Source organism: Sciurus carolinensis, chromosome 3 (genome assembly GCF_902686445.1).
Source record: "Sciurus carolinensis chromosome 3, mSciCar1.2, whole genome shotgun sequence".
NCBI lineage: Eukaryota > Metazoa > Chordata > Mammalia > Rodentia > Sciuridae > Sciurus > Sciurus carolinensis.
Window position 1 is genome coordinate 11,369,305 of NC_062215.1, and position 142,155 is coordinate 11,511,459.

The 142,155-nt window shown below is 48.5% G+C and overlaps 3 protein-coding genes across 5 annotated transcripts in view; 2 read left to right on the forward strand and 1 right to left on the reverse strand.

Annotated features, from left to right (window-relative positions):
• Positions 1 to 2,622: 2,622 nt before the first annotated feature.
• Wipi1 (WD repeat domain, phosphoinositide interacting 1) lies at positions 2,623 to 31,183 on the forward strand. Of its 2 annotated transcripts, none has more exons than XM_047546416.1 (13): positions 2,623 to 2,786; positions 7,108 to 7,190; positions 8,513 to 8,682; positions 12,371 to 12,467; positions 19,229 to 19,326; positions 19,976 to 20,068; positions 20,950 to 21,020; positions 21,626 to 21,733; positions 25,534 to 25,698; positions 26,362 to 26,469; positions 27,110 to 27,228; positions 27,624 to 27,724; positions 30,643 to 31,183. In XM_047546416.1, the coding sequence occupies exons 1-13, from the start codon at positions 2,707 to 2,709 to the stop codon at positions 30,688 to 30,690; spliced, it is 1,341 nt and encodes a 446-aa protein (XP_047402372.1). In that variant the 5' UTR covers positions 2,623 to 2,706; the 3' UTR covers positions 30,691 to 31,183. The 2 variants fall into 2 exon arrangements, with proteins under 2 accessions (XP_047402372.1, XP_047402373.1); XM_047546417.1 differs by lacking the exon at positions 30,643 to 31,183 and adding an exon at positions 28,031 to 28,744.
• Arsg (arylsulfatase G) lies at positions 31,160 to 121,267 on the reverse strand. Its single transcript, XM_047546419.1, has 13 exons — positions 120,425 to 121,267; positions 115,192 to 115,468; positions 109,670 to 110,391; positions 82,816 to 83,003; positions 79,388 to 79,435; positions 77,185 to 77,296; positions 74,302 to 74,439; positions 67,951 to 68,147; positions 67,312 to 67,392; positions 56,792 to 56,900; positions 50,634 to 50,754; positions 46,154 to 46,244; positions 31,160 to 32,264 (listed from the first exon to the last, which is right to left on the reverse strand). Exons 3-13 carry the CDS (start codon positions 109,885 to 109,887, stop codon positions 31,990 to 31,992), a joined length of 1,578 nt encoding a protein of 525 aa, XP_047402375.1. The 5' UTR covers positions 109,888 to 110,391; positions 115,192 to 115,468; positions 120,425 to 121,267; the 3' UTR covers positions 31,160 to 31,989.
• A 2,711-nt stretch (positions 121,268 to 123,978) lies between these two features.
• The window catches only part of Slc16a6 (solute carrier family 16 member 6), an 18,730-nt gene continuing 553 nt past the window's right edge, over positions 123,979 to 142,155 (forward strand). Inside the window, exons 1-7 of one of the 2 annotated variants that reach the window (XM_047546415.1) lie at positions 126,432 to 128,952; positions 129,055 to 129,369; positions 131,838 to 132,076; positions 134,686 to 134,829; positions 135,856 to 135,984; positions 138,615 to 139,430; positions 140,462 to 142,155. The exon at positions 140,462 to 142,155 is cut by the window's right edge and continues 553 nt beyond it. In XM_047546415.1, coding sequence (XP_047402371.1) covers positions 131,845 to 132,076; positions 134,686 to 134,829; positions 135,856 to 135,984; positions 138,615 to 139,430; positions 140,462 to 140,712 — 1,572 coding nt within the window. In that variant the 5' untranslated portion in view covers positions 126,432 to 128,952; positions 129,055 to 129,369; positions 131,838 to 131,844 and the 3' untranslated portion in view covers positions 140,713 to 142,155. Of the gene's footprint in view, positions 124,117 to 126,431; positions 128,953 to 129,054; positions 129,370 to 131,837; positions 132,077 to 134,685; positions 134,830 to 135,855; positions 135,985 to 138,614; positions 139,431 to 140,461 lie in introns of those variants that run through there. The other variant, XM_047546414.1, reaches the window with a different exon arrangement.

Below are 142,155 nucleotides of genomic sequence, written 5' to 3' on the forward strand. Positions count from 1 at the left end.
CAAAAGAGACTATACCTTTAATCCAAAAACTGCTGAAGTTGCTCCTCCCTTTCCTCCCCAAGCCCGTTCTCTGTCCCAGGCCTGTCATTCCTCAGGGCTGTCACTCCAAAATTTGGGGGAACTCTTCAAATCTTCATTCACAAAGTTACTGGAAATTCACCCATTTACAAAAATTGCCCTGTGTACTCTTCATTATCCCACTAATACATGTACTTTTAGAGTAGATTGGTCAAAGGGGACATAAAGCATGTAATAATGAGTACTTTCTTAGAAACCTATGATATATGGTACTTCCCAACATGATCAACTGATCAGAAAATGGAGAAGACATCAACCTAAGCATCCTGAGAGTCAACAGATCACCATAAACCATCCTGTGATCAGGCTAGTGTCACCCCCACACACCTTGCTGTGCCCGCCCCTCTCCAAGTTTCTTTTGGAAGAAGATCCTGAGAACTCCAAAGCACCTTGCATTCTCAAGGTGGCCCTCTGTGAACTATTTCTTGATTTCCTAAGTAAACCACTGTGCCTCAATATCTGATGCACACCACAATTTTTCTCTGTCACATATGTCAAGGACCCTGCCATCCTAAGTTGAGATCCCTGTCTCTAAGACTTCCTCAGACCCCCTGTGGTGACAAAATGACATTTTCATCATACTGGGTTAAAAAATGTATTATTAAAATTAATTTGCCTACTTGTTGTTACCTTTTTAAATGCATCTTCTAGAAAATATAGAGTGGCATATGGAGCTCAGAGGGGTGGATTATATTATCTTTCTATTGGACAATAGTGCCTCAAAACATCTCTTAAATTTTCCCTAGCCTTTCTGGCCTTGCTATCATCAAGGTAACCTCGTCTCTTCATGTGCTTTCATTCCTTGAATGTTGCATCAGTCCCCTAAAAACTTCTAGACCTTCTCCCCCTTCTAATTTGTTCTGCACACCCTGGCCGAGTTTTATCTGCCTAAGACACTGCTTTTATCATGAAGCACTCCTGCTCAAAAACTAACAGCAGCTTCCATCTCTACCCCCATAAATTCCAAACTCTTCATAACAAACTGATAATAGCTTCCATTTTAAAACCTTATTTTTGTGCTTTATGTTATACCCTCAACAACCTAGCACCTGGCATGCCAGACTCAGTTTTCTAAATAGAACAGAAAGGACACAGTATTTGGCTGAGCTGGGAGAAGGGCACAGAATCACCTTTGATCTTAAAGACTACAAAGATGATGCAGCTATACCATCCAAACAGCAGTTCTGTTCACTTAGGATGTTCTATACAATACTTCACAGCTGGAAAAAGAGCCGTTGCCATCTGTGCATCTACAGAGGACTTTTTTTTATATATATATACATCAATTGAGAAAAGAAACTATTACATTTGCATCTCAGAAAACCCAAACCAGAAATTCAACCAGAAAAACTTAGGTGATATAGTGCTCTTTGTTCATCCATAGGTCTAAAGTTCAAGACTATATATAATCTTGCCATAAATTGGGTAAATGTGAACTACACCAATCTAAAACGTTGAGCTATAACAATAATTAAAATCATTTCATCTTAAAATTTGAAGACATGATTAAAAATTGGCCACGAATTATAAATCCAAGGCTGGCAGAAGTTGATTCACAAGATGTTTTAAGAGTAATTCCATAGAGCTGCAACACGTATTTAGCCTGGAGGGGAAAAAAAAAAATCCTTTCTCAGAATTCAGCTCGAATTACACGCGTTTCTAATTGTGCTATGTCTTCGAGACTTTATCCCTTTCCTAAACTACTGCATCGGGATACTTTCATTTTTGCAGCTACAAATCAGCTCTTGTTTTAAATACAGTTTAGCAAAGTCATTCCGCGCGCAGATCTTGAAAGAAAAATACACATTCTACACCCTATTGTTACTTTTTGACTAATCGTTTGACCACTCAGGGCTTCAATTGCTTCCTGTATAAATTGGGCACAATTATATTTTCCACACAGGGTTCCATAGGAACTCAACAAGATAATAAACACAATTAATGTAGTGCTTGGCATTGGTAAGAATTCTCAACCGCACGATAAGATGATTTCCTAAGTGCCTAGCCTAGCAGCCCTGTTGGGAGAACTTCTCTCAAAGTAGTTTAAGGACTCTACAAAAAGGGTGGGGCTTTGGCGTCGAACGCCGTCTACTAAATTCCATAAGTTTAATAGGCAAAGAGTTACACATGACAGGGGTTTGGGTGGGGTGGGAAGCAGCGCGTCCGCCGGTCTCCGGGCGGCGGTCTGACGCAGATGCCGGACCGCAGCCAGCAGGTCCAGCCACAGCCGCGCTAGGTCTTGGCTACTCGCTCCCTGCTGGGCGGCTCTGGCAATGAAAACACGGCCACGTGGCCTGCAGCCTTTGCTTCACGCACATTCGACCAATGGAGAGCCGAGAGGCTGATTCGGGGACGGGTCTTCAGTGGAGAGGTCCCGCCCACACTCGCCACGGATTGGTAGAGGGGGCGGAGCTCGACCGCCGCGGTCTGGGCTTGTGGCCAATGGTGGCCGACCGAGTTGCCCCGCCCTGTCAGCTGCTGGGTTCCGGAGACCAGTGGGCGGGGCGACACGAGGGCGGGGCTATGGGCGGGGCGGGGCCGGAGCCCCGACCCGGGGAGCCGGCGCGGGCGGGCTGCTGAGGTGGCTGTCGCCGGCTCGGAGCTACGGCTTCCCGGGTCGAGCCCCCGATGGAGGCCGAGGCCGCGGACGTGCCCCCGGGCGGGGTCGAGGCGGCGCTCAGCTGCTTCTCTTTCAACCAAGACTGCACGTAAGCTGCGGCGCCAGCCCCTGCCAGGGAAGTGGGAAACAGAATATCGCGACCAAAGGGTGTTGTCCCAACGCAACTTGTGGCGAGAGAGGCGCGGGCTTGCCAGCCGAGAGGGCCTCGGCAGGACAGCCAGCGGTTGCATCGCAGGGTCCTGTGAGCCCCTCTCTGGGCGGTGGCGTTTGATCCCACTGCGACCCCCCACTGCCAGTCGAGAACCAGGAGGGGCTGGACGGGGTGAAGGGAGGAAGTTAGCAAAGGGCGGTGGACTGAGGGAGGCCACGGAGTATGGGGGTGGGGAGGACGGGGCGGTGGGAAAGCTAGTGACCAAGGTGTGGGGGCTGGGGGCCCTGAGAAGGAGGGGCAATATCCAAAACAAAGGAGATGGAAGGGGAGGGGAAAGTTGCAAGTTAACCCAGGACGGTGTGGTTAGGGCCCAGGAAGATGGGAGTACGGGAAAAACTTTCCCATTTGTCCTTGAGCATCTCAACGTGGCATCTGGGCAGGGCCTCGGACGAAGAGGCAGCCTATCCCTGTGGCGAGGCTAGCCCCAGCTCAGGGCATCTTGCCTGGCCACTTTGGATGTAAGAAACCTTTTCATTTCTCTGATTGTTTTTTCCCCTTGCCCACCCAGTCACACAGAATCCCCTCTGGGAGTCCAGGGGCCCTTTCTTGGGCCCAGACTGCTTTCTCTCCCGGAAGCAGGAGCTCCAGCCTGTTGCTTTGGAGTGGATTTTTAATGTTTCACTTTGATGTTCACATTTGGACTTTGGTCACAGAACTGGGGATTACTGAACTGTGTTTCAGGCATCTGCAGGGTTGTCTTAGAAGCAAACGCCTGTTTCTTTCCTTCTTTTCGTGGAAGCAGACCTGGGGACCATGTGGAATAATCTCTTTGGAATGTGCACCCGGAGCATCAGGCAGATGGGGCAGGGATGACCACTTTCCAGTTTCCCATTTCCTGCTGTACCAGTTTCTGTTGTGTTCCTTGTCTGGAGTCAGGGGACTGACTGAGCTATGCTAATATTGAACATTCAGTGGTGTAATTAAGGCCATCGAGTACCATAAGCAGCCCTGGTTGTCTTTCCCTTTGTGCTTCTGTTTAAAAACACCCTGTACTGAACAATATGCCTTTGTTTGAAAAAACTGTATGTGTAATCAAGTTGCTTGACAGCTTGATTAGATGAGTGCCTTTCAAGCTGTTTTTTTTTTTTTTTTTTTTTTTTTTTGTACCACAACCCACAATAAAAATCACATATTACAACATCTCCCAATACCCATGTACTACAGTATCCACAAATATCATGTGCCATACCCTCTGGTATTTGCTGTCATTTTTAAAAAGCTGCTTGCAATCTACTGAACTGTTTTTAAGATCTGCACATAGGTCGAAACCCACATGATAGTACGGATAAAAATCTGAAGTTTTGCAAGAGATGTTTTGAAAGAGAATATGTCTGTTGAAATGCCTGGGTGGTGTTTTTCTTCTCAATTAAACATAGGTTAAGAAAAGCAATTAGTTTACTTCTAAGTAGTAAATATTCCAGATTCTGCATTGTGATAGTATTAGATTTGAAAAAAAGATATAATTCTTTGCTGCAGTTATTAAATAATTTGAGTAAGCCCCAGCTTTCTACAGCAATTGGATCCAAATGTTATTTTCAAAACTGTAGGGTGCTTTGAAAGTTCATTGTCTTAGTCCCTACTGTCAGTCCTCTTTTCTTGGATGAAGGCTCTGCTGGGCAGCTCTGTTTCACTATAAATAAAACTTCTTGTCACACAGTTACTTTGAGCCACGGAAGGTATGACATTGGATTTTAAAATAAGTCAAGCTCCTTTCTGAATACATTCAGATATATCAGTGTGTCTTTTTCTATAAATATAGGCTGAGTGTAGAGTTCAGTATGTCTGGAAAAGCTAGGTAAAGAGAAGCAATCCTTCCCAGTGTCCTGTGTTCCAACTTCATGCTTGGCCCTATGTTTCATACCTCGGATACATTTTTAAATTTGATGAATGATATGTACTTGCCCCAAACTCCATTCCCATGAACAATGATAAGAATTTTGTTTCTCTGTTAACGTGGTGCTTAGTGAAAATATTTTGAATTAGTGCATATATAAGTCATTGTCATTTATTTATATTAATTCAGAAGTTATCTGTCAAATAACAATTTTTCAGTATTGAAAAAAAGAATTTTATTTCTATAGGAAGCTCTTATTTATAAGGTCTAAGTTTGAATTCCTTGATTCAGAGTCTCTGTGGCCATTGAGCAAGCATTTAAAACATAAGAGTGATCACTTTGACATTTTCTTATGTATAAAATTATTCTGAACCAGGCACAGTATCACATCCTTGTAGTCCCAGCTACTCCAGAGGTTGAAGCAGGAGGATCACTTGAGCCGACAAGTTTGTGACCAGCACAGCAAGACCATGTCTCAAAAATCAAAACAAGCAAAAATTCTTCAGTCCCAGGAGAAAGGCTTATGTTTTGAAACTTACTTTAAAAATTGCTAAATCTTTTGGTTAATTTTATAAGACTCTAGTTACAGTAATTTTTTCCTTATAAACTTTACAAACCTTAGCTTGCAAATTGTCTATATGTAGGTGCAAAAACTTAAGTGAAGAGAATTTAACAACCGTAGTCACTAGAGAGTATATTTTCAAGTTCTAAGACACTCCTCAGTTGCTTTTTTTGGTACTGGAGATTGAATACAGGGGCACTTTACCACTGAGCTCCATCTCCCTCCTTTTTAATTTTTTATTTTGAGATAGGGTATCCTTAAGTTGCAGAGGCTGGCCTCAAACCTGCAATCCTCCTGCCTCAGCCTCCTGAGCCCTGGGATTACAGGGGAGTGTCACTGGACCTGGCTTCTCACTTTTTTCCAGTTCTGTGGGTCTGAGGTTCTGGATACCAGCCCCCAGTTCTAACTGTACTACTGCCCTCATGCGAATGTTCAGACACCATTTTAGCTACTCAACAGGTGGGTGGCAGGAGGGCTGAAGGACAGAACCAGCTACCTTACTGATTAAAAGTTGACTGTAGTCACCTGCCCCTGTGTCTCAGGAAAGAACAGATGTTTGGATGGAAAAAAAAATTTCCCCCCCAGGGAAAAATCATGTGACCTCTTTTTTAGAATGGGGAAACCAGAGCCTTGGCACCCAGTTTGTACATATCTTGTTTTAATGTATGTGTCCCTGGGAAGAAGGAGTCTCACCTTTGCATATATTTGTTTTAATGAAGAAGTTGGACTAAGCCATTTTAAGGCCCATTTAAATTCTGACAACCCATCTACCCAGGGCAGAAGCACTCCGGGTCAGGCTGCTTATTCTGAGTTTGTTCTGTGCAAGGTTCCGGTCATCGATGAGATGCTGAGAGCAAAGTAGGAGGGAGCTGGGCAGGGACTCCCAGGAGCTGGGCAAAGCTGACCTGTTTGTTCTTGTCATGAGAACAAGGAAATCTAGATTCATACTTGCTTTTATCCACTGGTTGAAAATTGGAAAATTAAGAAAACTAGATTGTTTTTTAGCCCACATTGAACCAGATAAGTGTTTAGTTTTCATTTTATTTGTTGGTTGTAATAATAGCTTTATGAAACATAGCACAAAGGAGAGTTCTCAAACCTGGCTGCATGTGAGTACTTGAAGTTAAAAAAAAAAAAAAAATCTAGTTAAACTCCCCAATTGAGTTTACAAGTTTCTAAAGTACTTTATGTACTTTATCAGGGACATTTTTTTTTGGAAACTGATGAAAGGAAGCATCTATCCAATTTTACCTACCAATGACCTATTCTAGGCACATGTATTTCTTTTTAAAATGCAAAACCAAAAATGTCATTAGAGGAAGAAAAAACTAATTTACTTCCTGATAAAGTGCTTCTCAAACAACAAGAAGACCCCTTAAATGAGTTTCAGGGAGAGCTGTTGTGAATAGTCTTATTAAACATTCCATTTTTCCTGAATCTGCCAGCTGGGCAAACATCATGGCTGGTGAGTTTGATATTTTGTTTGATGATTGAGCTCAGGCAGTTTCCGTCACTTAACTGTTTCCTTTTATATACACACACACACACACAAAACCAGAGCCATATATATATATATATATATATATATATATATATATATATATATATATATGGCTTTTGATCTTTTTCCTTTTACTGTACCTGCCTGCCACCGCATGCTTTGCCATTTCGGAAGTTCCTGGGAGATGGATATTTGCCTGCATCTTCTGAGCCTAGAGAGAAAGGGGTATCTCTTTTCAGATGGATCTGGGGTTGGAATACAGTACCTGTTGTCATTCCCACACTATCATTATCTTTCCCAGATCCCTAGCAATTGGAACCAAAGCTGGCTACAAGCTGTTTTCTTTGAGTTCTGTGGAGCAATTGGACCAAGTCCATGGAAGCAGTAAGTGTGTGAGAGAGAGGTGGGGGAGAGGGGGATTAAAGTCTCTCTAGACTTTAATCTTCAGTCTTCTGATTTTCACTCCCTTAATCATCAAACCTAAGGGGTCAGTATTTTTCAGATCTAAATATAAATCAGTGTCCACTTGCTTAAAAAAAAAAAAAAAAGCACAAGGAAACTCTTATTAAAATTTGGCCCTAGCTGAAGTAACATTTGCTTTCTTGATTAAGAAATCCTTCATTTGAAATCAAATTGCTGATACTTTTCCATATGCTTATATGCACAGTCATCGATTTTTACAATTGTCAAACCAAAAGGTCACTTGTGACTTCTTTCTTGACATCTTTTGGCACTGCAGAATGTTGATACTATTCGATCAGGGTGGTAATTCATTTGCTTTTAATAAAGCAATGCTCTCCTATTTACACATCCCATATTAGATGCTGAATTATTTCTAGTGAATATTAAAAATAATTCCGCTTAGAAATGTGACTCTGGTCTTCTCTGGGTAATACTGAATGCCATCATAATAGTGAAGAATACAGAACTGTTGGGTTTCCTAGAAAGAAAATAGTTTAGTAAATAGTATTTTGGGCTCCTAATTTATTTGTAAGAAGTTATTTTTATCATACCATTTTTGTGAGTATTTTGCTCAGTATCCGCCTCATATTGTTCTAGCCCATGGGACTTGCCCAAGCACAAGTGAGGCACACGTAAGACAAGATGGTCTCAGAAAGACATCGAGGCCTTACCTGTGGGTGCTCAAAGGTTACATACCTTCCCCCTGAGTACAGTAGTACTTTCCATAATACTCATGTTCAGATGGTCTTCAACAGGATGGGAATTCCAGAGAGGGATAGACAGCACAGAAAAATGGGGAGGGGTACAGAATTAACTGTGTTACTGTCCCAGCCCCAAGAGCGGTGCCCCTCTAGCAGGACAAGAAGAATTCTGAATATAGGATCTCCCACCTGGATAATTACTCCCTCAAAATCTTCACAGGGCAAGGACAGATTGAGATGGTCCAAACCTCCAGAATGTATTTTACAGAGCAAACAGTGACACCCTTGGGACTAGAGAGGTGATACCTCTGTGCACACAGTGTCTGAGGTAGCTCTTGAGATCCTGAGTTTGTGTCTCAATCTCTATGTCTTTGCTATAGATATTTGCAAAGGACATCTGCCCTGGGGATGGTTAAACTCCCTGGTGGAGGTGGGTCATTGCAAACGTGTGCTGACGGAGGGCACATCAGTGGACCCATGTACACTGTGCCCAGAGTAGCAAGCCATCGGTGACAATGTGCTGCCGCTTTCCTTCCCTCCCAGATGAAATCCCTGATGTCTACATTGTGGAGCGCCTCTTCTCCAGCAGCCTGGTGGTGGTGGTCAGTCACACAAAACCACGGCAGATGAACGTGTACCACTTCAAGAAGGGCACAGAGATCTGTAATTACAGCTACTCCAGCAACATCTTGTCCATAAGACTGAACCGGCAGGTAAGTAGGCCAAGTTCCTCAGGCTTCTGCTCACTGAACAAAGGAAAAGACATCTTCAAAGAGGACTGTCTTTAAAACATGCATGGCCAAAGAGCATTGGATGCAGGGGCACTTGACCACTGAGCCACACCTCCAGCCCTGTTTTGTATTTTATTTAGCGACAGACTCTCACTGAGATGCTTAATACCTTGCCCTTGCTGAGGCTGGCTTTGAACTCGAGATCCTCCTGTCTCAGCCTCCCAAACCGCTGGGATTACAGGCTAAAGAGCATTTTAACACGCAGCCTGGGGTCATAGGGGGCAGTGTAGACAGCGTCTACTCCACGTGCTGGTTTTAGTGACATGTCCTCCCTGGTCTTTACTGGCTCCTGAGTGTGGGACACAGGCTGGCTAGGTGCACCTTCCTCTGGGTGCAGGCTACACCAGTAAGGATGGGTCAGATCTCCGGCTTGGGTCTGTCCAATGAGCTACCACAGGGACACCTTACGCCAGAGGAGCAACTCTTCTGGTCTTGGCCCTAGATGGTGGCGTTCACTGCCGATGGTGGCCATGCCTCTGAGGAGGAGACACCGGGTGGAGCATGGTCCTCCTGGGTTAGTTCTGAAGCCAGTGTAATCACCCTCCCACCGCCATCTACCTGGGCTTTCCTGCTGGGCCAGCTTTCAGTCTCCTGGCTTCCATTTTTCCTTCTCCAGCAAACCCTTCAAGATGTTTTCTTATAGTGTTTTCTTTGTCGAAGGATGGGTTGTTCTCATCTCAAATATGTACTCTATCCCCTTTAAAGTATAAATTCTTGTTAATTAGGATATTAACAGATTTCCCTTGGAATTACTGACTTTCCTATGAGAGCAGGGGCCTCTGGTATTTTAATTCACTGCTATAAGACATGGAAGAACAGGGTTCATAAGTGTCTGTTTCCTGAAGGACTATTCAATAAATAAATAAAGAGACCCTCTGGGTGGGCCTGCAGAGCTATCTGTTCAGTACCCAAGAAAACGGAGACGGCGGTATTCACTGAGGACCGTATTTTTTCGTTCTTTGCATCTAAACTCTTAAGTGCTAATTTCCTTTTACAATGAGACAAATTAGATGCTTTCCTAAGTTTCTGAGAAGGAAGGGGTTGTGGCTTTGAGCTGATCAGCTACTGTGATTGACTATCTTCCCACCTAAGTCCATAGGAAGCAGGCGGGTAGAAGGTGGCCTGAGAAATAAAGATGGAGACTTTTCAGGGAAGAGTAGTAGACGTGAGGAAGGAAAGAAGTCCAGGTCTCAACAAGGGAGGGAAGAGCAGTTTGTGAGTTTTCCACTTGAAGGCTTGTAAGCAGAATTCTTGGCTCAAGTGCTTTCTCTGAGATCTGTTGGTAGCATGTTAAGTTTTATTGCAGAATTTTTGTTTTTATTTTTGCACAGAGTAGTGGCCAGTATTTAAAGATTAAATGGTTTTTTTTTTTTTTTTGGCACCTAACTCTTTTTGAGACTGCTTAGTCAAATGTTCTGTAAAGACCAGGACCCTCAAATGGTATCTCCTGTATTTACTTGTATGATTTCTCTCTTCCTCCTTGGTATTTTCATTAGTGAACGGGACAAGGAAGGATTGTTCAAGTGTCTGTTAACCTTTAGGTACCAGCTCTGCTCAGTCAAGCACTTGTCAACTTCAGGTTCTCATTTCCCACCTCGAGGGGACAGGAACACACCCAGCACGAAGCTCAAAGAGAGCCAGACCCACCGGTCTCCCTTCCTTCAGCATTTCTTCTCCTAAGAAAATGATTTGGAGCAGACCTGGAAAGTGTTTGGGGTTTGCTTTTCTTAAAACTTCCAGGTTTGGAACTTAACTTTGGATTAGGCAATTCAGTGCTGCAGCCTCTCCTGGCCAGGTGGGGGTCCTGGGGCCCCCGCAGAGACACCACCCAGGGGGATGCAAAGGGGGAAGGCGGTGCGTTGTGTCCCATCCTGTCGTGGTCGGCCCACCCTGGCATCTTCAGGCACAGTCCCACAACACCAGGGGGAAATTAGAGATGTGCACACAAGTTACAAGGAAATAAAATCTCCATTTTCCTCTGAATATAAAGAAAAACATACTTAGGAATTGTGATATATTTCATTTTTATTTAATATTATTTCCCCCTTGTATTTAATTGGGAAGCATATTTTACAGAATAAAGACAGTAAACCAGATGTGTACTTAGATTCACAAACTTTTACAATTCTGTGACCATCTGCTCCCTGCTATTCAACTACAGTTGAGCAGACCCAAGCCTTTGAGGCTAAGTCAATGGTGCTTAAAGGTAAATTCTGTAAAATTTTCTTAATTTATAAAAAGGAGTGATTACTTATAAAACGTAGGAAAGTAGTTGAAAGTCAGAGTAATGGGCTGAGCTGAAACAAGGCCGTGGTTCTGCTGAGACCGGCTGAGTTCTGGTTGAGATGGTTAGGAATACAGTTACCAGGTCAGGCTCAACCTGGAAGGTGCTCTCACGCAGCCAAGATGTAGACGAAGACCAAGCGTCTCCTCCTCCCTCCCCCGCTCTGTCTGCTTCTCTCCCTTTTTATTCTTGTCTGCAGCCAGCGTGGGGGTGACCTGAAATTCAGCTGAGTGGGACACAGAGCAGCTGGTGCTGTTGGAGCCCGTGGGAAAGGATGCAGATCAGGTCGGGCATGCTCGGAGAGGGGCTGCCTGCTAGAGGCACATGTAGGAAGGACCCTGCTGCCCTGGGGACCCCGGGCAGGGTGGGCGGAGCTGGAGGACTTAGAAACCTCAGGACAGAAATAACCAGAGAGTAGTATCACCCACTCCAGGCACCTGCTGGCAGAAGGCAGAGGAGGTCAGTCAGAGAGTAAATATTCATGGAGAAACACTAATATTTGTCATCAGTTTGAGACCCTGTTAAAGGTATTTTTACCTCTCAGACCTTAATTAAAATAGAGGAAATTGTTTAAACTTTATTTTTCGGCTTGGTGAAAGTCAGTGGTCCCCATTTTTCGGAGCTGTGCAGAGCCTTCCTGGGAAAACAATCAGGCAGGCTTCTTTGGAGGAGAGCCTGCCTCCTTTTTGTAGTATTTTTAGGTAACTGACGTTCTTGGAATCAAAGGCACTTTGATGGTTGAACATCCCTGATCTGAAAATCCAAACTCTAAAATGCCTCTAAATCTGAAGTCTCTCGCACTAGGGGTCAAACTTCACTGGCACATTCAAATTTTTGAAGTAGAGATACTCCACATGTATTTGGAGAGGGGTAAAATTTTGGTTATACAGAAAGTGCAAAGAAACCCTCATTTGTGTAAGGGGGAGAACTTTGTTACCATTATTGGAAGTCATCCTGTCAAGTGGGGATAAGAATGGAGGTGGTTACTCAAAATTGAAAAAGGATTCTACTCAAATGTTCAGATATCCCTGTTCTAAAGATAAAGGGAAATACCAAAAGGAAGAAAGGAAGGAAGGAGAAAACTCAATTTCTAAATAAAATTTCTTAGGATCTTGTATTTTAAGTTTCTGTTCAAGTGAATAATGTGTGTGTGCATGTGTGTGTAAATACATAAACATAATCTTCAAAAGGCATCATCAAAATTCTTTCTCCTTTACGCACCAACTTGAGTTAGGACTCATAAGTAGGAGGAATGATTTGATTTGGATTTGGTGGGCCCTTTTCAAGGAATGGGTGTGGGAGACTGATGAGTCTGTGTGATTACAGAGGCTGCTGGTTTGCCTGGAGGAGTCCATTTATATCCACAACATTAAAGATATGAAGCTGTTGAAGACCCTCCTGGATATTCCTGCCAACCCAACAGGTGAGATCTAACAGTGGGACCAAAGCCCCCAGCTCATGGGCAGGCTCTTCTTTCCCAAGCTCTATTTCTACCTAGACTGGACACCTGCGCACGGTGTATACTTCTGAAGTCTTAATGGTGTTTACCTTGAAGTTTCACCCTAATGGCTGCAGATTAAAATTGCGTAAGGCTGTGGATCTGCAGGAGGAGTGTGTGGCCTTCATTGCAGCCCAAAGGAAGCACCTTTCATCTGCTACCCAGTTAGCAAATAGGCCGAGGCATGTAAGGTGACACGTAGGAGATTCTGCATGCCTGGTGTTGAAAGGTGTTTACCCCCACGGTTTGCGGTCATTCATTGCAGAGTAGGTATAATAATTAGAGGCAGGTTTTGACACGGTGTCTATGTGTGACTAGGAGAAAGACAATCTGAACTGGAAAGAATGTATTTTATTAAAATATAAAGAAAGGACTCTACTTGGGTGGTAGGCTAGGATATTGGACTTGACTAAATTCTCAGGCTTAAACACTGTTTAATACATTTAAGATCAGTAGTAATTAGGATTTGTTGGATTGAAAGAGCAGATGACAATATTCACAAATCTGTTGAGCTAGAAGTGAACAGAGAGAACCCATTCTTTGTGGGGTGGGGGTGGGGGAGAATCATCACCTGAGGGCAATCTGTGTATCTTATGCTTCAGGTTAATACTTATAAATTGTATTCCAATTTAGTACCATTAAGGGACTGCTTGCCTTTACTGCAGCTTCCTAATTCTTTGACTCTTGAGCAATTTTAAGACCGGTGTGGCTCCAGGACCTAGACTTTTTGAGCCTCGGGTTTCTTGTCTGTAACATGAGCTAACAAGAGCCATCCACAGCACCATGGGAGCCTTAAACAAGGCAGTAATTGCAAAAGCTTCCAGCACAGGGCCTGCCGTGCAGTGAATATTTACAGTGTTTCATTTCTCCTCTTCATTTCAGTTATGCATGGCCCTTTGCTGTTGACCTAGGGGCTTGCGGGTGGGGGCACTCAGGGCCTCACAGAGGCTAAGCATGTGCTTTACTGCTGAGCAGCACCCCCGGCCCCTTTATAACATTGAGGCTGTTTTAAAGTTCTGTGAGATAATGACTTTGAGCATAGTTCACAGAAGGGGAGGAGAGGTTGTGGTGGTTTGTTTTAGGAATGAAGGACTGAAACAGCTGGAAAAGTGTTTGTTGCAGATGTTCTGCACCAGTAGGTACCAACAGGGGCCAATGTGGCACCTGCTCACTAGGAACCCAAAACCTAGCGGGCACTAGTTCTGACAACCTGTTCCAGAGCAGCATGAGACAGGGCCCTCGTGGCCTTCGGTGTTTAACTGTGGGGTGTGACAGCAGAAAGGAAGATGTGCTCTACGTGGCAGGAAAGGCTCCCCGGTCGGAGTGCAGCTCCCAGAAGAGGTGGCCGGAGCTGGCCTTGATGGATGTGCTCTCAGTTTCTTTGATGAGCCCTAAGTTGGGCACAGGCAATCCACTTCCTCCCTCCCACCTGTCCCCCACCTGACTGTTCAGGCTGGAAGCAGGGCTCCTTCAGCACAGAGGCATGTCCCCCTGGGGGAAGTGCCTCTCCATTTGCTCCTATTTTTAATCAAATGTACAGCATGTGTCACTTAGATGGGGATGTGTTCTGAGGAAAGTGCCACTGGGGGAGTCCGACGTTGCACAAGCACTGGAGAGCGCACCTGCATGCGCCTGCGCAGTGCTGCCCACAGCGCACCGGCCGTGTGGTGCACCGAGGCTTATGTGGACGTCAAGGGCAGCAAAGCCTTTACACGGGCACCACTGTAGATGTTTCTCGTAAGCTTAGAAAACTGGTTGGTTGCCTTACGTTTTTGCAGTGAGGCAAAAACGGGGGCGGGGGGTGAGGTTTAAAAGTGTGTGGTTATTTGTGTTTCTTGTTAGAATTTGCTTATAAGGGGAAAATTTTTTACCTTAGGAAAAATTAAAAGCCATCAGAGGCATTTTCTTGATTTTGAATAAACATTATTAAAGGAACCAGGCATAGAGCAAGCATTTCCTCCTGAAAGACCAGGCTCAGGTTGACCAAAATGTGTCCTTTTATACCTCTGTTTTTCCCTGGAGCAATGGCCCAAGACCTTTTCCAATCCCAAATTGGTAATTATCACCTCGGCTCCTACAGAGCTCCCTTCCTACTTCAGTAAAATGAGATGATCATTTTTAGCCCACAGAGTGAGGTGGGGAAGATTAACTGAGGTCATGTGTGACAGAGCCAAGGCAAGTGGCCTGTCCACACAGGCGGTCATCTAGGCTGTCTCACTGTCCCCCCTCGTCCCATAGGGCAGCCCCATGAAGGCCACATCTTCAGTGACCTGACCAGTTCCTCACTTGGGAACCTTTAAAGGTTTGAGAGCCATCAAAATCATGAGTCTAAAATCCTCAGAGGCCAAGAGTCCCCTTTGTGTTCTCATTCCCCAGTTTATTTTTTGAATAAGAAGATGAGATGGAAAATCTGGCTCTCCATTTGCAAATCCTTACTGGGTACACAAGGAACCCAGAATCACTTGAGTAATTAGCTTTAGCACACAAATTCTGCCTGTATTTCACTCTAGTGAACTACAGTTAAGTTAGATATGCAGAGTTCGCCGCTTGCTTCATGCTCAGTATCTAGCAAGCCTGTAAATTTCCTTCCTCTCTCTGTGCTTGTGTCATGTCCATTCCTGTTGTGTCAAAGATTGCAGGCTGTTTCCTTTAAAGAGTTTGTCCAGACAGGGCTTGAAGTTAATTTCCTGCTAGCACAGCAGTCTGTACCCTAAGCAGTCAGAGGTGGAAATCTCCAGGAAAATCCTGCCAACTGTAGAACTCAGGATGAGAAAGTCACAAAACTGATCACCTTTGCCAGGACGTCAGAGGGAGGCTTCGCCGTCACACAGCAACACGATCATAGATCAGAGCCGGGGTTCATTCCCTAGCAAGTCCACTTTCTGCCAATGATAACGCAGTAGTGTTAAGAGCTCCCTTTTGAGCATAGAATGTATGCAGTGCACAGATTTCTCTCCTTTCTATTTTTGGAAATTGGAAAGCGTTTGTGTGTGTGCGTTCCTATGTGGTGCTAGGGATTCAACCCAGGGTCTCATGCATGCTAAGCACGCACTGTACCACTGAGCTACATCCCCAGCCCCGAAAAGTATCTTCTGAGACATTAATCAACACAGAGGGAATTGCATTTTATAAATGAGTTCCCTCTGAGTCGCCAAAGTTTGACATGTAATACCATAAATACCAGGGCGAGAATGAGTGAGGATCACAGGGCTGCCTTCTAATTCCAGTCTGCGATGCCATTGATTCTGAAATTGACAGCAGGCCCTTCTTTTCCAGCTGTGGAAAAATTACAGCCAAACAATTTCAGCAAAATGACAGCTGACAATGATTTACAAAAATATGTGTCAAGTCTAAAGCAAGTCAAAAGCCACAGCAAAACCTCACCCACACATAGAAAAACAACTAGAAGAAAATGTGTCCGCATGCCGAGAGGAGCCTGAGTTTCAGAATCGTGGATGATTTTTTTTTTTCCCCTCTTACTGGGCATTGCAAATTTGCCACACCATCACTTTTCTATTATAAAATAATATGGAAGAAATAGCCCCTTTTCTTTCTAAAAAAAGGCTTTGTGTGACACTTGTGACAAAAACAGAAGACTGAAGCGTGGTAATGGCTGGGCCTGAAGCAAGTCTGCCCACTTGCCTTGGGTGCTTCTCAAGATAGAAAAGGCACCCGTGTCACTGACTGGAACTTTCTGAAACTTGTACCACAGGAAATGGAAGAGGCTCCTGTTAAGCATTTCTGGGGACCTTCATTAAGCCTGCAAAGCTCTGTGGCAGGATCCTTCTAATTTCAAATAGGTTGGCAGAGATGCAAGCCCAGAGGCACAGCTGTCAAGCAGGTGGTTCGTGTCAGAATGTACTTTCCCTAGCTGTTATCCTTTGTCCCTTTCTTGTTAGCATTTAACAAGAAAGGGACAAAGGATGTCCCTCATCTAGCATCACCTCATTCTATACTTGTTCATCTCATTCTACAGCAAGTTCAAAGTCACCTAAAAATGCTTAAGCCTTTCTTCCTTTCTGGGATATTTATATCCTAACCTAAAGCTCTGAAGGACAGCCGGAAGTGTTTGTCCAAATCTTCTGTTCTGTCCTAGCTCTCACTGCCACAAGGTCCTGCTCCCTGTTTTGAGGGAGGAAGTAAATAAAAGAAGGTTTAGCACCATGGAGTGTTAAAGCTGGGAAGACCTTGATCAGTGGAGCCCCCTCATCTCAGAAAGGAAACAGACCTGCATGACCCACAAATGCCTCCCCCGAGTCACATACTCAGCAGAAAGGTGTCAGGATTCACGTCTTCAGCCTGTCTCTGCCGGATCAATATTTTGATAACACTGCCTTTTCTTAAACAATGACAACAACAAGAACAAAAAACTGGGGCGGGGGTGCAGCTCAGTGGTAGAGCACTTGCCTAACGTGCAAGGCCTGGGTTCCAAACCCAGTACTGGGGGGAACAAAAGAGGTTAAAAAAAAAAAAAAAAAACTGAGATATGATCACGTTATGGAATTTGTCCATTTCGAGTACACAATTCAATAGCTTTTAGCATATTCATAGAATTGTGTGACCACTATCACAATTAATTGTAGAACATTTTCATTACCCCCCAAAAGAAACCCTGTACCTCTGAGCTCTCACCCTGCATTCCCCCAGCCGTAGGCAACCCCCATTTACTTTCCATCCCTACAGATTTACCTGTCCTGGACATGTCATGTCTGCAGCCTCAGACAGTATGTGGTCTTTTGTGAATGGCTCCTATCTCTTTAGCATGGTTCCTCCTGGATATATATATATATATATGGAATTTCCTGGTCACATGATAACCCCATGCTCAACTTTTGAGGAACTGCCAGGCTGCTTTCCAAAGCACTGCCCCAGGTTACAAGCAGTGTACAAGCTTGCAGTTTCTCCCTCTCCTTGCCAGCATTTATTATCTGTCTCTCTGATTCTAGCCATCCTGGTGGATGGGAAGTGGTAGTAACTCTTTGCAACTTTAACTCTGCTCTTTTTTCAAACGCGTGCTCAAAAGCCCTCAGTTGTCCCCACTGCAACTGTGGGACCTTAAGTCTTGGGTGTGGTGCTCGGTCCTTCCAGGGTTGCCGCATTCTATCCCAGCCTCTCTTCTGTTGCTCCTCCAGGAATCCAGAGGCACCTTGGCCCTGGGAGGCAGGGAGGGAAGGCAGGCAGGAGACGGTGCTGATTCCATAGGGCCAGGCTTCTTTCCACCTGCCCAGCTGTTCTTGAAATTACCTTGGCATTGCAATGAACGCAGAGGGGATGGGGAATTGGGGTGCCCAGAGCAAAATTGGAAAGGCGTGCGTGGCCTCCTGTAAGACCAGGGCCGGGAGTGACCTTGCGCAGGCAAGGGGTTGCAGCGGTGCCAGACACGCAGTTAAGAGTGCCAGGGCCCAGCCACTCTCCGCCTGCATTCTGCGGGACAAGTGATAAGACTGTGGCCCCGGCTGCATACACAGCAAAGCCAGAGCGGGAAACGTGACCTCGATTCCAATTCTTAACGTTTGATTTTTTTTTTTTTTCTCTGCCTTCCTCCCCTGGTAAGGAGTTTTCCAGCCTGATCTAACGTTTTTCTTATACTTCTATAAGAAGCCCACTTAACATTCTAACTTGTTCCAGCTCCCTGTTTTTAAAATTTATTTTAAAAGATGTCTCCCTTGCATAACCTAATTGATGTTCCTATTCTGGCGATGCTTTGGTTCTCTGGAACCCTTCAATTCACTCTTATCATGTACAACTCTGTTAATTGAATTTTGTGTGTGTGTGTGTGATGGGGATGGAAATGTAGCTCAGTGGTAGAGCATTTGCCTAGCATGAGAGAGACCTTGGGTTTAATTGATCCCCAGACTCATAAAATAAGTAAATAAATAAATGTTGTAAAAAGTCTTTATTTAATAAAGACATTGTGTCCATCTACAACTAAAAAATATTTTTTAAAAAGTCTTCATTTAAATGCTCTTGGGACTCACCCCACCCCTTGAATCCTTTTGTAAATAAAAATGATTTATGTAGCTTCACAGTTCAATTGGCTATTGACACTTCCAGAAGATTGCCGGAGTGTCCTGAATCCAGAATGGCCTGTTTTTAGTTTGCTTCCAAAGTGAGGCACCATCTTTACACAGACTCAGAGCTCTGGTGAACTGCCACCCCTGCAGGCACCGTGTCCCTTATCAAGGTGGGACATTCAGTTCAGAAACAGGCAGTTTCTACGTAGGCCCTTTGCCTCTCCTGTCCTCGAACTTGAAATTCCTGGCCCACTGTATTTAATCACTTGCAGAGAGGCTCACACATGCTGACCTTTCATAATAGAAAGTTCTATTTTGGTTATGACTAAATTCTTGTGCAGCCCCAGAGGGTAATGGAATTGGTAGAGAAGTTGATGTTTTTCAGAGCCCTGGGGTAAGAAAATGTGAAGAAGAGCATTTTTAATATCCTGCATTCTGATTAGTTAGCTGTGGAGGGGACATGGACAGCATTAAATTAGAAGCTTCTCCTCTGTGAATTCTTTCTTGGAATCCTTTGATCAGAATAATCCATGGAAAGTGAATATCTCCACGCCACTCCTCCCTCACCAGTAGGTGGCACCCTAGTTGTGCCATTTTCTGGGGCCCTTTTTGAGCACACCGTGTTCTTCCCCGTGGACACTGGCCTTTTATCTCCCGTTTGCTCTTTGCCAGGTCTGTGTGCCCTCTCTATCAACCATTCCAATTCTTACCTGGCCTATCCTGGAAGCCTGACTACAGGCGAGATTGTGCTTTATGACGGAAACTCCCTGGTAAGTTGACAGTGGTCCCAGGCGCCCTGCCCACCTGCCTTGGCTGTGTGATGATGTGGAATGAGACGAGGAGGCCCTGTCGCGTGGGCTGAGGAGTGGCGATGGAAGCAACCCTGGGGGTGGAGGAGAAGGCAATGATATTGGCCCAGGGCCTTGCCATCAGTCAGCAGCACCTGGAGGCCAGGGCAGAACATCTGCAATAGAATGGAATCGCTTGCCAGCTGGTGGCCAACTGTCTGATTGGATGGGTCACACTGCATCGAGTCACCAAGTTGTGGCCTGAGACAGCCTACTGCTGTTCTGTGTTTCCTGCCGTCTGGTCTCTGAGGCTTCATAGAGCAGGGCAGGATTGCTGGGGGAAGTCCCTGAAGAGGCGTACAGGGACAGCCCATGACAGCATCCTAGCACCAGGCACAGCTGTGATCTATCCTCCAAGAGCAAGAGAAGGGGTAGACATGGGGTAGCCTTTGAAACCAGGTCTCCACACACTGGGAAAGCACATACAGCTCATATGTAAAACTTTGGGTGGAAAGAGAGGAGACAGAGGAAGCCTGCAAGTGAGGGAGAAGGAAGAAAAGAAGGAGAGGGAGATGGAATTCATCTTCCTTCCTCCCCAGCATCAATGTGGGTTTCTCCTTTACGCCAACAGAAAACAGTCTGTACCATCGCTGCCCATGAGGGGACACTGGCCGCCATCACCTTCAACTCCTCAGGCTCCAAACTAGCAAGCGCTTCTGAGAAAGTAAGTATACACCCAGCATCTCCTCCCATCAGGGGTTCACTGGGCAGCTCCCGAGATGCCCAAAGATCTGGTGCAACAAGAACTGGTGAAGTGAAGGCCAGCTGGTCTCGGGGCCTGCTCAGACTTTGTTTCAAAGTGAGAATTTGTAGTCCCTGCATGTTGTGGTTTTTTAATGCAATTGCTGATTCAGTCAGTCAAAGGCTCACATTAGGGCTGGGGTTGTGGCTCAGTGGTAGAGCACTTGCCTAGCTTGTCTGAGGCACTGGGTTTGATTCTCAGCACCACATATAAATAAATGAACAAAATAAAGGCCCATCAATATCTAAAAATATATTTATTAAAACAAGGCCGACATTATACAAGATGCAAGACACTTGGCACAGTCTTGCGGCCTCACTGAGAAATGTGCATGCGTGTCATCCATAGGTACAGATAGATGCTGCATTTCATAAACAGTATAAATGTAGCTTTTCTAGTTAGCTGGAGAGATTGATCTCTTCTGCCTGGAATAATCAGGGGAGGTGATCCAGTTGAATTTCAAATGCCATGCAAAGCATGTGTATTTTGATAAGCAGAGACAGAGTATTCCGGGAAGCCAGAGCAGTTCGGGAAACACATGCACACACACGCGCGTGCATACACACATACGCGCAGCCTTGGTCTGGGGTGGGGAGGGGAAGGGAAACCGAGGGTATTTAAAACATGTTCCAAAAATTGCTTCTTTGGCACATGCACAAATTTAAATGCCTCTATGCTCAACATTTTGTGCTTCCTCCTCAGAGACACATGTTCAAAACCAATAAAAGAAATTACTCTGTAAAGGGGCGTCTCTGCGTGAAGCCATGGACAGTTAGGACATGTCCACCTGCTTTCTTTTCCAGGGCACAGTCATCCGGGTGTTCTCTGTACCTGACGGACAAAAGCTCTATGAGTTCCGGAGAGGGATGAAAAGGTGTGTGTTCAGTGTCAAACCATTTTAAAGTCCCCACAGAAGTCCTGCGGTGACCGGCGGCAGCCGTCTAGGGAAAAGCCAAAGGTGGCCCTGCGGCCTCCTCCCACCTAGAGGAGGTATTACTGTACTTTCTCAGGTAATTAACTCTGGGGCGCCACGTGGCGCTTAGTAAAACCAAAAGCAGAGCAGCTCTTTGAACACAGGAGTTCAGCCCTGTGACCCCTTTCCTGCTGGGTAGTCAGCCAGGAGAAACGAGAGCCAGGGTGTCACAATCCAAAAATAAGTCCCCATGCCCTTCATGAAGATAAGGGGTGATGTAAAGTGCGGGTGTGTGAGATCTTGCTTGCAGCCGATGGGTGACTGAGCATGGCTGGGAGGCAGGCAAGGTGTCAGGAGGAAGGGCCACACCCCCTTCCTCACACCTGTGATCCTTTGCGACCTTGCTGGCGCTGATTTCTACATATGAACAGCACTGCCCTGAAGAGGTTAAAAAACACTACTAGCTCTTAGGTGTGATGCATTCACTTCTCTCATAAGGCTGATCTGGGAACTGTGAGGTGAGGGCCCTCACGGTTCTGGCTCACTGCCTGTGTTGCTGTTCCTAGGTACGTGACAATCAGCTCCCTGGTTTTCAGCATGGACTCGCAGTTCCTGTGCGCCTCCAGTAACACGGAGACTGTGCACATCTTCAAGCTGGAGCACCTCACCACCAGGCAAGTGCAGGAGAAAGGAGGCAGGCCCTGTGACCTCTGCCAGCGTGGGAGATTTCTCCTGAATGCTATTCCCCAAATCGGCAGAGTATATATTACCAAAATTTTTGTGGCATCATGCACAAAAGCTCAAAATCTGGGACCATGCTGCTGAGATCACACCCCAGCTCAGCTCCTTATGAGCTGTGATACCCTGGGAAGGTCATTAGTCTTTCTGTATTTCAGTTTCCTCATCTGTAGAACAAACAGTGATAGTACACACATCTTAGACTTGCAACAAAGACAGCCCGAGTGTGTCATTATAAAGCATTTAGCAGAAAGTAAGCCTGGCAGATAGTAAGCACCAATGAGTGCTAACCAGGGATGCTGTGGATATAGTAACATTATCTATTGCCACCACATGAGTTTGGCAAACACTCCCAGTGTCCCTGAGTGACAGGAGTGGAGTGAGGTTTGGTCATAAAGTATGAATCACAGTGTAGCCAAGGGTGTGTGTATTAGCTTCCTACTGTTGCTGTAACGAATTAGCCCAAACATAATGGCTTCAAATGACACATATCTATTATCTCTTAGTTCTGGAGATCAAAAACCCAGAACAGCATGGCTGGATCCTCTGCTCAGGGTTTCTCAAGGACAAAATGGAGGTGTCCTCATGCCAGCTGTGTTCTCATCAGGAGCTTGGAGGCTTCTCCCGAGCTCAATCCCATCACTGGCAAGAATGCAGGTCCTTGAGGAGGTGGCATGGGGCCTCCACTTCCTTGCTGGCTGTCAGCAGGCCACCTGCTCCTTAGGTACCTTCAAACCAGCAACATCCTGTCAGTTCCTCCTCATACCCTGGACTGTCCCACTTGCCCTCTGCCTTCCTTTTCTGCCACCAGTCAGGAAAAGTGCTCTGCTGTTAAGGACACACATGTGATTACAGCAAGCCCACCTGGGCAGTCACCTGGGCCACATAACAGCACAGCTCGGAGCTGATCTCATCACATCACAGGTTCCGGGGACCAGGACGTGGAGTCATGGGGCGCTTCCTGGAAACCTGCCCACTATGGTGTGCGTGTCCATTTACAGCTGCTGGGCACCTGCTGGGTGTGTGCCCGGTTCCCTTCTGGAGCTGCCTCTCCTGGGGCGAGGTGGAGAATCCCTCTCTCCCAGGCACCACCCATGCAGTCACTTGGCCCGACCTCTCCCAGCGTGCTGCAGGCACCGATCCTGGCAGCACAGCACGTGGCTCATGCCCTTCCTCAGGCTCAGGCTCCTCCTGTGTCTCGACGCCTCTTTTTGGTATCACTTTAGGGAACTGAAACGTGGAGTGTTAGTGATTTGTTTTTTCTTTTGCTCACATTCTGAAAGCAGGGGCAGGGTTAGCAATGATAATGACAGTGTACATCCATCGGGCTGTGCAGTTCACAGAGCACCCCCCTTCCTCTCTCAGTCCACAGTATTTCTGGAAGGCAGCAGGATAGGAGGATGGGAACTGAGGTTTCAGAGTCCCGCTCGAAGCCGGCTGTCTGCAGGTCCAGATCCACAGCAAGAACTACCCTTCACCCCCCACCCGGCTTCTGTGGAGTGGGAACTGCCGAGACACAGCCAGTGGGCATCCCCAGTACATGTTCTGGGTGGGATTCACACTGTGCCTAGAGGGGCCTCTTCTGTGGTTGGAAGCTCTCCTCTAATTGATAGACCTTCCATGAGAGAAGACTTTTTCTCCCTAATTAGAATAAGGTGGTGCCCGGCCTCCTTCACATATGTGCTCGTGTACCATGGTGTGAGGTGATGCTGGCCACTGTCACGTATGTGTGGGTGTGTGGCAGCATGATATGGTCCTGGTTCTCTATCCCTCTGAAACTCCGTGCCTGGGTGCCAGCAAGCACGTCGCCAAGTGCAGCGGTCTCCCATCGAGCTTCTGCCTCTCCTCCGGGGAGAGCGATGCTTGTAAAGCCTCTTCCCTGGCAACCCCACCCCCTCAGTGCTGGCAACAGCGAGGCTGCCGCTCCCCATCCTCTCCTGAGCCCTCTAACCTGTCCCTCTGGGGACATAGCCAAAGCTTGGTTTGCCCTGGGCTTCTTACTCTGCACACTCCCCCAAGGTTGTATCTGTTTTCTAGACTTTTCTGTCACTTTCCAGACAACCTCTTAGCCCTGGTCTCTCCTGGAGCTTCCGCTCACCACTACTGTAGTCAGCTGGTCCCTGGAGGTGGCCCATGGTGAAGATGCCTCTCACCCCGAGGCTCCCCAGGTGACCAAGTGCTCCCACCCACTGCTCCAGCCTAGTCCCCTGGGCCTGGGGCTGGGGCTTAGGACAGGAAACTCACTGCCCTCTCCCAAACTCCTCTGCTTCTGTCAGTGACTGCAGGTGACCAGGGGCCTTCCAGTCCTTCTGGGTGCTTCCTCAGCCTGTCTGTGAAGTGTTCTGTGTCCTGAATGATGTGCCTCTTCAGTCCTGCCTCGCTGGCTCCTGTCCTTACCTGTGTTTCTAACTTCATTAAGCTCATATTTGGTCTTGTTCTTTCCAGTCACTTTTGACCACTCCATCCTGCATACTCCTGCTGCATTAATTTTCTGAAAATGTCCCTCCTCCTCAGAAACCTTCACTCCTTTTATTCTGAAGTTCCCAGCTTCCTCCCTGCCCACAGAGCCCAGCGACCACCACCCAGAACCTCCCCCCCAAGCCCTTGAGTCTGAGAGACACCGTCTTACAACACTGCACTTGTCACATGGCAAGCTGCCTGTGGCTCCTGTAGTCCTCCCAGCAAGCCTACCAGGAGGGGCTCTGAAACACGGGAACAGGGTTCAGGACCCTCGTCCACCTCTGCTCCTCTGTGGCCCTGGAGGAGCTCTTGCCTGTACCACTGATGTGGCCCCACACAATTGTTCGTTCAGATGACTTTCTTTCCACGCATCTGTGTTGAGTCCCTGCTGCGCACACGGGGTCTGGTTGTTATTCCTCCTCGTACATCCCACCCTGGAACACAGGGCTCTCGGCCATGGGTGCAGGTGTGTCTAGAGGATCGCTTTCAGTTGAGAACATCAAGGCCCAGAGGGTTTGTCCAAAGGCCACCTAGCCAGTTGGTAGCCTGAGAAATGAGCCCACTGGGCTTCCGCAAAAGTTTCCACCCAGGATCTTGTCCCGCAGGTGAGTGGCGTCATAGCAAGGGATTGCGTACAGCAGGCCTGGTCCTTGACTTGCCATCCACTGTGAGGAGCATAGCAATGGGGGTGTCTCACCAATGGAGTAGTCACCCTCTTTGTCTGGTAGAGGCCTTGGAATGAAGTTCGAAGACTACAGGGGACCTACCCAGCCCCTTTGAGTTCTCTGGGCATTAAGAATGCTGGGTCCCGGGGGCTCCCGGGCTTTAACCAGACGTGCCCAAAGCCTCTCACCTGGAAGCTCGCTTCCCACTCAGTCTGGCTCGGGAGGTTTCACGCCGAGATCTGTCTGTTCTTCCCCGAGCCCTGCACGGGCTCCAGTTCATTTTATGGGGTCCACATATCGATTCCGTCTCGTTCTCTACCCTTGCCCTCTTCTGGAAATCTAGGAATCCTCTGATACAATCTTTTAATGTAAGAAAGCAGTAGCATTGGGAACCTTTTAACAGCTTTATAATGGCTCTTCTGAAGGACAAACAGGTCCCTGATGCTGTTTTGTAATTGCCAGAATAATGTGTCCTGTGGGCAGAACACTGTGCTAAAGGACAGCTTCTGCCTGCCGCGGTAAGGGCAGCTAAGAACGCGGGGCGTGCAGATCACTGGACACACGCCAGCGCCGGCAGCCCAGTCCCATCCTTGCCTCTGATTGTTCCCCAGTCGCCCAGAAGAACCTTCCACCTGGAGTGGCTACATGGGAAAGATGTTCATGGCTGCTACCAACTACCTCCCTGCCCAGGTGTCGGACATGATGAATCAGGACAGGGCTTTTGCCACCGGACGCTTGAACTTCTCGGGGCAGAGGAATATCTGCACCCTCTCCACGTACGTACCGTGCCAGCCGCCCTGCACCAGCGCAGCCGTGTGAACGCTCTTGCCCAATGCACAGAACCCCCGGAGGTAGAAGAGACAGGTGGCCCGGAGGAAGGGTGGGCTCAGCCGAGCCGCTGCCGTTCCTCTCTGGATTTAACATGGCCAGCAGGAAGCTGGCCTTCTGGTCATAATGACACTGTCTTAAAAACAATCCCTATTTTTGTGTAATTAGGGAAAAAGCCTCAAGTCCCAGGGTCCAGATTCCAACACCCAGGGGCTGACAGGTGTCTTATTTAAGAAGTTTAAGGGAGTTTATTAAAAGTCATAAGCCTAACCAGCTAAGAGGGTGAGCGGACAGCACACTTGCCCTGCCCATCCTGTAAAGGCTGAGACGTCTGGGTAGGCCAGCGTGTTGGCTGTCGGTCGCTTTTCACAGGGTGACAGTGCCAACACGCCTCGTTCTGCCTCAGCCACACAATTATGTTCAAAGACCAGAAAAAATCCTGCAAGTAGGTGATGAGCAGAAAGCCAGGGAATGGCCCAAAGCCCGGACCCTGGCCCAGCAGGGACAGGACTCTTGATGGCAGGGGAAAAGCGTGGAGGCTAGTGGCCAGCTGAGGCCAGGGTTGGGCACCAGGCTCCCGCTCTCTCGGTTCATGTGTCCCTCGCCCTTAGGATCCAGAAACTGCCAAGGCTGCTAGTCGCGTCTTCCAGCGGACACCTTTACATCTACAATTTGGATCCTCAGGATGGAGGAGAGTGTGTCTTGATCAAGACCCACAGGTAAAGACTCCGGCTTTAGAAGCAGGTGTCCCAGAGCTGCTGCGGGAGAGCCGTCACTGCGCCGGCAACGAGGGCCAGCTCCAGCGCCCTTGCTCCCCTTCCTGCCTCACCAGCTGTCTCGGGGGCAAGGCCCCAGCAGGCACCTGCTCTGGTCAGGCTCGGTCAGGTGTCTTGCGCGTGCCCTCCTGCCCCGCACAGTGCCAGGACAGGTAGCACTCAAGCTGGGATGTCTCCGTGCGCCGCTTGTCCTCCTAGCTGCCCCCATGGGTATCCAGCGGTGCTCACAGCATTGACCTGGAAAGTTCTCTGAACTTCTGTGGCAAGTGCAGGCTGACCTCTTGTCTTGCTGCCACTCCTTCATCTCTGCCCCGCCTATGTCAGCACGTCTCGGTGTCCCTGCCTGGAAGGGCAGAGGGCCAATCTCTGCCTATTAAATATAAGGGAAGGGGGTCACTTTGCACATGACTGACCCCTGGCAAGTTTGGACCACTCGAGTTCATACTGACCTAGCAGCGTGCTGGCAGGTCTATAATTTACACCCAGTAGCCAAGCGCAGACCTCCCGTGCCTTTCCTTTTGAAGGTGTCCTAGATACGTGGTGATTTCTTTTATTCCCCCTCCCCCTTAATTGCTGCCCGCAGCTTGCTTGGCCCAGGATCAACAGAAGAGAACAAAGAAAACGACCTCAGACCTCCCTTACCTCAGACGTACGCAGCGACGGTAGCCAGACCCAGCTCGTCTTCCACCTCCACTGTGCCAGGTGAGCGGACGCGGGGCCACCTTGTCCCTCGGCCCTCTGGGATGGAGGCTGCCCCTCCGCAGGGTATTCCTGGTGGCTGCGGCCTGGTACCAGCCTTCAACCTCGGGACTCTAGCCTTCACAGCTCCACCTGGGGGTTCATTTTCTTAACAAGCAGCATCAGTCCCTGTCTCTTGGAGGAGGGGAGTTTCAGGCTTTGGAGGGGGAAGGGTAGGTGGGAGCCGCCCGCCTCTCGGAGGCTCAGACACTAACAGGTGGGGACTGACGTCCATCTTGAGCCGCACCTGCAGTCGGAGGCAAAGACGTCTCCAGGGTTTCCTGATGGTCCTTCCTTCTGAGGTCCTGCCCCCGGGTCACGCAGCAAGAACTGACCATGTGGCTTGTTTCGTTTCTCAGGATATTCTGAGGACGGCGGGGCAGTCCGCGGAGAGGTTATTCCGGAACACGAGTTTGCCACGGGACCAGTGTGTCTTGATGATGAGCATGAATTTCCCCCTGTGAGCACTAGGAACCCTTGAGAGAGCCGCTCTGTCTGTCACAGGAAGCCCTGCCTCTGAGAGGGGCAGAGTGCCTTTCCCTGCTTTCCAGTCCCTAACAACTAATCCTCCTCTCTGAAATTCAGAGGGCCCCAGAATGTCACCCTGTGTGCCTCAGACCCTGCGGACCAGCCGTTGGGTGTCGAGCTCAAGCCCGACAGCCTTAGGATAACCAAGTACTAACCTGGGGTGTTTGGGCTGCTCATTACATTCAGAGGCCTCCGCTCCTTTCCTTTTCTTCTATACGCTGACTTTTCTGCTCACTAGGTAGGAACCTCTGCCTGTGGAAAACTCGAATTTTCCTAAGGCTGCCAGGGATGCGTCTGCAGAATGCTGCCTTTCCACTGCTGGAGGTAGTGAGTTAACGGGGCCTGGGTGTGTTTGGGACTCTGAGCTGGCCACAGGGAGCTGACCTGCTCCCAGCCTCCAGGCTGAAGCTGGGATGTGGGAGCTCACCTGAGCACCCTTAGCAGGGCTTCCCAGCACCTTGCTCCAGCTGTTCTGCAAGCGAGGTTCCCCCAGGGCTGGCTGAGCCCTGGGCTTGGTTTCTTCCAACATCTGCATCTGGAGAAAAGATTCTCTCCCTAGGGGGTTCCCAGGGCCTCCTTGGCCGCTGCTGCTTCAAGCTTCTAGTTGGAGCAACACAGACCCCTCTTACAAGCTTCTGTTAGAAAACATCCAAGAGGGGCAACCCAAAATCCTTTCGATTGGCAGCAGTAAGGGGCCAAGACTTGGACAGCCAACTCTTTAACCAGAGAGGAATGGCCATGTGGGCTGTGGCGCAGCACCCACAGGACCTGGGTGCAGAGCGCCCTCTCCTGATCCTTGTTTTGTCGGGTGAGATCCATTTGTTAGAGTGGCATGCAGGTCGGGCTTCTTTCTTCCCCAGATCCGTGGGACAACCCCGTAAGCCTATGTGGCCGCCCCCGCAAAAAAAAAAACCTTGTATGGGCTATTTGTGCACAACGGGGGGACATCTGTGGCTCTGTGGACTGCAGTATACATTTCTGGCTTTTAATAGGCAGGTTGCCAAATACGTTGCCAGCCAGCGATATTTTTATTTTAGTGGTGGACAGGAGTGTGCTTAAAAACACTAATTATAAATTTTAAAACATCTGTTGGTTTCCTGCCCGAGAGTTGCTGCCTGAGCCCATTGTTTTGCCTCTGAGTTCCCATGACGCCAAGGAGCTCTAAAGGGAGTTTCTCTGTCTCCTTAAGAATTGGTTATTTACCTGAAGTTGTGCCTTCTGGGAACCAGAGCACTCTAGGTCAGACGCAGTGGGGACAAATGTGACCACCCTACTCCGTCAAGGTTTAGAGCATCCAGACACTCACTGGGTTCCATTTCAGTAATTTTGGTAAAAATATGTGAATTCTATAAAAAAAAAAAAAAGTACTAGATTATTAGATTCTTAATTGTAATCAGAGCAAACCTTGCAGTCTCTTATATTTAGAGATTTAGGGTATTAGGCGACTGGCATTTAGGAGGTAGTCTGTTACAACCTGTATGAAATAATAGGTACCCTGTGTGCATCTGGGGTTAAAGAATTAGAGATGCTTACTTTAAAAACTAGTACTCGGGCTGGGGATATAGCTCAGTTGGCAGAGTGCTTGCCTGGCATGCACAAGGCCCTGGGTTCCATCCCCAGCACCACAAAAAAAAAAAAAAAAAAAAAAAAAAAAAAAACAACAACTAGTACTTAAACTTGTCACCAGGCCTGTTCACATATACACTGCCAGGAAGCTGGGAGCAAGCCAGTTGTCCTGCTTCCTTCTTACGAACTAAATGAGTGAGAGTTGGTTTAAACTGCATCAAGAATCTTTATTAATGCAAGGGAGAGGCTTCCTGCCTGCAGGAGTGCTGGACGCTGAATGAGGTCCCAGGGGATATGCGTGCAGGGCAGGCGTGAGGCGCGGTGGTGGCCACCAGAGCCAGCCTGTCCTTTAGCCTGCAGGTGGATGGCGGGGAGGGGCCGGTGCGTCCCCCGAGGTACAGGATCAGTAGCTGGCAGGCGTCACTGTCTTGCTGCAGGCGGACCAGGGGCATAGACGCTACTGGGATGCTGCCCAGCCTGGTGCATCTCAGTCATGCCCATAGCAGCAGAAACGTTCAACCAGAGATTCTAGAAATCCTCCCTCTGCCTTTATCCTTGCCTGGCCTGTTGCAAATATTTGTCCGGAATCCACCTCCTCATTCATTTTCCTAATAAGCTTCTGAGACTGGAAAAGGATCCTGGAGTCTCAGCTTGATGAGAATCACGTCTCTTCCAGGGAGGAACACAGGCTGCCCGGGGGAATCTGCATCAGGGCTCCCTGGGCCTCGGCCTTAAGAACATGGGTCGTCACTAGTGATCTTTGTAAAATATACTGACGATGCCCTGCATTTCCTTACTCCTCTTTGCTTACTTTGCTCTGAGAACAATGGAAGAAAAGTGAATTGATCATTTCTGGCAGCTTAGGGAGAGGCTGTCTTCCAGAGGGTGAGCAACCTCTCTTTCAGTAACAGGCCAGTGTTCAACTCTGTGCATTTTGGGAGACAGCCTTAACCTCGTGAGCAAGACTAAGGCAATTGGGACCAAGGCTATTTACTGACTTTTCTATAGTGACTTAGCACTCTGTGTTTACAAGATGAGCCTTTTGCTAAAGTAGACACATGCTCGCACGCACACATTTTATACGCAGTCAGCATTTCAGAATCTGTGCCACACTCATAAGATATGGTGTACGAGTGAGGGTCAAACTGTGGTCAGGTGGAAAAGCTCCGCAGTGCCCAGCCTCCCTTGTGAGCCCCCCTGGCACAGCCTGCCATGTGGGTGACCCAGCCTGCCCGCCAGCCTCTTCCTGGGAAGAATAAGGACATTCTGTTTTGATTTCGGTAGATAATCTTGTGCCGTGGAAGTCAGAAGGGCAAAACGAAGCAGTCATGACAAGACGTGCACCTCAGAGATCAGGACATCCCCTGTCAGGTGGTTTTGGAGAGAACCAGGAAGGTGGAAGAATGGAGTGCGATTGTGTGAGCAGAAAGGGGACAGGAGCCTGGGTGCCGCACTGCCTAAGCCACAGGACACGGCTGACGCCTCACCAAGCCCCTCAGCCTGGCTGCCTGTGGGCGTGGGGGACACTGCATCCATACCACTCTGTTTAAAATACCTTCAAACCACAGTGTAAATGTTAGCTAACCATATTGGTATATAACAGGAATTTTATATTAAAAAGGGCATCCTTTTTAAATGTATGCTGTGTAAAAAAATGTACTTACAGGAAAATCTCTTTGAATTGTACTTCTTGTTTCTTGTATATTACATACATGTAGAGAGATACTATTTTAGCCAGGCAAAGTATTTTTGCAGTGATTGGAATAAATCATTTATTACCTTCGAGTCCCATTTAGGACACTAATAATAAAATCATGGCAATGCATTTTTGAGTTTTCTTAAACTTTATTCTTGGGGGCTTCAGGGTTCAGGAAGAACTCCTAAAATCTTTAGAGTACACTCATTTGACCTTTAAAGGGGGAAAAGGAGGAAGGGTCATGGGCTTAGCCATCGACTCTTGTGCTCCGAGACCTGGAAGGAGCCTGACTTCATCTAGTCCAGATCCTGCTTCTTGAAGCATCCCATGGAGCTCGCAGGCACCCCCAGACCTACTGAGCCAGAATCTGCATTTGCACAAGATCCCAGGTGATTTGTATGTTTATTATACATGGAATAACTGGGGTGCAGCTCAGTGGTAGCCTGGCACGCATGAGGTCCTGGGTTCAATCCCCAGCACCACAAAAGAAAAATACATAAAGATGGAGAAGGTCTACACATACTGGTTGGAATCAGTCTATCTAAAATGAAGAGGAAACTAAAACACACCAGGTCTCTGCTCTGTGTCGGGTAACACACGAGGCATTTTCAGGAACTGCCTTACTTAACCTTCAAAATCAACTTGCAAGTGAGGTTAAATAAGTGCCCAAGTTCAGAACCTGTGCCCGACTCTGAAGCCAGGGAGCATTCCACTGCGCCATGCTCACTGCCCCCAAGCCAGCTCAGCTCAGCTGTGTCTCTCAAGATGGCATGGAGAAGGGACAGTATGCAAAGCGGGGGTGCCCAGTGGTGGCCCCCAGCCAAAACTCGGAGACTTGTTTTTACAGCATATGTTGGTAAAGAAGGCAAAGCAAGTTTGAAAGTGAACCTGCCCGTCTGATTTCTGGTCATCCCTCCAGTGGAAAAACTGGCCTGTTACTCGGTTTGGCAGCGGCAGGCGACTTGGTAGGGATTACAACAGGGAATTACTGAAGGATCCTGTGTGTAGTCGGCTCTGGAGACGTTGTCATTGGCAATGTCTTGAAAGACGTCTGCAAGGACCTTCCTGACCTTGGGCAGCACGGCCTGGTACTCGGCACCCCCTCTTGGTAGAGGAACGCCTTCCGCAACGTCGTCTTGGAGATCAAAAATGAGAGGGAGCCGGTGTTGCTGCTCAGGCCCGGTGCTTCCGTCACAAGCTCTGGCTCCACCTACAGAAAGGATGACCACACGGACCACATCAGACTGGACCACGACTCGGAGTCAAGAGACCCGGGACTGATTACAAATGGAACATACCAGCACTTGACACTCAAATGATGGTCTGCCTGTCAAAGAGATGGCCATGAGAATCTATTCTCCCCTCCAGTGAAGATCCTGTCAGGCACAGTGATCTGGAGATCTCCTTGGAGCCAGTAGAACATTCCTGCAAAGATCTTTCATCTCTGCCCTTGCAGGGTAAACCTGATTCCTTTGAAAACTGATTTCTTGAATACCGATTGGTGAATTAGATGGAAGGCAAGGTGAGTAAATTCGCTTTGGGTTGAAATGCAATTCTTACACGGATTAGAATCTGGCTGCTCAGTCAGTCCCAAGAGAGGGGTGACAAGAACATTTGGAAGGACAGCAGTATCCTTGGCTCTTAATGATTTCAATGACACCCCTCCCCCTCTGTCTCTGTAAAAGGGAGTTAAGGTATTTGGCAGAAATAAACATAATTGAATAAATAAAAGTAAGTAGGAAAGAGATTCAAAAATATAGTCTGGCAGGGCGCGGTGGCACATGCCTATGATCCCAGCAGCTTGGAAGTGCTGAGGCAAGAGGATCGTAAGCTCAAAGCCAGCCTCAGCAACTTAACAAGACTGTCTCAAATTAAAAAATAAATAAATAAAAAGGGCTGGGGATGTGAGTCAGTGGTAAAAGTGCCCCTGGGTTAAATCCCCAGTACAACCCTGACCAAAAAAAAAAAAAAAAAAAAAAATATATATATATATATATATATATATACCATATATATATATGCAGTCTGCCTCTGAGCATCTTAGTATCTTAGTATCCAAACATTATCACTCTTTGGAAATTAAAATTTCCCAAAGACATTATCAACTTCTTAGGAAAAGCTGAACTTTTTCTGACCTTTGGGTCTGAGAAATCTTCCAGGGGCTCCTCCTCTAAAAGGTCCTGCATCATGGACTAAGCAATCACATTTTTTTTTTTTCTTTTTCTTTTGGTACCAGGAATTGAACCCAGGGGCGCTTAACCACTGAGCAACATCCCCAACCTTTTTTGATTTTATTTAGAGACAGGGCCTTGCTAAGTTGCTGAGGCTGGCTTTGAACTCACAGTCCTCCTGCCTCAGCTACCTGAGCCTGTGGGATTACAGGCGTGCACCACTGAGCCCAGCTGCCCAATTACATTCTTAATCAAAAAAAAAAAAAAAAATACAACTGTGTGATTAGGATGGTCCTGATGTGGCTTGATGCTCAAGGACAATTCAGCAGAAGTAAATCTAAGGGGCCAAGGCCATGCTACCTAAGGATGCAGTTTTCTGATCCAGTCTGGCCAGAAGTAAAATTTGAAATATTGAGAAGAATCAATAGAGTGCACAACCTCAAAGGAGCTCTCCATTAGTGGTTTGCCTCCCGTAATCAAGACACAGGTTGTTTACAGAGATCAGGGGTTACCACCCCTGCCAGAGTTTGGAGAAGCATTTGACGGTATTCTTCATTACCCGTAAGGGGCACGTGAAGTGACATGAGCTTTGGCAATTGAGCAAGCAAAAGTTGAGACCGACTCCTCTTGTAAAACTCAACTAATTCCTTTTGAGGGAATAACAGTTTGTCTAGAACTACCCTCTTCTAGATAAAATAGTAAATTCTAGGCAATGCACTTAAAAAAATTTTAAGACAATAGAAAATAACCAAGACAGGCAGAAACTGGAAGAGAGTCAACATTTGAAAGAAAGAAGCCACCCTGGCTTGGATCTGTTTCAGTTTTCTCCTGGGGACATTTCCCAGTCAGTAGCCTGAAGCTGCTAGAAACGGAGACCAAAGCTGAGGCCTCTCTGGTTGGAGGTGTCAGACTTAGGACCACCACAGAAGATGAATACGGATTGGAGGGAACCCTGGGGAGGAGGCAGCCATAAAGGTGAAGCTGCCAAATCTACACAGATCTCCTTCGAATCCTTGGCTGACCCCTGACCTGCACATGCCCAGGACAGAGATTCCAGCAACAGCCAGAAGACCAAAATAGCTCGAGAGCAGTCTGATGCCACCGGCTTCGGGGAAGGGTGCAGAGCAAGGTTCCACTAACTCAGAAAAGCCTCAGGAGCGCCTCCTTTGTCCCACCAAAGTCCCAAGCAGTTGAGGCGAGGGGCAGAGGTGAAGGACACAATCTGGAGGACCAGAGTTAACACCCTAACACCAAGCCTCCAGAAACTCAAGGGGACCAGCTGCTGACCGACCACCTGTGGGGACAAGTCAGCCCTTACAGCAGGAAGCAGAATCTCCACGGCGCGCCTTTGACAGCGGCCAGCTTACAATTGTGAAAAACCGTGACATAAGTCGCCGCCAGCTTCCACCCTGGCACCTGAGCAATTTGGAAACCGCCACTCCAGCCTAACAAGTAAAAAGCTGACCAAACCGAAAAATCCAACAACTCTGCTAGATCTGCCTGAGAAGAGGGGTCACTGGGCAAAACCACTGCCCACAAAGTGGAAAGACAGACGGACGGACAGAATCACCACTTACCAGAGCAGAGCTCTCCAGGGGCACCAGAGTGGGAAAACCCAAACTGGAACGGACATATCCCCTGGAGGCTCTGGGTAGACAAGTCTAGGAGCCAGGCCACCGAGGACTCCCATGCCGCTTTTCTTCTTGGCAGGGCTGGGATGGCACCCAGGGCCGATCCCAGTGGGCCACACCCCCGCCTGGACCCCTGCACGTGTGTGAGCTATACCTCCAGGAACTCAGCCAGGTTCTCACAGGAACTATTACAGAAAAATCCCCTCAGGCTTCCAGAAGAAGGAGGAGAAACGCAACCATTGTTAAGAGCATTCTGTTCATCCTCACGTAGCCTGCACTCAGGAGAAACTATTTCACCAGTACCTAAATTATTGGATTTTTTTTTTAAAGAGCCTAAAAATCCTAAGTAAAGGGAAATACCCAACCCCATCCTGTTCCACCTGAGAGTCAGGGGAAGGCTAAGAGGTACTTGTGAGGATCATGGTCAGAGGCACAGGCTTTCCAAAAGACTGGGCCCTAATCACAGAACAAGGAACACTTCCTCTCTCCCCACTTCTCAACCACCACGGTACTAAAGGCATATCCACCGAGGTTTCTTTTATCTGGTATGTCAGTCCAGTAAGAGAAAAAAAAATCACTGCCCAGCACAGTGGCACATGCCTATAATCCCAGCTACTTGGAAGGTCAAGGCAGGAAGAAGGCAAGTTGGAGGTCAGCTCGGGCAACTTAGTGAGACCCTGTCTCAAAATAAACAAAAAAAAAACAAAACAAAAAAAAATTTTTTTTTTTTTTGACATGAGGGGTTGAACCTCCAACCCCTGATCCACATCCCAGCCCTTTTTATTTTTAGACAGGGGTCTCACTAAGTTGCTTAGGGTCATGCTGAGTTGCTGAGGCTGACTTCAAACTTGCAATCCTCCTGCCTCAGCCTCCAAGGTTGCTGGGACTGTGGGCATGCACCACCATGCTCAGTTCAATTTTTTATAAAAAAAAGGGCAGGGGCTATAACTCAGTGGTAGAGTGTTTACCTGGCACATGTGAGGCAGTGGGTCCAATCCCCAGTACCAGAATCATAAAGCAAGCATCAAAACCTGAGTCAGATAAGGCAGGATGGTTGGAATTATCAGACTGAGAATTTAAAACAACTGACTAATATGCAAAAGGCTCTAACAGACAAAGTAGACAGCCTATAGAAACAGGTAATGTAAGCAGGGAGATGGAAATTCTAAGAAAGATTAAAAATAAAAGTTAGTGATCAAAATGTTCTAGTAGAAATGAATACTTTTGATGGGCTCAGGAGTAGACTGGATATAATGCAGGAAAGACTCTCTCAGCTTGGGGATGTTTCAACAGAAACTTCCAAAACTGAAAAGCAAAGTGAATGAAAAACTACAAGCAGAACAAGATTCCCAAGCACTGTGGAAAAACTACAGAGTGTAACATACACACGATGGAAATACTGGAAGAGAAAAGAAGACAAAGGAACAGAAGAAACATTTGAAGCAATCATGATAGAATTTCCTCAAGCTAATGTCAGACACTAACCGTAAATCCAGGAAAGTCAGAAGATATCAGGCAGTTTTAAAGGGGCTGGGAGGAAACTATACCTATACCTAGGGTATAATATTCAAATTGCAGGACTGAGGTGTAACTCAGCAGTAGAGAACTTGCTTAGCACTTGCAGGCCCTGCATTGATCCAGCATCAAAGGGGGAAATTTTTTTTTTTTTTATCTTGAAAGAGGCTATGGTGGGGATCAAAGAAAAGAATTACACTAAAGAAAAAATTATAAAAATTTCAACTTCTCAGAAACCATGCAAGAAAGAAGAGAGTGAAAGGAAATAAAGTTTTAACAGAAGAAAACTACCTAGAATTCTGTACCCTATAAAATTCCTTCAAAAGTAAAAGAAAAATTAGAGACTTTGTCAGGCAAACAAAATTTGAGGAAATGTTTTGTGAGTAGACTGGTCTTTCAAGAAGTGTCACAAGAAGTTCTATGGAATGACAGGAAATTGTGTAACTCAGAAACTAACATCCACATAAACTGAGAGCACCGGAGTAGCAGTAAGTGAAGGTAAAATTTAAAACTCCTATTTTTCTCCTGGATATTTCCCCAAAATTGGAATATCAACTATGTACTTGATTATGTTTGCTTAGGTACATACACGTGCTTATGTATGCTTATGCTTACATAAAATGACAGACAGCACTGCCAAGAGGGAACAGGACGAAGGAACTGTGACTGTTTTATTATATGGGACTTGCAATGCCTTTGAAGTAGTGTAATGTTATTTGAAAGTGGATTCGAATTAGTTACAACTATATATTACAAACTTTAGGGTAACCACTAAGACAGACTTTTTAAAAAGTATGACTGACATAAGAAAGCAGATGGAATCATTACAAATACTGTTAAAACCCCAAAAGGTAGAAAAGAAGTGGAATATAAGAATAAGGAAAAAGAATAGGGCAACAAATAACATTAACAAATATGGTAGGTGTTAATACAACTGGATCAAAAATCGCTTTACACATCGATGGTCTCCATGCACCAACTAAAAGAGGTTGTCAGAGAGGATCCAAATATAAACCCAAATGCATGTTGTCTATAGGAAACCTGCTTTGGATAGAAAGACACATAGGTAACAGTTAATGGTGGTGGGAAGATATATCATGCTAACATTAATCAAAAGAAAGCGGGAAGAGCTCTGTTGACTTCAGGAAAAGAGGAGTTCAGAGTGAGGAGGGTTGTCAGGGATGAAGAGGAGCATCAAATAATGATAAAGGTGTCAGTTCTCCAAGAAGAAAGAACAACCCTTAAAGTGCAGAGCATTCAAAATACATGAGGCAGAAACTGATAAAACCACAAAGGAAAAATAGATGGGCCCACTGTTAGAGCTGGAGACTTTAATATCCCTTCATCAGACATGGACGGATCTAGGGCTGGGGTTGTGGCTCAGTGGAAGAGCACTTGTTAGCATGTATGAGGCACTGGGTTCAATCCTCAGCACCACATATAAATAAATAAAAAAGTAAAATAAATGTCCATCAACAACTAAATAAAAAATTTTAAAAAGAAATGGATGAATCTAGCAGGCAGAAAATCAGTCAATAAAGACAGTTGAATTCAACTATACCATCAACCCCATTGGATATAATGAAAAACCATAAATTAGTTCAACAACAAGAAAACACACATTATTCCCGAGTGCACGTGAAACACTCAGCAAGTGCAATACTGTGTCTCTTAAATGTCCTGCAAAGCTAATATGTTAGAGACTTAGTCCCCAGTCTGTAGTGCCACCAGTGCTGGGGTTCACTGGGAGATCTGAGGTATGGTGGCCATGCTCTTGAGGGGCATTATGGGATGCCTCTCTCTTATCCTTTCCCTTTCTTTTTGCCTCCTGGCCACCACAAAGTGAGTAGTCGTACACTCCCACAATGGTGTTCTGCCTTACCACAGGTCCAAAGTAACAGGGCCAATCAATCACGGAGTGAAACCTGAAACTGAATCAAGATAAATCTTTTCTCTTTTTAAGTTTATTATCTCAGGCATTTTGTTACAGTAATGGAAAGCTGACTAACATACCAATATAAGCTGTATTCTGGGCTAGAATACACACCTCAACAATTTAAAAGAATAGAAAGCATACATTGTCTATCTTCAGATCACAAGGAAATTGAATTGGAAGTTAATAACAGGAAGGTATGAAATCCCAAAATATTTGAAGATTAAATAACAAATTTCTAAATAATACTTGAGTCAAAGGACAAGTCTCATGAGAAATTTTAAAATATCTGTCACTAAGTGAAAAATGAAAAAAAACATGAAAATTTGTAGGATGTGATGAAAGAAGTGCTAACAGAGAAATTCATAATTTTTAAAAGGATATATGAGAAAAGAAAAAAGACCTAAAAATCATTAACATAAGCTTCTACATTAGGAAACTAGAACATGGAGGAAATTAATTCCAAAGTAAGCAGAAGAAAAGAAAAAATAAAAATTTAAACAGAAATCAATGAAACCAAAAACAAGAAATGAACAGAAAAAAATCAAGAAAAGTCAGAGAGCTGATTTTATTAAGAGATTAATAAAATCTCTTTTATTAACATTTTTTTAACAACCTTCAAGCCAGGCTAAGAAAAAAAGACACAAACTATTTATATCAGAAATGAAGAAGATGACATCAGTATAGATCCCACAGACATTGAAGGGACAATAAAGAAATGTCGTGGAAAACTCTGTGCCTGTAAGTGTGATAAGCTTGACAGAATAGACCAAGTCCATTGTCTGCTGGTTCCACTGTCTCTGGGTCCACCGTGAGGCTGAACATGGTGGAGGGGAAGAGCAGAGCAAAGCTTCTCATCTCATGGTGGCAGGAAAGCAAAGAGAGAGAGAGGGAGGAAAGGGCGGGGGACAAGACATACCCTTCCCGGGCATGCCCCAATCACCCACTTCCTCCAACTGGGGCCCCCCTCACAATAGCACCACCTACTGGGGACGCAGTCATCAACACCAGAGCCTTTGGGGAACATTCCAGATCCAAAACATATGGATGAATTCTACCAAATATCTAAGGAAGAAATGATACCAATTCTCTACAATCTCTTCCAGAAGATAGAAGCAGAGGATGGATGTTGACCTATTCTAGTCTATAAGGCCAACATTAACCTAACACCAAATCTACACAAAGACATAACAAAAGAAAACTACAGACCAATGTCTCTTACGTACGTAGATGAAAATATCCTCAGCAAAATATTAGCAATTGAATCGATCAATGTATTCTTTTAAAGTACACACCACGACCAAGTGGGATTTATCCCAAGTACACACAGCTGGTTCAATATTAAAAATCAGTTCATTGAATCCATGAGCTCAAAGGTTAATGAAGAAAAATGACATTATCAAACCAATAGATGATAAAAAAAAAAAAAAAAAAACCCAGTCGGGCTTAGAGGGTGGCACTAAGCAACTCACAGATTCTGTCTCTAAATAAAATACAAAATAGGGCTGGGGATGTCACTAAGTGGTTGAGTGCCCCTGAGTTCAATTACTGGTACCAAAAAAAAAAAAAAAAAGAAAAAGAAAAAGAAAAAAGAAAAAAACACTTGACAAGATCTAATACTCATTTAAAAAAAAAAAAAACTCTCAGCAAAAAACTTGTTAAAAATCATATACAAAAACCCTACAGCTAACATACTTTATAGTCAAAACCTAGAAGCTTTATTGCTAAGATCAGGAATAAGCAAAGACGTTGTTTCTTATTGCTCCTTGATCAACATTATACTAAAAGTCTTGTTTGATGCAATAAGAGGAAAAGGGAAATAAAAGGCATGCTGACTGGGAAGGAAGAAATAAAACGTCTTTATCCGCAGATGACATAATTGTCTACATATATAATCAGAAAGAAGCAACCCTCCAAAATCCTAGAGCTAAGAAGAGATTACATCAGGGTTATAGGATACAAGGTTAATATCCCAAGAGTTGATCTCTTTCCTACATATAGTCAATGAAGAGGTAGAATTTGACATTAAAAACAAAACCATTTACATTAGCACCTCCCCAAAAATAAAATACCTAGGTATAAATCTAACAAAATATCTATAAGATCTACTTGAGGCAAACTATAAAGCTCTAATAAGAGAAATCAAGCTAAGTAAATAAAGAATCCACATTAATGGACAAGAAGACTCAGTCTGGTCAAGATGTCACCTCTTCCCCGACTTGCTGTACGTATTCAGTGCTATCCCAACAAAAATCTTGGCAGTTTGTTTTGTGGATATTGACAGATTGATTCTAGAGGTCACATGGAAAGGCAAAAAATTCAGAATAACCAATACAACATTGAAGGAGAAGAAAAATGTCAGAGGGCTACCTGACTTGAAAATGTACCAGAAAGCTACAATAATCATGACATGTGGTATTGGTGAAAGAAAAGAAAAATAGGTCAATGGACCAGAATAGAACCCTTAAATAGATCCACATAAGGCAGTTAACTGATCTTTGACAAGGAACTAACACAGTCCAATGGATTTTTTTCTTGGTAATAGGGATTAAATCAAGGGGGCTTGAGCACTGAACAATATTCCCAGTCCTTTTTATTTTTAATTATGAGACAGTCTTGCTAAGTTGTTTAGGGCCTTGCAAGCTTTTATTCTCCTGCCTCAGCCTCCTGAGCCACTGGGATTACAGGCAAGCACCACCATGCCTGGCTAAGTTATTCTTTTCTTTCAACAAATGGTTTTAGACCAAGAGGACATCCATGTACAAAAAAAGAAAAAAAGAAAAAAAAAAAAGAAAAAGAAGAAGAAAAAAATCCATACACAGACTCTGCATCTCATACATACAGAACACTACCCAACAACAACATACACATTCTTCCCCAGTGCACCTAGCGCATTTTCCAGAATAGACACTATGTTAGACTAAAAATTAAGTCTCAATAGGCCTAAAGCCATGGATATCATACAAAGTATCATCACTAACCACAGTGAGATAAAATTACAAGTCAATAACAGAAGGAAAACTCAAAAAAATCATAGGATTGTGTAAATTCAACCACACATTCTTTTTTTCTTTTTCTTTTTGGTGTTGGAGATTGAACCTAGGGATGCTTTATCACTGCGCTACAACCCAGGTCCTTTTTTATTTTTTATTTTGAGAAAGGGTCTCGCTAAGTTGCTGAGGCTGGCCTCAAGCTTGCAGTCCTCCTGTCTCAGCCTTCTAAGTTGCTGGGATTACAGTGTGCAGCACCATGCTCAGCTTAAACAATACATTCTTAACAAATAAAATAAATCACAAGGGAAATACTTAGAAAATACTTAGCGTTGAATAAATAAAAATAAAACCCACCAAAACTTATGAAACACAGCAAAAGCAGTGCTAAGAGGAAAATTTGTAGCTAGAAATACTTGTATTTAAAAAGAAAGAAAGTAAAGATAAAAAACCTGGGTGCAGCATCCTGAGCCTAAAGTCCCAAATACTCAGGAGGTTGAGACAGGGGAATGGATTAAGCCTAGAAGTTCAAGGTCAGCCTGGACAACATAGTGAAACCCCATCTCAAAAATAAAATAGAAATAAAATAAAAATCAAGACAGATCACAAATCAATAGCCTAACTTTACAACTTACAAAGAATTAGAAAAAGTAGACAAACCAGAGATAAAGAAGGAAAGAAATAATAAAGAGTAGGGTAGAAATAAACAAGATAAAGGCTATAAAAACAATAGCTGGGTATAGTGGTACATGCCTGTAATCCTAGAGACTCAGGAGGCTGAGGCAGAAGGTTTACAAGTTCGAGGTCAGCCTCAGCAACTTAGCAAAGCATGGAACTTTAACTATTAGGAGATGACTAAATCAGTAATCAAAAAGCTACAGATAGGCTTGGGTATAACTCAGTTACAGTGTTTACTTAGCATTCATGAAGACTTGGGTTTAATCTCTATCAAAAAAAAAAAAAAATCTATTGACAAAGAAAATCCCCAGACCTGATGACTTCACTAGTGAACTGTGCCAAACACTTAAAAAAAAAAAAAACTAACAGTGGTCTTTTTCAAGCTTTTCCAAAACTGTTGAAGAGGAAAGAACACTTCCTAACTCATTCTGTGAGGGAAGTATTTATCTTGATACAAAAACCAGACACTTCAAGAAAACTACAGACCAGTATCTCTTATGAACATTGACACGAATACTCCACAAAATTATAGCAAATCAAATTCAGCAGCACGTTAAAAGGCAAATTGCTGTGTATTCCTGGAATGCAAGGATGGTTCAAAAAATGAAAATCAGTCAATATAATATGTCACATTAATAGAACGAAGGGGGAAAACCCATGATCATCTTGATTAATGTACAAAAAGCATCTGACAAAATTTAACACACTTTCATAATAGAAAAAACATGTTTTAAATATGGGACCACATTTTAAATATGGAAAAACCAAGATGCCCAATTTTGCCACGTCTATTTCACATGGTACTGGGAAGTTCCAGCCAGAGCAATTAGACAAGAAAATAAAATATTTTTAAAAATCCAAATTGGAAAGGAAGAAGTAAAACCATCTCTTTCATATAATATAATATGTTCATGTATTTAGAAAACCCTACAAATCACACACACACACACACACACACACACAGAAGTAATAAATGAATTCAGCAAAGTAACCGCAAAAACGTGAACAGACAAAATCAGTTATATTTCTAGACATTAATAACAATCTGAAAAGGATACTACGAAAACAGTTCCATTTCAAAAAGAAAAAAATAGGAAATAACCAAAAAGGCAAAAGACTTATACAATGAAAATTATAAAACATTGCTAAACGAAATTAAATAACACATAAATAAAAACATCCCATGTTTATGAATAAGACTTAAAATAATTAAAATATCAAAACGTATGTCATTGTGACATACGTGTTTGATCCTTACCAAGATCCCAATGATTTTTATTTTTAGAAATATAAAATCCCATTCTAAAATCCACATGGAATCTCAAGGGACCCAGAATAGCCAAAACAATGTCGAAAAGGAAGGATAAAACTGAAGGCCTTATACTTCCTGATTTCAATACTTAACTACAAAATTGCAGTAATCAAAACAGTAGGGTAGTGGCATTTAAAGACAGACCTTTAAACTAATGGAAGAGAGCCTAGAAAAACCCCTCACATATATGACCAAATAATGCTCACCAGGGTGACAAGACCATTCAGTGGGGGAAAGAATAGTCTTTTTGACAACCGGTACTAGAAAAACCGGCTATCCATGTGGAGTACAAGAGAAATTGGACCTTATCCTAATACCCACAAACAAAATTTAACTCAAAATGGATCAAAAACATAAATGTTAAGACCTAAAACAACAAAAGCTCTTAGAAGAAAATACAGGGCAAAATCTCGGAGTTGACAAAGTTCCCCGGGTGACTTCCATCAAACATGACACAAAGAATACCAATCTTACACAGACCCTCCCAGAAAACAGAAGAGAAGGGAGAACTTTCAAACTCCTTTTATGAGATCAGAAAAACCCTGATCCTTAACCTTGGCACAGACATTACAAGAAGGGAAAATTGTAAACAAATTCTTAGCAGATCTAATCCAGCAAAATAGAAAAAGAAATAATAAACGACATCATGACTAAGCAGGGTTTGTCTGGTGATCCGAAGTTGGCTGGACATTTGAAGATCCATCTGTGTGATTCATGGCACTGGGGTACCTACGCGGGCATATACGTTTGAACACTCACCGAATTGCACATTTTAGATCTGTGCCGCTCACCGTAGGTAGAATTTGCATTGATTACTTTAATGGCATGGGGGTGAGATACCTTAATTGTAGGTCACACACCAAAACAGAGGCCACTCCTAGTTTATGACCACAACATCATATCCTCATCATACAAGAACACATTGTTCTCTAATCTGGCGAATCGGATGTCAATTTAGCTTATCCAAAAGCAGTTTTAAGTAATTAGGATGCAAATTTTCAAAGTTGGGGGCGGGGGACAAAGGGAGAACCAGAACAAATCCATGTCTCGGCCTGTTGACAGTATTCATCTAATGCATGGAGTCTAAAGGTCCCCACCCAGACTCTCCCTGGGTGTCTGGTGGCTCCTCAGAGGAAAAGAGTTCCCCTGGGTATTGTAATTCCTGTCTGATGGTGATCGCTTTAAACGGCCTATTACTTCATAGTAACATTTATGATTCCAATATTGTGGTGCCAAGGGCTTTTCTGGCAGGGTCATTACTTCTGAAATTAACTCAGCCTGGAGTCCCATACCTCTTCGATCATGTAATGTAAGGACTCTCATCTAGGAACTTTTCATCTGAAACCATAGCAAATATCTGACTGTTAGGTTTTAGGTTTTGGAGAATCAAAGATTCTCGTGACATTCTTAATATCCCTCGAGTAATAAATTAAAAAAAAAAAACAAAAAACCTTGTTTTGTTTTTCATGCCACATTTTCTTTGGGATCACTTATTTATACTCAGAGAAAATATTTTTTTTAATTTTATTACATAATTCTTTGAAAAATCTCCAACACTAAATAACCACATCAAACTGGAATCTGAATCATGTCCCAGATTTTTTTTTTTTTTAATCTTTTGTTCATTCATTCATTTTAAAAAATGTTAGGATTCTCACACTTACATGTTAGAAATCTTGGGGCTCTTTAATCTTTATTCTCTTAATGTACAAGATACTGGGCTAAGCACTTCTGGTCAATAAAGAGGAAAGAGCCTAAAGAATTCTGAGTTCAGGCTGCTTCTAGTGGTGCTGGGCAGGAACCCAGGGTCAGCGAGGCACATACTCCCCCACTGAGCTACACCACCAGCCCTGAGTTCTGTGTTTAGAGAGCTTAAAGCCAGTAAAGGAAATAAAACGAAAGCATGAATGAACTTATATGTGACAGAATGTCATAGATACTGACTTCTCCAAATCCTGCCCACTGGGAAAGAGAAAAGGAAGTTTTACAACCAAGGAAGCATTTGGTTTGGGGCCTTAACTGATGAGAGGGATTTCAATGTGGAGGCCAAGGACAAAGGATCTTGCTCTCAGAGAGCTGGGCCTGGAAACCCAGGGCCCAGGATGGACAGTCTCCATTCAGCAGGCAGAAAAAAAGTCACTGGGAGATTTTGAGAAACATTCAAATATGACATTTCTAAACTATACATTTAAGGGCCATAGAGGAAACCAAGAAGCAACAGAGTGAACCAAGAAGCAAAGACACTTCTGTCTGCTAAATCGACCTCTAAAGTCTATTTTCTGAAACAGTTTATTGTCAAGTAAATTACACTTTAAAATATCTCTAGGTTTCCATTTCATGTCCAGCCAAACTGGCATTTAAAGCACAACAATGGAAGCCAGGCACGGTGGCCACGCCTGTAATCCCAGCTAAGGGGAGGCCGAGATAGGAGGGTCGCAAGTTCAAGGCCAGCCTCCACAACTTAGTGAGACCCTTTCTCAAAATAAAAAGTAAAAAGGGCTGGGGATGTGGCTCAGTGGTACAGCACCCATGGGTTCAACCCACCCCCCATGCCAAAAAATAAAAAAAAGAAAGCATACCAATGGAACATTCTCTCGTGTAAAAAGAAACTGAACAGGAGAGTTGAGAGTTGTGTGAATTTGCTGCAAGTTCAGGCAACCAGTAAGAAAGACCTAGTTTCTGTCCTGGTGTCCAGAGGGCCTGTGCTGGGCCCTTCTTGCCAGGCCTGGGTTGGAGCTGGTACCATCAGAGGTGTTTTGACTTCCTCAAAGGAGAACAGCTCACACTCACTCCCGGAAGCCTCAGTAAGAACCAAGGGCCCCCAACCAGGTGCTCAGGCGGGAGGCGGGGCTGCGCGGCCCCCACTCACCAGTGACGTAGAAGGCCTTGTACCGCCCCAGGCGGACAGTCTGCAGGGCTCCAGGCTCTCCGGCCGCACCGCTGTTGGGGTGGAACAGCACCTGGAAGAGACAGCAGGGCTTCCTCACGAAAAAACCACGGAGACGCCCCCTGAAAAGCACGGCTGTCCTCGCCCTGGTGCACAGCCCCCCCCCCACCACACACACACACACACACACACACACACACACACACACACACACTGACAGACACGGGCCTGTCGCCAGCCAGGAGGCTCCGCGAAATTGTTATGTTGCTAGTTGTCAAAGAGAATGGGAGGCCTCTGGACCATCTAGTGAAGCTCGCTCTGTAATTTGCAGGGTCTGATGCAAAGTGAGAATCAGGGGTGTTTTGTTCACGAATAGAGAATTTCAAGACAGCCAGGGCCGAGCTTTAAACCAAGCTCAGGGTGCTCCTAAGGGTGGGTGGGGATTCATGTGGCTGCCCCAGTCCCCAGGCCTAGGACCTGCCTGAGCCCCCATCCCTCAGGTGCAGAAAAGAGCCTGTCCCCTCACCTGATTCACTCACAACCCCAGGGCCTCCGGTGCAGCTGACTTCAGGATCTTTTTCAAATCCAGCTTTTTCAGCTTAAAGTCCTTTTTCCAACAGACCCTTGACCAAGGATGTTATAAGAGAAAAAGAAACTCAATTTCCCCAGCACTGGGCGCAGCCCAGTCTCTGAACCTGTGTATAGATATACATTTTTTTCAGTCCTGGGATCAAACCCAGGGCCTCACACATGCAAAGCTAGTGCCGGACCACTGGGCTAGAGCCCAGGCCACAGCCTAACCTCTGAGCCTATGACTCAATCCTACTGTACTTAGACAGAGGAAATTTTTCCTCATGGAGTCATAAATGAAAGAATTGCCCTAAAGAACGGAAACACCTAATTCAGAGACCTCGAGGGAAGGATTTGGTAGGAAATAAAAGGCCAGAATTCTTCGTAGGTTGGTGGGTTGGGGCTGGAAGATGAGACTGCCCGGCATGAATCATGACTGTATATGTTGCTGGAAAGACGCTTACATGATTCAAAGTTTCCATGGGGCTTGAAAAAAAAAATGAGAAACATCTGTGGGAGCAGTAAACATCTGTCCCACAAGTTCCAAAGCCCTGAGAGGATGCTGCCCGGGGTGGGGCCCCCACCTGCTGCTCCCAGGCCTTGTCCTGTTCAACCCCCTGCAAACAGCCCTGACTGCATGGGACGCAGCAGGCTCCTTCCAAACAGGAAAAGAAGCCTCTTCCATCCCTCATCGAAAGCCACCCCACTCACTGCGGGACACCGCCGTGTGTCCCTGAGATGTGCAAAGGGTGATAACTGAACCACCCACAGCCCACCACTCTATGATGCGCTCAGACCTCCAGAAAATGGGAGTCGAGGTTGGCTGCTTCAAACTGTCAATATCACTTGGATCTCAACAGAAACCTGTGAGGGTGAGCTTGCCATCTTCTGAATATGTATGGGGCACGAGTAACTTCCAGAATCCACGAGGAAGCAAAACTGTGGGATGGGTCAGTTTTGGAACCGTGGATGGATTCGGAGGAAGGCACATGCACATGTTTTTCCGTTAAGCAGACCCATTGTGGCTTTCTTGTGCACCTCAGCCTAGGAAGGAGGTTGGCAAGTTTAAGCAGGAATCACAGTTCAGATACTTTCTCTCCAGAGGCCTGGTTCAGATTTCAAAGATGATTTTATCTTCACAAGCCTGTCATTGCCTTCGTGGTTGCCTGGCTTGCTTTGTTGGGTCATGTTTGTTTGTTGAGTCAGGGTCTCACTGTGTTGCCAGGCTAGCCTTCAACTCTTGGCCTCAAGTGATCCTTCCTCTGGGGCCTCCCAAGTGGCTGGCACCGGGCTTGTTGTTTTCCCAAGCACGCAGGTCCTCCCCTACAATAGGTCCCAGAGGCCAGCCCTATACGGCATCACTAGAGGGTGGGCTCCTTCACCCACCAGCCAGGGGCACAGAGCTCACAGTCTCCCAACAGGTGGAAGAGGCCATCAGTCATTAGCCTGTCACTCTAGATGACGTCTTTCACCACTAGGGGCCTCCCTAAGAGAAGTGATTGGCGTTGGGGAGACTACCAGCTTCCCTCTCCGAAGTGAGAGGCTGAAGATGCGGTCAGCTGCTGTGAGTCTTAACCATGGCAGACGTGACGTCACAGGAGGGGGATAAAGTGGGTCATGAGGCCAGTGGTAGTCCCCTGTTTGCATTACACCTCGCAACCCGTGACCTGCAGAGCTGGCCGGAGGGTAGTGGCTCCAGGTGGCTCATTTCTTCAACCCTTGGTTACTTGATTTATGGTACAGGGAAGAACCCATTTGCTGATAAGCATCAGTACATTGTTTTGAGCTGACCGTCTAGGGGGTACTTTGAGCTTCGAGGCACCGGAATGGTCTTCTAAACCGACCCATACAGGAATTCTCGTAAGCTCAGAACATACGTATCTGTGGGTGGACACAAACTGTGTTAAGAAATACATATGAACTATATACAGGTATGAATGTATGCATGGGTGTACATAAATATATATATATATACTCTATTAAAATTATATATATATACGCACATACACACACACATATATATACATATATATATATATATATTTTTTTTTTTTTTTAACTTGTTGGTATCCCCTAAAGCCATTCCAAGTTCAAGACAATTTAGTTTCTTTAATCCTATTATTGCAGTCCAACAGGTAAGCTGATCAGAAAAGACCAAAGCTAAATTCCGGACCAGCGACTACACACGTTATCCTCGAACTGCACATGGTCTTATCTCAAGCGTCTCCACCAGCATCACCCGTCTGCTGCCTGTGAAGTTGGGTGTGGTTCGCAGGTGCCCGCGCGCATGCGCTCTCGCCCTCTACGATCCCAGCAGTGGCTTCCCGCAGACCCTACGCTGGCTGGCTGCTTCTCTCTAGTCCTCTGCGTGTGGATGGGAGCAAAGCGGCCCCGCTCCAGCTGCGCTGGCACACAACACCGGTCCCCACGGTGACGTCGGGACGTGTATCTGCTTCTCCCACCTGGTTCCTGGGCCTAACCGGTGGACACTAGCGGCTCTGGGGCCCCTCAAGAGTCTGCGCACGGCTGTGAGCAGAGGAAGAGAGGAGGCTCCCCCGTCTGGGAACGGATACGAGCGCGCGAAGAGGCTGGCATCCACAAGCGGACCAACAACGTCAAGGAGACCACAGTCCTTGAAGCACTTCCTGGTGACCCCAGTTATTCTGTTGGTATCCATGGCAATAAACACTGGGCAGCACCGCTCCACTGACGTCTTGGATAACCCCCCAGGGTCACACATTGCTAACTTCCAGCCCGAAGGCGGAAACCATCTTCCTGCTTGGCCGCTGCCTGGAAGGCTAGACCTGGAGGGGTCTGCGGCTCCGCAGCATTCCCGCGACAGGCCGGCCACCTTCACAGCCTAATCCTTCAACCCGTGAGAACTACACTAAGGGGCAAAGCAGCACCGCGGCCTGTTGAGCTGTTGAGGGTCGCTGTTCTGGTTGGCAAGGGAAGGGCTGCTTCAATACGCACCAGCCACGGTGCACTTGAGCACATCTGAGTCACTTCCATGTGACCCTCGAAGACATAAATAGACCCTTTGAAGTGTGAGTCCCCAACAGAGAGCCAGGTGCTTGCTGGGCCTGATGCAAGGGGCTCCAAGCTCCTCTAGACGCCTTCCCTCCTCCCACTTCCTCTTCCTTTGGTGAAAGGCAAACACAGGGAAATGACAGGGAAAGGCCATCAGGACTGACATTTCCTGGCTGCTGTTGCCACAAAGTGCTTCCAAGAGCACTAAAGAGGGGACACTGAGGAAGTGATGCTGGGAAGCGGAAGCCTAAAGTCTTTTCTGGGGGGCTGCTTGGTTAAGCTCAGGCTGCAGAATGTGCTAATCCTGCCCAGAGCCAGGGGAATGTCAGGGCACGGAGACCTTGCTGTCCCCGCTGACCAAGATGTCTTTATTCATTTGTTCACTCCGTTTGCATTGGCTGACCGCTGGCAGGGTCTCAGTGCTGGGAGGTGTGCTGAGAATTCAGAGGTGAACCCGACAGCCCTTGGAAAGCTTCCAGCAGTTGGGAGCCCCACAATAAACAAGTCACAGCCAATGAACAGATATCTCGTCTGAAAACATGCCGGGCGCCTAAGCCATCAGAGAACTGAATGCATGCAGAAAAAAAAAAATCATCCTAATATTATAGAGAATAAGTACCCACATGTACATCCCTAAGCCAAATTGTTAAATATACATATTATATCTCCAGATTAACAAACAGGATTTATTATGGGCTGGGGGTGGGAATTCATCTCAAAGGATTCACCCCTTGGGTTTGCTGGAACCAGCCGCTTGTATGTGTCTTCTGAGGGTAGTCGTGTTTGCTCAGAGGCAAAGAGGCGCGGTGACAGGCTGCAGCCTAGCCTCCTGCAGGTGGGGGGACAGGCCTCCTCCACTTACCTCGTGCCCCATCTGTGACCTGCCCAAGAGCACCTCAGAGGCATCCAGTCCATCAAAGTGCCGGCCTTGGGGCAAGCTGGCCTGAGCCAGGGCCACCACAGTGGGAAAAATGTCCAGCACGCTGCAAAAAGAACAAGATGCGATTGGTCCCACCTCTCTCAATTCTTTCGCTTGCCCTGCTGGGCTCAAAACCCACCTGAACTAGCCCAAAGAGAACACTGACGGTCTTCGTTCGTTGTAGCTCACCCTCCCTACAGGCCTCAACTTCCGCTACAACAGGAGGCAGGAGGGTGTGTGGCTCAGCACCCAGGCTCCACAGCCAGGTGTTGCCTGGGCTTGGATCCCAGCTCTGCCACCTGTCTATCTTCTGAGGCACTGGCCTCAGTTTCCCACTCTGTAAAATGGGTGTTTTAGTAAAAGTACCTGCCTCACAGAGCAACTATGTGGTTGAAACACAAGGGTAGGGTACAAAAAAGATGGCCTAGCACTCCGAAAGTGCTTATTGGATGTTTGTGTTATGCTCACTCACGGAGGCATCTGATGTGGGAAAGGGATAGGAACACATCTAGGAACTAAGTTCAACCTGTCTCCATGAGGCCTCAGTCACTCACTTAGAGGAACGGTTTGTGGCAGGTGTCTGCAAGAGAATGTCCGCTGCATTTTCTCCTGGCTTAGGTCTCTTGTCTCATAAATATTTATTCTTTAGTCACAGCCTGTGAAGCATGCCCCTCCCTTTATTGTGGCTCTTTCTGCCCATTATAAGGTAGTCAGTGTTTATGAGAGAAAACATTTGAGCATCCAAAAACATAAAAGAACAACTCACAAGTTGTCCATCACCCAAAGGCTCACATTTTGGTAGGGTTCGTTAATGTGACTTTTTAAAAGTCACGTGATGCCATTTTACCCTACCCCACTGCACATCTCCCTCCAATCCCCCACGCTTGGGTCGGAAAGGGCTCTTCATCAAGAACAGAGTGACTGCCCTTTCAACAGACCTGATTATCTGAGAGCCAGACCAACTGAGAGTCAATGGGACTTGCCGGAACCAGGAGCAATGGGCCCGGTCAGGTCTTCCTCGTGCCGGAATTCCCGGATGTGCACAGCAGAGCAAGTCAGGCTCATACTTGGGAGGGCCACAAGAGCCACCACTCCCCACTTTCCCCACCCTGAGGTCTAGGGAGGGGCTATGCACCCTATAAGGGGACTGCAGAAGGGACCTGCCATGCGTGGGGGTCCTCCTGTCCTCCCACCTCCTCCCTGGTCACCAGACAGCATCTGTTGACCACAGTACAGAGCGTTTCTGTGCCTGCAGCTTGCCCAGTCTGTGGAGCTGGTGGCTTATCTTTGGAGATAGACTCCAGGAGCTGGCATCCCACACTTCTGCCCGGTCAAGACATGCAGAGTCAGCGCTCACAGAGGACAGAACAGTCCAGGAACCTGTCCAGAGTCCAAGGTTCCTGCCACAGACTGGGAAGCCCAGAAAACAGCACTGCCTTCTGAAAAGGCTGAGGCAGCTTGGGGCTGTGTGTTGGCGTTTTCTCCCAATTGCACCCCTAAGAGAGATCAGCATCACAGAAGGGTCAAGTCAGCGAGCCAGAGAAACAGGATCTGCATTAGATTTTAGAATGAATTGGACACTTTCTTTTTCCATCTTGAGAGGAATCGGCGTCACAGATGAGTCAAATCAGTAAGCAAGCAAAACAGAATCTACATTAGATCTTTGGAATATATTGTATACTTTCTTTTTCCATCTTATTTTTTTTCCCTTCTACCATGAGGTTTAGCATCTTAATTATATAGAACTAAATCTAAGGCTCACGAAATCCTAGCATCTCAGAGTTTGGCAGAAACCTCAGAGGTACCTACTCCATCCACCCAGAGCACAAAGAAAACCTCTTACCAACAAGAAAAACTTCAACAGGTCTGTTGAGTTATGCTGCTCAGTGGTCCAGCCCTGTGTTGGCAAGCTCAGGTTATCAAGTCCTTCCTCAAGGAATGGAGGAAACCAGGTCTCTGAGGTTAGCCCGCCAGGGGGAAATGCTCCCTGCTAGATGAAGGTCTGCACTTGGAGAGTGCATCTGTCCTACACAGGCTGCCAAAGGTACCCTAGCTGCTCCAAACCTCAAGTCCCACCTACAAAGCTGGTCCTCAGAGCCAGGGATGATGGTGCTCACCTGCAATCCCAGACGCTGGAGGCTGAGGCAGGAGGATTGCAAGTTTGAGGCCAGCCTCAGCAACTTAGTGAGACCCTGTCTCAAAATAAAAAGCTAAAAGGACTGGGGGGTATGGCTCAGTGGTAAAACACCCCTGGGTTCTCTATCCCCAGTACAAAAAGAAGGAAGGGAGAGAGGGAGGAAGAAGTTCTGGGATCTTTGAAACCCTGGAGAAAGAGCAAACAAACCAAAAGCAAAAACCTGAACTTTGAAGTCGTTCATTTCGACACCCGGCTTCTGGCAGAGTGGTGCTTTTGACTTTCACAGGACCTGGGTACTCTTGGCTTTGTGGACCTTTTCCTCCATAAAAATGAATTATGTTTCATAATTGTATTGGTGTAAAGGTAAGCATCTCAAATGTCTGCATTAAGCCATTTTATTCCACCTAAAAGTTCAGGTTTTCTCCTTGGAATTTTAGAAGAAATTAAAAATTGCCTGGGTCCCTAGAAGTCCTGTGGTCTTTGGCTCCTGACGGGCAGTCGACTTAGCTTAGATAAGAGGAAGCCCCAGTTGTGGGCCCTTTGGGTGATGAGAAGGGTCGTCAGGAGCCTCCTGAGAAGAGAGGGCTAGGAGGGCTCGGGGGACGTGGGAGGCTGTGCTGGAGGCGGGTGGCGGGCTCCCCTGCGCTAGGGAGACCTTCTCCCCTTCCTTCACAAAGCTCTGGCCGGCCGGGCTCTGAAGGTTGTCCACAGGAAGTGTGTGTTTGCTGGTTCCTTCTTTTCTTTCTTTCTTTCTTTTGTGAGAGGGGGTCTCCCTAGTGGCTCCGACTGTTCTAGACACCTGAGCTCCTCGCGCCTCAGCCTCCTCGGGGCCAGGACTGCAGGCGCCTACCACCACACCGGCCTGCGTTTGTGTTCTTCTGCCGGGAGGTGCCTGAGGAACCTGGGAATAGAGGCTGGCGGGGGTGACGAGGGTTCCTAAGGGCCCCAAGCTGGGCGGGCGGTGAGGGGGGCTGGAGAGCCACAGGGCGGCCACGACAGGCAGTTCTGGGGCCAGGGAGAGGCTGGAGAGGGATGGCTTCCTAGAAGCCAAGGACAGCTTATCTAGGAAGAGGCAGATATGACCTGCACACAGGGAGTGGGGAGAGCAAGCGGCCGCCAGAGAAGGACCGGAGGCCCTGGGGCCAGGACAGAGGGGACGGCTCAGCCACCTGCTCTCTCCCTCAGAGGTAAAGGGGCCAGCAAGAAACTTCCTCCAGTGGACTAACAGGCGCTGACCTAGGGCAGAGGAGCAGTCCACTTTAGCACTGAGCTGTGTCTCCCTGCATCCTCAGTCCCTCTCATTATCCCTAAGAAAAGCTAGGACTCCAGCCCTTCCTGGTTGTGGCCATGCTACAGAGGTTGGAGGGGACAGCCCCTGTCCATATGTGTCTGGGCAAGCTTCCCCCAGCACCTCCTCCACCCTGGAGCCCTCTTAGAGAACGGGGATCCCAGAACATCAGGGGACGCTCAGCAGCACACGGTGCGCCATCCCTGGAGAGCACGGGGCCCTAAGAGGCCCGTGGCCGAGCCCCACCCAGGGGTTGGCACCTGGGCCACACTAATGCAAACCAGGTGGCCTCTTCGCTTCTACTTCTGGGACCTGGTTCTGAGCCCAGAGAGAGGACAGAGCCAGCCAGGTCCCCCTTCCCCACGATGATTATCTTTCAGAGATGAGCTGAAGCAAGCCTCAGGGGTGGCCCAGGGGGGTCACCTGCTCACCTGGCTAAACAGGAGTTTTCCCCCTGAGATTGTTTCAAATCCTTTATGCCACCCTGGGCACCTCCTATTTGTCCCCAAATATGAGCATTTATGTCAACTTGCCTACTCTGGGATGCCCGTAATGCCTCAGGGACGCTGGAATCTAGACCTAAGGAACTCCGGCCTCGGGGCTCCGCGGTTATGGGAGTGACCTCTGATCCGAAGAAAGGTCTATACCGTTGGGGATTCAAGAACCAGAACAGGAGATAAGCACCTGGTTCCCGAGAACACGAGCGTGAGTGAGCACCGGTCCCACTCGCCTTCGCGCTGACCTGAGGGCACCGTGGGGAAGGGCACCAGAAGCTCCGCCCACGTTTGCTTGGCACGGATCCCCCAGAGGAAAGAGCAAGAAGGAGAATCCACGGAGGCAGAACCGTAGATTCTGCTGCCATCTAATTTGACACCAAGAACATCCTAAGAAAGGTGGACAGAGCATGTCAGTCTTGTCCTGGTGAAATTCCAGGGGCCCCGAAACAAAAGCTACCCTATACAAAGAACACGCTGGGTCACTCAACCGTCCCCTCGTCGGCCGTCACCTCTGAGGCCCTCCGAGAACAAGACGGGGCAGCACGGGTGTCAACCCTCCTCTGCAGAGAGAAGCGGCTGCAGGGTTTTCAGGATGCAGCTGGAGGGACTGCCGAGCCCGGGAACACCTGCCCCTCTCCATAAGCACTCAGGCTACACCCGCCTTGGTCCCGGCCGGCCTGACATCACAAATCCCAGGCTGCGCCAATGTTGTCACACCTGCTGGCACCTGCTGACACCACACTGCATCCTCCTGGTTGCATAGGGCTGAACCGAAGTTCCCGGGGCCCCACAGGCTGCTGTTCCCCTCCCCCACTCAGAGCTGTTCACTCCTCCTTCCCCCTGATCTCAAGTCTCTCCCCCTCCTCCCCACTGGGTCTGTGGATACTGCAGGGCGTGGGTGACTCTTGTTTTCCTCTACTCAGCTGCGTTCTTCATGCCAGAACCCATCAGGCTAAAGATAAAGAACCTCTGCAAGCCAGGCGTGGTGGCGCATGCCTGTAATCCCAGCGCCTCAGGAGGCTGAGGCTGGAGGATCCCAAGTTTGAGGCCAGCCTTAGCAACTTGGCCAGGCCCTAAACAACCTAGCAAGGCCTTGTGTCAACATAAAAAATAAAAAGGGCTGGTGATGTGACTCAGTGGTAGAGTACCCCTGGGTTCAATCCCCAGTACCGAGAAAAGAAAAGAAGAAAGGAAGGAAGGGAGGGAGGGAGGGGAGTGGAGAGAGAGAGAGAGAGAGAGAGAGAGAGAGAGAGAGAGAGAGAGAAAGAAAGAAAGAAAGAAAGAAAGAAAGAGAAAGAAAGAAAGAAAGAAAGAAAGAAAGAAAGAAAGAAAGAAAGAAAGGACTCCTGCAACTGGGAAACTGATCTTTAACCAGACCAAACCTCTGAAACCATGGATAAGCACTGGCTTCCACAGAGGTCACACGGCTGTTGGTGAAGACAAGGCAGAACCACAGAAAAGAAGTGCCCTTCTGAAATTGAGGTCCCCGACGTAAGTCAGGGTTTTGTGGCAGCGAGGGCACTGCTTTCAGACTGACCCACCACAGCCAAGTTCTCTGCCAAGAAACTGGCCCCTGGATCTGCCTTAGTGCCAAGGGGAGCTATCCCTCCCACAGTGGTGTTTCTGAGCCTCGCCTCACGAGGGCAGCTGCGTTGCCAGGAGGAACCGCCTGGCCTAAGGACCATTCCTCTACTGGGTCCCTCCTCTGTCCCCTCCAGGGAAACTGGACATTTGGACTCCTTTCTTGGGACCCTCTGAGTGCCGGTGACATGCTGTCTTCTCACAACCACCCCTGGGACACCTCCCTAAGCCCCACAGTGGACTCATCAGGACCCCAGTGAAAATCCCCTGCTGGAGTCAGGCCCAGGCGGGAGACGAGGCGCTGCCTTCCTTTGCTCCTCTCCAGCAGACACAGCGAGGACCCAGCGCTGGCCGATGTGACAACCTGATCCCCTCTGCACTCAGGCCTCCTCCCAGGGATGACTGAGCCCCACGCACCTGCCTTGAACTAGCATAAGGAATCGCCTTTGGGCAAATCCACCCTGCTGGCTTCCCAACTTTGGAAGTATCTGGAAGACTTCCAAGGTAGGCAGCAACGCGTGTCCCAAACCCCTGACCACCCAGGCACCCACCATGCCAGCTGAAACTCCCACGTTGCAAGGTCATCGGGGTCTCATACCTTAACAAGGCAGTACTGGTGACGTTGGCTGGGACTCTGCCAGGCCAGTAAGCCAGCGCGGGGACCCGGTGCCCACCTTCCCAGGTGGTCTGCTTGGCTGGGCTTCCCCCTGTGAGGAGGCAGCTGGTTCATGATCAGTGATAACTTGAGGTTTCTTTTCAGCTAAGAGCTATTTTCCAGGAGAACAGCCCTCTCTAAGAGTTTCCAATAATCCCAACAAAGAAATGGCTTCTTTAAAAGAGTAACCAGCTGGGTGCGGTGGTGCACGCCTGTAATCCCAGTGGCTTGGGAGGCTGAGGCAGGAGGCTCGTGAGTTCAAAGCCAGCCTCAGCAACTTAGAAAGGCATTAAGCAACTTGGCAAGACCCTGTCGCTAAATAAAATATTTTAAAAGGGTTGGCAATGTGGTTCAGTGGTTAAGCACCCCTGGATTCAATTCCCAGAACCAAAAAAAAAAAATAATAATAATAATAATAATAACCAGCTACTTTTCCCCAATTAGCTACTATCTTTCGATACATGCTTTCATTTTATTGGACTTACATATAAACAAAAAATCTCAGTCACTCTATTGAATCATGTCCTTTACTTCCCTTCAGAATACCTTTTCATTCTAAATTATCCCTTTGGCTTAGTAACTTGTTCCTCCCATCGAAAGACTCCATCGGTCTGTACACCCAGGATATAGTAGGTGCCTAATGAATAAATGAATTCTTCTTCCTACTGATCGTATCTCAACTGTTTAGGATGAGGAACCTACAATTATTTGAAAGAGCGCAGGAGGGAGAGACTTCCACAGCTAGTTACTCTTCTCAGTGCCAAACTGACCCGGCCCGGATTGTACCCTTGTATTCTGTTTTGCTTTGGTCTTGGTTTTTCCTCGAATTAGGAACTTGTTCTGAGGTCGAGGAGACAGTGACACTCACAGCCCCAACCTCTTGTCTCTTGGGGGGAGGTCCGGGTAATCTTATGTGTGCAATCTATGAATTTCCACATTAGGAACGGGAGGGGTTGTTTCTGTCACTACTAAGTCAAAAGTGACCACCAGTATAATGATAACCAGCGGGGCTGGAAGAGATGAGGTCATGTTTCATGGAAACATCCTGAATACATGTTGCACTGAATTAACCATGGCCATCCGGCCCCTCCCACACACCCCACCCTCATCCCGGTTGAGCCAGAGGCCAAGAATTCCACAAAGTTCGCGTGTAAAAAGTAGTGCCAAGGCAAGGGCTGTATGTGGCTCGCACACACTGCGGTCGTGCGACCTCCCAGTGTTTGGCTGGTGTGATTAATACAAGCAATTAGGGGCGGGGGCGGGGGAATCAAAACGAGGGCTTTGTCCTTCTGCACTCACACTGCCCCTAACCGGACCTTTGATGTCCTTGGCCCAGCACGCCACACCGGAAATGCTCAGCATTCTCGGGACCTTCTCGGAACCGGCTCTGGAAATCGCCCCCTCCCACCACCCCAGTACTGAAGTCAGAAGCAAAATGCAAAACGACCCCAATCCTATGCACGGACTCTGTTTAAGAAACCAGCTGAAGTCTCTGCAGGCTGAGCGAGGAGCTCTTTGATGGAGCCCAGCCTTTCTCAAGTACATTCTTGCCATCCAGAGCTTTCGTAGAGTCTACTCCACGGATTCACCCACGCGGGGCAGAGGATCAAGAACCGCGGGAGCATCAAACTCATCTCCACGTGGCCTTGGAAGGTCGAGGGCTGAAAGGCCAGGAGGTAGCGTCTGCAGGTGCTGAGGCTCCTCAGATAATTCCACACCCACGTGGGTCATGTGCGCAGAAGCCTGAGGCATGCGTGTGTGAAGAGATGGAGCCTGTGGATTTGCACGTCCATGGTGCACAATGTTCAAATGAACCTGCTTCGCCTTTGAGGCTGGATGCTAAGAAAAGGTTGTGGTTTGGCTTCCAGAAGGCAAGAGCCGTGGGTCTGTTCTGTGACAGACCCAGGCTTCGGTCCTTGACCCCAGATGTTTCTGGCCCTTAATTAATAAGTGTGCTAACTGTTCTTCACCATTAGAGATTCCGCTTGGTGGCCACGACCTTCTGTGTTGCCTTTTTGCAGGTGACTGACCTTGCCAAAAGAATCGCATGGTCTTCTTTCAGCAAAGGGACAGCCTGAGGAAGGAGGAGGAATCCAGCCAGCGTAAGACATGTAGGTGTCAGCAAAGTGGACGGTCCACAGGCAGACGTTCAGGGAGAAGGAGGAAAGGATCGCTCATCTGAGACCCTTGGGGTGTCACTCAGGCACAATCCCTCTCTACGCGTTGAGGATGCTCAGCGAGTCCGGCCGCACCTTGGTTCTGCCTTCCACAGCCAGACTCGACTCCCAGCCACGCGTGGTCATGGCCCCCAGACCCTGCTCTCAGGGGAATTTTATAGCTCAAGAGTTCCAAGTGTGGGCAAGCAGTTACTTGCTGAATCAAAATATTTATCATCCAGAACGTGGAGACTGACCTGCTCCAAATCCCGGGTTCTCAGTGGCACTGCTAGGGTTAGACAGAAAAAAAGATCCAACTAGAATTCTCTGTGGGTCCCCGGGGCTCTGGAGTCTAACGACTGGCTTGTCTAGAATCTTCTTTGTTATGGTTTATCTTTGCCAGAAAGGACCAAAGTCCAAAAAAGCGGCCCCTGTTCCCCCAATACTCTTCAGCGATACGTGCTCCTACTCACAGAAACTCATTGAGATAAACACAATAATTAACAATAATCTCTCTTATTAACTGGGCCCTTACCAAATACCAAGTTGAGCGCTCCTAAGCATAATGTGAGGTTCTTCCCTGAACTATTCCATTGAATCCATAGGACAAACCTTCGAGCCAGGTGCTCTCATCCCCATTTTTTTTTTTTTTTTTTTCCAGATGAGGAAACCAAAGTGCAGAGAGAGGAAATAATTCACGCAAGGTCACACAGCTAGCAAATGGTAGAATCAGAATTCGAAGCCAGGCCTAACTATCCAGTCGGCACCCTCACCCACTCAACCTTCTAGGGCAGCGATTCCCATCCATAAATGCAGTCAGAATCACTGGAGGGGCTTTTACAAAATTCTCCAGGCTAAAGCCCCTTTCCTACAGATGTGATTTAACTGGCATGGACACCAATCTCTTTAGAGGATCTTCCAGTGACTGAATGTGGGGCAGTGTGCATCCCTGGTCAGATCAGGGAGTAGACGCATTTCAAAACCAAATGGAGCTTATGTCCTGCTCAATCACAGGTTTTCGACTGCCCTCGCCTTTATACCTTTATGCCACCGCGTCATAAATGTGACCTGATAAGTTACAGCAAGAACAATACGTGAGTCCATGAACTAAACTTCTGTGCATTTGGTTTAGATAAGCTGGAATACTTCAATCCAAGTCTCACATTAAAAATGTGAGTGAGTTGTTTGGGGGCGTTCTGTTGAGAAATGCTCAGCTTATGGCCGTGAGAATACGTCTCAATGCATCTGTGGTGAGTTATGACTCTAATTAAAGCAGAACCTCTTACTTAAAGAAATAAATATTTAGCCTCAGTAACCAAAATACAAACAGAACTATGATTCATGGCTTTGCTTACTGGTTCTCCCCTGGCTACAGGAGTGAAGTGACATTCCGTGATGCATCATGACAGGGGCAGAGACCGGGTGAGGAGACTCACCACTGCCTACGCCTGTGAATAGCAGCCCTTCCCGGAAGGGACCCAACGGCCATGCTTCACTGAGTCACAGGGCAGCGTTGCCCGGAAGGTGTGCAAACTTCTCTATTCAGCAGGATGACCCTGCGGGGACTCGTGTAAGATTCGGATTCTATACCCAGAAATTCGAATTCAGGGAGTCTAGGGTGGGACTCTGGTTCTAGAAGATTCTAATGCCAATGGTCAGGAGACCAGAGTTGGAGGAGCACAGCTGGGTCATCCAGGAGGACACCTCGGGAGCCAGGCAGAGCGGAGTCCCAACTCCAGGGCCACTCCTGCTCATCACGTGGCCTCGGGCAGCATCTGGAACCTCCCACGATTATTAAGCCTCTGGGCCACCAGCGGGGGAAGGGATTGTACCTCCAGAGCATGGGGACAGTTACATAAGACCGTGGATATAAAGCTCAGAGCAAGGTTCTCTGATACAGAGCCTGTCCCCAAAGCGTCCAACAAACGCAAATCCCTCTCTCTCAAAAATAATTTTAAAAATTACCTAAAGGTAGAAAATAGCCCAGGTGGGCTGATGGAGCGCTTTCCCAGCGTGCGCAAGGAGTTGCGACCCCCAGGCCAGGTGGCAGGCTTGCAGCTACACACTGAAGACAGCCCTCTTCAGGGTGATGTGAGCAGTACTTTTCTTTTTAACTAATTTCGAATGTCACTAGACAGGGCCCTCTCTCCAATTTACTGGATCCCTAAGACTGCCCCCAACGTGTTCCTGTGTGTTCCCTGCCTGTCCCACGGAGGCACGCACACCAGAGGCCCCTCTGGAAGGCGGTCCTGAGGAGTGCACGTTCTACAACCTTCCAGAGAAGGCGTCTTCGTTTCTAAACACAGCGAGGTGCCTTTGCCAGGGATGCCAGCGGCATGCTAGTTTTCTAGAAACACAGGGCAGCCAGGACTCGGTGTGGACGCAGGTCCATCGCTGGCCTGGGGTGGCCTAGAGCGTGGTAGTGGTAGGGACATTCCACCAAGCCTGGTGGACACAGCCCAGAAAGAGACAGACTTGGACTTCTGCTGGGTCCCAGTCGGAGCCGACGGCATGTGCCTCTGTCCCCCCAGCATCCCTGACCTTTCCTCGCCCTACCCCCTGCCTCATGCCAGACCCAAGGTGCAGAGCCGTGTCCGGTGGGAAGCGTTATGTAAGGCCCCCGATAGCATCGGATTACAAACAGCCAAGGTCTCCCAGAAGTGCCCGCGCCAAAGGCAACACACTGTTTCCTCATCACCAAGGGGAAGGAAGGAACAGTTCTGCTCTTCCAATAAAACAAGGGAAGATTTTCCAGACAGGAGCAGTCCGGCAGGGGGGAAACAAGGTGTCGGCTCTGTCCCGGGAAGGAAACAGCTTCAGAGTGGAGGAGGAGAGTGGCCGCCAGGACCAGGCCTCCTGTGGACGGGCCAGCGGGCCTAGTGACTCTGGTGTGGCTCTGCTTCCCGGCTGCATCCTCCTGGTGGGGCGAGGGCCAAGCACCCTCAGTCCAGCGCCGGTGAAGAGACGACTCCAGGAGACGCTGCCTCATCGCATCAGCTGAGCCCGCGGCTTGGCCAGGACAGGGAAGGGAAACAGCATGTGGCCTGACATAGCAGGCCTTCAGGAGAAAGAAGCAGGGCTCCGGGTACTGTTTGTCCTACTCCGTTGCGAAAACATTGACCCTCCTCTCCCTTTCATCTGCTCTCGAGGCTGGCCCCCTTGCTGCGGATGTGCAGGCATCCCACTGCCGAGGAACCTGGGTGAGGAAGAGCAGGTGGTCCCGAGGAACCCCAGCCCCGCTGACCCACGGGCCTAGCTCCCGCCCGGCTGCCTGCAGGTTTCATGCAGGGTTTTGCCCAGCTTCCCAGAACCCCCCGCAGTGTTCCAGGCAGAGAGGAGGAAGGAGGCTGTGAACAGTTGACAGGAAGCTGGCTGGAATGAGCAATGGGAAGTGTTTACCCCTAAGAAACTGCCTTTCAGAGCCTCTGCTCTCAGACTGCCCCGAGAAGAGAAGAGAATGGCATAGAGCCCCTGCGCAAAGTCAACCGCTGTGCCCACAGATACCTTTATCAAGCCACAGGCTGGTCCAAAACACAGTGCAACCACGACATGACCAAAATCCAGCTCAGAGCCAAGTTTCCCAAGACAGAGGCCCACAACACGTCCACTGCCAGCTGTGTGCTATTTCAGGGGCCTGGTACTTCCATAGGAAAATGTTTTTCAGGGCATTTTCCAAACCTCCTTCCACTCCTCTCTTGGTGGGGTACACCCAGATCTTCTCAGCTAGGAAGGAGCAGCAGTCTGATGGGGATTATTAGTGGAGGCCAAGCAGGAGGCTGGGAGTCCCTGGCAGTAGCCAGTTGATTGTCCCCACACTGAATGGAGCGGGGTCCACAGGCCCACAAGGCAGAAGAGGAGACCGAGATTCCTACGCTGACTAAGCAGCAGTGGAGACTCAGACCAGTCCGACCTCCAAAGATGTTAGCTCTCTCCATCTTTCCACTGGGCCTCCCACAGATCTAGAAACATTCAGACTGTCCAGGGGCTAAAGGCGTGTTCCTTAACAACCGAGAGGTTCAAAGAAGCAAGACAAGATTTTCCAGACAGCTGAGCCATTCTCAGGATATAAAAAGATCTGAGTTAGAGCAATTACATGGGCTGAGGAATGAGCCAGCGGTGGGCAGAGCCAGCGGTGGGCAGACAGCGCGGTCCCCTCCGTTCCTGCCTGGCCTGGGGTCAGCCCCTCGGCCTCAGTTTTCTCACCTGGCCCAGATGGTGAGTGGAATAAAGATCGCTGCGGTCTCTTCCAACTCTGCCATTCTTCGAAAGTCAGGATATTCCTGGAGATTCTGCCTCTGGCTTCTCTCCTTTATAATTTCTGGTTCAAGGGAAACGAATCCAGCGCTTGCCCTCCTTATTCTCAAGTCCAACGATGTGAACTCAGTGGTGTGCCGGGGAGGGGTCGGTGGAATGGGGGGCAATGGTCTGAAGGATACGGGCTTTTCTGGGGGGTGGGCAGACAATGTCTTGGACCCTCACAGACGGGTGAGGAACCAACACCGTGAATGTGGTTAATGCCACTGAACTGGACAAATTTAAAATGGTTAACTTTGTGGGAGATGAATTTCACCTCAATTTCTAAAATTAATGTCGCTTTCACGCTTGAATTCCACAAGTTCACATTTCTTTAAAAATCGAGACCTAAATCATTCACCTGAAAGAAAAGAGCTTTGCATACTGACCCTGCCTCTCTCTATTCTACCTGGATGCCCTCCTACTGTGACCTTCCCACTCCTGCCCAGAACCTCCCTTCTATTACCTCCCTGTCTCCTACTCGGGCTTCACAACTGAAACCACCAAGTGGAGGTCTATTTGCAGTATTCAATATGGCAGCCCCTGGCCCTGTGTGGCTAACTGAGCCCCTGAAGCGTGGCTAGTGTGAGCAAGGAACTCCATTTTCATTAATTTTAATTGAAACAGGCACATGTGGGTCCTGTCTCCTGTACTGAGCAGCGTTACTCTAGACAGATGGCTCTTAAATTTTAACCTGCGTCATCACCTGAAGGACGTGATAAAGCCCAGCTTGCTGGGACCCATCCCCCATGAAGTTCTTGGGTAGCACTCATGATGCTGGTCCAGGGACCACACTTTGAGAACCACTGGCCAGAGTCGAATGTTCTAGACTTGGAGGACTCTAGACTCATAGGGTGTAGACATGGATGTCCTAAGTTGGTGGTTTTCAAAGTGTGGTGTCTAGACCAGCCACAATGGCACCATCTGGTGCAAAGAAAACAAATCTCCACTGCCAGCCTGGATGGACCACTGGGGTCAGCAATGGCAGGGTCCCTAAAGGCCTGTCATTTCTTGAGGTCAGGGGCCTTGTTGTTCTTTGTATCCCCAGCACTGAGCCCTGCTCCTGGCACATAGGAGGTGCTCAGCCAATAGAAAGACTAGGAAAGAGTAGGTACTCAACACACTCCAAAAAGAAGGGAAGGAGACACAGAAGTCGCCCGCTGGGAAACATATTTCTTATTGGGTAATATTTTCCCCTCAGAGAATGGGGCAGTATCCTGCAACCACAGTCACTGTCCCAAAATACCTTATTAGCCTGGCCTGGGGGCACACACCTGGAATCCTGGCTGAGGCCGGAGGATCACAAGTTCAAGGCCAGCCTCAGCAACTTAGCAAGGCCTTAAGTAATTTAGTGAGACCCTGTCTCCAAATAAAAAATAAATAAGTAAAAAGGACCAGGGATATATCTCAGTGGTAAATCACCCCTGGGTTAATCCCCAAAATAAACAAACAAAAAAAATGTATGAGTGTACCTTTCCCCCCACAACCTCACAACATATTCTTGATAATTGCCATTGTAACTGCAGTGAGCTGGAAACTTAGAGTAGTTCTGATTTGCATTTCTCTAATTGCTAGAGATGATGAACATTTTTTCATATGTTTGCTGATCGATTGTATATCCTCTTCTGTGAAGTGTCTGTTCAGTTCCTTAACCCATTTATTGATTGGGTTATTTGTTTTTTTGGTGTTGAGTTTTTTGAGTTCTTTATACATCCTGGAGACTAATGCTTTATCTGAGGGGCATGGGGTAAAGATCTTCTCCCCATCTGTAGGCTCTCTCTTCTGTTTCTTTTGCTAAAAAGAAGCTCTTTAGTTTGAGTTCATCTCACTATTCTCGATTTGACTTCTTATGCTTTGGGGGTCTTGTTAAAAGCCTGTCTTCTACGGGGGAAAGAGACAAATAAGGTGGGTCTTCAGATATGAGATCAGCAGGTCATCTTAGGGAACTGAAAGCTTCCCATGGAGAAGTCACTTATTTACAGATCTTTATCCCCAGGTCCCTGGTCCTCATACCTCCTAGACCATAACCTGGAGGGTTCTGATTGCTGGTTGCCCAGGTTTTCTAGTTGAGCACTAAAGATGACAGCCTGGTCCATGGGTGTCCCAGGTCCTGAGGGGAGGGATTAGAATCAGCTCATGCAGAGTACAGTGGCACAAGGCTATAATCCCAGCCACTGGGGAGGCTGAGGCAGGAGACTTGCACATTTGAGGCCAGTCTCAGCAGCTTAGAGAGGCCCTAAGCAACTTTGTGAGACCTCTTCTCAAAATAAAAAATATAAAGGGCTGGGGATATGGCTCAGTGGTAACATTGAACATTGAGTTCAATGCTCAGTACCCCTCCCCCCACACAAAAAAATGAGCTCATGCAACCAACCACTCCCAGATATACTGTCGCTCTCTGGGCTCTTTGCTTGCAGGCATTGGATACATTCCCACCCACTTCTGTACCCTGCAGCTTCTCCTCCTGACCCGGTTATCTCCAGGCATCGGAACGCAATCATAGCCTTTTTGAACATCAGGGAACCCAAAAGAGCAATATAAACACCCAAAGCCCCAGAGCTGAAGTGGGCCAATCAGTGAGGTGAGGGACAGGTCCCGTCTCCTGACCCCTGACCCCAATCTCCAGACCCAAGACGTGACCCCAGCCTGACAGTCCCTCGCCTGCGAAGCTCTCAAGGGACCTGATCCAAAGGACGCCAGGTTGAAGTGGACAAGTACAAGTGAGGGATCAGCATTTCTTTCCCACCACCAGACACCAGGGACAAGAAAGCTCAGAAACTTGGAGTAGCCCATGGACGAACAGGAACAGAGTGTGAGTCCTCCGGCCCGGGGACAGCTAGGGCTGCCGCTCAGCTCGGAGTGGCAGGCGTAGAGAAAACCCAGCCCAGATTTAAAACTCTGTCATGGACAGTCCTCAGGAGGGGTGATCCTGTCTCAGAACACCCTCGGATACAAGGACCTTCTAAAATTTTAATTTTATTTATTGTAGAGCTGGGGATCAAACCCAGGGCTCCGCATATGCTAGGTGAGCTCTACCACTGAGCCACATCCCCATCCCTTTTAATATATATAAATTTTTTTATTATTTAGAGACAGGGTCTCGCTAAGTAGCTGAGGCTGGCTTTGAACTTGCAATCCTCCTGCCTCAGCCTCCCGAGCTGCTAGAATCACAGGCAGGCACCACTGCACCGGGCCTTTAGTTTTCCTTTAAATGAATGTATCATAACTTCTCTGGGCACTCTCCTCTTGCTGATACTGGGATTATGCCCTACTTTTATAAAAAAAAAAATACTACAATGACCACTCATCATCATCACGTACATCATCACGTACTTGGTTGTTTCCTTACGATGAATGCTCACAGGAGGGATCAATGTATCAAAGCCTTTGGTCCATAGGCCATATTGTCCCAGCATGGCTGCTCTCTCAGAGACTGAGGTCCTTGCGGGGAACTTTCCCAGAGCAGATGGGAGCTGAGCTGGAGGCCGGAGGATGTTTAAACAGAACCCGAAGCAGTGGTGGGAGGTGAGATGGTACAGCCCAGAGAGCACCAACTTGAACTGCAGGGGCAAGCCTGGCTCTGTCTCATAAACTGTGTGACTTTGGACAAGTTACTTAACCTCTCTGAGCATCTTTCTTCATCTGTAAATGAAGCTGTTATTACTTACCTTTCCCTTGCATAAGGGTACGCTAAATATTTCTCGAATGAATGAAATAAATTAATGGATGGATGGAAACAGAAGACAAGGAGAGGAGAAGAGGAGGAAAGCAAAGCAAGGTTTGCAGGCTGCCTTATCAGACCACAGGCTGGTCCTCTTAGGGGGCTCCTGGGAGAAGGATCAATAGGGGTGCTCCAGGCTGAACAGATGTTTGCCCTCTGTCCCAACTCGTTTCTCCGGGAGCCAGTGGCTGGTGAGCCCCTGGGCCACAGTGACGGCCCCCAGGCTGGGATGCACACTGGCCCTCCCAGAGGCAGAATCCCATGCCCCAGCCAACCCCAGGCGAGTCCTCTACCTTGACGGGCTTGCCACAGTCCAGTGAAGGGACCCACGCTGCCCGCCAGTTCACACTTCTGAGCCCACGGGCCATTGTCTCCTGGAAACCAGAGAAGCAACACTCAATGGCCAAGGGGCTGGGGGCCACGGACACCCAGGCTCCCCCGGTGGCCTATATCCCTGTGCACGCAGGAGACTGCACAGAGGACTTGTCGAATTAACCCTGAGCCCCACCCTTGAAGAAGCGCCCTGGACCAGAGCCGCCTCTGCTAAGCTGTCTGGGGTGGGGCTCCCTGCCCAGCTGTCCCCGAGCCCCCTGCCCTACACGGCTTGCCTTGCTTGTGGTTTTAGCGAGCCCCTTGGCACTGGCGTCAGCACCACCGGCCACCACTCACTGAGCAGCTATTATGCACCCGCTGCCTCATGCCCAGCATCTCGTAAGCCTCCAACGTGCTGTGCAGGAGATTCTACCACTAACCCAAGGGTTCGAAGCACTGCTCCGTCTGTCCGGACCTGTCCAGGGAGCCGTGGAGGCCGGGCAGACACACGCTCAGCATGGAGGCCAACCACCCTCATCAGGGTCCCAAGTTCAAAGCGAGCCCCTGCCCGGTTAAAGAGGATCATTGACGGGCTCTGCTCCTGGCTCTCACCACTTTACCTGTAAACCAGAGGAACGTGTTTTCTTTCGCCGTGTGGTCGACTTCGTCCTTGATCCGACCCACCAGACTGTCCATCTCCCGGAGACCTGCGCAGTACGGGCTTCGGCCCCACGGGTTGGCCCACGGCCTGGGCCCAGCCAAGGGCACATGCATGTGCGCCAGGCCCACGTAGAGCAGGAAGGGCCTCCCGCTGGCACTGAAACGCACGGGAGACACGACAGGTAACCCCGCCCCTGGGATCCTCCCTGACCCGGGGGTCCCCGAGGGTCTGCCAGGGACTCAAGGACACACTTATCAATCACCTTCCAAGGAAATGTGGAGATCATCTGGCGAGCTGCTTATAAACGAGAATGCCGCAAGAATAGTCCTTCAGCCTCTACTGAGAACGTCTGAGAGGGACGCGCCATGTCCCGGCCCCTCCTCCTCTAACCCCACGCTCCCTCCATCAGATGAACCAGCCGCTCAGCGGATGACAGGCCTGCCCGGGTTAGACCACTAGAAAGTCACAGGGTCTCCGATCTGGCTGAGGGCAAAGCCCATGCTCTTAACTGCTGCCCTGTAGGGTCCCAGCATCCAGACCATCACGGCCACCCTAAGAAAGGAATGAACAGCTCACGTGGACCACAGGGCATCCCACGGATGTACATGACCAGCAGGAGACGTTTAAATCAAGGCTCTTTAGAAGCCTCAGTGCCTGGCTGCCTCTATGCAAATCCTGATCACCCTGGAAGATGCAAAATTAAAGGCTGGAAGGGAGGCAGGGAAGTCTCTATGCAAAGGCCCTGTGGCCTCTGGTATGGCTCAGAAAGCTGTCTTTCCCTATCCCATTCCCAGGCAAAAGCAGCTATAGAACTACCACCTGTCCTCTCCTGTAGCAGGGACCCTGGTGGAGGCCATTCCCACAGGCCACACCCACAGGAGGGGGTCTGTTAAAGCACACAGAGAAAGGGGGGTGAGTGAGCTCAGTCAAGTACACACAGGGCAGGGACAGAAGCAGGGCCCCTTTATACTCCAGTTCACCCAGACACGTGGCCTCCAAATGGTCCCCCTGTCCTCCTGAGCTCACTCTGGTCCACACCAGCCAGAGCCTCAGTCACGCCCTGGGAGCTTCTTGCACGCTGGCCCCCGAGGTCCACTGATAGGAACGGCCCTTGTCCTGAGCTCTCTCTGACAGGCATAGACGCCAGTCCCACGGCGGGGCCTCCGCCTTCCCGCATAGCCGAGGGCTTCCAAGCTGCCTGCTAAAGAAGCAGCCACAGGCCCCCCGGGCTGTTTGCATTCAGTTAACGAAAATTAAGTAAAATTAAAAATGCAGTGCTACAACCCAGATGACCCTTGAGGACATGCTGCTAAATCCAGTCACCCAAGGACAAATACATATGGCGGCAATTTTTATTTTACACATATGTAACACATCCAGATCTACGAAACTTCACCTAATGGCCTGTTTCGGCTCTTCTCCACCTTCAGAGATATCTCGTGAGTAGCTAGAAATCAGCTACGGTGAGATTATTTACCCCAAAGAAAACGGGAACCACTACAGGCCAGGATTGTGTTCCAAGAGCTTTTTGTGAAACATTTCCCAGCTCACTGCCACAAATGGGCCAGGAGTGGTTGCAATGGCCCACGCTCTGGCCCACCCCCCATCATCATCCTCCAGACTCCCACCTTCATCAAAGTCACATTAGTTGTTTATAACTGCTCAACTCACAATAGCTAGGTTGTGGAACCAACCTAGATGCCTTTCAGTAGATGAATGAATGGATAAAGAAACTATGGTATACATACACAATGGAATACTAGTCAGCCATAAAGAAGAATAAAATTATGGTATTTGCAGATAAATGGCTGGAATTGGAGAAGATCATGCTAAATGAGGTATGTCAGTCCCCAAAAACCAAAGGTTGAATGTTTTCTCTGATAAGTGGATGATGATACATGACGGGGTTGGGAGTGGCGGCGGGGGGGGGGGGCAGTAAGAGAAGAATGGAGGAACTTTGGATGGTATAGAGAAAAATGGGGCAGGAAGAGGCGGGGGTATGAAAGATGGTGGAATGAGACAGACATCATGACCCTAGGTACATGTGTGATTACACGAATGGTGTGAATCTACGTCGTGCACAACCATAGAAACGAAAAGTTGTACCCCAATTGTGTACAGCAAATCAAAATGCAGTCTGTAAAAATAAATAAATAAAATTTAAAAAAGAAAAAGTCACATTAGCACCTGGGGCCAGAAGTTCAAAGAGGCCGATGATAATGAGGGATGGTGGAGCGGACAGAAGAAAGACGCAGGCTTGGGAGATCTGTATCTGCATCTCAGGATTCTTTTATTTCATGATTATGCAACCCTGATTATAAGCAATTAACTTATTCTCCATCATCTGTAAAATAGGGAAACTCTACCTCCCTGGCAAAGTCGCTCTGATTTTTAACTGCCCCTAGCAAGCATTCAATAAACGGTGCTTTCCTATTAGTATTTCTGAACGCCTGCCCGCAGCAGTAAGGGTAAGTGGTACCCAGGGATGAACCTCCTTCCTGCATCCTGATGGCAGGCTAGAGTCACAAAGATGCCGTCAGGCAGGGTCTATGCAAACTGTCCCTGGGGCATCTGTCTCCGAAGCCACCTCTTTAGTATGGGCCTGTGCCAAATAGAAAATAGAATCTCTCAGGGTAGAAAATAAAAAGCCTGATGATAAGACAGCGGCTTCCACGTATGTTTAGCAACGTCTCCTTCAGTTAGGCCGCAGGGAAGGCTCCTGCCCAGCGGAGGCCAGGGCTGGAGGAGCACCTTCCATCGGTGCAAAGGGCTCTCTGGGCTCTGGGATCTGGGGTGTCATTTTTTCCTGCTTGCTTTTCTGTTTTCAGAGATCTCTAAAGCAACACACCGTGGTGTGGCACAACAAGCTGGTGAGCAGAGCAAAACCCCAGGGCCACCCAGAGGGGCCATCCCAGGAGAGACGGGGCAGGGCACAGAGAAGGCCGCAGCGCAAGACCCGGACCACCGCGCCAGGAGGACGCCTGCCTGGCCTTGGGAAAACGGGCCAGGGGCCCACTCGCTGGGAGGGTCGCCAGCGGGTGTCCGGCAGGGCGTCCCTGGCCCTGGGAGGAGGCGGGCAGCTCCGCCCCCCCCGTGACCCCGGGTGACCCCTGGGATCTCCAATGGGTGCGGCAGCGCGCCCGCCTCCCTTTGGACCTCGGCATCGCGCAGCCTCCGCGAGCTCAGACTCCGACAGTCCCCGTGCGCACCAGCCCGAAGCTTCAGTACACAGTTGCCATCGTCCAAGTCCCGGCCTCCTCCCGGCCTTGCGTCCCCTCCCAGGCTCTGCTTCCCGCCTCCTCCACCCTCCTGCCCCTCGGCCAGGCCCTCCCTGTCCCGGCAGCAGCCTCCTGCCTCGGCTTCCCGAGTCGCTGGGGTTATTACAGGCCTGTGCCACCGTGTTGGTCCCCATCCTGGGGCTCCGCCTCACCACCTCCTGTGAACCTAATTACTTCCCGAAGGTCCCACCTCCTAACACTATCCCGTTGGGGACTAGGGCTTCGACCGAGGATCCAGGGGGCGACACAGACACACACCCCTGACACTCTGGAACGCTGGCGCGGGACTGCGTTTCCCGGAAGCATCTGATTTCCAGTATCCTCAGCCACCATTCATTCCCACCCCAACACACTCACCCTTGTCGAACCCCGTCTGCACTATTCGGGTTCAATGCACAGCCCCAGACCCTCCCTGGAAAGGACCCCCCATGGTTTCCCGTCAGAGTTTTGGCTACTGCGTTAAAAACCCAAATCCAGGATTAGCTTTTAGCAATACTGCAGACAAAGGGCTCAACTCAAGTGAAGACCCAAGTAAACTTTCAAAGGCTGGGGATGGGTCCCTGTGGTCAGGAATTTGCCTAGTAAGTGTGAGGTCCTAGGTTCAGTCCCCAGTGCCACACACACACACACACACATGCACACACACGCACACACGCGCACACACGCACACACATGCACACACACGCGCATGCACACACACGGACCTTCTTAGGAGGCCTAGGGTGAGGTTGTTTCTTGCCAAGAAAAGGCAGGAAGACACACTTGAGGGACACCTGGTAGTTCTGACAAACAGGTCCAAGCGGAAGGAAGGGCAGGTGGGGTGGGGTCCTGGGAGAGGAAGGAGCGTGGGTCCAGGGGCCTTTTCTGCCTGGGAACTACCTTCTGCAGAGTTAGAAGCCAACGGGGTTCATGACTTTCAACTAATTAATAAACTAGCAAATGCTTCACTTTTTTTCATTTGATAAGGAGAATGTAGTTCATTCACATCTTAAGTCATTAATTAACTGGTGAATGTCCGGGTACCATACCCACGGCACAGTAGGCATTAAATAGTCCCTTGTCCCCAGCCATAGCTCCCCCTCAGAGACCTATGCTGTTTGAGGCATGAGGTGGTAGTGCACGCCTGTGATCCCAGCAACCCAGGAGGCTGAGGCAGGAGGATCACAAGTTCAAGGCCAGCCTCAGTAACTTAGTGAGATCCTGTCTCAAAATAAAAAAAGAAAAAGAAAAAGAACTTGGGCGATAGCTCAGTAGTAGAGCACCCCCAGTTGCGGTGTGGGGGTGGGGAGAAGACTATGAAGGAAAAAAAGAGAGAAGAGAAAGAATCTCTCTGTCCTCAGAAGCAAGAGAAGACTGTCCCCACCTGCCATGGTACACAATGACCTAAAACCATCTCAAAGTTCCAGGGATATGAACCCTCCAGAGGAGAGAAGGAACTTTGCCCTTTTTATAGTAACAATCTGAGAAAAATCAATAATGTTTCTCAGAAAAGTCCAGCTGAACGATCCAGATGCCATCTCGAAGGCCCGCGGGGGCTGCTCCTGAGAGTAAGGCCTTGAGCAGTTGATTTTATCACCGAGAATACACGATGACTGGCTCTCCCACATTGCTGACTCTCCCCTGCTCACCTCTCCAGAAAAGTCCGGCATGGTGAGCAGAGGCTGGAAGACGCTTGCACATTTGAAGAACGGATCTGATCCCCATCCACAGGGGGAGTCTAAAGTCTGCACAAGCACATGCTCATGTAGGGTGAGGCTGCGGACCTAACGGAAATGATCCCGTGGCCCTGGAGGAGTTTATAATCTGGCAGGAAAAGAAGGTGAGCACACACCGGGTCACTCTGGGCTCCTACAAGACAGAGCTTGCAAACCAGCAGGCCTCACACATACGGGGTTTGTTAGAGACACGCTGTGGCCTGGGTTTTGTTTTTTTGCTTTTTGTTATTTTTCATTGGTAAATTCTAACGTTTTAAGATCATGAGATTTCACATAAAAGCTAAATATCCTGTCTGTCTTGGAAAATGGACATATCTGGCATTCCAGGTTCACATTCCCATGGAGCAGCATTATGCAGGTGGAGCTAGGTAGCAGCTGTTCCCTTACAGCTGTTCACGCAGGCCCCACCATTCCCTAATGCCCCACACTCAGCCTGCTTCCCTCTTTAAGGTTACCTTGTTGGTCCCTGTAGATGCAGAAATTGGTAACCTTTGTTTGACAGACTGAGCAATGACCTCCACAGATACCTGGGGTCCAATTCCTGGATTTTGAGAATGCTACCTTATATGGCAGGTGGGACCTAACAGGTGCGATTATGTTAAGGATCTTGAGATAGGGAGATTATCTGAGATTCCCCTGGTTGACCCTAAAGGAAATCACAAGTGTCCTTAAAAGAGGAAGACAAAGGGAGATTTGACAACAGATGTGGAAACGGCAATGCAACAGAATCAAGATCAGAATGACGTGGCTGTAAGCCAAGGAACACCAGCAGTCCCTGGAAACTAGAAGAGACAAGGAAAAATTTTCCACTGGAAACTCCAGAACGCAGCAGCCCTGCCAACACCTTGAGTTTAGCCCTCGAAGGCTCATTTCAAACATCTGTCCTCCAGATCTGCAGCAGAGTAAGTTACTGCCGCTCTGGCCACTAAGCGGGTGGTTGTCTGTTACAGCAGCAGCAGGAGACCGATACACCTCACTAACTCACCAACTCAACAGATGTGCCCAGACTAGAGGAGCAGGCCCTACTCTCAAGGAGCCTACAGTCCTGCAGGAGAAGACAGAATGATCCTGACCCTGGAATACCAGCAAAGTCAGACGTGGACACTCCCCGGGATGCAGGAAACCGTATGTGAGGAACTTCGAACCCAGGACTAGAGGTTCTGGGGGGGTGTCTTAGTTTAATTTAAAGAAGGCACGCGTGCATTCTTCTTTGTTGGGCGATACCACCACACTCTGCCGTGGCCTTGGGGGAGCTGAGGCCAGGGCACAGTGTGTGTGGCGGGGAAGAGGTCAAGGCCAGGGAGGCGGGCTCCTCACCTGGCCTGCTGGATGAACTGGGTCGCCTTCTCCGCGTACCTCTGCGCCAGGCTGCTCAGGTTCACGGGCTGTTCCACGATGTGGAGGTTTTCGTAGAGAGGCAGGGCGAGGTCTGTGTAGCAGTCCCTTCCAAGGCTCCTGCGTGGGAGCCACAGACAGGGAAGTGAAGACCATTTCCACAACTGAAGTAGCCACAGAGTAGAACGAAAAGCTTTTACTGCAAAGATTGCACACGGATACAGAACGCGTCACAACCTGGCTGCAAGTGGCTTCGCCAGTCGGTCGTTTCCTCCAAGTGTAAAACCAAGAGAGAACGCTTCCCTCCGTTCCCTTGGAACGGCTCTTCCTGTTCTTGGAAAGACTGGCCAGTCTGGGATGCTAACACTCTTACCGGGTAGGAACATGACTGCTCCCATTTTTCAGGGAGATACACTGAGGTCTGAACGGGACAGCTTATTCCAAGTAGAGTCCCTGAGCCAATGAGTGGTTCTTCTCTGACTTTCTCCACTGTCTAACTCTGTAGCTGGGCAACTTCTGGTCCTACTCCAAGTCCAGGGTCAGGAATTCATGGAACACAAAGTGTATTCTTTCTTTCTTTCTTTTTCTTTTTGCGGTGCTGGGGATTGAACCCAGGGCCTTGTGCTTGCAAGGCCAGCACCCTATCCACTGAGCTACATCCCCAGCCCCACAAAGTGTAATGACAGGATGTAAGATCTAAGAAGGGCTGGGCACTTTTAATTCTGAACCCTGTCTGAAGAATTTGGAGACATTTTTACAAGTGGAAGGCAAAGGGTAGAGGAACCCGACAAATAAGACTTCCCAGAGAAGCAAACGCCGCCCTGGGTCTCATGGACTCAAATGAGTCTGACGGACAGCTGCCCATCAGCCTGCCTGGTGGCCGCGACCTCAGACGAGTCACCGGGCTCTTCTGGAGTCTGCATTTCTCCTTGGTAACTGGACATCGTCCGTGTCTCTTTCCTGGAGCACGCGGAGCTTGAAAGGGGTGGACAGACGCTTTGGGCAGGAATTGAGGACAGACAAGTTTTCTGCCCCCACCTGTCTGTCACCACGGTCGACTAGGCGAGAAGGTAAGAACCGTGGAGAAGTTAGGGCTTCTGGAGCCTCTCGGGCCTTCAGTACCAGCGGCCTCCTAGTGCAAAGACCCGTGGAGAATCCAAAGCTCCCGGCTCCGCCCAGGTGGGTACATCCCCTTGCAGACGCTTGGCGGGGAGCTCAGACCAACCGCATTTTTTTTTTAAAGAAAGAGTTATTATTGCTGGGTGTTGTGATGCTGATCCCATACTTGTTGAATTTATCAGCTTTTTATTATCTGTGAGAATTCCACCATCATTTACATCTGTTGAGAGAAGGGTGACAGGGATGGAACCCAGGGGTGCTCTACCACTAAGCTACCTCCCAGTCCTTTGTATTTATTTATTTATTTTATTTTACTTTGAGACAGGATCTCCCTAAGTTGCTGAGGCTGGCCTCAAACTTGTGATCCTCCTGCCTCAGCCTCCAGAGTAGCTAGGATTCCAGAGACCTGCCACCCACACCTAGCAACTTGCTGCATTTCTAACAAGCACCCCGATGAGATCCACAGCGCTGCAAATGTGGAGGACACGGGCTGTGGATTCAGAGAGAACCAGATCAGAATCTTGATTCTTATCTCTCACCAGCTCTGGTGAGGGCAGGGTTAATACCTGCCTCACCCAGTGGTCAGGTGGATTACAGGTAAGGGTAGGGAATGCCTAGAATGTAACAATTCTCCACCAACAGCCATTATTACAGTAACTATTGTAACTAATGAACCAGCTGAGACTCACATACCCCAGTGGCTCAGACACCTGGTATTTCGTGTGACCTAAGAAATACCCCCACAGTGTGGCATTTGGACAAGTGAAGCAGAGGTCCTGTGCTGACGTATGACCCCAGGAAGGTGTAGGATCTATTTTCCAGGGGGTGCTAGGGGATGAACCCAGGGGTGCTGAGGGATGAACCCAGGGGTGCTTTCCCCCTGCGCTACATCCCCAGCCCTTTCTACTTTTTTTGGTTTGAGACTGGGTCTTGCTAAGATGCCAAAGGTCTCACTAAGTTGCTGAGGCTGGCCTCCAACTTGAGAGCCTCTCGCCTCGGCCTCCTGAGTCACGAGATTTTGGGTGCCCAGCTAATTACCTTTTCCTGATCATAACTGCATGCATGCTTATTGAGGACTATTTGGGAAATAAAATAAAAAAGAAGAAAGGGAAGCCCTTTAGCTATACAACCAGAGTGAGCCCTGGTTAACATTTCAGCACATCTCTTTGCAGTATATCTTGATAGGGCCACAAAGATATGGATATAGAGGTAGTGAAGATCTTTCTGATAACTTGCCTCTTCGTTTTTCACCTACAGTTATATCATGAGCATTTTTTACTGAATACATTTTAAAAACATCACCCAGGGCCTACGTGGCATTGCAACGTCAGAATTCTGGCTCACTGGTCTGCATGGGAAGATACGCCAAAGGATCTCTGTGTACTTTCTGGCCCTCTCACCCTGCCTCTCTCCTTATGTCCAGTGTCTAGGTCAGGTGAGCGGCCCAGGAGCAGAGCCAGCAGGCAGAGGAGGGAGGCCCCACCTGCGTGAGACCTTGGCTGCGTCTCTCCCCAGCACAGCTAAACAATCCAAGGAACCTGGAAAATTCCAACAGAAATATTCTGCAGCTCTCACCTTTGCATTAGGGTGCGAATAATGCATTTAAATTTCCACTGGACATATACTCTATCTTACTGGTTGTCTTTACTACCTCCTATCTGCATCTCCCACTTACTCTGGAGGGACCACAGCCTTAGGGCTTCGCCTTATTCTGAAGCTGGTAGCCAGTGTGCTGGAGAGCATTACCTCGAGGGGCCACGGCCGGGTGGACATGCTGGACAGGGAGGGTGGTTGAGGCCTGGGGCATCAGTGCAGCCCATATCATGGCTGTATGGAATCCCAAAATAGTAGTCAAAACCTGGAACAGAAGCAACCAACCGGTTAGCACGCCAGCTCAATTGTCTCTTCGTGTACCTGCCTTCTTACACCCAGGACAAAAATTTAATTTCCCATGGTTTAATAATGCAGTGCTCTGGAGTATGTCATTAAAAGAGGATTTGATTAATAGCCTTTTGAAGTATGCAAAGAAAATCACTCTGCCAGGTTCGGCTAGAAGACTGGTTTTGCAAACTACCTTGTGGTTCGAGTTAACCCAGGCCGGGAAGAACTGGAGAGAAAGGTTGACTATCTCACATTCTTAGGGAAATGTGGACACCTTCAGTAAGAATCTGGTGAAAACCTACTATACACGTGACACTTTAAAGGGAAAAAAATAAATCAATCCTACCCTCAAGGGACTTTCCATCTAAAAGGGAAATAAAATACATAGGTTAAGTCTTAAGAGATGGGCAAGAGAGTCAGAAGGTGCAGCAGCTGGGCAGGGGCGGGGGCAGGAATCTCGGATGCTTCTGGAAGGATGGGCCTGGGGTGGTGCTGGGATTGGGGCTGGGGTGGTGGCCTGCAGGGGAGGGAGGGAGGGAGGGAGGGCTGTGAGCACCAGACCTGAATGTCTGGTGTTGAAATTTTATTCTGACATCCAAAGGATAAAACTCAGAGCTAGCTAGAAGGCACAAATTCTCCAGGAAGCCTCCGTCAATCACCTGGGAGTTTTTCAGCTCTACTTCCCTTGAGGCGGTAAGAATGCAGATCTCCCCAAGAATAGTCTCTATCCAGGGCCTCCAGTGCCCGGCCTGGTGAACAGGGAGGGCTGGCCTCTGTTTCCTCTTCCGGCCTTCCCTGGGCCTCCCGCCTGCTGGGCTCACTTTTCCTACCTAACCCGGTTACCTCCAGTTCCCAGGTACTTGCGCCTTGGGGCCTTGGTGGCTTTGCCTGGAATTCCCTGCTGTGTCTCTCACGGGGAAGCTGACTATGTCCAGCCCAGTCCAGTTCTGCTGCAGTTTCCCAGAACCCCAGCCCCCCAAACCCCGTCCTCCATTCCTTTCCAAGTCCTAGCCCAGCCTGCAAACCTTTGAGCAGTGTGGGTGACATGGGGCTTCCCCAGTGGCGCTGCACTCCTTGAGTTGGGACATTAGGTCTTTGTTAACCCAATAGGTGGCGTAGACTGAAGGACTAGTTAATGTTAGTTGAACTAGGCAAAAAATAAAAAACAAAAACTGGACAGTTCCATGTGGACCTGGTTTGTGCAAATGTTTTGGATGCCCCACAGGTAAACATCACGACCCTGCAGTGTGACCGCGTTCAGTGTCAAGCCGAGCCAATTCCAGGGTCAGACAGTAAATATTTTCAGTTTTACGGGCCAGCTGGTCTCTGGTGCAGCTTCTCAACTCTGCTGTTGGGGTCCAAAAGGGCCCACCACGTGCGCACAGATGAGTACAGCCGCTTTCTGTACAAAGTTTACTTGCCAAAACAGGGGAGCTTACTGGAATCAGCCCTCAGGTCTATTTGGACCCCTGGTCTAGAGCACAGGTATCCTCTGACCCCAGATTTGGCAAGAAGCCCTGATGGTGCGGAAGCACCACCCGGAGAAACAGCCAAGGACTTTGGAAAACCCTCCCTATCTTGGTGAATTGGATGCGGAGAGAATCCATCACTCAGCAAAGGATGTTCAGAGAAGGGCTCTGGCCGCTTCATCTTGGCCTCCTTCCCCAGGCCCAGGGCGAGGGGTCTGAGAAGCTAAGAGCGGCAGGAAGGAGCCAAGAGGCAGTGTCCCCTGCAGGGACCTGCAGCCCCTGCTTCAGCAAACCCATCGGACACTTTGCACTTCATTCCAGAGCAGGCGTGTTGGGACCTCTTGGGGCCTAAAGTTCCCCAAGGCAGAAAGAGCTGGGAGAGGACAGGAAAGCGGGTGGGTCCATAATGGGGCGCCAGGCAGCAAGGAAGGGGGCCCAGGAAGTGCTGGCAAGAGATCGGTGGAGTCGCCGCCCAGCACCGACACCCCAGAGGCACCCGAGTGGCCTTGTGAACAAAGACGTCCTGACTTCGGGAGAATGACCCCCAGAGATCCTTATTTTCCGTTTCCCGAGTAGTGGATCCCCAAAAGTGTTCTTACCACGGAAGCTGGGGTGATAAGAGCCGTGGTGCCCGAGATGCCACTTGCCTGTGGTAAAACAAGACAGAGATGCTGAGAGGAATCTCCGGAGACCCCCAGACCCTGCAGGAGCTGGTGACACACTCGGTTCTCCATCGGCTTGGCCCTTCCCCGAGGAGAAGCCGGGACAGTCAGCAAAGGCGCACGGAGGCCAAGCCTCGCTGCCCGGGGCCAGTCGCATGGGACGCCTGGGGGAGGCACCCGGCAAGGGCGACTCAGGACAGGCAGGAAAGCCTCGGGAGAGGGGGCGCAGCCGCAGGCACAGCCACCTGAGCCTCTGCCCGCAAGCCACAGCACGGCCACACAGCGCTCCGCGCCCTCTGCGCCAGCCTCCCACGCTGAGGCCAGGCAAAGGCGCAGGGCCCAGGACGCAGGCGCACTGTGCCAGGGAGTCTTGCAATGCCCAACCCGAGCTGGACAGCTTCTGCTCCGGGCCACGTCCGTCTCCGCGGCAGCTCCAGCACCGCGACACCTATGGGGCGTCAAATGAGCAAAACCCGCCGCCCGCTGCTGCCGACTCCTACGTGTGCTTGTTCTTGGGGAACAACTGGGCCATGGGGAGCGGGGTCCACATCGGGACCGCCGATCTGCCCGTTCCACTCTGCACCAGCCCCCTGGGAAATCACCCCAAAGCAAGGGGGCAGAGAAACAGATGGGATGCAAAATCTAACAGTGGAGGCGTCCAAGGACACAAAGGAGGGGGAGATTCTCATGCAGCCACAGGAGTGTGGCTAAGGAAATATCTGACGTGGCCTCAAGTAATACCACACACCTATCTTTATTTTATTTTATTTTTCTAGTACTGGGGACGCTACCACTGAGCTACACCTCTAGCCCTTTTTTTTTTTTTTTTTTTTTTTTTTTTAAGACAGGGTCTCACTAAAGTGCTGAGGCTGGCCTCAAACTTGCGATCCTCCTGCCTCAGCCTCTAAAGTCTCTGTGATTATAGGTATACACCACTGGGTCTGGCTGCCCAACTACCTTTTAAAGACAAATGCATGAATGAAGAGTCTGTAAGAGTTATTAATCCCTCCTTGCAACTGCTCCACAGCAGTGGGGGAAAAAATTTCAAATGAAAAATTGGGGAAAAATGGATTAAGTGTTACATGGAATGCTTAGATTAAACATTACATGGAAATACAAAATTACATTGAAATTCTAAAAATTATTTAAATGAAAATAAATATGTACAATTCAATTATACAGAAATATAAAATAATCCCAAGGGGAAGAAAAGTCAGGCTGAGGAGACAACTAGGTAAAAAGACCAAGTGTCGAAGGGGAGCGTGACAGGTGTAAAGGAACTCAACATTCCTTTGGCAATTTTTCTGGCAAATGTCCTTTAGTTCATAACTTCAACAAGAGGATGTGCTTGTGTGTCTCTCTAGGTCACCCAGGAGTTTCGTGAGCCCGGGGTGGCGGAGGCTGAAGCAGACCGCTCACCTCTGCTTACCAGGCGTTGACAGCATGAAGAAGGGGCGGGGGCTACAAGGCTTTCAGCTCACAAGACCCCAGGGCCCCTGGCAGCACGAGGCTGTGGACTCAGGCAGCCCTGGGACCCAACCCTTCTTGGCAGTGAGGTTGAAATGGATGCATGTAACTGGTCCGGTGGGAACGGTCAGCAGGAGCCTCTCGCAGGGCCCTCTTGGTCTTGATGTCCAGGGCATGGGACGAAGGGGACTGGAAGGAGAGAAGGCTGGATCTTAATTGGTCCTTCCTCCTACCGACTGGGGCTTCTGGGACTGGCCCCTCCGGGACTACCTATGTCATCCTCCGATTGAGCTCCTGTAAAAGGACGTCAGACGCCAACCCACAGGAGGGGGTGGTGCCAACGCCGGAGGCAGCAGCTCCTGCCCTGGGTTGCCGGGAAGCTCAGGGGCGCCTCCGGGGACCCTCACTGTCGACCTGGCTGTTGGTACACCCTCCCGTGCTGTCCTCTATGGAGGAGGGGGCCAGGGATCCCACCGGACCAGCTCCTTGAGAGGTGGACTAACAAGCACAGGCGGCGGGGACTGCGGGGTTGTCCTGGCCTCTGCAGGCGAGACCCGCAGGGGAGCAGGACTCACGGGTGAGCCTGGCCAGGCAACAGAGAGCAGGTCCTTTCCCGTCTGAAACTCAGTTGTCTCGCTACAAAATAATAATCTCAAAGGCACCTTCTTGCTCGGGTGCAAAGAATCACCTATCCCAGGAGGCTGAGGCAGGAGGATGGCAAGTTCAGAGCCAGCCTCAGCAACTTAGGGAGGCCCTAAGCAACTCAGTGACAGCCTGACTCACAATAAAAAATTAAAAGAGCTGGGGGTGTGGCTCAGGGGGTCAGCTCCCCTGGGTTCCATCTCCAGCACCAAAAATTAATTAATTAAAGACCCATCCCAGCAACTGGCGTATAATACATGCTGAGTAGGAGGTGCTGAAAATATCCCAAAGGAAGGGAAGTCATTGGACCCCGCGGCCAACCTCGCTAGGTAGCTGCTGACCCGGCAGCCCTGTCCCCTCTAGTGCTGCTGACAGACCGGGCCCAAGGCCAAGGCAATCGCCATACGCCTGTCCCCGTTTCCCAGCCTCCCTTGCAGCCTGGAGGCCACGTGACCCAGCTTGGCCAGTAAGATTTAAGTGCCTTGTGGGAGGGGTCTGCAGGTCTGAAGACGACTTTCTTTTTTTCCATTTCTATGGTTGTGCACGATGTAGATTCACACCATTTGTGTAATCACACATGTACACAGGTAATGATGTCTGTCTCACTCCACCATCTTCCATACCTCCCTCCCTCTCATTTCCCTCTACATAATCTAAAGTTACTCCATTCTTCTGTCACTCCCACCCCCATTATATATCCTCATCCACTGATCAGGGAAAACATTCAGCCTTTGGTTTTTTGGGCTTGGCTTATTTCACTTAGCATGATATTCTCTACTTCCATCCATGTATCTGAGAAATGCCATAGTATTATTCTTCTTTATGGCTGAATAATATTCCATTGTGTATTCTTGAAAAAAGTGGACAACCTCTCTCCTTCCTTCCCTGGACCAAATTACAGTCAAAGGGACTGAAGCTGCCAGGAGGCAAGAGACAGGACATCAAGAGCCACATGCTGCAGGAGGCAGAGCTGCAGGCGAGGAGGCCCAGGGACCCCCCCCCCCCCCCCAAACACACACACACACATTGGCCAAGCTCATGAGCGCAGCCACCTACCCTGAGGTTCTTTATCAGGGTGGAGAAGGGTTCGGCATCCGTTCCCCTCCACTGAGAGGGCAGTTCAGTCACTCTTGGCAGAAAGCCTGCCAAATGCATGCAGCCAGAAGTGAACGCACGCCTCGGCTGGAGCACGCCGAGCCTGCAGGCGTGAGGCAGCCCCCGGAGTAAAGGCAGCGGACGCACGCGCCCCCGCTTACCGATCATCCCCGTGACGTAGCCAGCCTGTCGCAGCACCTCCGCCAAGGTGGTCTCGTTGAGCGGAAGGCCCCCCACAGAGGTGACTGCAAAGTTGTGCGTGACCCCATTGCGAAGGCCCAGCCGTCCGGTGAGCAGGGAGGCCCGGGAGGGCGAGCAGGTGGAGGCGGCTGCATGGAAGTCCACAAACCTGCGTAGAAATGAACGCTGTCAGGACCCGCCAGCCCCAGGAAGCCAAGGCCGGGAAACGGCCATCCCACTCAGTGCAGCCCTGGGCTCCGGGAAAGTTTAAAGATCCCCCGCCATGCAGCAGGTAAGGAAATGAAGCCCAGAGAGGGAAAGCCACCTGTCCAAGATCACGCAGCTGATTCAAATCTATTTAATCCGACATATTCAGTCGATCCTCTTTATTTATAAGTTCTATATTTCAAAGTCGCCTACTCACTAAGCCCCCAGATCAATACTGGACGCTCTTTAGGGTTGCTCCCACGTGGAGGCAGGCCTGCAAATAATTTGAGTCACCAGTTGTGCATACTGCCAGCTGAAGTGAAGCAAGGTGACCCTTGGCCTTCTTATTTCAGCTCAGGCTATAAACAAGCATCCTTTCCTATTGAGTGCCACGGTTTCTGCATGTTTGTGCATTTCGTTGGTAATTTCCTGGTGCAAAATGTCACTCACAGGTGATGCTGAAGTGCTGACTCATGTTCCTAAGCCTGCGAAGGTTGCCCTGGGCCTGACGGAAACGGGGCATGTTACCTAAGCTTTGTTCGGGAAGGAGCTATAATGCTGTTGCCTGTGAGTTCAAGGTTAATGGATCGGAAATATATGTATTAAATAAGGTGTCTTTAAACAGAAACACACATAAAACACGGGTATGCCCTGATCCACTGAGGGAAGCATCCTAGACGGACACACCTGAGAAGCCCCATTCCGTATTCACTAACTCAGAGTTCACAGGGACTTTACAAAATGCAACTACTGCCAATAACAAGAACTGACGAAATCTGTTATATGTTACCGCGTGTCCAGCCCTGCTTTAGACACTGTGGCAAAACACAGAACTCTAGCCCGTGCCCCACCCGTCAGGAACATGCACCCTCTTCAGAGTTATGGAAGCAAGTCCATTTACTCGCTGCTCCAAAGGGGGCTCAATGAGAAGAGGGTGGATTCGCATCAGGAAAGACCATCTTAACACGAGTCTTGAGCTCCTTGTATCTTTAAATGATTGATGGAAACGGAGAGCTGGTAATCTGTTCACTTGCAGAAGCGGGAAGAGGGATGAGTGAAGTGCCTTGTCAATCAAACTGGAGCTGCTAGTTTGAATGATTGACAGGAGCAGTGAGCTCCAGCAGCAAAGGCATCTGCTAGCAAGGAAGAGCCCTGAGTGTGACAAGGATGCACAGGAGTGTGTAATAGGCACCCCAAGGGCGAGAGAGACGGTGGAAAGGGACAAGGGATGTTCGAGGATCCAGACGGTAGAAAGAACGTGGTGAAGCTTCAAGGACTAGCGGAGGCTCCAGAGAGGAGGCCGGACGTGGACTGGCATCTAAGAAATGGAGCTCCTTTTCACCCTGTGACCATCACAAGCACACGCTTCTCCACAGGAGGAAAGCAAGATGTTCTCATTTTGCAAAAGGAAACATTGGAAGAATAAGCCAGAGGCTAATTTATAAAAAAAAATAAATAAAAGTGGTTTCCCATAAATGGGCAGGAGAAATGGGCTGTGGCTCAGTGGGTAAGCATCCCTGGGTCCAATCTCTAGTACCCTACCCAAGAAAAAAGACAACTAGAGTAAAGAATCATTCCCAGTGATAGTAGCACACAGTGGCTGTATACAGATCAGAAGACAAAGTTGTTAAAACTGCAAGAAAAGCTTAAACCTAAATGCAAATCAAAACTACTCTAAGATTCCATCCTACCCCAATCAGAATGGCGATTATGAAAAATGCAAACAACAATAGGTGTTGGTGAGGATGTGGGGAAGAGGCACACTCACACATTGCTAGTGGGACTGTAAATTGGTGCAGCCACTCTAGAAAGCAGTGTGGAGATTCCTCAGAAAACTTGGAGTGGACCCACTATTTGACCCAGTTATCCCACTCCTCGGTTTATACCCAGAGGACTTAAAATCAGCACACTACAGTGATGCACCTACATCAATGTTCAAAGCAGCTCAATTCACAATAGCTAAACTATGGAACCAACTTAGGTGCCCTTCAACAGATGAATGGATAAAGAAAATGTGGTGTATATACACAGTGGAATATTACTCAGCTTTAAAGAAGAATGAAATTCTGGCATTTGCTGGTAAAGGGGTGGAGTTAGAGAATATCATGCTGAATGAAATAAGTCAATCCCCAAAAACCAAAGGTTGACTGTTTTCTCTGGTATGTGGAAGCTAATTCACAAAGCGGGGTGTGGGGCGATAGGGAAGAATAATGAAGAGAGGGGAAGGGGTATGGAGGAAGGAAGGATAGTAGAATGAAACCGACATTATTACCTCATGTTCATGTATGACTGCATGACCCATGTGCTCCTACGATACGTACAGCCAGAAAAATGAGATTACACTCCATTTATGTATGATCTATCAAAATGTATACATGCATTCTTCTGTCATGTATAACTAATTAGAACAAATAATATTTTAAAAATTAAAAAAAAGAAAGCCTAAACCTCACTCAGTTGCTGTATTATCAGTAGAACTATTGATATTTTTAAACAATTTCACTTATATAGTAAAGCAAATAAGCTACTTCTTTATTTATTTTAATTTTCTGTGGGACTAGGGATTGAACCCAGGGTATTTTTACCTCTGAGCTACATCCCTAGACCTTTTAATTTCTTATTTTGAGACAGGGTGTCACTAAGTTGCTGAGACTGGCCTCAAACCTGGCAATCCTCCTGCCTTGGCCTCCTGTTCACTGGAATTACAGGCCTGCACCACCACACCTGGCAGCAAATGAGAAATTATATTACTATTCCTAACAGGAGCCAAGATTTTTAGTGTAATGAAATGTAAAAGAAGATATAAAAAGTTAAGGGGAAAACCCTATAGTGTAAAAATGTCATTATAGACTGGTGATTTTTAAAACTGTGTATTTCCTAGCTGTACCTTAACACCCAGTAGCCATAAATACACCTACACCCCACTGTTTTCAACTCCATCCCACAATAAAAATAATCCAATTTATGTGGATAAATACCTAGCGCCAGCTTTGGGGAAGGGAAGTACCAGGACATCTTAGCCAAAAAATGAAGACCTAGAAGCCAGCTCAGGGGGGCTCCTGCTGGCTAAGTTTGGGGCAATCTGAGCATCAGAAGAATAATTATTATCAGCCACAAATGGATGAAAATCTGTAAGATCAAACTGACACTGAAAGGAAGTCATTTGTCACAGGAGAGGAATACAAGACTCTGACTTCCCAACCCAAACTTCGTAATGGAAGGGAAAGAATGAAGCAGGGACTCTGCCCATCTGCAGTGACCCCAGGCCACCCCTGGGTGATGAGGACAGGTGCTCCTTCACGGAAGGACAGCAGCAGCCTGCAGGGAGGAAATGGGCCTGGCAAGTCACCATTTTTGCAAAAATAAAACCTCCCCCACGTAATAATTGACTAGGAGTGGCTGCTGGTGCTCACGCCGTCCCAGCATGTCACCCCGGGTCACTTATAAATTGGACAGAGCTGGCAATTACCTCCTTACAAAGTGATTAGCTTCAGAGACACGACTAACGGGCCCCCTGACCTCGAATGTCCCCTGATGGGATGTGTTATCAAGTTCATCAGATCAAGGGTGCCTGCCAAAGACATCTAACCTGAATCTCATCAAAATTCTGGACCTCATTTCCAGGTTACAGGAAATACAGATAATAGGACAAATTAAATGACACCATGAGGAAATCGGTGAACAAAATCAGTATACCTTGGGCTGGGGCCGGGGCTCAGTGGTGGAGCGCTCGCCTCTCCTACATGAGGCACCGGGTTCCATCCTCGGCACCACATAAAAATAAAATAAAGGTATTGTGTCCATCTACAACTAAAAATACATTTTTAAAAAATCGGTACCTAGGCATCGCTACAAGACAACTAGTCTAGTCTCCAAAACATCAGTGTTGCTGGGCACAGTGGTACATATCAGTAATCCTAGAGAGGCTTACAGGAGGCTGAGGCAGGAGGCTTGCAAGTTGGAGGCCAGCCTCAGCAACTTAGTGAGATCCTGGTTCACCATAAAATAAATAGGGGGCCAGGGGGTGTAGCTCAGTGACAGAGTGTTTCCCTAATATGCATGAGGCCCTGGGCTCGATCCCTAGCATCTCTCTCTCTCTTTCACTCTCTCTCTCTCTCTCTCTCTCTCTCTCTCTCACACACACACACACACACACACACACACACAGAGTATCGTGGGAAAAAATGGGATTGGGGGTGAGTAATATTCTATGTCAAAGGAAACTAAAGAGACTAAACCAAATGCATGATGCTTCACTGGATTTCACTTCAAATAAACTAACAACACACATTTGGGGGATAATTAAAGAAATGTTCATGTGGACTGATACAAGATACGAGAGAACTATTATAAATTTGAGGATAATAATGGTATCATGGGCATGTAAAAATGTTCTTATTCCCTTTTTGTTGGCACTGGAAATTGAACCCGGGGTTGCTCAACCACTGAGCTACATCCCAGCCCTTTCTAAAATTTATTTTGAGACAGGGTCCTGCAATTGCCCAGGCTGGCCTTGAACTCGCGGTCCTCCTGCCTCAGCCTCTACGTGCGCTGGGGTTTAGAACGTTCTCCCTCTGAGGGCGGCCGGCTGCAGTGTTTGTAACGAGGGACATGGTGTCTGCATCCTTCAAATGATTCCGCGGAAACAAATACCTAATTTATAGAGTTAACTGTAAGTAAGATCAGCAAAACATTAACCATGGACAACGAGGCTGGTGTTTATTTTACTTTTCTTTTGATTTTTCTTTTTGTTTGAAATCTATAACGTTAAAAGGTTTTTTTAGGTTTCAGAGACCCAGAAACCAGACCGAGCGGGGCCATGACAGGAGGGTTTGCCGGGAGGGAGGGAGGGAGGGGTGGCTGGCAAGGCTGCAGGCCTCCCCAGACCTCAGCAAGTGAGGCCACCTAACTGGGCGGAAGGGAGGTGAAGGCCGGGCTGGAGGAGGGGTGGTGGGTAAGGCCCAAGAGGCTGAAGCAGGGTACCCCTCTGTCCACTGGGCTGCACGACACACCCTCTCTGGGCACCAGGACCCCTGTAAGCTAAAATCCTATGAGTCGCTAAGGTTTTCACACCCCTTAGAGGTGCCCCACGGAGATGCCCCAGTCTGGTTAAGGCAAAGAAGGACCCAGCACCCTGCCCTTCACCAGGGTTTGGCATCAGCACAGAGAATGACCCGAGGGCAAAGAGGTCTGCAGACCAACAGAGTGGATTCCTGCTTTTATGCTTTTTCTCTTTTCTTTCACATCTTGTGTCTTTTCCTATTAAACAAAAATATACTCAAACCTAGAAATGAGAAGGCAAAACCATTTTTTAAATCGTATAGATCTATTACCATATGGCCCAGGGATTCTACTTCTAGGAATTGCCCTTAAAAGAATTGAAATTAGGTTCTCCAACAAATACTAATACACACAGGCTCACAGCAGCACTATTTACAATAGGCAAAAGGTGAGAAGAACACAAGTGTCCATCCAGAGGTGGATGGATAGAAACAAATGTGGTATGTCCATACAGGGAAATATTACTCAGCAATAAAAAAGGAATGAAGTAGTGATTCATGCGACCACACAGATAAACCTTGAAAACAGTATGACAGGGGCTGGGGTGTAGGTCAGCGGTGAGGTGTTTGACTAGTACTTGTAGGGCCTGGGTTCAAACCCTAGCACTGCAACACACACACACACACACACACACACACACACACACGGGGGTGAAAGAAGCCAAATGTCATGCACCATATAACTCTAATTATATGAAATATCCAGAATAGGTAAATTCAGAGACAGAAAGGTGACCAGAGGATGCTAGGAGCTTGGGGAGAGGGGAGTGGGCAGTGACTGCCGAGTGGCTGCGGGGTGTACTTGGGGTGATGAGGATGGGTTGGGACTGAATGGAAATGGCCGTTGCACACATTGTGAAGGTGCCAAAGGTCATGGAATTGTCAGTGATTTTAACAGCTTACAATGACTCATTTCAGGTCATCTAAGTAACATTTTGTTAAAAAACAGACCAAAAGGAAAATACCCAAAGAGAACCTCTAGGAAGGAGCGGAGGCCGACTAGGTCTCAGATGAGAAAGTTACTTCCTTATAACTCAGGGGTCATTTATCACCTCGTTCACTTATTCCAGAAAGCCCGGACTGAGCAGTCAGAGCGAGGGGGCAGCCCCCCGACCACGTAACCATGCACCTGCGGCATCTCCGGACAACAGCGAACTGTAATTCCTTGCTTTTGTGTTGAGGGCAGATTTGGAAAGGCCACACATTCTTGGACATCCCACCCGTTTGAGAGGTGGGATCCGTGTCCCTCCCTTTGAATACGGACAGGTTCTATGACTGCTCTGACCAGCAGATTAACATGGAAGTAAATGACAGGGTGTTGGTTTCAGGGTTCAGGTCTTACAAAACAGGTAGCTTCTGCTTCCCCTTTATTTATTTATTTGTATCAGGAATTGAACCCAGGCGCTCTTAACCACTGAGCCACCCCAGCCCTTTTTTCTTTTTTAATTTTGAGACAGGGTCTCACTAAGTTGCTTAGGACCTCGATAAATTGCTGAGGCTGCCTTTGAACTTGCGATCCTCCCGCCTCAGGCTCCCGAGCCGCTTGAGATTCCAGGTGTGCGCCACCATACCCGGCGACTTCCTCTCTCGAAACAGTCTTGTCAGCCACCATATAAGAAATGCAGTGTCCAGGCAGGGCAGCACATACCTGTAATCCCAGCCACTCTGGAGGCTGAGGCTGGAGGATCACAAGTTTGAGGCCAACCGGGGCAACTTCGTGAGACTCTGTCTCAAAACAGAAAATAGAAAAAGACTGGGGCTGTGGCTCAGGCATAAAGCACTCCTGGGTTCAACTGTGACTCGGTGGTAGGACACACCTGGGGTCAATTCTTAGGACGGCAAAAACAAAAACAAAATTTAATTTAAAAAGAAGAAGGGGCACTACCCTGAGGTCTCCAGGCTGGAGAGGCCATCTGCGGGTGCTTTGGCACGTGACCCCGGATGAGGCTGTTGCTGTGGAGATGACACCCACCTTGGATCTCCCGGCCTGACCACCCGCTCGCCGGATCCTACGGAGCCACAGCAGATGACAGAATGTGGAGAGGAGAAATTGCCCAGTGGAGAGGTGCCTGAATTCCTGACCCCAACACCTGAGCTACAGAAAAATGGCTGTTATCTGAAGCCAAGGGGGGGCAGCCTGGTATTCTGCACCCCACAAGAGGACAGCATCCGGCTCTCACTGGGTGGTACCTGGTTCATTATTAAGTGCCCAGCACAGCACAAAACAGGTGCCACCAACTGGATGCTGACAGGTGACGCGGTCGCCTTCTTCGCTTTGGTAGAACAGAGCAGGTCTTGCCACAGAAACCCAGGCTGTGTTCACGCCCTCCAGGCAGAAGAAACCAAAGAAACAGGCAGAAAGGGGACACAAAGGGAGGGCAAGGAAAGACACCACCATCTCTCTCCTGGGCCTTCACTCCCGAGTGTCTGGGAAATCTGTAAATCTTAGAGTCCCTATAAATTCACCCACTCATTAAAATTACCGTGGACACCGTTTATTATCCCACCAATAAATACGTTATGCAAAGAGAAACAGGTTATGTTCAGAAACCTATCATTTAGGGGACTTTACAGTATTAATATTGATCAGATAACGGAGACTACGTCAGCCTAAAGATGCTAAGAACCACCAGACCCTAAGGCTTGGGATGCTCAGATCCACATCATCCCACATACCTTCCCATGCCCACCCCTCACTGTTTCCAGGAATCCCAAAAGCATCTCTCTCCTCTCTCGCTCTCTCTCCTCTCTCTCTCTCTCGCTCTCTCTCCACTCTCTGCATTCACCCTGCATTTCGTCGGGCATGGTGGCTCATGCCTGTAATCCCAGCAACTCGGGAGTCTGAGGCAAGAGGCTTGCCAAGTTTGAGGCCAACCTCAGCAATTTAGGGAGACCTTATCTCAAAATAAGAAATCAAAAGGGTTAGGGATGTGGCTCAGTAGTAAAGTGCCCCTGGGTTTAATCCCCACTGCCAGAGAGAGAGAGAGAGAGAGAGAGAGAGAGAGAGAGAGAGAGAGAGAGAGAGAGCCTGCATACCCTGACGGACATGTGCTGACACTCTTTCCCCTCACGTTCACCCAGGACCCCCACTCGTCCTTGGTCTTTCCCTGCTCCTGGAGGAACACCTCACCGCCCTGCGGTGACATCTCTTCTCCAGTGACCCTCTGACACCATTTTTCAAGGTGACAAACAGCAAAGCAGGGCTGTCCCCACGGTGCAGGAAGTCACACTGAGCTCCCAGCCCTGCCCTTCTGGAAGCTGTTCCGGCCCTGAAGCCCGCGCTCCTGGAAAGGGCCAGGCGGTGCCTCTGTCTGACAGAATGGGGACAGAGAAGGTGTCTGCGCCAACGGGCACCACCAGGATCTCAGGAGCTGAGCGAGGCGCTCCTGCAGGGCCCCAGGGAGCTCCGGGCTCTGGGCGCCAGCTCATGCCAGCTGCCAGCACGTCCCCCGCCCTGAGTCTCCAGGACCTGCAAGGACGTCGCAGTTTTTCTCCTCTTAACCTCCAGGTGACCGAGGTAACATTCCCAGGCACAGCTTTCTTTAAAGCACCTCCAAGAACCAGACATCCTGGGACCACAGAGACCCAGCTCCTGGGGCAAAATTCAGGGCAAAATTCTTGGTCAGGCAGCGGCTGTCCTTGGGATTCCCACCCGAGCTCCACCCCGCTCGGCCGATGCCGCGCCTCTTGAGGCTGGAGCACAGGGACCCTCCTGGCTCCCACCCCAGGCGGTCCTGCTGACCATTCGCCTAAGTCTCTCATGATGCTCATGAAACACTCCTATAATCCAGGTGCCTTTCCAAGCACGTCACACGCATCAAGCCATGTGCGTCTGTTGCCCTTGGATCTCTCCCGGTGAGAACCCGTAGTTCTGAAGGGACGGCCAAGTTCACGGTCATCCTCACTTTACCCACCACAGCAGGACCCGCTGCGTAATATGCAGGGCCCAGGACAAAATGAAAACCAGGGTCCTGACTCCAAAAACCGCTGAGCATTTCAACCTGGCAACAGCAGAGGAGACGACCCAGGTGGGGTCCCCCTAAACGCGGGTCTCTGCGCACCTGCCTGGGTCACTGCTCATGAAGACGGCCCTGCGGAGGCATCGGACAGGACTTGGCCCGCTGGTCTTCCCAGAGCCCGGGTGAGGCTCCTGTTGGTCTTGCTGCCCCAGACATGGCCCCTGCGTGGCATGGGGTAGCTTCCTTGCCAGCCGGTCAGTGCGTCTTCTTCTCGACAGGCTGCTGCACACCCGTTCCTCCCCTCCCACGCTGGCTGTCTCAGGAGACAACGCCAGGTCCCAGCCGTTTCCCGGGCAAAGCGTGATCTGTCCTTCCCTCTCCACAGTCAGACCGTCGGCATGCCTGTCAGCTGGACTTCCGAACCGTCCTCTTCTCTCCACTTACCTACGAGTGTCCCCATCCGAGCAGCGAGCATTCTGTACCCAGGCCCCACTTCCACCTCAGGGTCTCCGTGCCCACCGTGGCTAGTGGGCGTCCCCAACTGGAAACCCTCCAATGACTCTCACTGCGATGGAAGGAGATCCCGAGTTGGCCCGCGGTCTGCGGCTCTTCCATCAGAGCTCCGCAGCCGGGGAACCGAGCACGGGACAGGCCCAGAGGGGTCACAGGTTTTCTGGGACAAGTGTTCCTCTCAGCACCGAGGGCAGCCAGAGGGGGACCACAGGGAAAGCAGTCCCCTCTGCACACGGTACGAGAGCCCCTGGAGCGGACGCCAGACGGTCCCAGCTGGAGCCTCAGATGGGCCACCGGGAAAGCAGAGACCTGCCACCCCGGTGCTCTGGATCCCGCCTGATGTCACCCGCACGGTCCCTCCGTGGGAGTGGCTCTCCTAGGACACCCCAAGCTCGTTCCTGCCCCAGGCTCGCCTCATGCTCCCTCTGTCCAGGACACTTTGCTCTGGTCTCCACGCGGCTGACCCTTTCTTGTCCACTGGGTCTCAGTGACCATTTCACCTCTTCAGGGACGTGGCCGGGTCACTCCCTGGTCTGTCGTCCCTCGCCCTTGTCTTCTCAGACCTTATCTTGTTCACAGACGTAGCTCCCTGCGGGCGCCCTGCCCCCTGGTCTAGAATGGAGTTCCACGGGAGCGGGAGCGTTCCCGACCCCGCGTCTAGAGAGCCGGGTGGCCCAGCTGCGGCGACGCTGGCCGCTTACCTGGCTTCTCCGCGGGCGCCAAGACCCCATCTCCGCAGCACCCGGCTGCGCACACGCAGAGGCGCCCCCGACCTTCCTCCCTCCGCGGGTCCTTCTGCCTCCCACACACGCGCGCGCTGGTCACGTCCACCCTTTACCCGCGAGCTGCTGTTTTAGTTCAACCACAACAGGGCCAGCTGGGAAGCCGCAGGGAAGAAACCACAGCCTTGTGTCCATGATGCTCCAGCACAAGTGTGAAGATGCGCCAGGAAAACAGGTGAGCCCGTCAGGGAGCGGGAGGAAGGTTCCCCGGGAGGCAGAGCGACGGGAAGGCAGCCACGGACACGCCTGGGTTCAGAGCCGAACCCAGAGCCAGTGTGACACACGGCAGCACCTCGTTCACCTCAGTCCCGGCGACGCTGCCCAGGTCCGCACGGTCCTTGCCCCTCGCCCAAGCCCCTCTCTCTAACCCATGCCAGCACATGACCGTCCAGTCATCTCCCGTCCTCAGGGACTGACTTCTGCTTAGTCGTCATAACCTCAACCTACCCTTTCCAGCCTCCTGAGCCACTGCTGACCCCAACAGGTTAGACTGTGACCCTCAAAAAGATGGCCAAGTTCTAACCCCCAGGACCTTAGAATGCGACCTCATTTCAAAACAGGGTCATTGAGCCCAGCCCAGGGGTACACGCTTGGGAGCAACTTGGGAGGCCGAGGCAGGAGGCTTGCAAGTTCAAGGTCAGCTTAGCGAGGCCCTCAACAACTTAGCGAGATTCTGTTTCAAAACGAAAAAATAAAAATAAAAAAATACACAATTTATATATATATATGTATGTGTACACACACACACGCACACACACACGTATGTGATCACTGAAGGTCTAGTTAGTTGAGATGACACTGGAGGAGGAGTCCTTGAAGAGGAGAGAGACACAGAAGGATCCCATGTGAAGACACAAGTCATGCAGAGGGAAGAAGGTTCCGGGAAGATGCAGACAGACTGTTACGATGCTGCCTCAAGCCACGGAATACCTGGGGCCACCAGAAGCCGGAGGAAGGAAGGGACATCCCCCACGCTTTGCAAGGAGCGTGGCTCTGCGGCACCTGGGTCTTGGACTCCTAGCCTCCGGCGCTGAGGCCGTGTGTTGCTTTAAAGCCGCTCACTCTGGGTGCAGTAGCCCTGGGGGCTAAGAGCTGCCTGCAGAGCGGCCCCCACGGCCCACACCACCCTCCAGCCCAGCCCCTCGCCTCTGCTGGCCTCGGCCCAGAGGGCTTTGGCCTCTTCCTGCCCTTCCAAACCCCTACCTGGCCTCCGAAACCCACCATGGTCACAGTCTTCCCTAGTCCACCACGTTTGACTTCCGGAGTCTGGGCCCTTTCCCACCGCCCTCCCTGTCGCATGCGGACACTCCTCTGAGCCAGACGGTAAGCACATCAGCGGGGTCCCCACCTTCCGCACGGCTGGTGGGGTGCCGAGGGGGGCTCCCTGCCCGTCCCGCTCCCCCCAGTGTGAGCCCATCAGGAAGCACAGCCTCCCGTTTTTGGCAATAAGGTCTGCAGCCCAAGACTCCAACAGGGTTATTCAGAATCCAAACCCGGAATCTTCTGATCAGAGAGAGAGAAATAGCTCTTTTTTGGCCCTCAAGCTAGAATGGTGAAGCCCGGAAGGGCAGGGGCCACATCTTCCAAAGAATGAGCCCCTGGCTCAGTAGCACAGAGTAAAAACTGTCTCTCCGGGGCTGAGTTCCCCAGCCGGGCCGTGCCCCTTGGTGCTTACCCTGGCCACACTGGGTTTCTGTCACTTAGGCCCAGAGTCCTGGCTCTTGCACTGGAGGGGAAGCAGGACAGAGGCCTGGCACGTAACCATGAGCAGACAAGTCCCTTTTCAAGTCACTCACAGTTCCGCAAGGGAGGAGGACAATTTTGGTGAATGAGATGCCGGGAGAACAGCGGGCACAAGATGTTCTGATGAGGTGTGTGTGGGGTGTGGGGGGAGCTGAGACCCAAAGGATAAACAGGCATCAGCTTCGGTTTTTCTCATAACAGGAAAAGTTACCATCTACCAAAGGGCTACCACCCGAATCATCTTTTTTTGCAGGACTGGGGCTTGAACCCAGTGCCTCGCACATGCTAGGCGAGTGCTCAACCTCTGAGCTGTGTCCCCAGTTCACCCCAATCATCCTGTGCATACAGTCAAGCCCTGCATGAGAAGGTCCGTCTGACAGTCCTCCTATTTCAATGGCTAGTGAGGTCGCGGCCATCTTGGCTTGGGTAAGGACACTCTTATGATGGCCATGCAACAAAAAAATCATCTCATGACCCATTTCTCAGGATATATCTCTAAGAAGGGATGCGTGAATGTATTTCTCCTAACTTTTAAAACAATCTGGCCAGGCATGGTGGCACATGCCTGTAATCCCAGTGACCAGGGAGGCTGAGGCAGGAGGATCTCAAATTCAAGGCCAACCTCGGCAACTTAGTGAGACCCTTCTCAAAATTAAAAAAAAAAAAAAAGGTAGGGGGGTGGGAAGCTGAGGAGGTAGGTCAGTGGTAAAGCACCCCTGAGCTCACTCCCTAGTGCCACAAGAAGGAAGAGGAAGAGGAGGAGGAAGAGGAAGAGAAAAAAAAACTTAAAAAAAAAAAAGTTATCAGAATTCCCATTTCATAGACAAGGAAACTGAGGTCAGTGTGAGTCTGACCTCCAAGCTGTACTGAAGACCAAGTCGGCAAGCAGATGACAGAGCTAGAACTGGAACCCAGGCCCAGCCAAACCAAATCCCCACACTCCTTCCACACGGAGCCGCCCGCAGGGGGCCTCACATTAACTAGGTCACCGTGTTACAGGAGCCGGTTGGTCTCTGGCTGGGCAGATCCTGAGACTCGTTCCTGCTGGGGCCGGAACTGACGGCCTGACTCACACGCACATCAGCCCCGTGAACCTGAGAAGGACAAGCGGTGCCGTGTCCAGCTGACTTCCCAGGACGACGCGGGAGCAGGGTGTCAGAGTGGTCAACATGTTTTCTTCCTGAGCAGAAGTTAAACAGGAAGTCAGCATCCACGGGTTGCCTTGGCAAGAGTGCAGTTCGTTCATGCTGAGGTGCTCAAGTGGACTGTGGAGAAGGGGTCGGAGGCTGCCAAAGGGACTTCCTTCTGTCCACCGTGGATCGATTTTTTTTTCATTTTCTTTCTTTTCTTTCTTTTTTTTTTTTCCTTGTCACCCTGGCACTGGGGGTTGATTCGAGAGGTGTATTACCACTCAGCCTCACTAAGTTGCTAAGGCTGGCCTTGAATTTGGGATCCTCCTGCCTCAGCCTCCCAAGTCTCTGGTCATTGACCATTGTTTCTTCTTGCTTGGTGCCATGGTCTAAATGCTTTGTTCCCCCAAAATTCCTGTTTGGAAGCCCTAATCACCAATGTGGTGACATTTGGAGGTGGGGCCTCTGGGAGTTAATTAGATTTAGATGAGATCCTGAAGGTGAAGCCCCCAAGATGAGATGAATACCATTATTATATATATTTTTTTTTTTTTTTTTTTTTTGGTGGTAGTTCTGGGGATTGAACCCAGGGCCTAGTGCATGTAAGGCAAGCACTCTTCCAACTGAGCTATATCTCCAGCCTGAGTACTATTATTAAAAGAGGAAGAGAGGGCTTGGCGGTAGAGGAGTGGGCAAGGCCCTGGGTTTGATCACCAGAATCACCGAGAGAGAGAGAGAGAGAGAGAGAGAGAGAGAGAGAGAGAGAGAGAACACAAACCAGAGCTCTCTGTGTCTCTGCCACGTGGAAACAGAGCAAGATGGTGGTGCAAGCCAGAAAAGGGTGCTCAACAGAGCCCACCCGGCTGACACCGGATCCCTGATCTTGGACTTCCTGCCACCCAATCGAACCAGACACAATGGTGCCCGCCCTAACGACCTGGGAGGCTGAGGCGGGAAGAGTGCAAGTTCAAGTTCAGCCTCAGCCACTTAGGGAGACCCCGTCTCAAAATAAAAAATAAAAAGGACCAGGATGTAGCTCGGTGGTAAAGCACCCGGGTTCATCCCCCAGCAGCAAATAAACAAATAAGCTACCCCGCCTAAGATGTCTGTCATCGCAGTCTGAGTTGAGGAGCACAGCTGGGTGGTGACAGCCACACCTTGCTCGAATGTCATCCCTGTCCTGTTTTTAACTTCTGCCCTGGGTGGTCTCATATTAGCACCATCAACGCTATCCCTGTGGAAATCGCTAGAGCACATCTGTCCAGGAAGAGGTAGCCTCGAGCTCCTTTGCAGACTGTAAATTCCATGAGGATGGAGTTTAGGGCTCCATCTGCAGCCCCAGGCAGGGAGTGGGGGCACACCTGCTGCTGTAGTAACTGGTGAATGAACAAACAAGGCTCCAAGAAAGAAACTCAGGTCGTTTAATGGGGGGGGGAAATGTTGGCCATTTTTCACATAATCACTCAAGCTGACACGGTTAGGGCTTGCTTTCTTCCCCACGGTGTGTTAAAGTTCATAGCTTAGCTCTCGGAAAAAAAATCTTCCTCCCTTTACTTCCAGGTCTTTGGAAAGCCTTGACGGTACCCACTCAACAGCCTCCCCCCAAAATTCGCAGCCTTAAGAACTGAACTGTTGCTGGGCGGGGCATCGCATGCTTGGAATCCCAGCCATTTGGAGACTGAGGCAGGAGGATCTCAAGTTTGAGGCCAGCCTGGGCCACTTAGTGAGACCCTGTCTCAAAATAAAATTTTTTAAAAATATTTTTTAGATGTTGATAGGCCTTTATTTCATTCATTATTTATATGTGTTGCTGAGAATCGAACCCAGTGCCTCACACATGCTAGGCAAGCACTCCACCACTGAGCCACAACCCCAGCCCCCTCAAAATAAAATTTTAAAGGGGCTCGAGATGTGGCTCAGTGGTAGAGCGCCCCTGGGTTCGATCCCTAGTACCAAAAAAAAAAAAAAAAAAAAAGTGAACCGCAGAACTGTACATCCCTTCTTCCCCCTCTCCTGGCCTCTGTCTCCATTTGGTGAGGACTAATTAATAAGCACTAAAATGGCCTTGTTATTTGGAAAGCTCTCTTGTTTTTCCCCAAATCTATCTGGGCAGGTTCAGGCCAGTTCACCAACAGGGGTCCTCATTAAAGTCTGAAAATACATTGTAAACCAGAACTGGAAATACGGAGCCAGACATTACAGCAGCCTGTTAACAAGAAAATCAGCACAAATTAAGACACAGCCAGACAGAAACCAAAGCAACTTGCCGTTGCATAAATTACGTGCATTAGAATCAGGGAAGGCTTGCTCTGGAAAGGCTGCCATCGAAGCCCTGGAGAGACATAGCATTGCGAAGTTAAGCGTGTCCGGTCTTCATTTACAAAGAATTTAAAGTAGATGATGAGGCTCTCTGTGGCAACTCTCTAAATTGCTATGTGACTGGAATAAAAACTATTCTTGCTCCATTCATAATTTAAAGTTTTGGAGGTGGAAACAGTTTTTAGAAATCATTTGCTGTGGCCTGTGTGCAGAGAGGGACAGGGTGGGGCCGGGGTCAAGGGGAAGATGCTCAAATGACTTAGACAAACGGACGGGCAGCTGGGCGCGGACTCCAGGTTGCTTTCTGTTAAATGGGACGAGAGTTGGTTTGTTCCTCAAAGGCGGCGAAGGGAAGTTACTGGGATAACCGACCACAGGCCCTTTGTCAAGTGCAAGCAAATGTGGTAGCAAATAGTTAATGTGGAATGTTCTGTCACTACTCTTTCATCTGCTGTGCCCTTGCCCTTTCTAAAAAAGGTTCCTGGCAGCTGAGCTCGGTACGGTCCCTGGCTGATCCGCCAGGCTCTTTCCTCTCGTGGTGGGTATGTGTACATTCACACCCAAAGGACACAGTGAAGGAAATGGCATGGCGCCTCCGGCCTCCCGGATCTGACACCTCTCTGCACCACAGCGTGAAGCCATCCTGGAGGGCCCTGTGATGTGCCCCCGGCTCTGGGTTGCCATTTTGGATCATCCCAGGTACGCTGGAACGTTCCATCTCACATGCAGGCCAAGGACTTCAGTCTTGCTGAAGTTCCCAAGGTTCCCCAAGGCCTTCAGGATCAAGTCCAAAGGTCTACGCTGCACACCATGCCCCTCACCAGCTGCTCTGCCCATCGGCCCAGCTCAAGCCAGGGAGAGCCCGGGTTTCTGTCTAGACAGTGCCCGGGAGTGCTAAGTGAACAGCACCTCTCTGTTCTGGGCCTTCCCTCTGGCTCTCCAGGCTGCCGAGAGCACCCTTACCTCTCCATCTCTAATTCTTTTTTCTTTTTTTAATTTTTTATATATGTTTTTAGTTGTGGATGGACCTATATTTTATTCATTTTTTTTTTATATGCAGTGCTGAGGATCGACCCAGTGCCTCAGACATGCCAGGCAAGCGCTCTGCCACTGAGCCCCAGCCCCAGCCCCCCATCTGTAATTCTGATCATCGCCAAGGTCTGGGCATTCAGGTCCCAAGAGACAGCCCTTAAGGAGCCCCTCCTGGCTCTGCGAGATGGAAATGCCTGTCCCCTCCTGGAGTCCCAAAGCACCACCTTCCACACGGCCTCTCACTCTGGGCTTCGCCATCCGGAAGGCGAGAAGCCCAGCACCGAGGCTTTTACTGTCTTCCCTGGGACCCACGTGTGAGTGCTGTGCTAAATCTGTCAAGTCAGTTACATCCGACTCGGGTGACGTAAAAGCTCCAGGGGCAGAGACAGGGCAGGAGCATCCCCCTCCTGCATCCCCCTCCTGCATCCTCAAAGTGGGTATCTTGTCCATATTTGCCACCAGGACACACATCTCTGAAGGGCAGAGCTGGCTGGGGTCTCCCTGCATTTGTCCCTTGGCCAGTCCTTAGTGGAGATTCATGTCCGATGACTGAGCATGGCGGGCTTTAAAGAGGACTGAGGATAGCGGTCGGAAGTGCGCCTTTGAAGCTCAGGCTAAGCAGGCTGGCGCCAAGGCCCTGCTGGTAGTATTTAAGTTCCTTCCTCTAGATTGGCTACCACGTAGGTCACTGTGTTTCTGAATGTCCCCCTCTATTAAACAGCCATGAGACAAAACCCTGCCTTCTCTTCAGCTGAGCCTCCGCCTTCCCCCATGGGTATGTGGTCATCGCGTGACTTTTACATCTACTTGACCTATTTGCCCAAGTGCAAGGATGGAAGGCTCCCTGACTGCAGTGCTGAGCGCCCACGAGGAGAAGACGGAATGGGAACTCCCGAAGCAAACCACTCAGAGTCACCGGTGAAGGTCAGAGGACCAGGGGACCTCTCCCCAGTCAGGGTCCCCCCGGCCCTGCAGCTGGGTCACTGTATCCCAGGGGGCACACAATTGGAAGGGGGTCACACAATGGAGGAGGGTCCTTGTCTTGGTGACATGGGTCTTGTTCAGAATGTTCTTTCTGTCCCAGCTCCCAGAGTGGGCCCCAGAGGGCAAGACCCTACCAAAGTCCCCCGCAGGACGCTCCTTTAGTTACTCCAAAATTCTCAAGGCGGCATGGCTCAGAAAAAGAGTCCCGAGGCGGAAGAGGGTGGATGAATTCCCCCCAAACTCCATTCTGAGACGGGTGCTATGGCCCATGCCTATAATCCCAGCTACCCGGGAGGCTGAGATAAGAGGATGCTAAGTTCAAGGCCAGTCTTGGCTATTTTGGGACACACTGTCTCAAAAATAAAGAATCCAGATCACATTGGGGGTGTGGTTCAGTGGTAGAACACCCCTGGGTTCAATCCCCAATACCAGAAAGGGGGAAAAAATAAAGATCAGTTCTGAGAACAGAAAACCAAATCAAACCAGGTGTTTGAATCACCAACTCAATTCCTTCCTCACCGAGGCCCTTTCCAGAAACAGCCTCAAGTCCCTGGAAGCCTCTGACCTTGGACTGGTAGGTGCTGACCCTTGACACCTTGCTAAGCCACGGCCTAGGACTTCCGGCAGCACCACGGACTGGACAGGGCGGGGAGGAAGCGAGAGCAAGGTGCGGAGTCAACGCATCGCTCAGCGCTGTGCCCAAGTACGGTCGCACGGCCACCTCCGCGCCCCTCCGAACCGCGACTCAAATGAGTGCAGCATCTGGCCTGGCTGGTGGGGACCCCCTCTCACCCCCGCTCACCCCCGCTGGCCATCCTCCTCTCCCACAAGTCACCTGTGGGTCATTACCACCCTCGAAACACGCACACGACCCACCTCATCGGCTCCTCACAACCTCAGTCACGGAAGCGCCATTACCGTCCAACTGCAGAGATGAACAAAGTGAGGCCCAGCAAGGTCTAGTAACTAGCCCAATGTCCCACAGCCAGCAACGAACAGACCCGGGCAGCCCGGTTCCAGAGTCCACGCTGTGGCTAACCGGTGTGTGGACACCTACAATCTCAGATCCAGGAGTATGGCTGCTTGGATGAACATGACGTGGGCGCCCACCACGCGCCAGGCAGCATTTCAGGCACTAGAGGCAGGAACAGGACAGATGAGGTGGCTCCCTACGGAGCTGACCCTCCACTGTGACAGACAGGTAAGAGAGGAGCACAGAAGAGCATTTCAACAGCGACGCAGGGCCAGGTGCAAGGCTGCAACTCCAGCAACTCAGGAGGCTGAGGCAGGAGGATCGCAAGTCTGAGGCCAGCCTCAGTAACTTAGCCAGGCTTAGTTGTAAAATACCCCTGGGTTCAATCCCCAGTATCCAAAAAAGTTGGTGGGGGCAGTGAAGGGTACATACAGCGAAGGAGGCAGGAATGGAGAGAATGGTTAGGAAAGGTCTCTCCAAGGACATGACATCTGAGGGGAGTGGAGACCAGAAGGATAAGGGACCCGTCAGGCAAAACCTAAAGAGAGTGTCTGCAGTGAGAGGAACAGCCTCTGCAAAGGCCCTGGGGCAGGGAAAGGTGTGTTTTCTAGACACAGAAATAAGTGCGATGTTAGGAGAATGAAGAGGGGCTTGGAATCAGTGGCGTAAGAGCACAGACGTCCACAACAGCAGCCAGCACGTGTCCCCTGGCTGAGCCTCCTGATGATGGCTGCATTGACTTTTCCAATGACTGACACCTACGACGTGTTTCTCAGACTGCCTCATAAATGAATGGCACGGAAATCCTTCCACGGCACCAAAAGTGGAGGACATGTTGAGATTCCAAATCTCCTCTTCACCAGTCCACTGCCAAGCCAGCCCAAGCCTCCATGTCCATTCCCCAGTTCCCCCCGGCTCTTCAGGACAGGCTCTCAGATGATCCTCAGTATTGGCTTAGTCACTCACCAACTCTGGGTGAGCTCCTCACCCTCCATTTCCTCACCTGTGCATCAAGAGACAGGTATGTGCTAGCAAGAAGCCACTGGGTCAACGCCCAGGCCGGGCACTGTGCGAATACTCAGCAAGGCTCAGCTATGGCTGCAGCTGCTGCATGGACTGAAGCACAGGTGTCGGCCCCCGTGGGTGCGCCCACAAGGGGATCAACAGGGCTCTGTCTCTGGAACGCCACATTCACCTTCCACGATGTGTCATTTAGACCTTTCTTCATGCAGAGTAGCTGACTGACACTGCACGGCGATCCAGATGGGTATCACTTCTAGTACCAGGAACAAAAATAACCACAGCTAACATACATCCCCGTCGACACGGGCCTTGCACATCCGAGGAGGGACGTGCTGTCGTTGTCCCCACGGGCAGGAGAGGAAAGCAAGCATCCGAAGGTCGCACAGAGTCAGGATTTGAAGTCAAGCCCTCCGGCCCCAGAATCTGCCCTCTTAAGCATGATATTTACTCTTCAATGCAGCAAACCTTTATTAAGCACCTGCTGTATTAGAGGCTATGTTAGGAGCCGAGAAACACAGATTATGTGGTATAGTTAATGGTACCGGGTTGAATAATGATCCCCCAAAGATCATGCCCATCCAGGACCTGGGAATGTGAACTCAGCTGGAACAGGGTCTTTGCAGATCTATCAAGTTGAAGTGAGGTCAGACAGGATGAGGGTGGGTCTTAAAGACCCACAGACTGGAATCTTTATTAGGAGAGGGAGGTATGGACACAGTCACGCCAGAATATCATGTGACAACCAAGCAGAGACTGGACTCTGCTAGATAAGAAGGTCAGCCTGCAGCAGAAGCTAAGAGAGAGGCAAGAACAGAGGCACATACCGATGCTTCCTTAGAGATTCTAGAAGGAACTACCCCTGCCACACTTTGATTTTGGTCTCCTGCATTCTGAAAGTCTGGATTAATGTTCTTTTCTTATTTTGGTACTGAGGATTGAACCCAGGGGTGCTTTGCCATTGAGCTACATCCCCAGTCCCTTTTTTAATTTTGAGACAGGGTGTTACCAAGTGGCTTTGGGCCTCACTAAGTTGCTGAAGGTGGCCTTGAACTTGAGATCCTCCTGCCTCAGCCTCCCAAGTTCCTGGGATGACAGGCCTGGGTGGATTACTGGTGTTTGAAGCCAGACAACCTATAGTAATTAGTACCCGCAGTCCTAGGAATACGAGACTCTAACGAAGAGGAGACAACAGGCAAGACACTTTCTTGGAGAGATCCAAGATGGCGGACTAGAGGAGGTGGCGTTCCTGGCTGTGCCCTGGTGTGAAGCCCAGAAAGCAGACAGGCAGCTTCTCGGCAATGTGGGTGACCACAAAAGCGGGGAGGGGGGCTTTACTGGAACCTAAAACTGGACATTGAAAGAGACTGGGGACATGGGAGGTTGGATATAATAAAATAAGGGAAGCAATCCCAGCAGCACAGCCATTGCCAAAGTGGGGCCGAAGCTCCGGCCACAGGAGCCCCTCCATGAGCACAGTAGAGGGATCAGGGAACTCGGGGAGCCTGCGTTTTGGGAGGCCCGAGGCGTGTCTGGGTATGGGGCGTTCAGAGACCAAGGACAGTGCCCAGCAAACCAGGTCTCACTGCACCATATCCGCGCGTGAGGAAAGAGGCCGCCTTCCCTCCAGGTGAGGCGCAGAGGGAGGAACCATTCTGCCGCCTCGGCCCAGGGTGGGCAACAGAGGACGCCGATTCCCGGCAAACCCAAGTTTGGCCCAAGATACGGGCCCAGTAGACACACTGCGTGACATGGAGTGGGCCTCAGTGACCAGGAGAAAATCAAACATGGAGAGAGGCTTACACGGGGGAGACCGGTGGCAGAGACCCACCGGCTCTAGCCCTCTCCCTCCACCCGCTGCCTGCAGGAGAGACGCATCTGGCCAGGAACCCAGAAGGGCCGGGTGGGAGAGGATGTTTGGAAACGGAACCTGAGACCAGGAAACCTGGGGTCTGCAGGGGACACAGGGGACTAAGATTGGGCTCCCCCGCCACACAGAGGAACCCAGGAGTGCCTGGGGTAAAGTCCACCAGCTGGACCAGCAAGGACTGGGCCCTGGAGATGTGCTGATTGGAAATCTCCAGCCCAGTCAGCATTCAGCAAAGAGCCTGGGCCTGCCTCAGCCCAGGCCCTGCTCCAGAGAGCTCTGTCCAGGGGACATCCCAGCAAGCCAGAGGGCAGGGCACCACGCTCCGGCAGACCCCACCTAACACTGCTGAGAAGGGAAGCTGAGAAGTCTCAACTCCAGCGGAGAGAATTCTTCAACTTTTCATCAAGATATTTCTAAATTCTTTTTCACTGTTTAATTGTGACCTTAATGGGACACGGACATCTATACAGTCTCCTATTTTTTTTTAAATTCTCATTTCTAGCATTTTTTGGAGCCAGTTACTTTACATGGATTAGTTTTTTGTGACCAAGGATGTTTGATTAGTATATTTTAGTTTTGTATTCTTCTATTTTTAAAAATTTTTGCTCTGTATTTTTTCTCCTGTTTCCCCTTGATTCTCTCTTTTCTTCTGCTAACAGCCAATCTCTATCATTCTCTCTTTCACTCTTCCTTTAATCTCCTCTGTCTTCTCTTCTCCTCCCTCATAATCATCACAATCTATATCACTTCTGTTCTCTCCCTGCCCACCGTTTGAAATTATAAACCCTTTTGTACACTTGCAATTTTTCTTGTAGGCAATAACTGATCATATCATTTCTATTTATTTTGATAATTAACACCGTAGACGTCATAGTAGAAATTATTTGGTTTAATGCTGTAAATTGTTTGCACTGGTTGTTGTTATTGTCTTCCCCTAAACAGTGAGGTACTGGAAACCTGCAGGGACACTATAAGTCCACAGGTTAGAAACTCTACTGCCTCAGATCCACACTATTGGATGGGTAGACACACAAACAACATAAAAAAGCAAGGGAACAAATTGCCCCAAGCAAACCAAGATACTCCATTAATAGAATCCATCAACAGTACAGTGGAAGAAATGTCAGAGAAGGAGTTTGGAATGTACATAGTTAAAATGATCTGCAAAGGATGATGTAAGAGAGTAAATACAGGTGGCAAAAGATCACTTCAACAAAGAGATAGAGATTCTGAAAAAAAAAATACAAAAAAAAATCCTTGAAATGAAGAAAACAATAAACCAAATTAAAAATTCAATAGAAAGCATCACCAACAGACTAGACTGCTTGGAAGACAGAACCTCAGGCAATGGAGACAAAATATATAATCTTGAAAATAGAGTTGGCCACAGAGAAGATGTTAAGAAACCATGAACAGAACTTCTAAGAATTATGGGATAACATGTAAAGACCAAATTTAAGATTTATCAGAATAGATGAGGGCACAAAGGTACAAACCAAAGGAATGCACAATCTTTTGGATGAAATAATATCAGAAAATTTCCCAAATTTAAAGAATAAAATGGAAAATCAAATACAAGAGGCTTACAGGACCCCAAATGTGCAAAATGACAACAGACCCAATCAAGGCACATTATAACGAAAACACCTAGCATACAGAATAAACATAGAATTTTAAAGGCTATGAGAGAAAAATATTAGATTACATATAGGGGGAAACCAATTCAGATCTCAGATGATTTCTCAACCCAGACCCTCAAAGCTAGGAGGTCCTGGAATAACATATACCAAGCTCCGAAAGAAAATGGATGCTGGCTGGGTGTAGTGGCTCATGCCTATAATCCCAGCGACTCTGGAGGCTGAGGTAGGAGGATCTCAAGTTCAAAGTCAGCCTCAGCAACTTAGCAAGGCACTAAGCAATTCAGTGAGACCCTGTCTCTAAATAAAATACAAAACAGGACTGAGGATGTGGCTCAATGGTTGAGTGCCCCTGAGTACATTCCCTGGTACCCCCCCCCCAAAAAAAAAAGAAAAAAAGAAAATGTATGCCAACCAAGAATCTTATATCCAGCAAAATTATGCATCAGATTTGAATATGAAATAAAAACCTTCTGTGATAAACAAAAATGAAAATTCACAACCAGAAAGCCTGCACTTCAGAACATTCTCAAGAAAATATTCCATGAAAATGAAATGAAAAAAAAAAAAAAAAAAGTAAAAACCAGTCAAGGGAGGAACTACACTAAAGGAACAGTCAATCAAAGAAGACACTAATCCAAATTAAAAACTAGAAATAAACCAAAATGACCAGGAAAGACACTTTCTCAAGTCACACCTCAACCCTACTTGGCAACACGAGTTCACGACTCTCCACTGGCAGTGAGCGGTCAGCGGAGAAGCCAGCGACGAATCACTCTGGCCTCGCAGGAAGTTCAGCTTTCCTGTTAGCAATGCAGAGTGAAGAAGCCTTGACCTCAGGCCCAAGGGCAGCACACCTGGCCACCATCACAGGCCCAGAATACATTCATAAAGGAAAGAAAATAGGAAAGTCCCCCAAAACAGGCCCGACTCTTAGACACCCTTTCTGCTCAGGATGAGTATGCTGGTGGGGCAGCCCGGGAGGAAAATGTCCAGCCTCCTAAATCTCAACTTAAATAACGGGCCTGGTTATCTCCCCACAAACCTGCTAGAAACTGAAAGCGGAAGTCCTTAAGCATCTGGCAACCCAGGTCCCCGAGACTGGCAAATGTGATCATCTGGGTTAACTCTCTCTCTAGAAAAAATCTTACTACTTGCAAAATTTGACATTTCAGCTCATTTACTGATGATCCGATATTCATGAACTGCTTAATATGTGGGAGGCCCTGGGCTCTTGCTAGGACTATAAGGGGAGAACTGACAAAATACTTTTTTCCTCCTCGAGTCCAGAGCTCGAAGGGAGGAGCCTGAACATATGACACATGCCATAACATATGACACTGGGTGGTTTATAACCCAGTTCAGGAGGCCAGAAGTCGGAAATCAAGACATCAGCAGGGTTGGATCCCTCTGGAGGAACTGACGGAGACTCGACTCTAAGCTTCTCCTGGTTTCCTGTGTTGCCGGCAGCCCTTAGTGTAGATCCACCTATCCCTGCAAGCTCCATCTCCACCTTCCCGATATCTTCTTCTCTGTGTTTCCTCTCTTCTTCTTATAAGGGCCCTCATCATGGATTTAGGTCCCACCCTAGACTCATTATATCATTAAGATCCTTAACTAATTATATTCACAAAGACCCTGTTTCCAAATGAGATCACATTCTGAGGTTCTGGATGGCCACGCTTGGTGGGGATAGATGCTATTCAACCCAACACAGGTGGTCAGAGGCACAATCACCATGTCAAGCAGGTAAGGGCGGGACACCCTTAGGTGTATGTACCTTAGGCATCCAGAACACCTTTCCTGAAGGAACAGAGACCTAAGCAGTAAGCAGTAACTCCTAAAGCAGAGGATGTGGACAGTGCACCAGGAAGAACCCACTACAGACGGGTGAAGTGGGGCCAGGCCCAGGGAGGCAAGAGCCGAAGATGGGGAAGATGGAGGGACGGAAATGAACACCAGTTTGTGAGACACTGTACAGTCTGGATATTATCCTTAGAGACACAAAATGCCTGTGAAGGATTGGAAATAGAGGAGTGATTCTAGAAAGTTCTCCTTGGCTGAGGTGAGGAGGAGGCTGCAAGGTATGAGAGAAGATGCAATTGTCCCTATTTCTGGGGGAAAGTGCTGAGCTCAGGGACACAGGAGATTGAAGCCCTGTGGAGATGCCCCACGTGTTATACTGAGCAGCAAGGTGGACCACTCAGTCAACGTGGGAGTTTAACCCAGTGCAGACAGGAACCAAGCTGGCCAATCAGATCAACATCTGCCCAGGGAAAAAAAATACAGAGGTCAAAAAGCTCTGACACTTGATCTCCATCTGGGTGGGGAAAGAAGCCAGGTGTTTGACCAAAAATCTGCAATGGCTGTTTTTAAACACTGGCTCACCACTTTAGCACTCTCCCCTTCTGCAGTCCCTTAGAATTAAGCATGCCTTAGGTGTTAGTCCTGTCTACTTACAAACATGTGTGCCCCACTGGCTCTCAGTTGCTCTTCAAAGGTCATCTTCTCCCTTGTATCCCCTGGCTGGGTTCCACACCCTGACCTCTGGGATCCAAAAACTCCAGATGCAGATTCATGTAAGACTCAATTGAGTCAACTGAATCCTCCTGCCCCCAGTACCAGGGATTTAACTTAAACACTGAGCCACATCCCCAGTCCTTTTGATGTTTTATTTTGAGACAGGGTCTCACTAAATTGCTTAGGGCCTGACTAAATTGCTGTGGCTTTGGATTCAAGATCCTCCTGCCTCAGCCTGCCAAGCCACTAGGATTACAGGTACGCACCACCATGACCAGCTTCAATTGTAATTCTTACCTCCCTTTTAACCTGTCTCATCTGCCAGAGAGTGAGTAAACGAGGGCAAGAATTTTTATCTTATTCACCTCTATAGCTCGTAACATGCACATAGACAATGTTATTGGATAGATGGATGGATGGATGGATGGATAGAAAGGTGATGGATGAATGGATGGATGGATGGATGGATAGAAAGGCGATGGATGGATGGGTAGATAGGAGGATGGATGGATGGATAGAAAGGTGATGGATGGATGGGTAGATAGGAGGATGGATGGATGGATGGATGGATGGATATAAAGGTGATGGGTGGATGGGTAGATAGGATGGATGGATGGATGGATGAATGGGTGGATGGGTGGATGGGTAGATGGATGGGTAGATGGATGATGGGTAGATAGGAGGATGGATGGATGGATGGATGGATAGATGGATGGATGGAAGGGTAAATAGGAGGATGAATAGATGGATGGATGGATGGATGGATGGATGGGTAGATAGGAGGATGGATAGATGGATGAATGGGTGGATGGGTGGATAGGTAGATGGGTAGATGGACGGATGGATGGATGGGTGGATGGATGGATGGGTGAGTGGGTGGATGGGTGGATGGATGGATGGATGGGTGGGTGGGTGGATGGGTTTCTTCATGATGCTGTACTGGCTTCACCCAAATAAATTAACAAATTAATGAAAGCGACATGGACCCTTCAATTGCTCTTTTAAGTGCCTTACACTGTCTCTTCCCCTATAAGAACTGGGGTGAGACATCCAAAGAGATGCTGGCTTGGCATCCTGAACACTCACCTCATTCCTTCTGAAGCCATCTTATCAAGGTTGGCAGTGTCCATTGTTTCCGCCCAGTTTGCTCCTAGGTCACCCCACCCCATGTCATCGGCCAAAATGATCACAATATTCGGTTTCTGGCTTGTTGTTTTCCCACGGAGGCAAAAATCCATGAGGGGATAAAGAAATCCAGAGAAACTTACTCCCACCAACAAAACCTTTAGAAAAAGCCAGCCCATGGTGACAAGAGGAAGATTCCTGTTGTCTGTAATGACGGCAGGCCACCAGGAGAGACTTTTCCGGGCGCTTCCTATCTGCTCACTTTTAATTCGGCAGGTCCCTCGGGAGTAGAGTTTGCGAGAACATACTGGTGGCAGTCAGTGGTGGTGGTGGTGGTGGGCCTAGAACTTAGGCCCCCATCTGGAATCCTAATTCAAGGGAGTCAGGAAACTGGCAGCCCCTCACTTGGCTTGACTCACTAGAGGAGACGTTTCCCACGGCAGCTTAACGAAGCTGACTGGATGTGTCGGTGTCAATGAGGGCTCTCTGGCCACTCTGCAAGTGACCCCTCTGTATCCAGGGATGTCAGAGCTGCAGCACAAGCCCTGCATCTGTTTGGGACTCCATCTGGTGACAAACAGGACAAATTCTCGCATCTGCAGAACACCTGGATGTTCTAGAAGCTGCAGTCAGCCCCGAATGAGCTTCTGAGTTCCAGATGGTTGAGGTTTCTGTAAAGTTTCCTGAAAGAACAAAAATTGACAAGAAAACAGAATCAAAACCACCAGTACAGCTGTGTTGTACTCAGTAGCTTAGGAAATAATCATTTTTCCACGCCAACAGATGTTTTCCTTCTTATTTGAATATTTAACTGGTTCATCAATTTCTTCCACCTGAAAAATAATGATACTAATATGTGCACTGGACTTATAGTTCCAGGATTGGCAGTGACATCAGGGGTGATCTCTTTCAACCCACATACCCCACACATGGGGAGACTGAGGCCCCCATTCTGGGTGCAAAGAGAACCAGTCCCCAGCTCTACCAAACCCCAGGGCTCCTCAACCTCTACATTTCCCTTGATTCACAAGAAATTCCCAAATCAAATGTGACCTCAAACTCACTGGGAATTCTTAAAGAATGAGACCCTTATTACTGAGACAGGATTCTCTGTAACAGCCTTGCTATTACCTAACATTTCCATATGAAACCTTAATAGAAATTAATTGGGGGGGGGGTGTAAAACACAGTCATAGAATCTAGATGGAAGGCATATGGCTATTCATTGTAGAATGCTTTCCATTTACTATGTTTGTACTTTTCATAATGAAATGTCAGAAATTTTTTTCAAAAAAATTTTAGTGGAAATATATCCCTTTACATGTAGTCAAGGCCCCATCCAAGATGGCGGACTAGAGGGAGGCTGCGTTCCTTGTCGCTCCATTACTTGGGTTTCAAACAGAGGATATCTGTTTCTTGGTGAGGCAGTTTTTGCTGCTTATCGATCCCCTGCTGTTTACCCTATTTTTCTACTGCGATCACCAGCAGTCTGCCAGCATATCCACTACTTTTTAAGTACACTGTAGCCATGAAATGTTTAGTAGGAAAATTTAGGGCTGGGGTTATAGCTCAGTGGGAGAGCACCATGCCTAGCATGTGAGAGGCTCCATGCGGATGCTCCTATGAATTAGCTTTGGATTTTATGTTTATTCCAATGCAGATTCAAACCTTCACACCTTAGCAGGTCAAGGCAGAAGGATCACAAGTCCAAGCCTGGGCAACTTAGTGAGACCCAGTAGCATCTGCCTCACATGCACAAGACCCTAGATTCAATCCCCACTACCGCCAAAAAGAAAAAAAAAAAAAAAAGCAGACTCGGTGGGTAAGGCTGGGACCTAGGATCTGCATTTCTAATAAGCCTCCAGGCGGGGTCTACACTGCCAGTCCTTGGACCACTCTTGGAGTAGCAAGGTGCTACTCTGGTCCTAGAAGAAAAGGAAATGGCTAAGCCTAACTGGAGATGACTCAGCGTCAGTGACCAAACACAAACACAACACAGCAGACTGGGTTCTGAAAGGCAGGAATTGAAGGGTAGACTCTCAAAAGCTGAAAGTCGCAAAAAGGGTCAAGAAGCAGACAACATCATCCCTAGCTCACTTACAAGTGCTAGATTTACAAGGTCAGAACTGAAGTTGTGGATCAAATAAAAACCTCAGTTGAACACCCAACCCATGGAAGGAACCAGGAACCCATTTGTAATATATAAGGATTCTACTAGGGGGCTTCTCACACACGCTCTTTCCAATTGTGTATCCCTTCCAGCTAACCTAACAGTCAACCCCAGTGGATGACGCTGGCTGGAAGACTTAGATAAAAACCAAAAGAATGGGCACACACTTCCATCCATTCACACACACACACACACACACACATACACACACACACGTATATATGCATACATACACACATACACAGACAACATGTACACTAGGATTGAGTTCAAGAGCACTTTACCCTTAAGCCACATCCCCAATCCTTTCTATTTTTCATTTTGAGGCAAGGTCTCACCAAATTGCTGAGGATCTGGCAAAGTCACTGAGGCTGGCCTCAATCTTGCAATCCTCCTGCCTCAGCCTCCTGAGAATCACTGGGATTAATTACAGGCATGAACCACTGCCTACCCGGCACTACTGTCCTTAATCAAAAATAAAAGGAAACCCAAGTAAACAGTTGTGTCATCTGGAGGCCAGTGAATCAACTGCTCAGAAGTGAAATTCTTCTCCTCTCCAAAAGGCAAGTTATTTCAAGTGCAATTAGATTTAACCAGTATTTCTTGACCTTCTGGCCCCAAAGACTTCTCCCTCTCTAGAAGACTCTTGAACAAGGAGGGTGCTCAACAAATACTTGTTCACCTGCTGGGTAATTCCCAGCCTCATTCTTCTGGCTTCTGACCATGAGCCACAGTCCGAGGCAGCTTTTCTTCTTAAAGCTGCTTAGTTTGGAGCCCTAGAGTGGCCTCATTCCTCGTCAATAATCCATTTCGGAATGACCCAACTTACAAGAATTCAGGAGGTAAAAAAAAAATTCACTTAAGAAAGAGGTTAAAATTAAGGTGGGAGCATAGATTGTTTTTCTTTAGTGTTCCATGATAAAACATTCCATTGAGGATTTTCAAAGAGAACTGTTAACATAGTACTTAAAATTTTCATAGAACGGAAATAAGCTGATTTAGCCAGTACAGCATCGCATTTATCCCTCACACCCATACCTCCGGGGAGACACTTAATCCCTTCCCAGTTTATTTATTTATTTAACTCAAGGGAAAAGGCAAACCAGCTATTCAGTGGACTGCAGGCCGTGGACTTTGGTTAAGAGTCAAGCTGAAACTTTGTGCTTAGTTGCGCTAAAGAAACTGGCCCTATTTGTTGCCTTGGACTTTATCCGATGTTCCTTTCCCAACTCTCCTTATCGTTCTCAGGAAGGACAGGGAAGAAGGGGTGGGGAGGGGAGGGTCTTTGTTTTTCTGGAGGGAGGTAAAGGGGGATTGAACCCAAGGGTGCTTTACCACTGAGCTTGATCCCTGCCCCTTTAATTCTGAAACAAGGGCAAGGGTCTCATTGAATTCCTGAGGCTGGCCTCAAACTTGCAATCCTCCTGCCTCAGCCTCCCTAGTCACTGGGATTATAAGATTTGTGTCTTTGGCAAATTAAATGTTCACCCTTTCTTCCACTCAACACATCCCACAACCAAAGTCCATCTGTCCCATCAGGGCATAGTTGACTGTAACGGATCCTTGCTGAATCCAAGTATCAACAACCCCCCACATCATCAAGCTCCCCAGGAGGAAGGACAGCAACCTCGAGTTGCCAATTAGCTTTACCAATGATTCAACCTCCATCTTGTTTTCATTTTTTGCAATACTGGGATGAAACCTGGGCCTCACCCCTGCTACACAGATGCACTATCAAGGAGCTACATCCTCAGTCCCTGAGTTCTATTTTAAAGCAGGGCTTCTAGGCATGGGAAGGCTTAATCTCCTTTCAGTTCCTGGGCTTGCTAATGGGTAAAGGCACTAATGAGCAGAGAAATGACCCACAGGCAGGCTGTCGGCCAGAAGGAACCGGATAAGGCCACCTGAAGATGTGCTGAGCAGTGTCTGCGTAACCCAGAGCTGGAGAGTCCTTGGCTTCCTGAGCCATCCACTCCATCACCTGACCCCGGCTCCCCGCAGGCCTCCCTGCGGCCAAGCAGCCTCCTGGAGAACCTTGAAAACAGCTGCAACAACACGGAGCCGGCAGACCTATCTGGCTGAGGGCTTTGTTGGTTTTCCAGAAACAAAAGCTTTGGATGAGCTGAGGCCAAAAAAGACAAGGGAGCAGAGGAGAGGGAGTCTCTGGTTGCAGACTCCTGTTGTTTTACCTGCCAAATCACATGGTCCGTGTGCTACAGGGAGCCGGGCAGGAGTCACATTGGGGCGCCAGGAAGCTGCTCATGTGGCCTGAAATGATTCCCCCATACGTCCTGTCATCGGTCGCCCCAATGTGTGCCGACACAGGTGGGTGACAGGTCTTCACCCAGACACTGCGCCCTCAGCCATGAACGGAACAGAAATCCCTGCCCTCACGCCACTTCCTTTTCTTGTAGGAGGGAGGGGGGAATGAAATCCCAAAAATGTGAGTCGCGCAGAGAAAACGAAGCAGGAGGGGATTCGGGAGCGCAGGGATGGATGGGTGCCAAGTTAGAGAGGGTGGTGACGACACCCGGCAAGAAGTGCATTTTGTCTCAGGATCTGCTGGAGATAAGGAAATAGGCCATGTGCAGTGAGGAACAGCAGGCAGGCCAAGGTCCAGTGCAGGTGAGCAGCAGCTAAGAAGCTAATGTCGAGGGCCCGGGATGTGGCTCCGTGGAAGAGTGCTTGCCTGGAAAGTGTGAGGCCCTGGGTTCAATTCCCGGGCCCCCAAAGAAGGGAAAAAAGCTAATGCGGCGGCCACGGAGGGCAGAAGAGTACCTGCTGGAGCCAGAGAGCCAGCAGGAAGCTTCGGCTGAGATGTGAGGCCACAGAAGGGTTGGCACAATGACGCAAGGGTGGCAAGATCTGACCTGCACTGCAGCAGAAGCCCTCTCTCAGGCTGTCCACCGAGGGCACACAGATCAACGGCAGGGCAGCAGGTACAGAAGGAGCTAAGGAGTCAGGAGTCCCTTACGTGGCCCAGGAGACAGACGCGCCAGGGTGAAGCAAGCAGAAACGCCCAGGGCACTCCTTCCCGGGCACCCCAATCCAGGCAGCGAGCAGGGTTCCTTCAACTGGGCTTCGCCCTCGTCCAGGCCCAGGTGGGATGGAAGGCCCAATCACCACCACCGCGAGGACGCGGGATTACTTAACATCTCCGTGAAGCAAACATCCTCGTGGCCCCTTCTTTGCCTGGGGATCCGAGCAGTATGGGGCTGGCTCAAGGAGGCAAAGAACGTTTTTTCCGCCCAGTACTGGGGATTGAACCCAGGGGCACTCTACCACTGAGCTACATCCCCAGCCCTTTGTTTACTTGTTATTTCACAGGGTCGTGCTAAACTGCCCAGGTCAGCCTTGAACTTGGGAATCTTCCTCCAGGCGGGCGTCTCCACTCCTGGTTGCAAAGAACACCTCTGCTCGAACACCCCAGCGCCGGGGGCAAGGCTGATGGCTGATCGTTAAAAAAGCTTCGTTCTTTCTTTAAGCTTGCAGCCCTCCAGCCAGACCCTGCTGTCGGGAATATCTCTTCTGCCAGGAGACGCATCCACAGCGGGCACAGGACATCCAGGTGAGTTTGACGCAGGGACCACCTATTGAGAACATCCCAGAAGCCGATCTGTGAGAGCCAAGGTGACCTCCGGCCATGCATCCCAAAACCCAGTACTCCTGCAGAAGTTCTACCTGGTCCTGGAGCGAGGACCACTCAGAAAAACAGAGGCCAATCACCTCTGAATACTGCCGTTTTTCCAAACCTCTCTCCACTTAAGAAAAATCCTGGAGGGTGTGGCCAAGGGGAAAGGAGTCAAACTACCTGAAATCCACTCCCAGGGCTTACTGGCCAACTTTTTTTTTTTTTTTTTTTTTTTTTTCAGTTGTAGAGAGACACAATTCCTTTATTTTGTTTATTTTTTATGTGGTGATGAGGCTCGAACCCAGTTCCTCGCACATGCTAAGCGAGCACTCTGCCACTGAGCCACAACCCCAGCCCCTGTTGGTCAATTTTTAAGGACTTTTTTTTACAGAGCTGCATTTGTTTAGTATTTGTCAAAAATTTTATTACGACTTTAGTCAAACATACCAAAGTTGAGGAATTCACACATACCTGCCCAACATTTAAATTCAACAACTATAAACACGTGGCTATTCTGATGGAGACAGCTCCCCTTCCACGTCCCTTGGTCTCACCCTCCACAAACACTGCATTATTTTAAAGGAAACCCCAAATGTCAAGTAATTTCATCCATATTTTTTTTTTCTGACGCTGAGGATTGAACCCGATTCACTCTACCACTGAGCAGTTTTAATTTTTTTATTTTGAGACAGGGTCTCACTAAGTTGCTTAGGGCCTTGCTAAGTTGTGGAGGCTGGCTTTGAACTCTCGGTCCTCCTGCCTCAGCCTCCTGAGTGGCTGGGATTACAGGTGTGCACCACCATGCCCAACAAATCTTACACTTTTTATATTTAGTCAACCGCACCCTCCCCCAACAGTACCATTTAAAAAATTTCCTGGTCCCCAGGATCACAAGTTTGAAGCCAGCATCAGCAATTCAGCAAAGCCCTAAGCAATTTTGCAAGGCCCTGACTCAAAATAAAAAACAGAAAGGTCTGGGATGTGGCTCAGTGGTTAAGCGCCCCTGGGTTCAAGTCCTAGTACCTTAAAAAAAAAAAAGTTTCCTGGTTCCTGGTCCCATTTCCTCTGTAAGCTGGTTTGTAGATCTAGGAGTGATACCAGATTTAGATTCAACTTTTTTTTTTCTTTTTGTAGACCTCAAACACCTTATCTTTCTCCTTGTCATACAGTAGTTCTGTATCAAGTTTTTTTTTTTTTCCTTTGCCCATCCCCGCCCCATACTGGGGATTAAGTGCAGAGAAGCACCACCCCTGAGCTACACCCCCCAGCACTTTTTATTTTTGAGACAGAGTCTCTCGTTAAAACTGCCAAGGCTGGCCTTGAACTTGTGATTCTCCTGCCTCAGCCTCCAGAGTCACCGGGCTTTATAGGAGTGCCCCAGCACCCAGGATAACTTTCTTAAGTGCTTTTATGTCTATTTTTGTGGATTTTATCTTTGCTCCAGATCCAATCCTTTCCACCTCTTTGATGAAATGTGTTAGATTCTGCTACAGAACAGAAGGTGTGTGTATCCCCAAAATGTGTCTGTTGAAGCCCTAATTCCCTACTCCATGGTATCTGGAGATGAGTTTTTGGGAGATCATTAGGGTGAGACCAAATGGGAACAAGCTCCCATGACTGCATTTATGGACACACACAGAACTTGTTCTACCAGGTAAGGACACAGCCAGGTGGCCATCTGAGAGCCAGAAGCCAGCCCTCCTCACCACCAAGTCGGCTGGTACCTTGATCTCAGCCTTCCAGCCTCCAGAACTGTGAGGAATGAACTACTGTAGCGTAAGCCACCCAGTCTGTGGGCTTGCATAATGGCATCCTGGGCACACCAAGACCTACCTGTTCCTGTAAGTCTTATCTAAGAACATCTGAGGCTGACGTTGGGTCAGAAGTACAGTCAGGACCAAAACTGGGGGGGGGCGGGGGGGGGCACCCAATTCAGTGAAAACAGTTACTTGGCCAAATCTGCCTTTCGGGGATTTGATTTTGGGGATGTGCTGGGTCTGTTTCCAGAAGAATGTGGGTCCCGCAGTCATTTTCTAGCTGTGTGACACTGAACAGGTCACAGGATCTGTGTCTCCATTTCCTCACTTACCTGAAAAACAGTCATAGGAAACTTCCAAGTTAGAAGGGAATACTCTTAACATGAATTCTCAGGAAGGGCTCAGACCTGTGAGCTATTGTTATTCTCTCTCTCCGCTGTTTGGAGGATTAAAAAACATGACAACACTTCGGGAAGCACTGTGCAAGCCCCAAGCGGTACTAACAAGTAATATGAAACAAAACTCTTCCAAGTGTCGATGGTGACATCCAGGTTCCACGCCCAGAGCAGCAGCGTGTGGCACATCTGCTGTGGCCTTCTGAACCCAGAGAAGGTGGAAGCTACACACACCACAGCCACCAGCCACACCAAGGGGAAACTGAAGAGTCATTCTGGTTTGTATTTTCAAAGTTCCAAACTATGGTTCCTTATTTCACAATCCCACAGCCGCTGTAGTATCGTGGCTGACCCTGAGCTAGGTCCCTCTGCTGACAACTGGCATAGTTCGGTGTACACTGCCTTCCCGCAAATCTGGTTTTGGAGGATATGAGGTCAAGAAGTAGGATGGGTGGGATGTGAAGCTCCCTTTGGCTGATGCTCATTAAGTGGAAATTACATTTCCGGGTGAGAAACATCCAAAAAGCACCACTTAGCCATCCTCGGCTGGGTGTTCAAACAGGATCCTCAACTCTCAGGATGTAAGCTCAGGGCAGGGATGATGTTTTACGCACCGCCTAACTCCCAGCCCGTGCCCAGAGGGTGTTCAATCAATATTTGCTGAATGAGTGCGTGGGACAGGAACAATGAAGGCCCAGCCTGATCCGCCCCACCCTGAAAATCCAGCTGCAGCTCATCATTTCTTTAACCTGTGAGGACCTGTGTAAATTCCTCCTCTAGAGGCTCACTTGTAATTCGCACCTGTAAAACAGCATTGGTGAAAGGCTACCTTAGGCAACCACCACGCCCGAGTCCTGTTATCTGAACTAGACAATGATAAGCACTTGAAGAGAGGGGACCACCTTCTCCGCGGTGCTGTTTCATGGCCTGGGAGACAAAAGTATTCACCAGGGCCTACAATGGGCTGTGGGTGAACCCGGCTTGGAAGGACCAAAAGGGAGCATGGGAAGGAAGAAGGAAGGCGGACCCCTGCCAAGCTCACTAAGGGGACTGGAGCCCTCCACCAACCACAGCACGGCAGGGCCCCTCCTGGCCTCCTGTTCACAACACCATCCTCCAGTGCTCTGTTGGATTTGGGGCATCATTCCTCAGTCACCTGGAAATAAATGGTCACCCTGGTCCTAAAGCTTAGGATGGAAGCTCAACACTTACTGTTCCAAGGAACCAAGCAGTGTTTACACCTGAGCGGAGAAGCGGGCATCCTCCTTTAGGCAAGAACAGAGCAGAGAGTGTGTCTTCTATTTCCTGGAACTTGACGGACAAAGCAGAGGTGCCACACAAGCACTTCTTTACTAATTTCCTGACACACAACTGTAGCACCAAGCTTCCCAGGACATGGACTTATTCCTATACATACGACTTGGTTCTGAGAACCTGGGTTTTGCGTGTGTGCTGTTTTTTTTGGTATTTGGGATTGAACCCAGGGCTGCTCTAATACTGAGCTACATCCCCAATTCTTCTCTTTTAATTTTGAAGAAAGGTTTCCACTAAGTGGCCGGGGCTGGCCTTGAACTTGCCATCCTCCTGCCTCAGCCTCCCGAGTTGCCGGGATTACCGGTGCGCACCACTGTGTCCAGCAGAAGCTGAGATTTTTAGGCCGTTTTTACACAGCTTGAGATATTTTCTGGAAGCCTTCCTCCAGACGCTGTTCTCTCTCTTTTGCAGCATTATCTTCCCTTTTAAGCATTCAGAGTATGACAAAACCACAGGAGCAGTAAACAGGGAAGACGGAGAAGTCCAGGGATGACATTCGGTGTTGAAATCAAAAGTTACTCCAGAGTTTGGGACATACCCAGTGACAAGCCACTGACACTGCTGCGGTTGGTGACTGAGTGTGAGAGAACGCTGTGGGTGCCCTTGCTGTCCCCAGGACGCATGCCCTTCCCACCCCACCTGCCTCACATGCTCTGCACCCTCCTGGCTCACCTCCACCTGGCCTCTCCTCCCCCGTCCTCCCTGCCTGCTCCGGACTCCACTGGTCCAGGAATCGCCACCCAGGGAGCCACACATAACACCAGGCCCCTTTCACGTGGTCACTCAGCGAGCCCAGCAAACACAGTGAGCGTGAGCAGCGGCATCACCAGCTAAATCCTCACGTTCCCCACGGCTCTCCTTTCCAGCTTCAGGGAGCTGCCCTCCTAAAAACTATCAAACAGGCTGGGCGTGGAGGCGCACGCCTATAATCCCCTCAGCGGCTCAGGAGGCTGAGGCAGGAGGACCACACGTTCAAGGTCAGCCTCTGCAACTTAGGGAGGCCCTAAGCGCCTTAGTGAAACCCCATCTCAAAATAAAAAATAAAGAGGGCTGGGGATTCAATCCAATCCTGGTCCCAAACAAACGATCAGTGGGGGAGGGGGACCCACACGATAAACTCAGCATATCCACTCAGACCCTCAGTTCATCAGAAAGGTTCCTAAGTTCATGGGGTTCTCTGCCAACTGGAGAGGCAGACAGTAAAGTCTTAAAGCAAGAAGCTGCTTCACGGGAATACAAGCTGCTCAGCAAAGGCCCTGAGGTGGGAAGACAGGTGGGTGGAATAGACGGGAAGAAGGCCACCAGAGAGGTGAGCAACTGAGGCTTCCCCTCAAAGTCCCCTCATGTCCCCCTCTTCTGTGGCTGCTCTGAAGACCCAGCAGGCAAAAGCTGGCTTGGGGGACCACCCCCCACCCCAGTTCCAGATGAGATTCTTTTCAATCTACTTACCCAAGTTGAAGTTCTCACAGGCTGGTAAATGCAGTGAGCTTATTTGCAAGCCAGGGTCATATCTGCCTAGCAACCCAACCCAAAGACTTGAGGGACTCTGAACATGGACAGACAACAGGCAGGCCAACTGTGCACAAAGGAATCTGTTCTCATGCAAATGACCCTAAGCAAGAGGGCTACAGAAGAGAGAGCCCTGGACAGCTCTGAGGAGCCAGTGTGTTCCCAAGAAGATGCTGAGGGACTTTTTAAGGGCATCATGGCAGTCCTGCCCACTGTCAAGGAAGGGCTGGCCAGAGGGGCTCTGCTGCCTCTTGGACTCTGACAGACCTACCCAAGAGGCCCAGAGGAGAGCTGAACCCTGAATTTCCTGATTTCTCTGGTTCTGTACTCCAGACTCCAAAGGTTCTTTTGTTCTTATTTAGAACTAAACAGAGTTAGTGTTGTTTGGGGGGGTTGATTAGCATGGTAATGCAGTACTTTTCCTGGACAAGTAAAATAGAAGGCAAGGTTTTCAGCTTGGTCTCACTAGGACTAAGGGAACGAGGTGAAGCCAGTCCCTAACCAGGGTGGGTACGTCATGAGTCTGTGGCTAGCTAGCGAGGCTGGGCTGAGTCCAGCCACCTTTCCACCGTCCAAGTGCACATGGCCAACGTCAATGTCAACTTTGGATGAACCCTGGTTGCAAAAAGAGCCCGGTGCACATCTGTGAATGTGGTGTAACCTTGGCCGAATCCCTCCAACGCTCTGTGCCTCATCCTTCTCATCTGTAAAATGGAGGGAATAAGTCTCAAGTGCAGAAGGTTGATGGTGAGGTTAAAAAAATCACAGGGATGGCACTGAACTCAGTTGGGGAACAAGCAAACATAAAAAATTAATTAAAATTAATATGAATAAGAGAGTAACACATTAGTAGTAATAATAATTATTCAAATTGTCATTATATTACTAATAACATTATCATTGCCACCCCTTCGCCCGCCCCAAATAACCAGATTTTACTTGGTCAAAATATTCTCTTGGGATTTTTCTGATCATTTGAGTCCTAGGACTTTAGGCTTTATCTATGTTTTTGATTTTTCTTTTTCTTTAACCCATTCTCTCTTTTGCTTCGGGCTGCTGAGCCCCGAAGTGGCCGTGACCCTGATAGAGAGGACATGAATTATTGAGGTCTAGACCCTAAAGCTCTGAGATTTTAAGAGACTTGGATAGTTTCTCAGTTATAAATGAAGGGTCACAGCCCTGATTTCATAAGACAATACAGCACATGATGTGTCTGAATTTCTTTTCCAGCACTGGAGACTGAAGCCAGGGGTGCTTTACCATGAGCTACAACCCCAGCTCTTTATTTTTAATTTGGAAACAGGGTCTTACGAAGCTGTCCAGGCTGACCTCAAACTTGTGACCTTGCTGCTTTAGCCTCCTGAGTGGCTGGGATTACAGGTGTGTACCATGACACTGGGCTGGGCTGTGTCATATTAAACATGACCTTTCCAGCCAGATGGGATATATATAGCCTGCCTGCAGTCACAGCTCTTGGGGAGGCTGAGTCTGAACCATGACTTGAGTCCTGAGTTTCCAGATCACCATGGACAACAAAACGAGACCCTATCCCAAACAAAACATGTATTAAAAAACAAGCATGACATTTCTTAATCGGGTAAAGGGGCAGGTTCTAAGTACTAAAGCGTAGGACCCTACATATAAAAGATTATGCTTACAGGTCCTCCAGCTTTAACACTTTTCATTTTAGTGATTAAAATCCATTTGCAAATACATGTGGATTCATTAAAGAACAACTCAAGGAATTCCCACAGGGTGTATTTTGGAGTCAGCAATTGGCTTGGATAAACCCTAACCAAAAAGAATTACCAGTAATTGCTAAGGACTTAACAGTATGCAAATCACTGTGATCCATACTTTACAGGCATCGTAAATTAAATCGTTCAGTTCTAGGAATACACCTTTATCCCATTTCACAGATTTGGAAATTAAAGATCTGCAAAGTTAAATCACTCCTACTCAGCAAGCACCCTCGCTGAACACTAGTGGCCCCAAAGCATCTGCTTCCCACTCAACCCACAGCAGATCTTGTCAATAGAAAAGGGTGACTGCTAATCTAGTAGACTGGCTCCCAAAATCGTAAGGGAAATCAGCGAGCAAGGATTCGTACTAAAATTCAGATCGTCGGCTCCTCCCCGTGGCGACCCTCCGTGCACACTCCGAAACTAGGCTCTCTTGAGTTGGATATCAGAACCACATTTTCTGAACCCCAACCGACCGAGCAGCGGGTGCCAAAGTCCGCAGGGGAATGCGGAGTACACGGTCTTTGCTCCGCAGCCGTTGCCAAATTTGCCGAGTTTCTGAGGTGGGCACCAAGAAGCCAAGTTTGCGCCCCCTCGGGCTCTAAATGCCCAAGATCTTCCGACACACGCATTGTCCCCATCGAGAACTCGTAAATGAGGTTTCTCCTGCATCATCAGCTTAGTTCACAGTGACCTTGGGATCGGGGACTTTGAAACGAGGGGAACATACTCTCTAAACCTCCGGGTCCCTGCTGGGGGCTCCCGCGGGTCCGGCAGTCATGCACCTGTGCGGACGTCGGCTCCCGCCTGGCAGAGGGTGCGCGCGCGCCCTGGGCCGGAGATGCTGACTCAGCCGGGCTGCTCACATCCTTTTCGCGCAACGCGGATGCTGTGGCTGCTGCACCAAAGAGGGGGAAAGCAATGCACCCGTAACAGCCCGGCCGCGGGCTCCCTGGGGCCCACTGCGGCACTCCCTCCCACCCCCGGAAGGGGAACTGTGGGGGTGCGCGAGTTGACGAAATTAGGGGAAGTGGGCGCTGGAGCAGGAACTCGGGCGCAGCGCGCGCAGCTCACACCCAAACTGGAAGGAACCTGTTCTGCCCGGAGCCGGCGCGGAGCTGCCGCAGCCGCGAGCGCTGCGCGGGACCAGCCCCGGCGCGCGCGTCCCCCCCTCCCCGTTAACACCCCAAATGCTCAGGGCGCGGGCGGGGCCGAGTGGCGGGCACGCTGAGAGAGGGTGCAGGCGCACCCCAACACCCCTGCACGCCCGCGCTCCCACTTGCATTGCAGCAAAGTGCCGCGGTTCGGTCGGGCCAGGCGCACCCAGGCTGGGGGATGAGGGCGTCATGCCAAGGACCCCAGCAGCGTTGGCGGGGGCGGCCAGCTCGGGACGGCGACGCGGTTACCTTCGGTGACCCCCAGCCCGGGCGGCAGGCGGGCGGGGCGCGCGCCCGGCGCGGCCCCGGTCCACGTGGGCCGGCGCGCGCGCGCCAGGCCGGCCCCCTCCTTGGCGGCGCTCGGCGCTCGCAGCACATGGTCGGCGGCGGCGCGCCCCCGAGGCCGGCGGAGACCGGCTGCAGCCGGTATAGGATAAGAGATAGGCAGCGACGCGGGGCCGGGGCGCGGGCGGCGGCACGCACGGCCCGGGCGGCGGCGGCCGGGTGGGGGGCGGGGGGAGGGTGTGGCCCGGGTGGCGGAGGCGAGGGAGTGGGTGGGGGGCCCGGGTGCTCCCGGCTCACCGGCCGGCCGGAGCCAACTTGTTATAGACTCGGGTCCACGCCCTAAGGGGTTAAACCTTTCTCATGTTACCGAGCGGCTTATAAGGAGGGGGAGGCCAAGCCTCCGCCTTATTGGGAGCCTTTTGGGTTTATTCTCTTCCCTTCTAACTTGGTGAGTTGGTTTTATTATTTTACATGTTTAAAAGTTTGATTGTGGGGTATGGATTGCTTTTTAAAAATATATGTGTTGGGGCGGGGAGGCGGAGGAAACGACTTAACATTTTAGCATTTGGGAGAGATTTTTTTTCCGAAAAAATATTCTGACAGTTGGGAATGTTCGGGGCCACCAGGATAACGCGCCCTCGCCAGTGTGGGCAGCTGAGAGTTGAATGTCCATGACCCCGGTATAGTTGGGGTCCTGGAAAAGACCCACAGCCTGGCCTGGTCTTGGAGTGCCCCCACCCCGGGTGGGGGTCTCCAGGCTGGCGGGGGAGTCAGGGGCAGCGGGCTCAGCCGGGCTGTGGATTTTCCGCATGAAGTTGCCTGCGCGTCGCTAGAGCGAAATGTCAGAGGTACCTTCCTTCCCCAGACTCGCGCGCGCACGCAGAGCGGCCACTGAGGCAGCGCGAGGGAAAGTGGGACTCCGGGTCTGCATCCCCGACACACGGTCCCGCGGCGGCCGCTGGTTCCCCGGGGAAGGCAGGGATTTCCCAGTGGAGCGCGGGCCCCGCACCTTGACGTTCTGAACTGTCAGCGGCTGACGGCCGGTCCCGCGCAACTTCCAAGGTTCTCTGGGCTGCCAACCGCAGGAAAGCGCTGGTGTAGCCGAGCAGTTCTGGAGCGAGGGAGGATGGTTTTGTAGAGGAAATGGTTTATTTCCTTCTGAGTTGTTTTCATTCCCTTCACCCCAGCAGACAGGTGATGAAGTTTGTTAGGTAGCTTGTAAAATGTCACCAAACACGGGGGGCGGCAGTCTTAGGAAGAGCTTCCAGGAGCCAACTGGGGGAAGAGCAATTACAACTTGTCAGCCTGGAAGCCCGTTTCGTTTGCACAGCTAGACTCCGTGCCAGCTCCCTTCGCAGGAGGTGGTTTCTACCTGGGATAGAGTTTTCTCCCGAGAACTTAACTGTACTTGGCAAACATAGTGAGATGGGTGTCTTGTTGAGGGGTGGGGGGAAAGCCAGTTCTTAGTGCTGTGATCCGAATCTCCATGTCCCTGGCACTGTTATGTGGCATTTTGGGGTCAACAATGCATCCTACAGATGAATACTGTAGAAACACCTCTTCGTGTAATTAAGGGAAGGCTGTCCAAGATAGAAACTGACCGTATGTGAATAAACAATGCAGCCAAGTGGAAAAACTCCTATCTTAATGAGTACCGCTAACCCTGAGTTTTCCTCCTGTGGTTTCCAAAACAGGACTTTCCTCAGTGGAACTCCTGAGGAGGACACTTAAATTAGGGGCTCAGGTTTCAACATCGTGGTCTTGCAAAATGGGCGAATTGGTTGTATCCAATGATTCAACACTGCTGAGGCAGGCGTCCAGGTTAGGTTTGGGACTTTTTTCAGATAGAGAATTCAAATCAACTTCATGCAGATACAGACTGGTTTTGACAACCAGGGCCTGAGACCGTTTGTCAAAAGCTCTTCTCCAGGCTAGCCTTTAAACACAGTGGAGATTCCCAGTGCATTTGCTCGAGCCCCACCAGCTCGGACAGCAGTCTTCTTGCTTCCATCCAAAGCCTGCATTTGGAACTGTGCTCTAAATTGACCCTGAACTAGCACTCAGAAGGTCTATAATCCAATATTGTGCCCTTAGGTCAAATCTTTTCTCAGCAAATTAAATCACAGTGAAAATCCCAGGTAGAGCAGATTTCCAAGCCTTAGCAGAAGTATTCCATTTATTTATTTACTTATATTTTCCTTTAAAAATGTATTTATTTAGGTACCTGGGATTGAACCCAGAGGTGAGGGGGCTTAACCACTGAGTCACATCCTCAGTCCTTTTCACTTTTTTACTTTGAGATAGGGTCTCACTAAGTTGCAAGCCTGGCAGTCCTCCTGCCTCAGCCTCCTGAGTCCCTGGGATCACAGGTGTGCACCCCCATGCCCGATCTGCTATTTATGTATTTATTTATTTATTTATACTAGTGATTGAACCCAAGAGCACTTAACTACAGCCATATTCCCAGCCCATTGTTTAAAAATTATTTTTTTTTTTAATTTGAGACAGGGGCTCACTAAGTTGCTGAGAGCATCACTAAACTGCTGAGGCTGGCTTTGAACTTTCAATCCTCCTGCCTCGGCCTCCTGAGCTGCTGAGGTTACAGGAATGCTCCACCACACCCAGCCTGAATATCCATTTACTTAAGAGGACACTTTTTTTTTCCTTTTTTCTTTCTTTCTTTTTTTTTTTTTTGACTAGGTCTTGCTAAGTTGCAGAGGCTGGCTTGGAATTTGCAGTCCTCCTGCCTCAGCCTCCTGAGTTGCTGGGATTACAGGAGAGTGCCACCACACTGGCTTTTAAGAGATACGTAGATAGCCAACTACTACCAGGAAATATTCCAAACTGCTCAGCATATTTTGTCATTCTGATTCCTTCCAAAGAACGTTGGGGTGCAGGAAAGTTAACTTCTGGGACCCCCCTCCCATTTAGAATTGTAGAGTTTACTGCTGGAAAATGACGGAGACTGCCTAGTCCAACCCCTGCTTTTAGGGATGAAGTGATTTCAGCCAATTAATGGTAAACAGAAATTCAGCTACTGTCTAAGGCTTGAAGAAGATAAACCCCTGGGCCTCACCTTCACAGGACCTGGGAAGGATGGGAGGCTGAGCTGGGGTCAGAGGCTATCAGAATTGCCTTTTCTTAGGAAGAGATCTGAGATCAAAATCTAGTTCAGTTCCTTCATTTACCTGTTGAAGACACTGAAACTCAAGAAGTGAAGTGGTCCCCCCAAGACCACAGGGTGGCTTAGCTTGCCTTATCCACACACAGCCAACCAATATTCCTCTGCATCAGATAGGACCACAAAGCCAGAGGTAGCTTTCCTATTCTAGAATTTAGAGAGGCTTCTGAGTAACTGAGCTCAAAATTTAGGCCTCAGTTCTTTGTTTGCAGAGGCAGAGACCATTTGTCAAGCCAGTGGGCCTTTTAGCTGAGTGAATAGAAGAAAGTAAAGGGGGAAGAGTCTAGGAAAGAGTTTATTCTATAGTTAGGCACTTTCTCATACTGCGACTCAGTTTTATAAGGAGACATTGCTTTGGGAGTACCCCAAGACTCATTTTGTTTAGTAAATGTTTAGTGAGCACATATTATGCACCAAATGCTGTGTGGGGCACTGGGACTAGGAGCAGCTGATTGCTCCTGCTGTGTGCAAAATGCAGGCATTATCACCTAGTAAGTTCTCAAAACCAGGTTATTCAGTTATTAGGCCATGCTGTGGTCTTATCTTCAAAGCTAGACATCACAGGATGTAATGAGACCTAGGATGCCTTCAGATGGTAAAGCCATAAACTGGAGTAGGAAGGAGTAGGTTCATCTTATCTCTATGATGATTCCAGCAATAAGAAAGTAAATGTCTGTCCTCCAAGAATCCAAGAATGCAGGTGAAACTTGTCTTTGGTTAGGTTCCTGGGAACTGAACCCAGGGATGCTTTACCACTAAGCCACACCCCAGGCAGTCCTTTTAATTTTTTGTTTTGAGATGGGGTCCAGCTAAAGTGCTGAGGCTGTGGTCTTGAACTTGTGATCCTCCTGCCTCAGCCTGCTGCTGAGTCGCTGGGATTACAGGTGTGCACCACCACACCCAGCTTGAAAGTTATATTTGAATCTAGCCACAATAGAGCAGCACAGACATAAGTAAGAATTTTTTAAAATAAAGGAACTGAGTCCTGAAGGTAAAACAGAAGTCAAAAGTTCAGTGTCTCCTGAGCAGCAGTCATAGATCAGATGTAACCAGTGCCCACCCATGTTTGCAAGAAGCATCTAGCATTTGCTCTGCCCTCCTAGCTCAGTTTGCTTGGGCCACCCACCAGGTTTGCCTGAGAAATCAGTTGGTTACTAGAACTTAGTGCTAAATTCAAAAGTTTCAACTTTTAAGGTCAATTAAAAGATATTCCAATACAACCTTCTCCTTCTACTGAAGAGGAATTCAGGTCCCGAGAGGGTCTCACAGTTAAGTGGCCAAACCCAGTTCACAGATCTCTTTACACAGAGAGGTCAGAGGACCTTTTATCAGTCTTTATATAAAACACTGTCCTCCCTGGCTTTTAAAATGCTGCTCTGTAAGATGGCAGAATCCCTGGGGAGGTTAGATTTGATTCTGAACCATTTTGATCCAGTCCTTTCATTTCTTGGGGGCTCCATTCTCCTAAATGAGTAGAACTGTACAAAGACATTGAAAAGATGAACTCCAAATTCCCTTTAGCTTCAACCTGCTGTGATTTTTTTGTGTGTGAGTGGGGGGTACCAGGGATTGAACCCAGGGCTGCTTAACCACTGAGCCACATCCCCAGCCCTTTTTATTTTTTGAGACAGGATCTTGCTACATTGCTTAGGGCCTCACTAAGTTGCTGAGGCTGGCCTCAAACTTGTAATCCTCCTGCCTCCCAAGTTGCTGGGATGGTAGGTGCTCCCCACTATGCCCACTTCCCAATGTTTTCTGTTCAAGCTGGTCCTGAGCCCTCCATTAAGACTCTAAGACAGGGCACAGTGGCTCACACCTGTAATTCCAGCAACCTGGAAGGCTAAGGCCGGAGGATCGAAAATCTGAGGTCAGCCCTCAGCAACTTAGCAAGACCCTGTTTTAGAATCCAAAGGGTCTGGAAATATGGCTCAGTAATTGAGTGTCCCTGGGTTCAATCTCTAGTATCAAAAAAAAAAAAAAAAAAAGACTCTCAGCCTTACGGGCACCCAACCGTGCCAATATGATCTTGGACTTTGTAGCCACCTCGTCCTGACACAGAAATGTGCTGAACCCTGGAAAGATGTGGCTGAATGGTTTTAACTGGTGAGCACTTCATTCGTAAGGTTTCTTGTCACTACTGATACATACTTTAGTCCAGGGAGGCAGAAACCACGTGTCCCTCTTTTCACTATAGTGTTTTCACAGGGAAAGCAGAAGACCTGACACCTAATAGGTCCTTGGTGGGAAAAATCAAGGCTGCCTAGGTAGGGAGTAGGGCTAAGAAAGAGAAGCACTGGATTCTGTGAGCTTATAATGTGATCGAGGAAGGAAAGTCAGTGCCTAAAGACACTTGTCCCGTGAAGAAGAGCACCTCTGGAGGTACAGCTGGTCAGAGGAAGCCTTAGGGAAAGAGGTTGCCCCTGCCAGCTGGTGCGGCATCCAGCCTGGGGAAGCAGGATGACCAGAGGCAGGGTGGCCGGAGACCACAGGGCCTGGAGGAGCCCATTTTAACCCTGGCAGGTGAGTCGAGCCTGAGAACCAAAAGAAATTTCAGCACCCAAGATGGGCTGGGATCCAATGATGAGGGACATTGAAAGTCAGGCTGATGAGTGGGTCTTATCCTTGAGAAAAAGGAAAGCCATTGAAAAAGCAGCAGAAAAAAAAAAAAAAAAAAAAGCCGTAATGATGCAATATTTCCAAAGGTCGATCGTACCAGACACGCGGAGCCAGTTCAGAAGCTCTTAAAGGAGCCGTGGGCCAGGGAAAGTTCAACCGTGCGGCCCCTGCACCTGGTGGGGGCCGCGGCTCCAGCACCCTCTCCTTCCCCGGCACGCCCTCCCCAGTGCCTCCTCCGAGTGTGACTTTTGAAAGGCCAGCCAGGGCGGGGTGCTGTGGGAGCCGGTTTGCTGGAGGGCTCCTGGCCCACTTAGGTCAGTTGCTTTCTGTGCGGGGGACGTCACTGACCACTCTGCAGCCGCTCAGCCGACATCTGGAGCTCCCTCGCCGCCCGTCCACCTTTCCACGTGCCCTCAGGCATGACATGACGTGCCCACACAAGCCTTTGCTGCAGAGAGCTCAGGCTTCTTGAAGCATCTTACGCCCTATTTCACGCAACCAAGTATTTTAGCAGCGCCAGCGTGCAAAGAGTGGGCCTGGGTCCCTGCCAAGTACGAGGCTGCTGAGGGGAGGGAGGTGCGGGGCTCCATCAGATTCCGAGTGAGGATGACTGACTGGCTTCTGCAGTACTGGGGACCGAACTACCCTGAGTCACACCCCAGTCCTTTTTTTTCTTCTTCTTTTTTTTTTTAATGTTTTATTTTAAGATAGGATCTTGCTAACTTGCTGAGGCTGGTCTCGAACTTGAAATTCTCCTGACTCAGTCTCCTGAGTTGCTGGGATAATAGGTATATGCCACCGTGCCCCAGCTTGCTAAATCTATAAAGTCAGGTTATTAGATCTTGTGATCAGGGATCACAAACCTACTGCATAGATGAGCTTATACCCTGTTATTTTTCAGTTGCCTCCTTTACCAATAAGAACTTTCTCTTAGTGACGCACGCCCCCTGAGAATTCACCTGTACCTAGCTCTGTAATTGTAAAGAATTCTCAGGCTTGAGGGTGGTTGCCTTTAAGAACTCTTACAACCCTGGGTTCTTTATTATTATAGAAACCATTAATTTTTTAGTTGAGCTACAATAATATATATGTATACACATATATGTCACTGCTTGAAAGTAAATGGGACTTCAGAGACTTTGCAGAGTTCACACACTAGCGTCCAGTCAAGAAGACTCAGGTTAAACCCGCCTCTTACTTCCTGGTGTTATGCCTCAGGTCTGCTCGTGCCCATGTTGGTTGCAGTTCAAATGGAAAGGCATAGAGAGGGCGGGGAACCGGTGCCCACACAGGGCCCTGAGGTTTGTAGTTACTTAGTCACTAAGTGCTTGCCATGTGCTCTGAGACTCAGTTGCTAAAATGCCAAGTGGAGATCACCTTCAAGGAACATACGCAGAGCAAACTCAGAAGACAGAAGTTCCATCGTTTGGCCTGCAGTTATGTTCTGAGTACACAGGGACATCTACATGGGGGCCCAAATCAGAATCAGAATGTCGCTTAGTAAGTGCAAAGTGGGAGCAAGAAGACTTGGATGATCTCGATGGCCTGGGCACCCGGCAGGAAGCCTGTGGTGTCTCCAGCACTTGTGGAAGGTGCCAGACTACTGTCAGTGTTAGCCCTTCAGCATCCCTGTTCAAGACTTCACTTCTGAGTTCTTTGTCTTTGCAGTACCGGGGACTGAACCCAGGGTGCTCCACTCCTGAGCTACCTCCCCAGCCCTTTCATTTCGATACCCAGGCAGGGATACTCCTGCCTCAGCTTCTGGAGACGCCAGATTGTAGGTGTGCGCCGCCGTGCCTGAATCCTAGGCTTCGTTTCTAATCGGCATTCCTTAAGGCCAGTTCAGTCTTTCTCTGCCTAACTTGTCTCCTTTAAGGTTAGCATCCGTACTGGATGGCCACTCTGTGCCTCTCAGCGTGTCCTGCTTTGCTGGGCACAGTGGTCACACCTGTTATCCCAGCAACTCAGGAGTCTGAAGGCAGGAGGATCACAGTTTGGAGTCCAGCCTCAGCAACTTAGCAAGACCCTGTCTCAATTTAAAAAAAAAAAAAAAAGGGCTAGGAATGTAGTTCACTGGTAAAGTGTCCCTGGGTTCAATCCCCGGAACCAAAACATATATTCTATGCTGACTCTCTTGTTTTTCCAATTTAACTGTCACAGGGAGTCTTATTTCCAAGTTCTTTGTGGGCTCCATGTATAGTTTAAAGATAGGTGGGCAGACAAATAGATATAAAATTGTCCAAAGGTGATACAAACTACATAATGTAAAGATCCAACAACCTAAGAAATGTGGTGTCTCTGATCTGCTATTTGCTCAGATGAGCCCTCACACTATTGCTGATCTGAATTTTTTTTTCAACTTCTTATTTCAGATTAAGAATGACCCAGATGAAATCAAAGCTTTGTTCCAGAGCCAACGTGTACACTCAAGTGCCTGATGGAGGATGGGGCTGGGCAGTAGCCGTTTCCTTTTTCTTCGTGGAAGTCTTTTCCTACGGCATTATCAAGACATTCGGCGTCTTCTTTAATGACTTAATGAACAGTTTTGATGAATCCAATAGCACGATCTCATGGATAGTATCAATATGTGTCTTCGTCTTAACATTTACAGGTCAGTGTACCTTTCAGCCCATCCACCACATAAGCACCTGCCCCTCTCAATCTGCCCGACGTGGTGACAGCGGACAGTGTGTTTGTGATGTCCACCCTTAGAGATCCCCTGGGCCCTCTGATTTCAGTGCAGTAATAGTTTCAGCGGGTTGGGGACTGGCAAGAAACAAGAGGCATTTGAAGAAAAGCCTGACTTACAGCTTTAGGATTCAGTAGCGCCCTTGAGGAGAGCAGTGAACCCCGTTCTATGCAGGAGTCTGCAGTCATTGTCTAAGGAGGAGGCATCCAAAAGTACTTGACGTTCAAAGCACTGTCTCATACAAAACGTGCTTTGAAAACAGGTTGGAAACATGTACATGTGGATACAGGAAGAAGAAAGATGGGGGAGGTCTAAAAAGATAGACAGTCAGCCCTCCATCTGCAAGGGCTCCTCTCCCAGATGCCACCAATTGCAGATAGAAAACGTTTTGCAGCCGGCAGGTGCCATGGCTTAGGCCTGCCATGGTGGTGCCTGTGTGGTTCCTGACTTCTTGTCCTGGTCCTTATCCCCTAACAAATACAGTATAACAACTGTGCGTTACCTACATTATATCAGGTAACATCAGTAATCTAGAGATGATCTAAAGTAAAGAGAATACATGCCTAGTTTATATGAAAATAGACCATTTTATGTACGGGACCGGAGGAACTATGGATTTGGTATCCTGGTGCAGGGGGGTGGTCCCGAAACAACCCCCTGTGGCTCCCGAGGAATGACTGTAATAGAAGATGACAAACACTGTCCTAAGGAGACACTGAATTCCAAACACTGATTCCTTAAAGGGCCTCCCTGAGTCATCGTCCTACGATACTCCCAGATCCGACTGCACACAATAAATGGGGTTTTAGGATCATTGTTAACACCTGCTTCTCGCTGGGTCCTGCATAGGCCTCCTGTGAACACCCTGAGGTCACGGGTGCTCATCTGACCGTCAGAGGCAACGCGGAGGCGTTCCTGAGAGAACAGGGCCGTAGGGCTCACATCCCAAAGCCAGCCAGGCCTACCTTAAACATGACTTCACCCTGATGTCCTTTGTGCAACTGTTATTGCGGAAGTTATCACTGCAGTTAAAGCCCTTGTTTAAATGTAGTTCAGTTTTAGCTGTACGGTGTCTTACAAGGCTGCCTGTGGGTTTTTAGCCTCAGGGGAGAGCAGGAATCTCTCTTGCTGGTCCTCATACAATCTCTTGTAAGTGTCATGAACTGGATCCTACTTTAATTTTAATTATTCAGACTTCATTTCCAAATTGTGGAATGCTTACTTACTCAGGAAGATAATTTAAATTAGAACCAAAATTCTGCATTCGATAATCTAAACAAAAAGAAAATGTAAATGCTTAAGTCTAAGCTCTTTAATAAGCAAAGCGAACAATGCAGTCAACTCTGGTTAATGCAATGAGACCAGAAAGTATTCTAAATATTATTCTAGCTGTTAAGACTTGGAGCCAACACACCAGCTCAAAATGATGACAGTGGTTTCATCATTAGCTACGTTCAATATCGGTCTGCGGCGTTTTAATACCTAATGATAGCTACGTGTGACTGACCCCAGCCAAACGGAAGGGGTCTCCCACCCCTTCTATTCCCACCTTCCTCTTTGACCCAGCTCTCTATGGTTCACTTATCTCGCTGTACTCAAGTCAATATTAAGTAGCATGTAACTAGGAAACTAATCTGCTAAATTGAAATATCCCAGGGGACAAAGCTTCTAGAGCTGAGCAAATGGATCCATCAGCCACTCTGAGTTACCTGCCTCGTTGCTGGCCCTTTCCAGGTGTGCGCTGAGTAGAGGGGGCAGTGAGCCAGGAAATCAGAGGAAAGCCAGGTGTTTGGTTTTTTTGTTTTTTATAGTAAAGCTACAAACCCAGCCCTTTTTATTTTTTGTTTTATTTTGAGACCAAGCTGACCTCAAACTTGTGATCCTCCTGCCTCAGCTACAAAGTTGCTCAGACCATAGGCATGTGTCACCATGACCAGCTAGGGAAAACCACAGATTTTATTACAGAAAAACATAAATGCATATTTACTTTTGGAAATGCTCATGGTAGGCCAAAATCTTTCATCTAAAAATACAAATTTTATCCTATTATTCTGTGCTAGGGATCAAACAGAGGGCCTCAGGCATTGGAGGCAAGCTCTCTACCACAGGGCTACACCCCCAGTCTCTTGGCTCTCTGTTTATTTTTTTTGGCACTGGGGATTGAACCCAGGAGTGCCCTACCACTGAGCTACATCCTTGGCCCTTTTTATTTTTTATTTTGAGACAGGGTCTCCGTTGCCCAGGCTAGCCTCTGACTTGCAATCCTCCTGCCTCAGCCTCCCGAGAGTAGCTGGGATCACCCCCGTGCCCAGCTGTGCCTTGGATTTCTCTTCTAGAGAGCTCAGAGAATCTTGCTTAATTTGAACAAATACTAAAATAATTTCTGAACTGGCCTCAGTCGCCACTGCACGCGCTGTCGTGTGTATTTTACGTCATTCCTCCATGCGCCAAACTGGGAGGACGGACTCACCCTGGAGCCGGCACCAAAGCCCCCAGGTGCTAACCAGCCATCTTTCCTTCTTTTCCTGCAGCTCCCCTGTCCACCGTCCTGAGCAACCGCTTTGGACACCGGCTAGTGGTGATGGTGGGAGGGCTGCTGGTCAGCATGGGGATGGTGGCAGCCTCCTTCTCCCAGAAGGTCTACCACATGTACATCACCATCGGGGTCATCTCGGGTGAGTGTCCCTCTCCGGCTCGAAAGCTCTCGAGATGGCTCGTCTGAAGAACAAGGAAGGGAGGGAAGACATTAACCCCAAATCCTATTTTTCTCTCTCTTTTCTTTGAATTTAATAATGTTTGAGATCAGTGGTTTCCAAGTGGGTGATAACAGACGGCGGAGGAGAAGGAAACTTATTTTCAAGTGCCCCAGAGTTTTTTTTTCTTTTAATTTACCGGTTATGAGATAAATTGCTCTTTTGCTCTAGTGTGCAACCATTTTCACAAAGCAGGACTTTAGTTTCTGCAGCCAGCATCTCAAAAAGGAGTCCAGACCTTGTTCATGAATGATATGCATGAGGTTAATTAAATTTGTATACTTACAATTCTTCATAGTTACACCTGCCAAAAGACTTATTTCCAAATATAAGTCTTAGTTTTTATGCTCCTGACTTCCCAGAATAACTGTTAACAACTTGACCAGACTTTATATATTAATTCTCCAGTGCTGGGGACCAAACTCAGAGCCTTGTGCATGCCACGGAGCTGCATCTGCTGCCCTTTTTAGTTTTTGAGATAGGATCTCACTGAGTTGCCCAGGCTGACCTCCACCTTGGTGACTTTCATGCCACAGCCTCCTGAGCACCTGGGATTACAGATCTGTGCCAGTGCCCAATGTACCCAGCTTATCGAGACTTTCTATGAAACCCATTTTGTTTTGCTACATTACCTTTCTCCAGAATGAATTACCTGGCTCACAGAACACTTCTTATTCTAAAAATAAAAACCCTCAATCTTTTCTTTCTTTCTTCCCCCCACCCCACCCCAGTATTGGGCTGGGGATTGAACCCAGGGATGATCTACCCCTGAGCTATGTCCCCATGCTTTTTTACTTTGAGACAGTTGCCAAGGCTGGCCTCCAACTTGTGATCCTCCTGCCTTGGCCTCCTGAGGTGTGGGATTACAGGCGTGAACCGTCACACCCTGCAAAATCCTCAGTCTTTGCACCTTTCAATCAATCTCACTGCCCTTTCTTTCGCTCACAGGTCTGGGGTACTGCTTTAGCTTTCTGCCCACCGTCACCATTCTGTCACAGTATTTTGACAAAAGGCGCTCAGTCGTCACTGCTGTTGCTTCTACAGGAGAATGTTTTGCTGTGTTTGCTTTTGCACCAGGTAGGTGGATAGCGACTGTCTGCGGAAGGGGGGTGAGCCACTCTGGGGTCCTTGCCACACTAACTGTGGCCAGCAGTGTGGGTGGCTTTCCCTGGAACACAGTGAAAGGTCATTTGTTCTTTCTTCTCCGGCACCTTCAGGATATTTCCGACCTAACCCCTATTTTAGGAATTTAAACCATTTTAAATTCGAAACTAGATTTCATATCAATGGGAAGATATGTATGCAGTGGTAAGGCTTTTTCTTGAAATATGCAAAGTAATTCCAGAATGATTTAATGATCTATTTATATTTTATTTCTCTTTTCGAATGTGGGTTTAAGTTACGCTGATGAAGTCAGTTTGATGTGTGTACCGATAATCTCGCAGCGAAGAATTTTCCCCTTTATTTCCCTAACTTAATGTCCATACGTGAATTACAAGAACACTGACATAGTAGACAGATAACTGTGGAGACCGGGATTCGTTTCTCTCTCTGCCAGTTCTTGGTGATCCAGCCAGTGAATTGTATTTGGTGGGTAGGTGACACGGGCAGGAGGCTTTTTTGAGTCCTTTGTATATCCTGGCAATTAATGCTCTGAGGTGCAGGTGGCAAAGATTTTCTCCTATTCTATAGGCTTTCTCTTCATGTTGTTAATTGTTTCCCTTTCTGCAAAGAAGCTTTTTCGTTTGGTAAAATCCCATTTATTGATTTTTTAATTTTACCTCTTGCACTTTAGGAGTGTTGTTAAGGAATTCGGTTCCTAAGCCAACATGATGCAGATTTAGGCCTACTTTTTCTTCTAGTAGGTGCAGGGTCTCTGATCTAATGCTTAGGTCCTTGATCTCTTTGAGTTTTGTGCAGGGTGAGAGATAGGAGCCTAATTTCATTTTATTACATACATATTTCCAGTTTTCCCAGCACCATTTGTTGAAGAGGCTATCTTTCCTCCAATTTATGTTTTTGGCACCTTTGTCTAGTGTAAGACAACTGTATTTATGTGGGTTTGTCTCTGTGTCCTCTATTCTTTTCCATTGGTCTTCATGCCTGTTTTGGTGCCAATACCATGCTGTTTTTGTTACTGTAGTTCTGTAGTGTAATTTAAGGTCTGGTATTGTGATGCCTCCTGCTTCACTTTTCTTGCTGAGGGTTGCTTTGGCTATTCTGGGCCTCTTATTTTTCCAAATGAATTTCATGACAGCTTTTTCTATTTCTGTGAAAATGTCATTGAAACCTTTAAATGAATTGCATTAAATCTATATAGCGCTTTTGGTAGTATGGCCATTTTGACAATATTAATTCTGCCCCCCAAGAACGTGGTAGACCTTTCCATCTTCTAAGGTCTTCTTCAATTTCTTTCTCTAGTATTCTGTAGTTTTCATTGTAGAGGTCCTTCACAAACTTTTGTTAGATTGATTCCCAAATATTTTCTTTTCTTCGAGGCTATTGTGAATGGGATAGTTTTCCTAACTTCTCTTTCAGTTGATTCGTCACTGATGTATAGGAATGCAATTGATTTGTGAGTATTATTTTATATCCTGCTACTTTGCTGAATTCATTTATGAGTTCTAGAAGTTTTCTGGTGGATTTTTTTGGGTCTTCTAAATATAGAATCATGTCATCAGCAAATAGGGATAATTTGAGTTCTTTTCCCATTTGTATCCCTTTAATTTCTTTCTTCCAATTGCTCTGGCTAGAGTTTCCAGGACTATGTTGAATAGAAGTGGTGAAAGAGGGCATCCCTGTCTAGTCCCAGGTTTTAGAGGGAATGCTTCCAATTTTTCTCCATTTAGGTCCTGATTATCATCTGTATTTCAGTGGTGTCCATTGAGATATTTCCTTTTTCATTGTGAATTTCAGTAATTTGAGTTTTCACTTTCTCTTTGTTAGCTTGGCTAAGGGTTTTTCAATTTTATTCATTTTTTTCAAAGAACCAACTTTTTGTTTTGTCCTTTTTTTTTTTATTGTTTCTTTGGTTTCAATCTAATTGATTTCAGCTCTAACTTTAATTACTTCCCATCTTCTGCTCTCGGTGTTGATTTATTCTTCTTTTTCTAGGGCTTTGAGGTATAATGTTATTTATTTGTTGACTTTCCTTTTAATGAATGAGCTCAATGTAGTGATCTCTCCTCTTAGCACTGCCTTCATAGTGTCCCAGAGACTTTGATGTGTTGTGTCGCTAATCTCATTTACCTCTAAGTATTTTTTTTATTTCCTCCCTGATTTCTGCTGTCCATTTGTCATTCAATAGTATATTATTTAGTCTCCAGGTGTTAGTGTAACTTCTATTTTTTTTTTTAATTTTACCGTTGATTTCTAACTCCATCGCATTGTGATCTGATAGGATGCAAGGTATCATCTCTATTTTTCTGTCGTATTTCACTTCTTGCATCTTCCTAGAAAACCTGCACCTTCCCAAGATCTTCCGGAGATCTGGGTCGAACATTTCTGTATAATAATTATTGTGCACACTCTCCTTATTGATTCATAAAGCAAATCAAAACCTAGAATACATGATCTTCTAGATTCCTGCATCCCGCTGCTAGGTAAGCTCTTAGGAAAACAGTGACTAAGTCTGTACCCATGTGTCTCCTGGATGGTCTCCTGGCCTGGAGCCCATTACTGACCTTCGGTTTTTTCCTTTCTTCAAGCGATCACGGCTCTGAAGGAGCACATCGGCTGGAGATACAGCCTCCTGTTCGTGGGCCTACTGCAGCTGAACATTGTCGTCTGTGGGGCACTGCTGAGACCAATTATCATCAGAGGGCCCGTGTCACCGAAAACAGTCACCCACGAAAACCGGAAAGAAGTGCAATATATGCTTGAAAATGAGAAAACAAGAACCTCAATAGACTCCATTGACTCAGGAGTAGAACTAACTACCTCACCAAAAAATGTGCCTAGTCACACTAACACAGAACTGGAACCCAGGACTGACCTGCAACAGACCCTGGTGAAGACCAGCCCCAAGCCCGGCGATCAGAAAGCCCCCTTGTTGGACTTCTCGGTCTTGACAGAGAAGAGCTTTATTTGTTATGCGTTATTTGGCCTCTTTGCCACACTGGGATTCTTCGCGCCCTCCTTGTACATCATTCCTTTAGGTATCAGCCTGGGCATTGACCCAGATCGTGCGGCTTTTTTATTATCGACGATGGCAATCGCTGAAGTTTTTGGAAGGATCGGAGCTGGGTTTGCCCTCAACCGAGAGCCCATTCGGAAGATCTACATCGAGCTCATCTGCGTCATCTTGTTGACCGTGTCTCTGTTCGCCTTTACCTTTGCCACCGAATTCTGGGGTCTCATGTCCTGTAGCATATTTTTTGGGTTTATGGTTGGAACAATAGGAGGGACCCATATTCCGATGCTCGCTGAAGACGACGTGGTGGGGATCGAGAAGATCTCTTCTGCAGCTGGAGTCTATGTCTTCATTCAGAGCATTGCAGGGCTGGCGGGACCACCCCTGGCAGGTAATTTAAGGGCACGCGATACACACCCTTGTCTACCTTCCCCTTAGTGGTTGTGCTAGCTTCCTGTTCAGATCTTAACTTTAAAATCTGCTTCCATTTGGACACTTTCGTTGAATTTCAGAGCTGTCAGGGCTAAAGAGAAATGAAGAAACTGAAGGCCCAAAGAATTTAAACCAGAGGTCATCGAGTAAATCAGTGACCAAGTCAGGATTAGAACGTGTGTCTGCAAGTGCAGGTTGCCCCGGGTGTTCTCCGCAAGCTTGCGTTGTCTGATGCTGGTGCTGTAGGGGAACCCGGGCAAACATGTGCAGGTTGCCCCGGGTGTTCTCCGCAAGCTTGCGTTGTCTGATGCTGGTGCTGTAGGGGAACCCGGGCAAACATGACCTTTATAACCCACCTGAGTTTTGGAATAACAGAGCTCAGGGGTTTCTAGAGGTTGCTTTTCCTTCTGAGGAGAGGTGTTTGGGAATTGAGCACACTGCAACACTCTTCAGTGATTAGGACAGATTATCCTTGTTGGAGGGACACATCTATTTCATATCTAGATCTGATATGTCCTTAAAATTACTGCAATTAGAAATCTACCCTGTTAAAAGGTACTAAGTGAGTGCCAATGAAAACAGTGCGGCTCTTTCCAAGATCCTGACTTTTTCAAAGAAAAACATGCACGCACCTGTCCCGGTGTTTTAGATTCTCTGCTCGGATAGACGAGCCCATGAAGAACAAATTAGCAACTTGTATTTTCAGGTGCTAAGTACACAGTGTGTTTGATTTATTTTTCCCTCTCCAATCCAGCAGAGATTTCTTCCTTCGGCATTAGGGGGAAAAAAAAAAAAAAGATAGGTGCGCATCCGGATAGTGTGACCACAAATCCCATCATTACGTCCAATGGCAATGCACCAATAAAAGATGTGGGGAGTAAAAAGAGGAAAGCAGGCGAGGACACTGAGATGCTTCTGATGTGGACGGGAGCGTGGGTGAGAGACGCCCGTGGGGTCAACGTCATTAATGGTGCCGCTGCTTTCTTCCAGGCCTGCTGGTGGACCAAAGTAAGATCTACAGCAGGGCCTTCTACTCCTGTGCAGCAGGCATGGCCCTGGCTGCAGTGTGCCTCGCCCTGGTGAGACCGTGCAAGAGGGGACTCTGCCAGCGTCCTCATTCAGGCGAAGCACAGGCAGAGCCCCAGCGAGGGAAGGCGCTACAGGACATTCCCGAAGACTTTCTGGAAATGGACCTTGGGAAAAACGAGCCAAGAGCTGCCGTGAAAATGGAGCCAGTGTAACAGGTTCTCCTAATAACAGCAGCTCATGTTGGCTGGGAAGGGGGTGCCACAGGGGCCACAGGAAGGTAGAGGAGCTGACCACTCACTCCACTTTCAGAACTGCATTTCAAAGGGAACGTGTATGCAAACAGCACTACCATGTTTTGTTTGTTTTGCCCTAAGTTTTCCTTTGTGCTTATTTGTTTTAAGCCAAAACAAAAACAACCAAACTCTCTTCCATGTGTAAATCTGGCTCTATTCAGTAGCAATACAAACACGGTAGAAGGACTCTGGTTCCCTTCCAGTATTAAAATAGTGACATGAATTGGCCAGGTGGTTTTAAGAGCATTCGCATGTGATAAAACCAGTATCTTATAAAATGACCCAGGTCATTCAAATGAAATGGCTTATCCTTACCCCCACCCAGAAAAAAAAAATCTTGACTCATTTAAAAGATTTCTAATTTTCAGAAATAGAATTTTTTTTTTTTTTTTTAAGAAGTTGAAAAATACTGAGGTGTCCATTAACAAATTATGGCCTCTGGTTTTCCAAAACTGCATGGAAATGAAGTACAGTTTAAGACCAAACATCTGATTAATAAGCAAAAAATTTAAAAAAAAAAATATATATATATATAACTTGAATGTCATAAATGTGAAGATTACCACTTCTTTTTATGGCCAGTCAGCACCAAAAGTATTTCAATACAGAAGATAATGGAATTGCATTCAAAAATGCATTTCCTGTTGCTTTTAATTATTCAGAAATATGTGATTATAGTGTCTTTAATTTAAACCACTATTTATTATTAAGTTATTCTAGGATGATTAATCAAAAGAAAACATAATCTGAGACATCGACAGCATTTTTACCTCCTTCCTGCAGTCCTTTAAATGCCTCAACGAGTACTTCTGGTCTTACAAAGTTACTCTCACACAAGGCCAAATTGTAATGATTCTTCAATTTGATTAAAGGTAATGGATGCTAGTTAAAGGGGAAAAAATAATGGAGAGCAAATCGCCTTAGCTTTTAAAAGATAGTTTCTTTTATCACCTAAGAATACTTGAGGATCTTCTTTGATCAAAATTATAGTTCATTGAATTGTCAAAGCACTTCTGATTTCATTGAATTGTCGAAGCACTTCTGATTTTGTAAACGCTTAACTGTGGAAGCATCTCTGTATTTCATTTGGGAGTAGCAGAGACATTTATGTTACCATCACAAGTTACAATTTGCAGTTTTCATCTTACATGGAACTCGATTGTTCTGCGTTGCCACAGGGATCAGGCAACTGGCCATTATTGTTTTGGAGTTACACTACATGCATAGTATTTCTCATGTTAGCAGTTTTCCATAAAGAGGATGAGAGGTGGGCTGGGTCCTCACCTGTGTTACCGAATCTCACCCTACAGGTGATAATCAATGCTTGCTGCTCCATCTGTATTCATCTTTACTGTTAATTTA

What these genes read in the sequence shown, in the direction of transcription:
- Arsg (XM_047546419.1), bottom strand. Translation starts at nt 109,887, where the DNA reads ATGGGCTGGCTTTTTCTAAAGGTTTTGTTGGTGGGAGTAAGTTTCTCT. An exon ending in TTATCACCCCAGCTTCCGTG is followed by an intron (nt 77,297 to 79,387) that starts GTAAGAACACTT and finishes CTTCTGTTCCAG; the next exon opens with GTTTTGACTACTATTTTGGG. An exon ending in ACTGTGGCAAGCCCGTCAAG is followed by an intron (nt 56,901 to 67,311) that starts GTAGAGGACTCG and finishes GCCTCCTCACAG; the next exon opens with GGGGAAGCCCAGCCAAGCAG.
- Wipi1 (XM_047546416.1), top strand. Translation starts at nt 2,707, where the DNA reads ATGGAGGCCGAGGCCGCGGACGTGCCCCCGGGCGGGGTCGAGGCGGCG. An exon ending in TATTCCTGCCAACCCAACAG is followed by an intron (nt 12,468 to 19,228) that starts GTGAGATCTAAC and finishes GCTCTTTGCCAG; the next exon opens with GTCTGTGTGCCCTCTCTATC. An exon ending in ATGAGCATGAATTTCCCCCT is followed by an intron (nt 27,725 to 30,642) that starts GTGAGCACTAGG and finishes TGATTTCGGTAG; the next exon opens with ATAATCTTGTGCCGTGGAAG.